This window comes from Vulpes lagopus, chromosome 18, assembly GCF_018345385.1.
Source record: "Vulpes lagopus strain Blue_001 chromosome 18, ASM1834538v1, whole genome shotgun sequence".
NCBI lineage: Eukaryota > Metazoa > Chordata > Mammalia > Carnivora > Canidae > Vulpes > Vulpes lagopus.
The window spans coordinates 33,511,385-33,655,563 of NC_054841.1; the positions used below are offsets into that span (position 1 = coordinate 33,511,385).

Below are 144,179 nucleotides of genomic sequence, written 5' to 3' on the forward strand. Positions count from 1 at the left end.
AAAGAACCAGACTACAATTTGAACTTTCAAAACACAGTAATAAGAAAGCAATCAACTGAACTTAAAACTGGTCCAGACACGTGAGTAGACAAAAAGCTTAACATCAGTATTCAAATGAAAAATTAAAACAACAATCAGATACCACTACACTCCTATAAGAATGTCTAAATTTTAAAAATAAGTGAAAATATGAAAAGGATGAGAAATGATAAGAAAAATTTTATAGTGCTGGTGGGAATAGAATGTTGCACAGCGATTTGGACAACAGTTTGACAATTTCTTTATATAGCTAAATATTCACTTGCCATATGGCACAGCAATTCTACACCTAGGTATTTATCCAAGTGAAATAAGAATATGTTTAAAATAAAAACTGTGTACAAATGCTTATAGTACCTTATTTATAATCAGCAAAACTTGGAACATACATAAATATTATTCAATAGGTAAATGGATAAACAAATTATAACAGAATGCTACTTAGCAATAAAAGTGAGGGAAATCAGAAATGAAACAGGAGACACGTATATAGATCTTATAGACATTAAAAGAATAGTAAAGGAATATTACGAGCAACTTGATGTCCACAAATTTGATAACCTAGATGAAATGGACCAATTCCTTGAAAGACACAATTTTATTAAAACTCACACAAGGAGAAACAGACAATTCAAATAGGCCCATATCTATTAAAGAAATTATCAATAATTAAATATTTCTAAAACAGTAAGCATCAGGGATTACTTAACGAACCCCATATGGGTTCATTAGTGAATTCTACAATTAAGGAAGAAATTATACCAACTATCTACAATCTCTTTCAGAGGATAAAAGCATAGGAAATACTTATTAACTCATTTTATGAGGCCTTAATACCAAAACTAGACAAAAACATTACAAGAAAACTATAGATCCATATATTTCATAAATATAGATGGAGAAATCCTCAAGAAAATATTGCCAAATAAAATATAACAATGTATAAAAAGAATTATACAAGTGGACCAAGAGCAAATGGAACTTATTCCAGGTATGCAAGGTTGGTTCAACATATGAAAACAAATGAATGTAACCTATCCATCATTTCCGTGGACTATATACATAGGAATGTACATACATAAGTAAAATCTCACCATCACATCAATAGACACAGAAAAAAACAGTTGACAGAATCCAACATTCTTTTATAATAAAAACTCTCAATAAACTAAGAATGGAAGAAAACTTCCTAAACATGATGGAGAATATTTACAAAAACCTACAGCTAACATTATACTTAATAGTGAGAAACTAGAAGCATTCTCACAAAGATCAGGAACAAATCAAGGATGTCCCATTTCACTGCTTCTTTTCAACAATATGCTGGAAGTTTTAGCTAATGCAACAAGACAAGAAAAGGAAGTAAAAGGCATATCGATTGGAAAGGAATAAACAAAGCTGTCATTGTTCACAGATGGCACAATTGTCTACGTAGAAAACCTAAAATAATAAAAACAAATTTTCTAATTAGCAATTAACTAATAAGCAATTATAGCAAGATTGTTGGATACAAGGTTAATATACAAAAGTCAATAGCTTTCCTATATACCAGCAACAGAGAAGTGGAATTTGAAAGAAAAAATGCAATATCATTTACCTTAGCACCTCAAAATGCTTAGGTATAAATCTATCAAAATATGTACAAGTCTATATCGGGAAAATTACAAAATTCTGGTGAAGAAAATCATGACAAATACCCACCATTTGCTTCAACGTGGATGGAACTGGAGGGTATTATGCTGAGTGAAATAAGTCAATTGGAGAAGGACAAAATCAAAGAACTTAATAAATAGGGAAACAGCCAGTGCTCATAGGTAGGGAAACTCAATATTGTCAAGATGTCCCTTCTTTCAAACTTAATCTTATAGATTCAGTGAAATTGCAATCAAAATCCAAGCAAGTTGGTGTTCCTGGGTGGCTCATTTGGTTAAGTGTTTGCTTTCAGCTTGGGTCATGATCAAGGGGTCCTGAGATTGAGCTCCAAGTGCGGCTCCCTGCTTCTCCTTCTGCCCCTCTCCACTGCTCATGTTCTCTTTCTCGTTCTCTCAAATAAATCAATAAAATATTTTTTAAAAATACAAGCAAGTTAATTTTGTGGATATTGACAAATAGATTCTAAAGTTTATATGGAGAGGCAAAAGATCCACAACATCCAACACAATATTGAAGAAGAACAAAGTTGGAGGACTAACACTACCAGGCTTCAAGACTTTGTTTTGTTTTTTTTTATTTATTTTTTATTTTTTTAAGATTTTATCTATTTTTTCATGAGAGACAGAGAGAGAGAGAGAGAGAAAGAGAGAGAGGCAGAGGGAGAAGCAGGCTCCATGCAGGGAGCCCGATGCAGGACTCGATCCCAGGACTCCAGGATCAAGCCCTGGGACAAAGGCAGGAACTAAACCACTGAGCCACCCAGCGATCCCTGTTTTTTTTTTTTTTTTTAAGATTTTATTTATTTATTCATGACAGACACACAGAGAGAGGCAGAGACATAGGCAGAGGGAGAAGCAGGCTCCATGCAGGGAGCCTGATGTGGGACTCGATCCCAAAACCGCAGGATCAGGACCCAAGCCAAAGGCAGATGCTCAACCACTGAGCCACCCAGGAATCCTTTAAGGCATTGTTATTATTAAGCAACAATAATCAAGATGGCCCGGTGTTGGTGAAAGAATAGGCAAATAGATCAATGCAACAGAATGGAGAGCCCAGAAACAGACTCACATAAATTTAGGCAGCTGATCTTTGACAAAGGAGCAAAGGAGCAAAAATAGTCTCTTCAACAAATTGTAACTGGAACATCTACACTTTCACATTTTAAGAAAATGAATCTAAATATAGATCTTACACTTTTTCACAAAAAGTAACTCATAATGAATCACAGACCTAGGTATAAAAAGCAAAACTATAAAGTTCCTAAAGGATAATATAGCAGAAAAATCTATATGACTTCGGGAATAGTGATGATTTGTTAGAAAAATACCAAAGACACAATCCATTAAAGAAGTAATTAATAAGCTGTACTTCATTAAAATTAAAAACATCTGCTCTGCAAAAGACAATATCCAGAGAATGAGAAGACAAGTCACAGAATGGGAAAAATATTTCAGAAGATACATCTAATAAAGGACTATTATCCAAAATATCAAAAGAACTCCTAGAATTCAACAATAAAAAAAGAACAATCAGAGGAAGAAGAAAAAGGAGGAGGAGGAGGAGGAGGAGGAGAGGAGGAGGAAGTAAATGAATATGAACAACCAGATTAAAAAGTATGCCAAAGAACTTAACAGACACCTCACTAAAGAAGATATACATAGGGCATATGAAAAGATGGCCCAAGAAAAAGAAAGAAAAGATGGTCCATATCATATCTTATCAGGGAAATGCAAATTAAAACAACAACAAGATACCACTGTGCACCTATTAATTAGGATGCTAAATTCTGGAACATTGATGACACCAAATGCTGGCATGGAAGTGGATCAACAGGAACTCTCATTCATGATGGTAAGAAAGCAAAATGGTACAGCCACTCTAGAGGATAATTTGACAGTTTCTTACAAAACCAAACGTTGTTTTCTTACCACATCATCCAGCCATCATGTTCCCTAGTATTTATCCAAAGGAGTTGAAACTTATGTCCATTTAAAAGCTACCATGTGAGTGTTAATGGAAGATTCATTCCTAATTGCCAAACTTGAAAGCAACCAAAATGTCCTTCAGTAGGTGAATGAATAAATAAACTGGTATTTTCAGACAATGGAATATTACTCAGCACTAAAAAGAAACAAACCATCAAGCCATGAGAAGACAGGGAAGAACTTTTATTGCATGTTGGTAAGTACAAGAAGTCTAGAAAGGCTATATACTGTATGATCCCAACTCTATGACATTCTGGAAAATGAAAACATTTTGGGACAGAAAATGTATCAGTGGTTGCTGGGTTGAAGGAGAGGGTGACTGCAAGGGGGCATAGGGAAATTTGGGGGATGAGTACACTGCTGTATATCTTAATCAAGGTTATGATTACAAGATAGTATGCATTTGTCAAAACTCTTGGACTGTACAATTGATATGACAGACTTTATGTAAATTACACCTCGATAAAAAATATAAAACAGGGATCCCTGGGTGGCGCAGCGGTTTGGCGCCTGCCTTTGGCCCAGGGCGTGATCCTGGAGACCCGGGATCGAATCCCATATCAGGCTCCGGGTGCATGGAGCCTGCTTCTCCCTCCGCCTGTGTCTCTGCCTCTCTCTCTCTCTCTGTGACTATCATAAATAAATAAAAATTAAAAAAAAATATATAAAACATAGTTAACTTGTAGTTCAATATATAACCTATGTTGAAAAAAGATGGAACTGAAAGTATTTTCTACCCTTGCACATTATTTGTTTAAACAAACCAATTTATTTCTTAAAAGAATGCACTTGCTAAATAAACATTAATCCTGGCTCCTAAGATATCCTACATTTCAAAATAATAAAATCTGAACTAGGTTTTGGTCTAATATGAAGTTACATCATCCACATTTTTGTGATCAAAATTTATTATAAACAGTTACAAAATTTATTATAATTACAAATTATATTATATATATATTACAAATTATTTTACTATTTATTGTATATTATATATTATATATTTTTATTATTTATTATATATATTACAAATTATATATAAATTACAAATTATATTATAATTACAAATTATGTATTATATTATAAATTATTATAATTTATTATAATTACAAAATTTATTATAAATTGTGCTGTCATTTAATGAAATCCTGAGTGCATTTTGAGCCTGAATGCTTATCTGTGTCAAATGTCTTCAGAAATTGTTTCTGGTAAAGAGAAAGAAGAAAGAAAGGAAGAAAGAGAGGAAGGAAGAAAGAAAGGAAGAAAGAAGGAAGAATTTCTGGTAGCTTACATTATACAAATAAATGAATGCACAGTTCTGAATGGTCTATCTTTCTTTTCAAGCGCAAGATTACACTGTTCTCTCTCTTCCTGGAGCCATACATTTGTTCATACAACCCAGGTGACTTCTTAGCCACAAACAGAAGAATTCAAAGGTTGCCACCTATGAGAGAACACTTGTTGGATTGGATTGATGATGCCAGGTGTAAGGTAAACCAAAGGGGGAGGAGAAGGGGAAAAACTCTTTAAAAACTCTCATAAATTAATTAATTAATTAAAAAACAAAAACTCACAGCTTCTAAGGCCATTTTGCCACAATAACATTTACTTTATCAGTGGTTTGATCACTGCTTCCCTTTAGATACATTGTCCACTAATATGATTCTTGGGCCATACACAATTTATTTAGCAATTATTCCTTGCATGTCTGTTACGTGTGTTATGGTGCTGAAAACCAACTTCGCTAATAGTGGTGAACAGAAAGACGAAGGACAGCTCACCATTTTTGGGAGGATACGTATCAATAATAAAGTTGGAAATGGAACAATAGGATCTGAGTTATGATGGGTGTCTCCAGGAGTACAGAGGAGGAAAAGCAGATTACTCAATGGAGGCTCCAAACCAGGGGACATGGTTTGTAATGAAAAAAAATTTTGAGGGCATTGGTACTAACCAATTTGATGCCTGCTAACCAGGTTGACTGAGGGTTGTGGGCAGTAAGAAAAGAAAATATGAGCAAACCCTAAAAGTTTAGAAGTCTGTAGCTTTATATAATCATGTAATTAAAGCTTTTCTCTGTGAAAAAAAGAAAAGCTTATAGAATAAAAAGACTCTCTAAAACTTTTAAAACTTCAAATCTTAGGGCGCCTGGGTGGCACAGTTAGTTGGTTAAGCATCCAACTCTTGGTTTTGGCTCAGGTAGCGATCTCAGGGTTGTAAAATTGGGCCCCATGTCAGGCTCTCCGATGAGTGTGGAGTCTGCTTAAGACACTCTCTCCCTCTCCCTCTGCCACTCCCCACACCTGCTTTCTCTTTCTCTCTTTCTCTCTTTCTCTCTTTCTCTCTTTCTCTCTCTCTCAGACAAATAAATCCTTTACAAAAAAATTTCAGGACACCTGGGTGACTCTGTGGCTCAGTGTCTGCCTTCGCCTCAGGTCCTGATCCTAGGATCCTGGGACCAAGTCCCACATTGGACTCCCCACAGGGAGCCTGCTTCTCCCTCTGCCTCTGTCTCTGCCTCTCTCTGTGTGTCTCTCATGAATAAATAAATAAAATCTTTTTAAAAAATAAAAATAAATTAAAAACTCAGATCTCTGTTTAACTTATTTGTAGGTATCTAATTGAAGTAATCCAATTGACACTAAGTGGAAATAAAGGGAGCAGATCTAATCTGGAGAAAACTCTACCCCCAAATAATAGAATTAATTTGTCCATAACTGGGGAAAATATTTTGGCATGAAACTGACTGATGCTAGACAACTAGCCTCCCATGGAAAGTCATCAGTCTAGTAAAAAGCAAAGTGCATCATTTGCTTCAACGTGGATGGAACTGGAGGGTATTATGCTGAGTGAAATAAGTCAATCGGAGAAGGACAAACAGTGTATGTTCTCATTCATTTGGGGAATATGAATAATAGTGAAAGGGAATATAAAGGAAGGGAAAAGAAATGTTGGGAAATATCAGGAAGGGAGACAGAACATAAAGACTCCTAACTCGGGGAAACGAACTAGGGGTGGTGGAAGGGGAGGAGGGCGGGTGTTGGAGGGGAATGGGTGACGGGCACTGAGGTGGACACTTGACGGGATGAGCACTGGGTGTTTTTCTGTATGTTGGTAAATTGAACACCAATAAAAGTTAATTAAAAAAAAAAAAAAAAGCAAAGTGCATAGGACAGTCTCCATATCCTTTCTAGTTCGGAAATGATATGCACTTGGAGGGATAGCCTGATCAGACTGATTTCTGATCAGTGTCATTTTAAAAATTGATAGTAACCTCTTACATTTTATGAATTTCCCATCAACAGAAATGTTTTGCACATTTAATCTTTGCAATTTCTTTGCATAACAATTTCATCATTCAGAGAAAAACCATTCATTCATTCAACAAATCTGTACCTAGATCCCACATTGTGCCAGTACCCAGAATCCTCAGTTGTGTTTTGCAGTTGGGTAACTGGTCTCACCAGTCATATTAAAGCATGAAGATACACATAAAATTACTTAACCAGTGGCTTAAGTGCTTAGGTAAGCTCTCCTTCAAACCTCAAAACCTATAATGAAATGAAGGCTAAAATGTCACAAACCTAGCCATATTTTTGATCTGAACCATTTTTAAGATAGGGTTTCAATAAATATTATTCCTTTAACATGCTATAAATTCACTTCTCTATTGCTTCAAAAGCTTACTCATACTTTTATGGTTCTCAGTTTTAGTGAATTTGTCCATCTTCAACCATCGGTCTTTGCCCTTTCAAAATACTCAAATAATTCAGAAATAGCACGCCCTTATTTTTTCCCAACACTTTTCACAATGACATTTTGTTGTTGTTGTTATGTTCCTTCCTCCTATTTCATTCTCCCCTTATTATGCAAAGAGCATTCTGATGCTTCATTGTGGGGGTGAGTTGGCAGTAGGCGAAGGTAAGATTTTTGAAGGAGTGCCCTGACTGTTTAAACTCATGACCAAACAGCAACCTGGCTGACATTTAGAAAGACTTTGAAAGTTCACAAGAAGCCAGCACTTCAATTGTTTTCTCAATGAACAAAGCAATGGTGGACGCCGGGGGTTTTTTTGCATCAGCCCCTATAATATTCTGCCAGAGAGTTTTATAGCGATTTAGCTGGAAACCATTCCTTGGAGTCCCTGTTTCTCCTAAACAGTGATACAAAATGGGTTGTCTGAGACATCCTTTCATGCGGATAATGGATTGCTTCAGGCAGAAGGAAGCACTCCTATAATAAATCCTATGGGTGGGCCTGCTCTGCGAGGGTTCCAGAAAGTAGAGAAAAATAACACAAGAAGCAAGTGGGAAACGTGAGACAGTTGTCACTGCCAACACACAGAGTTAAAAACACTCACACCATTTACTGACGCTACCTGCTCCGGTTAGTCAATTGACCAGTTTCTCACTCACTCTTATTTTTATGGACCAGGAGGAACACAAGGGGAAAAAAATGTCCCTTTCATGTTTATAACCTAAGAAAAGAATACAAGAAAAGGGTCAAGTTTGCAGATTTTTCACTATTTACTTTGGGCAGTTGGCATTAACTGCTAGAAGTTAAATCGAAAGAGGTCTAGGGTTCCATCAAGCTTGAGCCGTGCTAGGGAATATGCACCTTCTGTCTTCTGATGATGTGATGTCTTCTGATACATGTGATGTGCCTTCAGAGTTAGATACCACAGCATCATGGGAAGCAGCATGTTGCAAGGGAGTCACCACCGGAGGGCAGTTGCTTATTGTGCCCTCCCCTATGAAATCTGTAGGAGTTTGTTCAAGTCCACTCTCTGAATCTCTAAGTTGTGGCTTGGTACCTAATTTCGCACAGACGTTGATGTTGTCTTCATAAATTTGCTTCTAAGTATCCACTAGTGCTGACCCTACAATTCCATAGCCCTCAAGTCTCACACGACAAATAACTTTATGTGGATGATGAACTAAATACCTTACTGGAGGTTCCTGCCTTCTATCCCACATCTAAAATAATCTCTACCAAGATGTAAGTGTGGCTTTGAGAACCGGTTATAGGAAGTGCTGCCATAGGAGACACAGCTGAGCTCCACCCAAAGGCCCTTGAATTCCCCTTGCCCTGTCCTTGGGCTCAGCCACAAGCTGTCACGGGCCATGCTTCACATGGCATGAATCTGTGACTACCTTTAGAAGGTTGACCTTGGATTTCTAGAGCTATTTTGCTGCCCAGAGAGCCAGAAGTGCCTGCGAATTTACATCCTTCAAGGGTGGCTGATGAACCAGCCCAGTTTGCTTGAGACTGAAGTGTTCCCCAGGATGTGGGCTTTTTATTGCCCAAAGCAAGAAGTTCCCAGGCAAATGGAGATAACTGGCTACCCAGAGCAGCGCCAACACCACTAGTGGGCAGTCCTTAGCCAATATCTGACTAGTGCAAGAATATGAAAGCCCAGTTTCCTTGCCTCAAGTTGGGACAAACATTCAGACATAATTAGGCTCTAGAGTTCCTTGCAAGATCCAGGAATGTCTCTTATCTAGTATCTTTCCTTTTACGTCTTATTCGCCCTGCCCCATTTCTCCATGTCTCCTGGAAGCACTTTCTTTATAAATCACTTGCATCCCGTCTTCATCTCAGTGAAGCACATCTGGATATCCCCACTGAAGAAACCTGCCTTTCTGTGAGTGTCAGAAAAATCACGGGATGTGTCTGTCATTGAAATCGATAAGCCCGCCACAAATTTCCCTTTAGCCAAACTTTTCACCTTCCTCTCCTGAAGAGAATTTGATAATAGAGATAACAGCAGGTGAAGAAATTCTTTCTTCTCGCTGAGTTTCCTTTTCTTGTTTCCTTGGGCCAAAGCATAGGAGGTAAACATAGTAGAAATGGCAGCAAGGGATAACAGTGGCTTTGATGGGCAAAGAAATAGTTAAAAGAAAGGATACAGAATTTATTTATATATTTTTGAGATACAGAATTTAAATAAGAAACCCCAAGCAATCAAGATTTTATTACTTCTTAGACAGTGGAACTCAAGCAGTACTATTTCCTGAAATAAAAATAGAATCTAGTCCATTTTAGGAAAATAATATTTTTGACTATGATACTAGTAGAGTTATGTAATTCAACCTTTATATACACCTACAGATACTTTTCTGAAACCGTAACAAATAAAATATTAACCTGGCCTGGAACTGTCCTTTTTTGAATATACATTCCTAAAGGTTCTCCTTCACTGATTTCCTCTCTCTTTGAACCATTGAAATTACCAGATGATGAAGAGCAATTTGCAACAATTTATGAAAAAAAAAAAACACACCTAATAATAAGGTAGCTGTACATCCTGTGTATTTGATTTAAGGAGAAGGCTTTCCCTTTCAGGACCCTATGAATGTACAAGGTTCAAACAAAGTGCGGGGCACTAATGAACAGACTCTGTTTTCCTGTGCAGGGCCCCTGGACAGAATGACTTCATTCAGGGCTACTGCTCGCGCATGGAAAGTGTTGGTAAAAAATCCCACAGAGTTCAGACGACCTTTTCCTAACTTTCGTTTTTTTTTCCCCTGTTTGTCTTTCTGGTCTAAGCCAGGGATAACATAAATATTCATCAGCTGATATTTGCAGGAGCTGTGAAGTTATGAATGAGGCCATGCGGCTTCCCTCCTATCCCATCTACAGAATGGCAGCTTCTCCACTCAGCTCCCAGCCAAATGACACTTTCCAAAATCCCCAAAGTGTACTAGTCGGCTTTTCAAATTCAGTCTTTTTTTTTTTCTTTAATGCTCAAAGCAGAAATGCTGTCTGCTTAATGTTTACCTTGGGATTATAGAAGAAGAAAAAGAAAAACACGACTTTGCCAAGCTTTAAACTTTCAGATGCCTTGACATAACAGGCAAATGTGTTAGTAGCTCAACATATTGGTAACGTATATCAATGGTTATGATGGTAGCAGGTTTCCTTTTTATATAAAATGCCAGACAGATACCTGAGGCATTTATTGTGTGAAGAACAGGGAAAATAACCACAGCTTTGATCTGTTTCTGCTGCTTTATTAGTCACCTGGGCAGGTGTTGGAGAGAAATGTTGGAAAACACTAGCGAATTAAACAATTTTAAATAGATCCTGGACGTTGAGACATAAAAACCTGAAAATTGTGCCTGTCACACAGCCTGGAATGGAGCTGGTCTTCCTATAATCCAGATTTCCCACAAATCAGCACTTTAAAATCTGGATTTTTTTTTCTTTGAATCTTCCATGTTCTCTCACTCAAATAAGACTGAAGTAGAAGGTAAGTTGTAAATGGATCCAAGAGACTATGGTAGCAAATAGTCAATCGATGAGCCAGCCCCAAGTGGCTAATAAATATACATAAAATGTGTTTTTCAGTTAAATTTTATAAATATTGTCAATGTACAACATTCCTTTTTTGACTGCTCATCAGTATGTTCATTCAGCATTCAACATTTGGTCTGTCCTTGTCTCTACAGAAATGTTACCTACATATATCCATTAGCTGGGTAATTCTAGAACATGAGGATCATTTTTTTTTCAGGAGGATCATTTTTAACAAGTGTTCCTCCAAGTGCCACATGTGGAAGAATCTTCTTGGGAATGTTCTGTATTTCTCAATTTTTAAATAACAATTGCAGATCAAAATCTTCTGTAATTACTATGCTGTATTTTTCAGGGTTCAGCCACCTTGCCCACACCTGACAGTGGAAATAATTGTCTAAACCACCACACCACAGAGCTGAAGAGAAAGATCTCAGGTGTTCAAAGAAGGACCAGATTCGAGTGTGGCAAGAATCTGACTGGAACAGATACTCATGGCAGGATTCCTGTTCCTGCCTTTATCCTGGAGGCTAGCCTTGCCAGGGCTAGAATGCGAGCCAGAGGCAAGCGCTCAACTGCATGCTCCCTGGCTCCAGTCTTACCAGAGTAAGACTTGATGAGGAACTGTTGGAGGAAATCAAAGGCAATGAGCCTCTGCAGGAAAAACTAGATGGTAGACAGAAATGATAGATCATCACACATGCCCAGAGACATGTGGGAGGCCAGATGAGTTAGAGTAGGTGGGAAAGCCTCTCCCTCTCATCCATTCCCCATACTGAGCATTCTCACCTTGAAGTCACAGAGAGGAGAATTAGATGGCTATCTTTCTCTATGAAATTTTTTTTTCAAGGCACATCAGATTACAATGTCAAAAAGAATCCCAACTAGATATTCAGTACTCTTGTGTTATCTGAATAACCTGACTCAACAATGACCTATAAAATCGTGTGTACAAGTGATTCTATGTTTTTTTTTAAAGATTTATTTATTCATGAGAGATACAGAGAGAGAGAGAGAGAGAGAGGCAGAGACAAGCAGAGGGAGAAGCAGGCTCTTCGCAGGAGCCCCACTTGGGACTTGATCCCAAATCCCAGGATCGTGACCTGAGCAGACGCTCAACTGCTGAGCCACCCAGGTGTCCCATGATTCTATGTTTTAATCTTGGTCACAAGCAAGCAAAGGTTTTTGTTTGTTTATTTTTCTTTGTTTTTAAAGGAACTTTTACTTATTAAAAGCCACTTCCTGGGCTCTAGACTTTCTTTCATCCCTCTGGCTTCTCCAGAAACACTGCACTTTTCCCACTAATACTTCATCTGTTCAGGCACACAGCTAAAATTTTCAACAGTACAAGAGAACTTCAGATCAGTTGAGGTGTGTCATAGTATTCATGTTATGAATAGTATGTAACATAGTATGTTCATGTTATTCCATCAAAGTAGCCCATGTAGTTTATAATCCAAACTAGGAGGCTCTGGAAGTGAATGTGGTATTTATACTGGAAGAATGAGTATAAAATTGGGACTGTTGTGCACAAACTAAAGCATGTGATCACCCTATGCATGAAGTCTTCTAGCTAATTCTACTTATCTACAATCTCCACTTTTGTTCTCTGGACAGTGGGTTGCTTTTCCATTGGGAGATTTAATGCCACTTTATAATGACTGCTATACCTTACTTACCTGCACCCTTCTGAGTTTGCTTTGGAAAATGTTATCTTCTTTCTGTCTTCCCCTTGATGATTTTAATGATTTCTAAGGCATTGTCACATAAACAATTATGTGCTTTGCCTGCATGTGGGGCCAGTACTATCTTAAGAAAAGCAGAAAATTAGATTATTGCCCTCTCTTCTGAGAGACTAGTTGGTGTATACTAGCTATCCAACCATTGGTTCTATATACTGAAGTATGCTTAGCTCCTGATAGCAGGATCCAGATAATTAAGAGTATACAAAGAGGCCTTGGACTGTTTTCATAGAGCCAGGATCCACAGATGTTAGAAAAGGACTCCTTAATAGAGTGACAACTTGAACACTTTGGTTTTGGCTCCATGATGCCAGCTGACTTCTACATCCTCTGTGGTGAATTCCCTTTACTCTTTGGTGATCTTTTTTTTTTTTAAGATTTTATTTGTTTATTCATGAGAGAGAGAGAGAGAGAGGCAGAGACACAGGCAAAGGGAGAAACAGGCTCTCTGCAGGAGCCTGATATGGGACTTGATCCCTGAGCCCAGGATCAGGCCCTGAGTCAAAGGCAGATGCTCAATCGGTAAGCCACCCAGGCATTCCCTATTTAGTGATCTTGAAGAACCACTGTAACTCTCTTGCTTCATGTAATTCCTTCAGCATTGTGATGTGAAAAATAAAATTGTACCACTTTAAAGTTTATTAATTTTTTGAAGTAACAACTACCTGAAGTCTACAGATGCTGTTTAAACTGATGAGGCATATTCTAACAGAGATTTGTATTAAACAAGTTTTTAAAATTACTTACCATTACACTTAATTTTGTTATTAAAACTTTATTAATTAGCTCTGGGCTATTAGTTGACTAACCTTAGATGAGTCAAAATCCTTCTGGGTCAGTTTTCTATACTAAAGGGCTGGATTTTTAGATTTTCTTATAGTGCATTCCACAGAATTATAGTTCTTTATTATGTTAATCGTAGATATATACAATGTATTTATGGAAAATACCTGGTTGAGCAGATGTAACTAGATTTCTTTAACATAATACTTGAGATAGGCAAGTGTGTCGTATTAAACCAGACATTCAGCTTTAAATGTATATGATTAATTTACGCACTTCAACAATAAAGCAATGAATAAATTAAATTAGCAAGAATGAACTCACTAGCTTTGGAATAACATGTTAAACTTCCATCAAACATTCTGTGGTCTTAAACTGACAGTATGGTTCTGGATCACAGACACATGGTCAAGCAAACAAAGTAACACACTGCTCACAGTGGGATTTGAGGCAATCCCTAACCAGCATTGAATTTCCCAGTTGCCATGTGATGATGTATCCTTCAGATATCATAAGGGTAAGGTCAAAAAAGTCGTATGTTTCTAGTTTCTTTTCTTTTTTTTTTTTACAAACGTATGACCAGAAAACATTGTTAATTTGTAAAGAGGCCCACAAATTTAGCACACAGACATAGACAGAAAAAAGATAAAATGCCAAGGTGAAGTTGAATATGAGGTAAAAAACAATCTTCTGAGATAAATATGTTTCAAATGCTGCATGGGATATACTTATACTAAAAAAGCATTTGTTGTTTCCACAAGGAACACCTATTGTTTCATTCCCAATTAAACTTCCTTACTCAGGAAATAGCAGCATCTCTTTTCTCCCCTCTTCTCTCTCTATACTATAACATTTCGGATCCACTGTGCACTATACACCTACTGTACCTTTTCTATGACAATCTTTAATTGGGAAAGGAATGCACAAGTGGAATTAGCATTCCACTCTCAGACAATCTTGAACTGGAGCTGGAACAAGAGCATGAATTCTCCTTAGCAGCAGAGCCAGGAAATGTGAATCTAGGGAGCTACGGTAGCCTTGTGAGCCGTCAAGAAGAAGTTGACTGTCTGCATTGAGAAAGCAATAAAGCTAACATTCCGAGAGAACCAAAATGAAAACAAAACAAAACAAAAAACCGAGTACTTGTTGCTTTTAAATTCCTAAACCCAAGTATCCCAAGGCTCAATTGCCCTCACGTTTTTCATGTGGCTTCGTGTTTGTTTGTTTGTTTTTTAATATTTATTTATTTATTTAAGAGAGAGAGAGAGAGGCAGGAGGAGGGAGAAGCAGGCTCCATGCCGGGAGCCCGACGTGGTACTTGATCCCAAGACTCCAGGATCGCACCCTAGGCCAAAGGCAAGCGCCAAACCGCTGAGCCTCCCAGGGATCCCCTGGCTTGGGGTTTTAAACACTTCCTATGATTTAGTGAGATTAAAAATAAATAAATAAATAAAAACCTCCTTACACTTGACCTCACTCAAATTGTTTTTGTTTTTTCCAATAAAGTGTCATGAATTACAAAATCTCAATGGGATATTTTCGAGGATGCTTACAGAAAAATTAATTTTCTCAGAGAGACTAAATAAATATCAATTACTCATCGCTTTTTATGGTCTAACTCTTGAATGATTGCGATGTGGCACACTCACATCACCTAAGTTATGTGACTATAAAGCTATTATTCAGAGAGTGGATCATGGGACTTGCCCACTGAATACAAGTAATGGCCACATGAACTGACATTCCAAGCAACTCTAAAATTCCATGACTTTGTGACATTTAAACAATTTATGAAACTCAGTTTGGTAGCTATTTATTTTAAAACACAATAAAAGATTAGGGGCACCTGGATGTCTTAGTGGTTGAGTGTCTGCCTTTGGCTCAGTTTGTGATCCTGGGGTAGTGACATCAAGTCCTGCATTGGGCTCTTCGTGGAGAGCCTGCTTCTTCCTGTGCCTATGTCTCTGCCTTTCCGTGTTTCTCATGAATAAATAAATAAAGTAAATATAAATAAAGTAAATATACATATACATATATAATCAAAAATTTGAAATTATGAAATCTACTCTTGAGAAAATTATACTTAATAGTATAATATCCTCCTTTTTAATTTGTCTTGAAAACCAAACACATTTCCACAATAGCTATTCATGATGATAAAATACATATAAAATCAGAGTTCTTAGAATTTCCCATTACATATTGTAATTTTAAATATCTAAGTGGAATGCACTAAGTATTTGCTATATCTGATGCCAAATCAGATAATCAAAATGTCAATTGGCTCAAAAAAAAAATCTCTATAATATCCCCAACAAATGTTCATCGATTAATTTAACACGCATGTTTTGTTGCGGATCCCTGGGTGGCTCAGCGGTTGAACTCCTGCCTTCAGCCCAGGGCATGATCCTGGAGAGCCAGGATCGAGTCCCACATCAGGCTCCCTGAATGGAGCCTGCTTCTCCCTCTGCCTGTGTCTCTGTTTCTCTCTCCCTCTCTCTGTGTCTCTCATGAATAAATAAATAAAATTTTTAAAAAACACACACACATGTTTTGAATAACCACTGTTTTTCAGATAATGTGCTGGTAATACTACAAAAAAAAAAAAAAGACAAACAAACAAGACAGAGAGATTCTCTGGCTTCATGGACATAAAAACCTAGCTTCTAGAGCTATTTCCTCATAATTTTTCCTTATGGATGTTTGTTTTGTTCTTGGGACAGACAACACAGCATGAGTTTACCCATATTCTTACTTAGCAGCATGTAAGGAAGTAAAGATTGTCACGTGTCAACCCCAAGACTGTGGTACCTTCCGTCAGCAGGACTGGATATCCAGACATCTTTACCATGTTGCTTGCTCCTCTCTGAATGCACTTGGTGTAGAAAGAACTAGAAGCAATGCTACATGAACAGAGAGAACACACTTGAGGGAGACTCTTTCTATTGTTCTTGACACCACATTTCTGTTATACTAAAGGGTTAAGAAGTATTACAGCTGGCAATAATAGAACTCTACCCTATAGGAGATAAGTATTCAGAGCATCGAAGAGCAGTGCAGAAAGCAATGTGCCATGACAGAAGGAGGTCTCTGTCAGAAGCCCAGAGATCTGAATGGCACCCCTTAGCTCCAGCATTCATTGAGGCATGACCTCAATGCTCAGAGAAATATCTGATGGTCTCTAGGGTCCTCTAGGAAATTAAAGGTTATGTCCACAAAATTCCACTCTCCTACTCCTTTGCACCTTCCACATAAACCTGGCTAAAAAAAATTTTTTTTAAATAACGTATTGCTTTAGTAACTGATATGCTATCATGTGATAGCCAGCGACACACATAATTACTCATTTTACTGAACTGCTTCAATAGTGCAAAGAAGGTCTGATTATGAGAATTTTCTAACAAGGTCTCATATTTCTCATTTTCATTTTGATGTTTTAGAAGACTTATTTATTTATTTTAGAGAGGGGAGGGCAGAGGGAGAGGGAGAGAATCTCAGGCAGACTCCCTGCTGGGTGCGTAGCCCATCCCGAGGCTCCATCTCACTGCCCTGAGATCATGACCTGAGCTGTAACCAAGAGTCAGACACTTAACCACCTGAGCCACCCAGATGACCCTCAGTTTCATTCTTAATACTTAGTTTGCCGGAAACAAAAATATAAATGAATCTAGACTGGAAATCACATTGACTATTTTATTGGATTAGACCACCGAGAAAACTTGATGTATGCTTTATTTCTGAAGGAGAGTCAAAAACTCAGAAGGGTCAGCAGTACATAAATTGAAATTGATATGGAGAGTTGGATTCTTGTATGATGTCAGTCTTATCTCATTATTATGGCAGCTTTATCATTTCTCATTTCCTGCTACTGGGCAAGATAAAAAATAGTGGAGGACCATGCTAACCTTCATGATGGGAAAGGTCTGGACAACCAACAAAAATGTGAACATTTACAAATTACAAATTACAAGAGACTAAATAATTTTTAATTAATTCATTATATATAATTTTTAACCAACTTTTAAAAATATGTGTTGCTACTTTTTTACTTACCTGAAGACTCTGAAGCATTTTGAAGTAGGAGTGCTAACAGGGAGCATATTTAAAGGAGGACAGATTCTTATTCCTATAAGCTCCTGGAAGTAGGCATCTCAAATGTGGAGGCAGTTTGGGCATGAACCTCCCATGCCCTTTTAATCATGCCCCTCCTGTGAAAGAGCCAACAACTGGAAGGAGTGTCCTGCTTTCCAAAGACCTTTTTTTCTATGTTTTATTTGCTTATACTTGCATCATTTTCTCCATCATTTGCCTGCCCAATAAAGGATGGACAAGAGGTGGCAAAAGAATTGAAAGCCAATCAAATCATTCTGGATAAATTGTTAACAGACCTGGAATAAGATTAGCCAAGAAACATTTAGCTAAAATAAGGTTTTGGGGGAAATCTGTGGATTTCATTTAGATCGTGTTTACATGACAACAAAGCATCTGGTCAATTTAGTGGAAAGTAGGCAAATTGTTTATGCAGTTGTGCAGACAAAACCACCAGTTGATTCAATGATTGCATTTTCAAATTTATGGGATTCTGGCTTTCACATACACTGCTCTGCCATAATCATGGATATTTAATAGTTGCATAAATTAAACCATTTCTTCCTTTTTTGTTAGATTAATACTTTACAAATGCCTGAATCTTCAAATATTTTTGTTGGTTTGTCAGGTTGTTGTATTTGCGTGTGCATGTGTGTGTTTGAGAGATTGGAAATACTGAATGTTAACCTTATTCAGTCAGATTATTGAAGAATATTTAAAAATAGTTTCTCCCTGACTACTTTTTTAGTGCATTTAAAAAAATAACTACTTGAAACAGGGATTTTCGCATTATGACGCATATTATATTGAATTATTATTCAGAAATTCTCAAAAATTTAAGTAATATTGTTCATTAATATTTAAAATAGACAGCATGGCTGAAATGTTAGCTGATATTGAAACCAAAAATATATTCTTAAATATGGCAAACCTCTCAACTACTATTATTCAGAAATTTTCAAAAAATCTGAGAGGTTTTATTATTAATATTAAAACAAGATAACATGGTATCAACAACAATAAAGGAAAATCAGAACTAAAAGTATGTTCTTGGTTTGGGCAATGCTGCTTGTTCATTGACCCAGAAGACGCCAAACTTGCTTAGAGAAAGACTCGTTATTGGTGCCAGTCAGTTATTTAAGATACAGGATCTTGTCTACTCTACAGGACATATTTCACTATATCTAATAAACTTTGCTCATTCTTTTCAGATTATACTACAGGGCATGTATTATTATTATAGCTTGCACAAATATAATTTCTAACTGTTTAGAAGGACATTGCTATTCATTATTACATCTTATTGACCAATAATATTACTTTCCACCTGAAGGATGAAAATTGACATCCAAGTTTATTTTCTCAAAAAGTGTTCACTCAGTGGCTGGTTTGGGCCATACACTCCAGACTTTAAGCAAGATTCTTGAGATCTTCCCATAAAACACAACTGGAAAGATTAATAAGAAAAACAAAACACAAAGCTGCTTAAATCAAATTTATTTTTAGATCAAAATCATTTCTTCAAAATAATTTTAAATTTCAAAATAATTTTTAAAAATATTACATTTACTATCACAATTGATGCACCTACCATATAAGTTGAGAGCTACTTTAACAGTTTATGTTTTAAGTTGGAAAATTACATGGAAAAGTCATTATGTCACTGGCATAGGGTTTAACTATGTAGTAAGTTTGGTCCTGAGTCTTAGATAAAGTTTCTTTGGTACTTAAGTTTGTTCTAAATATCTAGATTTATTCAACCCTGTATGGTACCAATAGGCCATGTGCAACCACTTAAATTGAATTTAATTAAATTAAATAACGTGAAGCATTTAATATTAGGCATATTTCAAGTGCACAACAGCCAGCTGCATGTACATAATAACTATTGTATTGGACAGCATATATATAAAACTTTTTCATTATCACCAAGCATTCATGGGGTCAAGGTGAACTGGATAATAAGAATCTTTAATTTTGTTTCAAAGGAACAAATGGCCACACATTTATAATAACCATTGATATTACCATTGTTACAACATTATCAGTCAAGCTAACAGAAAAGTAGAAAGCAATGCTGTAAATACTAAGTTAATAATTGACATTGGTAGAGTTGGTTTTTTCATATTTAAATTAAAAATAAAAACACAGCATGCTCGGCATAGTTCAGTTTCTAAATTGTGAGTCATGTGATATCTAGCATTACCTCACCTGAAGTTAATAAATTCATAGATATAGAGTAAGTGTTTCAGACATCGGGTTCTGTTTCATTTTCTTTTGTTTTGGAGAGAGGGGCCAGTTAACAACAAAGGGAGGAAAGCAGGCCAGGGTCCACTTCTTCATATCAAATTCAATGCTAGATGGCAATCCAAAATGTCTGCAAAAAGGAAGCATGACCCTAAAATATTATACTCCTCTGTCGTACAAATAAAAAAGCATGCAACAGAGTTTTGAATATGAACACACTCAAGAGATCCAGCTCTTCTTGAAAATACAATTTACCATCTCTAAAAAAAAGAGAAAAGAAAATACAATTTACCAATAAAATGCAGGAAACCAAGAAGTGAACTAAAGTCAAGAATGAGGGGATAGAGAAGCTATGAAGATTATAGTAAATATTGAACTCATTTCAATGAAAACTAATATTAAAACCATTTTGGAAATTATTATTCCATAGGAGGATGTTTTCTATTTTGATGGTATAAAAGTAATAGTATATTAAGAAAATAGGGAGAGAAAGGGAGAAAGAAGAGGAGAGTGGGTATAAGAGGCTAATTTCTTCATTTTTTTTACAGCAATGAGTCAACTGATACAGTCTACAATTGTAATGTGTATATGCCAAAAACCGAAAATACGGGCAGCCCTGGTGGCTCAGCGGTTTAGCGCCGCCTTCAGCCCAGGGCCTGATTCTGGAGACCCGGACTCATGTCGGGCTCCCTGCATGGAGCCTGCTTCTCCCTCTGCCTGTGTCTCTCTCTCTCTTTCTCTCTTTGGCTCTAATAAATAAATAAAAAATCTTTAAAAAAAAAAAAAGAAAAGAAAAAGGAAATACTCCAACCTGTTAAATTTTGCATAATTTTAAAAATATGAGCAGGCACTTTTATGCTATATTTTTTTTAAAAAAACATTACCTTAATTTTAAGAATCCTTTCAATTTCACTTTCTCTTACTAAAGTCAAGTTCAACTAAATTGAATATTTTCCTTAAATGTAACACTTATTGTGTAGTCCTATTCTAGTAAAGCCATTTCTATCTCTCCAACTGCTATTTATTATATGTGTATAACAGAATCTGAATAATATTCACCAAAGTTAAGCAACAATTACCTCTATGTGGTAAAATATATGATTTTTATCTTTACTCGGTTGAGTTGCTTACAATTCTTAAAGATTTTTACAAACAAGTTAATTTTTCAAAATAAATAATATAAAAACAAAATATATGTCAGAATTTGTTATATTATCTATCTTGATAATAATTATTATTAATATGACTTTGTTGATGTATAATCCATGATCTGTTCTCACATAGTTCACCATGCTGTGTCCTCATTTCAGAGCTGAGAATCTGAGGGTCCTAAGGTTTGTTGCACTCCACTAGTCACTCCAATCTTCAGGATCCTAATCCAGTGCTGTGGGGCAGATTGGCCTTGATCGTCACTTAGTGAAACTCTAACACATAATGTGAAGTCTATTACCCTAAATGACTCTACCAACAAGGAGATCCCACTGTTAAAAACAGACTGAGGAGTTTGTAATGGAAAACAAATCAGCTTTCAAGACAGATGATACAACCAGGGAATACAGCTAAAAAAAACAAGCCACAATGTCTTCTGCAGCAATATGGAATCAAATGAACAAACTGAATCAAATTTACAGTTTGCTTGAATTCCACTGTGAATTTTTGGCATTATTTAAGGTAACAATTATCAGTTTGTGGAAGATCTTGGAAATTTTTCAGTTGCACCCATGTTCATTATCTAAAATGATATTCAGAAAAATGTCAGTGGAGAAACAAACAAGTAACTAGATAAAAATAAGCAGTTCTTGTTTCTTCCAACCAACTATGAGCAACCACATTAGGGAGAAAAGAAGATAGCTATTGCTCAAGGTAGATTTGTATAAAGACAGGAAATTGCATCTTTTAAAATGAAGAAGATTTCCCATCACATAAACATATAATAATAGCCTTCCATCATTTGGGTTAACATTTAAATTACCCAAAATAAACTCTCATCATGATGTCCTTCTATTATTGGCATGTGACAGAGTGTGTGTGGAAGCAAATATAAGTTCAGAAAATATCCTCTATCTTTTTGTGATAAGAAACCTTCAGACTTTTTTAAACAAACTTTGTTTTGTTGCTATGCAACTGACATGCAATACAGCCTATCTGACAATAAATAGATTATGAATTTTACAACGAGAAGTCTTTTCTCTCTGTGTGAGAACAAGCCACAACTTCCTTTCATGCTGTACTAATCCACCACAACCCTCTAAAGCTGTTTCACAAATGCTAATGTTTTGGTGAGATAAATAAATGAATAAATAACACAGCAATGACACAGAGGCAGTTTGCAAACTGCACGCTAAGAAGCAGCAATACCATTTGATTCATTCCTCTAAGACTGTGAACCTGGGCTTCCCAGGCCTATGGAGAGAAGGAAGTTTACTTCACACCCACAGTCTTCCAGGTAGTAGAATATAAGCAAGCTTAAACAAAGAGATTCTGAGGAATTCTTCTGTCAGAATTCCACATCAGTGCTACATGTCTCAGGCATGACTCTGTAGGGGCATAAAATCCTCATGGATTTAAGCCATGAGGAAAACATCTGTGAGGACAAGACGTTACAGGCGTTGAGATCCAGTGACCCACCGGCCAGACACAGGCCACACCATGTTTAACATGACCTGCCCAATGTTCGCAATGTTAAATATTCACCAATATTTAAAATCTTTCTGTAAAAATGTGGATGTCTAGCTCTTTTCTTGAAGAATCAAAAATAATACCAAGCTTATATTTTCACAAAAAAAATCAGTTGAGGTTGGCTTTCAGTAGAAAAACTGCAAACAATGCAAACATGTAACAATAGGAGAATGGACAGAATTGTGGTACTTTCAACACTGGATTTACTACAGAGTAAAACATAGAACTACCTGCTGGTATACTCAACAACATGAATGGACTTCATACATATTGTAAAGAAGAAACCAACAACAAAACACACACTGTATGGTTTTGCTTATACAAAGTTTAAGAACCGCCAAAAGTAATCAGTGGTGACGGAATTTAGCATAAATTTACTTCTGGCAGTGGAGTGTCTGCCTTTGGCTTAGGGCATGATCCCAGGATCCAGGATCGAGTCCCACATCAGGCTCCCTGCGAGAAGCCTGCTTTTTCCTCTGCGTATGTCTCTGCCTCTCTCTCTCTCTGTCTCTCATGAATAAATAAATAAATAAATAAATATTTTTTAAAAATTACTTCTGGTAGAGCAGGTCCTTTTGGGGATGATGGAAATGTTCTATATCTTTATCTGGGTGATGGTGGTGTGGTCAGGTAGGTGCATATGTAGAATGCATCTACCTGTGCACTTAGGTTTCAACACTTTACACACCTCACTGTAAGCACTTTATACCTCAATAAGAAATAAAGTTCAGGGGATCCCTGGGTGGCGCAGCGGTTTGGCGCCTGCCTTTGGCCCAGGGCGCGATCCTGGAGACCCGGGATCGAATCCCACATCGGGCTCCCGGTGCATGGAGCCTGCTTCTCCCTCTGCCTGTGTCTCTGCCTCTCTCTCTCTCTGTGACTATAATACATAAATAATAAATAAAAATTTAAAAAAAAAAAAAAAAAAAAAAAAAGAAATAAAGTTCAACAAAAAGAATCAATTGGCTAAGGACAAGTTGTTCTTTGTAGGCAGGGCATTGTCCATATCCAACAGCTGGCTTATTACATGATTGGCCCAGCAAATCTGATTTGATGTTTCTTGCTCTAGACTAAATGGATGGTTCTCAAAATGCGATGGCCAGATGAACAGTATGAGCCTCACCTGGAAGCAGGTTAGAAATGCAGATTGCCAATCCCCTCCTCAGACCTACTTATCAGAACCTGTGGGCATGAGCCTAGCGCTATGTTTTCACCAGTCCCCCAGGTGATCATGGCACACTCTGTAGTTTGGGAAACACTACTCTAGAGCACTATACCCATTAAATAACATCCAACAAAAGCAGAGTTGGCCTACATTAAACTATACATTCCCTTTTATCCCTTCCCCAACATATTTCAGAAAACTCAGCAGCAGGAAAAGTCAATTGGCTTTCTCAGAAAACTTCTATCAAGTTCAGGTAACAAATCTTCAGAAAAAGATATGCACCCAACATGCCCCATTCCTGTTCTAGCCATCAGGTAGCTGTCATTCTAGGATTGCTACAACTGGACTGGAGGCACTCTTAAAGAAAAGTAGAGACAACTTTGTATCCTTCTGATTATGGAAATAATATATATCATAGAGGCTTTAGTAACATTACAACTCTGAAGAAAAAAAATGAAAATCTACATTCAATTAGGTAGCATGGCTCTGGGAGTCATAAAAGTGTCCAGAAATTCACAAATTAAGAGCACTAATTCCCATTTCACAAAACTTGCATAAAACCTACTTAAAACACCATGTGTGGATGTCCACTTGCTGGGAAAGTTGTCAACATTTGTATTCACCACCCAACCGCACACTATGATGTGGTCAAAGTGGACATTCCTTGCCAACATCTAAGGCATTTCTGAATCAGTTGGGGGAATCAAAGAGGTGCTTAATATATACCTATTAATTGATTAATATTAATTGTAAGTACATTAAACCGTTGATATGACAGTAATATTCCTTCTTTGCATTTGGAGAAAACATTGAAGGGTAATTATTCCTTTTTATCACATTAGATAATTATTTTTTATCAGGCTAAATTAATAATTTTAGAAAGAAAGCGCTATGTTTGTGTCCATCATTTAGGAAAGGCCCAGCATTAAAGAAAATGGAAAAAGGGAGGGAAAGAGAGAGAGAGTTCTGAAAATAATAAAACATCTTAATAAAACACTGAAACATGACTAAACAATCGTATTTTTAGGCAGTGATTCTCTCAATTGTTCCATTTAATATGTCACAGTGGTTGAACAACCAGGGAGATGGTGATAAATTTCAAAATTACTTTGGCTACCAAGTTCACCTCTAATCTGCCAAATGCCTGGTTTGGGGAATAAACTTAAGTCATGCGACCAGGGCTTCATAAGCACACTACCAGTACAGTTGCACCAGATTCCACACTCAGAAGGGGGCTTCACACTTGCATTTAATGCTCTGCAGTTGTTGGATTGAAATTCTTAATAATTTTATCTTTGAGTTTGTGTTTGATAAGTAAAAGCCAAGGGACAATGAAACATGTGCTAGGGGGCTTGGAGTCTAGAATCATACAATGTCCCATCTCCTGTTATCTGCCCACCTACCCTGAATGAGTCCTGGGCTGACTCACCCACCTGCCAGGGACGGTGTCGCTGTCCACCCCTGGCAGGATCCTGGGCACAGGCACAGAAGAGTCAGGGCACATCACAGTGTGGTAGGGTCTATAATTGCTCTGTGAGCATCCTCATGTCCAAGGAAACATTTCATTAAATAGCAAATAAAAGATGCCATGACAGGTTAAGAGAGAAACTGTGGAAGGAAAGAAAAGTCTTTTTCCTGCTTTTTGAACAAAGGGGCCACATTTTCATTTGGCACGATCTTCCCGAATTATGTTACTGGCCCTGCATATGACTGTAAGTGGGAAAAAAGCAAAAGAATAAAGAAGAGCTAGAAGGTATAAGAGAATGAATGAGGAACAGGGCAGTTACTAGGGTTCAGAGACAAAAGTGGTTAAATTTCATATTGTTACAAATGGCCCAGATAGATTCTTTTCAAAAATGCTTTATTTATTTCTGATTAAGAAGCGATATACATAGCATAAAACATTCAGATATATGCAAACACTAAAGATAGGAAGAGAAATCTACATTCAAAGAAGTAGCATAAGTCAGGGGGTTAAAAAGTATCTAGAAAGTCACAAATTACCACCAACTCATCACAATTCTATCAAGAGCTGACTGCTCAGTGTTGGGAAATCTAAATCTCCTGTTTCTCTAGGCATATCCAACCTTTTGAACCTGAGCTTACAATTTAGGAACGCTGCTTTAAGGACATCTAAACACAATGTGGGTTAATAAACAGTGAGATCATTATCTTTTTTACCTCAGTGTAGCTACCTCCAATTTTACCAAAAGCTATCTTTTGTTTTTCAGCCCTTTAGCCTGCCAGGGGATGACGTTGTCTAAACACATTTTCAATGTTTTCTTTTTAACAGTTAATATATTTCCAGGATGCAAGTCCATTTCTTTCTAAAAGGTTCCTAGGACACCCATTGAAAAGTCAAAAGCAATGAGCTCAAAGGGATTGCTATTTTGTTGGAGAAGAACGACACCCTTTGTGTTGAAGTGGGGGATTGCAGACTGTGGTCACTCTCTGCACAGTGTCTCTTTGTCAAGTAATACATGCCGAAAAAAAATAATACAGATGGGAAAATATTGTGCACTGTCAGATCTTGGAAACGGCCAAAGGATTTTTCCTCACCAATGTCTTGTCGATGACTTTCACATTCTGGCACCCTGAAAAAATAATGCATACATTTAATATGAAATGAATGCAATAATAATCAGGCAGGTAATCGTTTTCCCAAGGAATGTAAAACTTGACAAATGTAAGGTTTATGATTCAAGGTAGGCTTGCCAAATCTTATGTGGCATGAGACCATTTTTATTACCTAAACAGTCCTTAACACAAAAATGACTGGCACATATTTTTATTAACACAAAGAGTATATTCTTTCTGCCACATTTAATAGAGAGTCAGCAGCTGAAAGCTCTCTTTTAGGATATGTCTGTAGCAAATTAAAATGCATAGTGAGGATTCACAGAATGGCATTCTTCTCCCTGAGGCTATGTCCACACAGGCTCAGTGCAGTAGCAGTAGACCATTGATCTCGGGAATTCTATCTACGAGGACCATCTGTGATATGGATCACAGAAAAGGAAACCCTCAGTACTTTCAGAAGTGGATTATTGACTCAAAGTCATTCTTTGCATCTAGAAGTCCATTCTGAGTCAAATTCAAAACAGTCACTAGTAATAATGGTGTTTATTTTTTACTCATTTCTTCAGCAAATACTCTTTGGGTGCCAGGAGTTACTCTACACACTGGGAATACTGCATTAAAGACAACAGACAGGGGGGTCTGGGTGGTCCAGTTGATTAAGCGTCTGCCTTCAGGGCTGGTCATGATCCCAGGGTCCTGGGATCGAGTCCCAAGTCAGGCTCCCTGCTCAGTGGAGAGTCTGCTTCTCCCTCTCCCTCTACCCTATCCCTATCTCCCTCTACCCTATTGCTCTCTCTCTCACTCTCTCTCTCGCTCTCTCACCTGATGTCTCTCTCTCAAATAAATAAAGAAAATCTTAAAAAAAAAAAAAAAAAGACAACAGACAAAGATCCCTACCTCTTGCTTCTGATATTCTACAGAGGAGAAGATAATATATGATGTAAGTAATTTAAGAAGTAAATTATATGATAAATGATTTATAAGTTATGGGTGCTATGGGAGAAGAATGAAATAGTAACAGGGGGAGAAATCTGGAATTTGAGTGGGTGGGAGGGTGGAGGATGAATTGACATTTTAAACAGTGTGGTTAGGGGATCCCTGGATGGCTCAGCGGTTTAGTGGCTGCATTCGGCCCAGGGCATGGTTCGGGAGTCCCGGGATCGAGTCCCACATTGGGCTCCCAGTATGGAGTCTGCTTCTCCCTCTGCGATCACATTATGCAGATAGAGCTCCCATCAAAGTGACTGTGTGAGAGAAATGAGAGGTCAAAATGACTCAAGATTTTTGAAACAATGGTACTAACATGAACCGAGATTGGAGGGTCTTCAGGTGGAGCAGGTTCAATCAAGAAAGTTAGCAGTTTCATTTTGAACAGGTAGAGTTTGAAATGCCACGTAGAAACACCAGGGGAGGTGCTAACTAACCAGTTAGATTTTTTTTTTTTTTTTTTTTTTTTGGTTCATGTGTTATGAGATGAGGAGTATAGCATTTACCCTTCAGGTGCTCACATCTGCCAAAACAGCCCTGATGTTTTGACTGTCAAAGGTAGAGGCAAAGTGATGTTACTGGCTGTGCACCCTGTGGACTTCCTCTCTGCAGAGAGTGCTCTGTACTAGAGATGTAAGCATGGAGCCAACTTCAAGTTTCATCACAGTCCAGATGACTCCTCTTCTTCCCCCTTGAGCTTACTTCTCTCCACCTGGCTTAAAGCCTACAAAGAGAAAAGAAAGCTGGGAAGGAGAATGGCAAGTCTTACCACTCAAAGCCATGGCCAATCGGAATTCTTCCTTTAGTATCTCAAGGACATCTTGAACACCTTTCTCTCCCTAAGCAAGTAAAAGATACAGATCTTTGAGGTAAGTCGGTCTGACTTGATTCATGCATTTATCTCACCACTGTTGTCTTATATACTTATTTTGTTGTCCTCCAATTACCTGTGAAGCCAAGCCCCAGATGACTGGTCTCCCCACAAACACAGCCTTGGCTCCCAGGGCCAGAGCTTTCAGAACATCGGTGCCTTTCCGAATACCTCCATCCAGGAAGATCTCCACCTTCCCTTCCACAGCCTCCACGATTTCTGGCAGAGCATCAATCTGCAGGGAGGAGAGGTCAATAATGCGATGGTATGCATATTGAATTGTTAGCCAACTCAATCCCCATCATCACTGACCATCTCTCAAGGGTTTTGTGTGAAAGCAGCTAAGCAGGTATGGAATCAACAGTAAAATTACCTCTTCGTGAAAGAAAAGGGGTGCAAATGTCAGTAACTAAAACACCAACTAAATTTGGAGTTAAGTGACTTAATTGTGTTTCGAAGTTCAAGACTTTTTTTTTTTTTCTGTTCTGGATGTTCAAAAATCACAATTAAAAAAACATAAACAAAATTTTAATACATGTAATGACCTTCTATAGCTATGCTTTATAAAATGCATAGTAGTATGCATACAAGTATCTTGCTCATATAAATTATTCTGTACGTTATTTACTCATTGAAAATCAGCTGTTAAAATTAATACACAATTGGTAGTGGAAGCGGTGGGTGTATAAAAATGCAAGCAGGGCTAGCAATGAAAAATCTATCCTCTGATTTCCCTGACTAATATCTTTTGCATCCAGCCATATATTAGAGGAACTCTCTATGAAAATATTTTTCTTGCTTTAAAAGGACTATGACCACACGCACCTTGAAGGTCCTTGTCTTGACTGACAATTGACGATGAGCTTATATCAGCACCAGAGAATACAAGAGACTCATAGAGGTTGATCTGGTGGACTGCAGTACAGTTCTTGATCCTTCACAGCACTCAGAAACCACTCTTTTTCCAAGGTAACTTTGCAGTGTTTCCTGCTGGCCTGTTCCTTGACGTTGGCCTTGGCCTTGCGACTTACTTTGGCCAATAACATGTGAGCAAAGGTGGCAGAGTGCCATCTCTGGGCTTAGGCCTTAAACGACCTTATGCATGTCAACTTTCTCTGGCATGTGCCATGAGAGGAGCACCCCCTGCTCAATGCTTTCCCTTTAGCTGGATCCCCAGAATAAATATTCAGGAATTCAGGAAGCAGAGCTAGCCCAGTTAAGCCCAGCTGGACACGAAATGTGGAGCACAGCCACCTAAGGAGTACCAAGTCCAGATCAGCAGACTGCTCCCCCCACCCTGCCTCCCACACCAGTTGACACAAAGTTTCATGGGAATAAATGACTGTTGATTTAAATCACTGAGTTCGGAGTTGTTGTTTCATAGCATCATGTGGCAATAGCTAATAGAGTTGGCTGATAGCCAATAGAGTTAATAGCTAATAGCTGATACAATTGTCTCTTTTTTAAGTAAATCTTTACATTTAGAATCCAAACAATTCCCAAGGTGACTGGTAGGTAAAATCTGGAGGAATTATCCACATTTCTTTCCAAAATAGCTAAGTATAAAATTAAGTCCAATCTCCATTTAAAATGCATGCTGAAGAAGCTACCACACATTCTAATGCAGTTTTTCTAGTCATGATTGTGCTAAAATCACCCAAAGGTTTCCCACTTCTCCCCCAAAATTGTAGAGGCTAAACTTAAAGAGAATTTTATGTAACAGGCTGAAGACCAAATCCTGCTACAGATTTGGAGGAAGTGAAGGCAACTTTTGGCCTGCAGCCCCTTAGTGTTTGGCAGTAACATGATTTTCCCCCTTTCCTTTTGGCTTTTCTGCCTTGCCAAACATGCTTTGGATCCATTTACATATGTCCCTTTACCTATACATAGTCCTCCTTTTACAGTCAAGCAAGTTACATCAACATATAAATGCTACAATTTCCAAGAGATGATGCAAGCTATAATTAAGCGTATTTCCCCATTTGAAACCAAAACCAAAGAAAAATATTAGCTAGCTTGAGCGCAATACACATTTTCAAAGTCACGCAAATCAAGTCTGTTTACGTTATTTCCAACGCCCAACCTGGCCCAAAAGGAAACTAATAAGGATACTTAAAATGTGAATTCTGGGCTACAAAAACGGAACCCAGATTGGTGTTTTGTGTGTCTGTGGACAAGGATGTTCTATTCATTGCTGAACATTCCTATCCTCCCTCTTTTTCTTTCTGTAGCTGTCGTTTTACAAGGTATATATTTCAGAAAATAATTCTGATCAGAGGAGATTAAAAAAATAAATACAGTAGACAAATCCACTATTTTATGACTGTTACATTTCCTCTTTCCAGGTTGCTACACATCTGAGAAACCATTCATTTAGACTTTTCCTTCCTTAGTGATTCTTTAGACAACTAATTGTGGGCTCACCTCTGGTGGGATTAATCTATAGGAAAATACACTAAGATCCCAATATACTGGCTAACTCATCCATCCATTTGCTGACTTAGGTCCTTTATTGAGGACCCTATATATTCAAGTCACTATGCTAGATGGCCTAAGGGACCCAAAAAGAATCCCACAGGGTTGTGACTTACAATGAGCCTTTTTCCCATTCCTGCCTAAGTCACACTCTTCCAAGATGTTCTCTGTCCCACAAAATTACTCATAAGGAGTACCCACCTTTCTATCTTCCCATAGCCTCCATCAGGATACTCCCAATAGCTGATGTTTTGGGTATGGAGTCCTTTAAAGGTTTCAAACCAAAGCAGGGTACCTGAGTAGCTCACTCGGCTAAGCGGTTAAGCATCTGACTTTTGATTTAAACTCAGGCCCTGATCTCAGGGTCCTTAGATTTTGCTCCGCATCTGCTTAAGATTCTCTCTCTCCTTCTCCCTCTTCCCCCTCCCAACCAGCTTCCTGTCTCTCTCCCTAAAAGGGGGGGGGGGGGCTCAAACCAAAGCAATTAAACATAGACAAAAGCAGATAAATCCAGAGCTGCTTTAGTTAAAAGCAAAGAATCAGAGTCCAGATTACTGTCCAAAAATCTTCTCTTGACTCTCTACCCCACCCCACCCATTATACTTTACCAGGCAGTCCTGGATGGGGTTTCTACTAAGCACGCTTGGAAAATCACTGGTTCCTATAGGCTTGACTGATTCTTCACAATTGCAAGAATTATTTTCCTCCCTATCTCCATTTCCTTGCAATGTGATATTTCTGTTCCTCCCAGAGAGAAGAGAAATGAGGCTAGAAGAGTCTATTTCCCCATGCTTTGCATCTAAACTACCCTTAGGATCTGATTTCACCAACAGAGCATAGAGAGAACAGAACAGAGAGAAGCTACAGCATGCCTGTCCTAAGCCTCAGTCTCAAGAGGCCTTGCACTTTTGCACTTACCCTCTAGGAAATCTGCCACCTTGTGAGAACCAGCCTATCTACTGTGCTAGATGTGAGACAACACAGAACTGTCCCTGCTGAAATTACCCTACACCAGCCTGTCCTACTCAACCCAGAGGCTGACCACATACATACAAGTGAGCTCAGCCAACACCAGAAAAACTTTCTAGCAGATTTCAGCCCAAATTGCAACTCACAAAACTGTGACATGAATACACCACTATTGAATTTTGGCCAGTAACTTTCAGAGTGGTTTGTTACCCAGCAAAAGCTAATTAATACATCAACTCTTTCTCAAAGGTAGAATTGCATGGTTCCCTTTTAGAAGGAAAAATATGGGCATCTGGGTGGCTCAGCGGGTTGAATGTCCAACTCTTGATGTTGGCTCAGGTCATGATCTTTGGGTTGTGAGATCAAGCCATATATTGGGCTCTGCACTGGGCATGGAGCCTGCTTAATATTCTGTCTCTCTCTCTTCCTCTGTCCTCCACACCCATTTGCTTTTTCTCTCAATCACTCTCTAAAAATAAATAAATAAATAAATAAATAAATAAATAAATAACAATAATAATAAATAATAAATAGAAGGAAAAATAAAATCTCTTAAGATCTCATAGAACAGGCCCAAGGACTTAATTTTGAAATGATTGACTTAACAACCCAAATGTTATTTCATGAAAATTTTTTATAGTTGAACATTTTCACTAGAAAAGAATGTCATATTTTTAAGTTTAAGGTAGTTTGGGTTCAGTTAGTATCAAAACAAAAATGAAAAATCTAAAAAAAAAAAAATCCTAGGGTTCAAAGACTCCAGAGAATCCATCTTTAGACCCTAGTTTAAGATGATCCAGAACTATGGATTTTGAAAATCAATTTGATGTTGCCATTTTGTTCACTATTACTTCAAGAGCAATCTTTCTTTTCTTTTCAAGTAAGCTCTACACTCGACATGCAACTTGAATTCACGACCCAAGATCAAAAATCACATGCTCTACCTGCTGAGCCAGCCAGGCACCCATCTTTAAGGGCAATCTTGGCCACATTATTATCTTGAGTGTAGGAACATTGACATGAACTCAATTTGTAACTCTTTGCTCCTCATCTGAAAACCTACCCACTGAGGGAAAAATGTCTTCACTGTAAACTGAATCTAATCTCACATTTCTCTCACCATCATAGGCCTTAAATGTGCTCTAAAGTATGAGGCAAAACTAAAGCAAGCATCTCCTCTCTTCACACAGCATGCAAAGGGGAGTGTCATTGTTTTTTTAAAACAGTCTCGAAGACCACAGCTCAAAAAGCTCTTTTAGATAAGTTTCCATATCCCCTCAGCCAGAGGGAAATAAACCACACCATTTAGATATTTTCCCCTTAAAATCTAGTTAGATTTGATTTCAGTAGATTTAGATTTTATTTTTAGAAAACAAACTTAATTTGGCCTGCACACTAAGTCTATGTCTTCATACACAAGAAAGGCATAAATCTGCAAAAGAGCCTCAAGCTATGACCAACTTCTCCTCCGTGCCCAGAGGAAGTCTTCATTCTCCACTTCTCTTTACCTGAAGGCAACATTTAATACCACCTAAGAAGATGAGTCTCTATAAGTAAAGCTGAACTGGAAAGGACTGAAAACTTCCAGTTTTGTGATTTGATTCTCGACCCTATGATCCTATAGTGTGCAAAGATGAGATTCATTCCTGCCATTAGTGCTTTAGGAAAAACTGTGAATACATGTATGGATGGCATCCGATATTTCCCCATAGTTGTTTAGGGTCTGTCCTAAGACCCATATAAGTGGTTTATGGATTTATCTAAATCAACGTGCTAGTTCAATGACAGAGTAAACCACTACTACTTGACAACATTATTTGTCCTACTGTAATTCCAGTTGTTCCAATAAATTCACTGGTCATCCCAATTAAAGCCATCCATACAAAAACTATGACTGAACTACTCTGATAACATCTGAAAACCGTCTTGGGGCAAATTGCTCTCCTTCACAGTTTTTTGTTGTTTGGGTTTTTTTTTTTTTAAGATTTTATTTATTTATTCATGAGAGACACAGAGAGAAAGAAGCAGAGACATAGGAAGAGGGAGAAGCAGGTTCCTCACAGGAAGCCTGATGTGGGACTGGATCCCCAGACCCGGGATCACACCCTGAGCCAAAGGCAGACCTTCAACCCCTGAGTTATCCAGGTGTCCCTCCTTCACAGTTTTAACTCAGTCCCATGTCTTTTCAAGCCACTTTGGTTTACTTTTATATCTAGATTCTGGATTCTAACTTGCCTGGTACAGTGTGCACAGTGTCTAAAAAACCATAGATGCACACTGGAATCTCATGGGTAACTTTAAAAAATACTGGTGCCTATGCCCCCCACCCCCAGATATTCTGATGAATTGATCTATTGTGTAGCCTATACATCAGGATTCTTTAAAGTTTCCCAGATGATTCTAATATGCAGCCAAGCTAGTTCACAGCTCAAGCAGAAGAGCCAATTTGCAGCTGACCTCCCCTTACCTGGATGCTAGAATTTCTATGCCTTCCCCCCACCCACCTACCCTCTCTCTCAGCTTCTCAATGCCCATAACCACAGGAATTTCAGGCTTCCTCTCCTCCTGACTTCTTATACCAATGACCTCAAACTCTACCCAAGCCTTTTATAATTACAATTGTCTGTTAGTTCCTCTATCATGACATAATCATTTCTTTCATACTTTAACTTATATTATACCTTTCAGTATACCTATGAACACAAGAATAATCTTTGTGACAAAGGACTCATTATTTTTTAACAGTGACTTTTATAAGTTTACAAATAAATGTATTGGATTAATTAATGATCCAATTTAGGTAGTTATATACCACTAAATTTAAAATCCAAGGCCTCATATATTATATGCACATATTTTACCCCGAGTGTTCACACACAAAAAATACACAGAAAAGAGCCAGGCATAGATATAGTCAAAACTGTGATGGAAATGAGAACTCGAAAGGGAAATCTCAGCATTTACTGAAACTCACAGTGGCTGGCACCCCATCAAGTTGTCGAGCTCCATGATTCGACACCAGTATCCCATTCAAACCATGTTTAACTGCCTCCTTGGCATCATCACCTGGAAAGAGCAAGAGAGACATTGTATAAAAAAAGGCTATTTAAAAGGTGAAAGGTCCCAAAGGGAGTCTGACCTCACACATCTATACGTTTTTCAAAACATTTAGCATAGAAAGACATCAAAGTTTAGGTCTAGAAGAGTAGTGACAGTCTCCTTGACCAAAATATTAGCACTTATAACCATTGAATCATGACATAAAATTTTCAACAGACAGCAAATTGACATGCAGTTAAAATTTATTTACTCTGACAAGAAAACACCCCTGCTAAGTATTTTTATTATTATTAATAATAGCATACCATTTAGCAGAATTAGTCCTCTGTAATTTGGATAGCATAAAAGAATACATGAGTGTCAAGCACCTGAAGAGTAATGTGGAGGGAACAAGTCTATTCCAAAAATATTGTTTAATACAGTTATATCTTCAATAATTATCTTAAGTTCTATTGTTCTATAATTAAATGGGTTTTGCCATTGAAGTCTATAAAAATATACAAAATTAAAATCATACACTACATTTCTACTCATGCTTCAAAATACGCGAACTTCTTAAAATATAGTTTTAAAATAGATTAACATTCAAACCAATTTTTTAAGAGCAAATCTTGATCTTTATTGCTTGCTATAAATGATATTAGCAAAGGTTTACAAAAACAGACACAAAATTACCAAATCCCTGAACTCTTTTCAAACCAATTTCTAACACATTTTTTGTATTTTATGTTTTGAACTATTATTTTCAGCATGCTCCCAATAAACCATTAGGAAATGTAAGCAGATGGATACAGAACACTGAACATTGTATATGTTCATAAATTCAGCAATGGGAATCAAGGGTAGATCTGACTAGGAATAATTTTAAAAGACTCATAAAAGAACCTCTAATTCTGACTATTTTAAAATTTTATCTAGGGGCAGCTGGGTGGCTCAGTGGTTGAGCATCTGCCTTCGGCTTAGGTCGTGATTGCAGGGTCCTGAGATTGAGTCTCACATCTGGCTCCCCACAGGGAGCCTGCTTCTTCCTCTGCCTATCTATCTGCCTCTCTCTCTCTCTCTGCATCTCTCATGAATATATAAATAAAATCTTTAAAACAAAAATTTGTGCTAAAAACATCATCTTACAAGCTGTGCTTTATTGACTGCTGGTTTTTAAATATTCCCATAAAAAATGATGGTAGTATTATTTTTCTTCTAAAATTATAGGTAGATGAAATGTTAAGCTTATGTTTTATGGACAGAATGCCTGTCCCCCACCCAAATTCATATGTTGAAACCCTAACCTCCAGTATGATGATATCTGGAGACAGTGCCTTTGGAAAGTCATCAGGGTTTGATGAGGTCATGAGAGTGGGTTTTCATGAGGGTATTGGTGCCCTTATAAGAAAACACTGGGGAGCTTGTTGGCCAATCCTGTACACCCCCATGCCCCCAGGTCCTGCTCACACAAAGAACAGGTCATGTAAGCACCCAGGGAAAAGGCGACTTCTACAACCTAAGGGAAGAGCTTGTACCAGAAACTGACCAGGCTGGAACCCTAATCTCAAATTTCCAGCCTCCAGAACTATGAGAAAATAAGTGTGTGTTGTGTGAGCCACACGGTCTATGGCGTTTTGTTACAGCAACCAGGGCTGACCTAGACATCATGTACTTGTATTGTTCTTGTTAGGATCCACCTTTAAGAAAGGTGCTATGATGAATGAAAAAAACACAATGAAGTAGTATGAAAGGTGTTCTGCTACATGAATTGGCAGTGTTTACCAAATAATTACTTTATATGTTATCTGTTCACCTCCAAGCCTGTGTTGTATTATGCATTTTGTTATATACTTAATATATGATTGATATTCCCTACTTATTTCATATTAAATATAAAATCTCATGTTTCTGTAACACTGATTTGGCTATCTGTCTTAATCCAAGCATACATTCACTCACTGGTGAAGTGTTCTTGGAAACTTCTGAGTCGCCCACAGGGAAAAGGCCCTAGCACCAAGATTGAGAGATAATTCCCCACTCCCTGCCCCGATCCCATTGATTGATTCCTATTTTGAATTTTAATGTTGCTTCATATTTGGACCATAAATGTTTTATTTTCCTGGGTCTATAATTGCTTCCACCACCCCTGCCCCCCACTGCTTTTTCCTCTAGTTACCATGAGCCTTAAGACTATCTTCCAATTCTAGAGTGCCTGGGTGGTGCAGTCATTTGAGCACCTGACTCTTGGTTTGGGCTTGGGTCTTGATCTCAAAGTGTCAAATTGAGCCCTGCATTGGGCTCCACATTCAGGAAGGAGTCTACCTGACAGTCTTATTTTCCCTCTGGAGACATCCTCTCTTTATCTTCTTTCTCCATCTTACTCTGATTACTCTCAAGGTTGACTGCTGACCTTTGTCCTATAGGATTGCTCCTACTCTCCGTGAGTTGAATTCCTTGAAGTCTAATTTATGACTTCATTTGGCTTAAGTTCTCATTTGCGCGTAGTACATTCATTCCTTTGCAAGCTCTTAAAAAGGGATCCATGGGAGGTAACTTACAGAGCATTTAAATAACTACTTTTACCTTTGGTGATTGGATTAGGTATAATATTCTAGGTTGAAAATCCTTTTCCTTAGAACTTTAAAGACATTACTCCACTGTCTTCTAGTGTTGTTGCTGACAAGAAGATTGATGTTAGTTTGGCCCCCACTCTTTGTTAGTAGCCTGTGTCATGTTTGTTTTCCTTCTTTATGCCCATTTTCCCCCTGAAATTTAATAAAGGGATATAATAAATTATAATTTGCTTTCTCAATCTAATGAATTATGTCTCCAACATTCAGACACTGCTTCTCTAATAATTCCCTCCCTGCCTCTTTCCTATATTTTCTATCTGAAGCCCCTATCAGTTGGATATTGGACATTTTAAAGTGTCTTCAGGACTCTGTTTCATTTAATCATGTTTTCCATTTGTCTTATTGTTTTTTATATTTTGGGAAACGTCATGGACTCTCTTGTTAAATCAGTAACTTCATTTTTAATTCCAGAAATCATGTTTTTCATCTTTGAGAGCTGTTTTTTTTAATATTCGGATTTTCTCTTCATTGCAGACTTTTCTTATTTAGGTATACTTTCAGCTTCTCTGAGTCTATGATTTAGAATTTTTTAAGTTCTTTTTTTGAGTTTTTTTGTGTGGTTTTGTTTTGTTTTATCTTTTTCCTCTGGGATCAGCTTTTCTGTAGATTTATCTTGGCCTTTTATGTTTTGGTGTTTCTGATATGCCTCGTGATGCTACATTTTCCATTTATATTTAAGGAAGAAAGATTTAGGTCACTGCTTTGGCTCCCTGGACTGTTTTGTAAATCATTTTTATTCCTTCCAAGTCTTTGCCTAGAGTAGAAACTCTTGGAGCTCCATGTGAGACAAAACAAGGAATGTTAACTAAGGGGCTACTGGACTGTGAGCTCCTCAAATGTCAGGATTGAGAACAGCATCATGTCATATTTTAAGTGTTATCCACCCCTAGGTGTCCCAGCCATCCATTCATTTCTTTAGAAAGGATTGAGCTACTATGCCAAATTGCCCATTGTTGCACAAGCGATGAGGGAGGACAGGATGGCTGGCTGCTGTAAGAGCTTCACAAATAGAGCTCCCATGAATCCCCTAGCTTTCTTTTGCACTTTTCATCTGCCATCTTTGTCATACTTGCAGATTAGACATCTAGTGCCTCCTCAGCATCAGCTGCAGAATCTCACTTGTCCCTCCAGGGCTCTCTCTGAGCCTATCTTGAGGGGCAATTTTCTTTGCATTTCCCTCATATCAACACGTTCCCTTACATTTTGTTTCTCTCATAAATTTCTCTCAGTTTCTCTGCTGTGTGTGCTCCTCATCTTCCTTTGCTTTGTTGTCATAGACATATGTTAATTTCAGCAGCATTGTGGGTTTGGTGAGAGGGTACATATGTACTCAAGTCCATCATTTGGAACAAGAAGCCCAATATGTTATCAACTTAAAACATGTTTGGGAAAATGATCCTCCAAAAATATGGCCTTAATACAACGTAAAATGTGTTTGGAATTGGGGACATTTGCTTTGGCTGTCTAATTGTGTACATATCAAAACATCAAATCAAAAGAAAAAAATCAGAATTGTTACAACCTATATTTTCAGAAATTGAAAATTATCAATAAGCTGATCCTATACAGTATGAAAAAATGACGAACTGCTTCAGCTTAGTAATCAGACCACGTGGATTTGAATCTTGTATCTGCCACTTGCTTACTATGTAAATGGCAAGTTTCTTAATTTCTTTGTGCATTGGTGTCCAAAATCATAAAATAGGGATAATAATTTACATAAGATTGTCCTGTGGATTAAGTTAGTTTAAGGAGTGTTTAGAAAGAGCCTGACACATGTTGAGCACTCAGATAAATATTAACTGTTACTATTAATTTCATCTGATGGTGCAGGAAGTGTAAACTCAGAAAATGAGTAAGTGAAGGAAAATCCATTTGCTGGATGCTTTTGGCAAGTCTGAGCTTTGTCTATAACAATAAATTTTCATCCTAGTCAGGATTATGATTATAAAGAGTCTTTCATTTGAAGTAAATGCTACTTAAGCAACAGTTTTTTCATCTCCTGTCATTTCAAGTGGTTTTCCAGGTTTTCTAGACAGTGCTGGGAATGTAGGGGGAAATGATAGAATGGTTTGCTCAGAAGATAAGATCATGAGTATCCAGAGAAGCAAAGTAAGAATAATTTATGACCAAATATGAACCCCTTTCATTAGTTGCCTATGAAACCTGGTCCAAGTTTTACATTTTATTTTAACCCAGAGAGGAAAACAGTGTGTTTTAACAGGAGGGTGAAAATGTTCTGACTTAGAAAAACTTCATGAATCTTTCATATTTTCATTAATCCTTAAAGTTTACTGTTATGGCATTCCACATATGTTAATTTGCCAATTAATACATTAATTGATTGACAAATACAATAGTCAGTAGAGGATAGCACTGTTTGCTATCTTATTGATATATTATTTCCATATTTAATCAGAAAAAAATAAGTGAAATATAAGTACTCAAGATTTACCCTGCAGCCTTTGGAGCTTTTGACTCAGGACTCTGATATCTCACAGGAATTTAGTAACTAAATCCTAGGTGCACAGCAGCAGTTTTGAGCACAATCTGGAAACACTGAGTGAATATCTTTGAGAGTGTTGTGAAGAAACATATATAGGAAAGAGCTAATTACAGTTTTTGTGAAACAAAAAGCCACTATGGAAATACCACAGAATAGTTTAATTTTTTTTAAATTTTAAAACAATTCTGAAAAGCATTATGCCTTTTTACATAAAGTCATTTGTGTATTAGCATGAGTTTTGGCGAAGACCAAATCCTATCTCAAATATATCCCTGGAGCTTGTGTTGAAGTTTCCCAAGGGCAGAGTTTAACCACAGCAAGAGATTATATCTTGTACTTCAATTTGCATTCGTTAAGATACAATTCTTAAAATGGTGGTAAGGGGGGGTTTCATTGAGGTCTTTCCAGCTCCCATGATTTCATGTTCCTGCAAACATAATCTATACCTTTCTGGTCAAAGGAAAATGAAAGAGAATGGGTGACATTCAGTCTACCCATGTGACTTCTGGATGAAGATCTGTGAAATAGTGAGAACTGGATTTCCCAGAATTGGCCCTACTCCTTCCTTACCCCCACCCCCAAGATTGAGTTTGTGCACTACTTGATGCAGTTGTTGTCATGGAGATGATTCTTGTTTGTTAAATAAATGAAATAAATAGTTACAGAAAAACTAGACAATGTAAACTGTGCATGTATAAATAAGTTATTTCCTTTCAAATGCCAAATGCTCCATCTCTCTTTCTCTTGAATTTGAGCTCTATCTAATTATATAGACTCATAGTTTTCACTGAGGATTCTACTCAATAAACATTTGGTCTATCTACTATGTGTAAAACATTATGAAATATGTGGAAAGATGTCATATGATTCATATGAGTGAAAAAAAAAAGAGGTGATGGTGGGGGGGGGGGGGTTCTAGGTAAGATGACCACAGAAAGAAGTTCTAGAAGCCAGAGTATTTTTTCAACGTAGCACATGATAGTGAAGTCTAATTGAATAGATTTGCATCATATCCTAGAGGACAGAGTTGTAGAAAATGGTATATATTACAAATCCTAAATTGAAAAGTTGGTTAAAATATTAAATAACCGGGATGCCTGGGTAGCTCAGTGAGTGGGGGCCTGCCTTGGGCTCAGGTCATGATCCTGGGATCCAGGATCAAGTCCCACATTGGGCTCCCTGCATGGAGCCTGCTTCTCCCTCTGCCTGTGTCTCTGCCTATCTCTCTCTCTCTCTCTCTCTCCCCCCCTCTCTGTGTGTGTCTCTCATGAATAAATAAATAAATCTTTTAAAAAAATTAAATAACCTCATTCTTATATATGTTCCCTATTTAATGCAGACAAATAGGAGATTAGACTAAAAACTTCATTCTTCTTTGGTGTTTTAAGCCATTTGCCCTGGGCCACCTATGTGATGAGAGTGAATTAAAGACTTGGAATGGCATTAATTTTCTAATTCAATCACACCTTCTCAGTTTCCTGAGGTAGGCCACCATCATCTCTTGCCTGGACAATAACCATTTCTTAAATGTCCCCCTGACCACAACTTTGCCACCATTAGGTCCATTATACAATGCTTGATTTTTCTAAAATGCTAATCTGATGAGGTTGCTTCCCTGATCAGGAGCCTCAGTGGTTCTCAAATATCTTAAAGCCTACATGTTTCATAAAGTGTTACTCAGACTGCTTTATTTTGCCATTATTCCAGTCTGAGTCTTTTGATATCAAGGCAAAACTCAGGCATTATCTTTCATTCTGAAATAAAACCTTCCCTAAACCACTCTTCTAAGCTTCCATTCCCTATTTTATACCCCACCTTAATGTTGCATGTCTGTATGCAGCACCTGAAACATCTTACTGCCCCCAAATTCTTGTTTATATGTCTGTCTCCTACAAAAATGGGCTCTCCTTTCGGCCAAGGACCTCAAATTATTATTTTACTTTCAACTTTAGCACACATTAAGCATGATAAATGTTTACAAAATGAATGCCTTAGTGAGTGAATAACTAAATGGATGAGTGAATGAATGCATGTATGGGGCAGAACCATTAGGTTAGTAGCTCTAACAATCATGGCTGATAATATGGATACCAGTCAAGTAAGTGAAACTGTTGTTGAAAGGTGTCTCTCACACTAAGATCTACTCTTTGCAGTATATAATCCACAGAAATTTTGAACTAGAACTATGTATAACTAACAGGGAAGAATGTAACAGTATTTTTTAAGAGCACAAATTAAGACAGATCTGGATTTAAACATATCTCCACTACTTAAAAGCTTTACTGGGTCCATTCTTTTACTTTTTTAACTTCATTTCTGCATCCTTAAGATTAAATAAACAAAGCCTGTGGCATGCCTATAGCTTTATAAATAGGGCCACGTGACTCACATATTCAAATAACACGGATGAAATGTTGTGATTAGAAGCTGTTGTTGACCCTGAGATAAGTTAATAGAATCTCTCATTTCAGAGCCACTTGCTTAAATATTCACATTTAAAATAAGTTTTTTGGCAGTTTTCTATATAATCAACTGAAAAAAAAAATGTTTTCTAAGGCAAGAAAACATTTTTGTGGGTGAATGCATTTATACTCCAAATTACTGAAGTCATCGGTACCTCCCTGTGGGATTTGAATACATGTGGATACTGGGGAAGCAGTCAAGTTTCTTAATACCCATGATATGATATTTGAGGATTTTAATGTTGTAGTCAGCCTCTTTAGAGGGAGATGATGTGGGATTCACCACACTCAAAAATCAGTGCTAGTCTTTGGTATTTGCAGGGAACAAGAGAAAAATAGAAAAGGCTCTTGAAACAGATCTGGTTGTCATAATATCAATTTCGATTTCTTTTTGGTCTGAGAGCAGTTTGTTGTAGCTTTCAGACACAGCAATAAACTCAAGACCATTTGCCTAGATCTTGTCAAACTCCCTGATTTAGTGATGGCTTCAAGATCAGGCAACAGTATTCCATGTTACCATGAAGGTAATTTTTTACTTCATGGGAGCCCGGCTTTTCAGTGTATTACCTAAGAATGAAGAACTATTTACTCAAGTCAACAGAGAGAATTGAGATATGGGATGTCTCCTTAGATTTCCACGTTAATTTTTCCTGATTTTCTTCTTTTAAACATATCATGGTCATATTTACAAAGAATCATAAGATCGGTATAAGAAATACACAAACCTCTCAAAATGCCTTTTGCAACAATTGGCAGTGAGGTCAGCCCCCTCAGCCATTTAATATCCTCCCAGCTGATCGATGGGTCTATTGATTTAGCAACATACGTAGCAAGTCCACTGTTGTCTCCAAAATTTTCCTTAGGAGAAAATGCTAAATCATTGGTTTCAAAATTTTTCATCCTGAAATAAAGAGATACATAAAATGAGAAACTTCCCAAAGTTAGAGATAATTTTACAATGACTCATTCAATGAAAAATGAAATGCCACTCTTTTCAGATCAACTGGATGTTCCTCAACCATCTATAGGTTCGTTGCATACATATTTCCATGTTTTGATGTAAGATTCCAGGCTGGGGTGCCTGGGTGGCTCAGGTGGTTAAGCATCTGCCTTTAGCTCAGGTCATGATTTCAGGGTGCTGGGATTGAGTCCCTGCAGAGCAGGGAGCCTGTTTTTCCTTCTGCCACTGCCTCTTTCTATCACTCATGAATAAATAAATAAAATCTTTTTAAAAAGAGAGAGAGATTCCAGGCTAAATGTGTCAATCAAGTGGACTTAATTGGTCACTTAAAGTTTAATGTATGTCTTAGGCTATGTTTTTATAAAATAAATCAGTTATACATGATCTCCAGAATTTCCCATCAGGATTAAGGTTCAGTTGCCTATAGTCAGAGCTATCTTGGCAACATGCCCACTGTTTGCTGCCTTCCCTCCCTTGCACCACTTCCCCACTCCTCTACCAGTATTCCCTTCATTTTCCAAAGGAACTACTTGCATTTATTCTTCTCCTAGGGGAACCCAGACTGAGACACAACCCCACTGAGTTACCGCCTTTCCCTGTGTCTACTTTTACTGACCCAACTTAGACCAGGATTTCTCTAACTTACTGGTAAGACTCTGCTACTGGCTCACTCTACACCTAAAATCTTTCCTCTTGGCTTAAGATCCTGATATCCTGACTAGATTTTGGCAGTTCCCCGAACTAGGGACAAAGTTTTTTTCTGCTTGTACCTCTGATCACTGACTGGATAGATGACCATCTGGATACACAGTGGCATCAACCCTGTGACCTAGCTGCCTACAGACTCAAATCTAATTGCAAACTTCATTTCTCTGAAAGTCTGTCTTTGAATGATGACAGTGACCTGGATTCACCTTGATTTTCTGCACATTATAAATTACGCAGCTAGCCAATCTCCAATTTGGGTAAAAGTACAGCTGTATATTAATCTCTGGCTTAGCCATAGCTCTTTCTTTCCTTCTACTAGCTCTGCTATTGAACATATAAAGGATTTTGGAGCAATGACTATAACAATTTTTATATAAATACATAGCACACTATTTTTAATTTTTTAAAATACTTACTTCAATACAAACTAGGTTTAATGTTTTTAGTATACTTTCAGTTGAAATAGCTGGTTGCACGCCTTACATGGTATATCATACGGGCATGAACATTCACATCCCACCAAACTGTTCAAGCTATTGGCAAAGTTTTCTCAATAAGGATTGAATAGTCTGTTCTATAGTTTCATTGACTCAGATGGCCATCTTTAATCATAGAAAGCTCTAACCTCAGGAAAGTCATACTGGTACCCATCTATTTGTTGAGCTTTGGTCCAGATTTTAGCTGAAATATTTGGGCATTTCTTTTCATCAAACCATTTAGGGTTGGACATTTTAGCATAGTCTTTGCTATTCTGTGTTCATCCTAATTTGAATTAACTGACACTTTTTTGGTCAATAAACATATTTTTATTATGAAAACCTATTCCATTACCTAGAAATGGTATTAAGTGATACTAAATTCCAAACTTATAAATAATATTGTTAATAAGAAAAATGTTTGGTCTGTCTATCCCATAGCAAGACCAGAAGGGGAAAAGAAGAAAAACATCTGTATGTGTATATACTCTGCATGGCACCCCACCCCCATCCCAAACAAGCTACAGTGTTTCAGGAGGGGCGGGGTGGAAGGGCGAAATGGATAGGAAAAAACAGAAACATGGATAAAATTATATAAATAACTGTTGTTATTCTTGGATGGTGAAATGCAGATCAACACTTGAATGAATGTTGCCTTACAGAAATTTCAGTGTGCACAATGAAGCCTTGTTGTTCCTCTAAAACGTCGTTCAAAGCCAGAAGCCAAGAGAAAGTTTTCAGATATCTTGACAGAGACCCACGATGGAGTGTTTTACCAGTGCTTTTGAAGGAAACCTCCCTAAATACTATTTTTATTTGAATTATGACACATACACAAGAAACACTTAAAGTGGCTGCTGATAACCAAAGTATTCCATTTCTTGAGGAAGGAAAAGAGCAACATCAAAATAATAACACAATTACTTGGGACTTAATGCCCCAAACCCCAAGCTTTGTTTAATGATCCAAAGGTAAGGGAGAGCACTGGCCTTGTAAGGGGTTTATTGTGCCCTGAATGGCCCCCAAATATACTTTTTAACCTAATATAGAAATGATTTTAGCTTTTAGTAAGTCAAGTAAGTGAGAATAGTAAAAACTACTAAAGAAAGTTAAACATCTTTTTTTTTAAGATTTTATTTATGAGAGACACACAGAGAGAAAGAGAGAGAGAGAGAGAGAGAGAGGCAGAGGGAGAAGCAGGCTCCATGCAGGGAGCCCGATGTGGGACTTGATCCCGGGTCTCCAGGATCATGCCCTGGGCTGAAGGTGGCGCTAAACCGTTGAACCATTCAGGCTGCCCAGAAAGTTAAACATCATTGAACAACCAATAGTAACACTAATGATAATAGATATTATTGAGAAATATATATTATTTACTACAAGTATGGATTTAAACTTTCATATGAAAGTTTATGAAATTAATGACAAAGCTATGTGTGTCCATAGTGGGAAACAAAATAGGAAACAGTAACCAGTGGAGCCCATAATATCAACACAATAAGAGAGAGAGTGAGAAAAAGATTCATAATTCATAATATGGAAATTGGTTCATAGACCACCGACCTTTATTAATGGTGAATAGAAAACACTTACATTAAGAACATAGCCCTGCTAATTTCTCGCTCAATGTGTTGGGCTGTTAGAAGAAATGAGCAGGGCATAGATTTTAAGTCTCAGCTCAAAATCTTGTTCAACATCTTAGTAGTCATGTTTTACTGGGTAAATCTCACATGATCTGGTACATTTTTATCGACTGATTCAACATTACTTGTGGAGCACCTACTATATGCCAGTGTTTTGGATGTTTAAGATATACCAGTAAGTAAAACAAAACTACCTGGCCACCTAGGGTTGACATTCTAGCAAGGAGAGGCAGAAAACAAACAATAAACAAAATAAGTTTATGAAGCATGTTAGAACATTAGTGTCATATAAAGAAAAGAAGTAGAGCAGAATAAGAAGATGTGAACTGGTAGAAGCTGAACTTGAAAGTTTAAATATAATAATCAGACTTGCCTATTCCCACTATAACAAATGACCACAACCTTTAGAATGACACAGATGAGGGCTATAAGACAACACAGATTTATTATACTACAGTTCTAGAGGTCCAAAGTCCAAAATGTATCTCACTGGACTAAACTCAAGGTGTTGATAGGGCTATTTTCCTTCCAGGGGCTATAGGAAAAAATCCATTTCCTTGCCTTTTCCAGCCTGTAGAGACCTACATGCCCTGACTCCTGATGAAATCCCTCCAACTTCTGCTTCCATCATCTTATCTCCTCTGACTTTGACACTCCAGCTTCCCTCGTATAAGGACCCTTTAAATTACATTAAGTCGGGATCCCTGGGTGGCGCAGCGGTTTAGTGCCTGCCTTTGGCCCAGGGGGCGATCCTGGAGACCCGGGATCGAGTCCCACGTCGGGCTCCCTGCATGGAGCCTGTCTCTCTCTCTCTCTCTCTCTCTCTCTCTCTCTCTCTCGGTCTCTGTGACTATCATAAATAAATAAATAAAAATTTAAAAAAAAAATAAATAAATTACATTAAGTCTACTGAGATAATCCAGGATAATCTTCTCATCTCAAGGTCCTTAACTTAATCACACCTGCTAAGTCCATTTTGCCCTGTAAAATAACATATTCATTGGTTCCAAGGATTAGGACATGAATATCTTTGGGAGGCTGCTATTTTTTTTTTTTAATACAGTTATATTGTGAATGTTTTCCTAAACCAAACAATTTAGAGTTTGGTGGCCCATGTACCCAAATCTCCTTCACAAATCTTCCTCTACCCAAAACCCCTGCTCAACGTCCCCATACATATTTATCTCTATTCTGATCTCTACTGATTATTTTTATTTTGGTTTCCCATCAGAAAGACATGTAGACCATCCTTGATGTCAAAGTGTAAAGGAAGTGAGGAAGTTAGTGTGGATGGATTTGCAGAAAAAGGTAAAAGGCAAAGGAGTCAGTTCTGAGGCTCTCAGGCACCCGCAATCCTGGCATGCTGAAAGAACCAGAGGGCAGCCAGTGTAGCTGGAAAGTGAGAATGGAGGTGAGGGTGCCAGGTGGTAAGGACAAAGAGGTGATGGGGTCCTGCTCATGGAAAGCCCCACGGGTCACTTTTATCACTAGAGTCCTGGGGAGACAACGGCAGTCTGATCTTTTTTCAGTTTGATCTGTTCTGGCTGTCATGATTAATGAATCATTTCAGGGTTATAGGGCTATACACAAGTCACCGAAAGGGTAGGTGTCACGATTTACCTTGATCTTAGTCAAGGATTGGACATTTCTTTTCTTCTCTTTCAACTGCCCTGGTGCTTCACTACAGACGCAAGTCTTTCCTCGGGGTAAATGAACCATCTCCATGAGGTAGAGTGACAGGAAAAGGCCCGTGCTTCAAAGCCTGAGGAAATCAGTCTAGCAAACTGGCCTCATTCCTTGCTTCTTCCAAAAGCAGATGAGAATTCCCCTTACCCGTCCCCGCTCAGTTTCAGGAACCTCTGTGCCATTCATAATACACACATACATGTGTTTTGCATATAGACCAAGCAGACTACCAAACTCCTGAACTCTGGCTGGTCCCAGATGCCAAGAGTCGGGACCCTCCCCCATCCGCGTCCCTCCCCCGCCCCCCTCCTCCCAGGCAGAGGAAGTAGCTAGGGCTGGAAGGAGCCACGGCTTTACAGACTCATTCTTCTCTGGATTTCCTGCCTCTCTCGCCTGCCAAACTTCACTTCTGAAAAGCCCGGCTTCACCTTCTATGAGTCAGGTCAGTTGCGGAAAGAAACCTGATTTCATATCAGGCTGTACCAGATGAGCTTTCTGGTTGTACGTGGCCTCAAGCGGAAGCCTGGGCCTCCCTTTGGTGCACTCTGCCTTCGGGGACCAGAGGGCACCGGCCTGCCCCAAGCTCACAGAGACAAACAAGGCCAGTGTGCGCTCCAGGGGCCCCGGCCTCAGGCTGTGGGGGGTTTCCTGTGTTCCCCATAACCTGGATGTGTTGCTCAGTATTTGATCATCTTCAGATGAGAGATGGGACGAGCTGGGGAGTCGTGGCCACTCCTGAGCACATCACAGCTGAAAAGGGCCTTTGTCTCATGGTCCTCCTCGTCATCTGGGCAGGAGCCCAGCAGCAAAGGGAAAAGAGAGGGAAAAAGCAAATCAACCTTCCAGCTCCTGACTGAGTGGCCCTGGCACCGGAGAAGCAAGCGATATCAGCCAGGATTAATTAAGCACCGTGAAACACGTTTTGTTATCCGGAACAAGAAAGTGCTTCCCAAGCCGCAGAAACACCCTACCCCACTATTTGTTATTGTTGTTGTTAGTAGTAGTGGTAGTGAGAGGAGGATGAATAGGATAGCAAATTCTCGTTCAAATGGCCAAAGGGAAGTAATGAGGACTGTTTCCTGTCAGAAGCCTGAATAGTGGGAAACTAATTATTTTAGAAAGTCTAATAAATAAGGTAACCAAAATAGAGAAATAAGGTGAATACAGATTTCACATTAAGGAAATTTAAAGCCATCTACTTCTGATGAATTTGGCAAGAAGTAGGAATATGTCAGGGCTTTTGTTTTTGTTCCTGTTCCCTTAGAAGGACAGGGTGTTTGGGTAACCCAGCATCTGGGATACATGGAACGGGTTTATTGACAGCGCTGTCAAAGAGAGCACTTTCTCTTTTGTTAATGGGTTATTGAAGGTACTACAGACACAAACAATATCCTACACCTGCCTGGAAGTCACAAAGATAGCATCACACAGCTAATTTACATATGGTTCAATGGCGAGTTTTTATGCACAGCAGTTTATACCCAAATAGGTATATACACACCAGAGCTATATAATATTTCTGTGACACTCATACAAGACTGTATTTGGACTTATGTAGTGGTTGAGACACATGTCATTCTATAATATAAATGGAATTCCTACCTTCTAACAACTTTTTCATCCTGATAATGGAATGCTGATTTGATTTTGAAATCTTTTAGATTTGGATCTTTTCATATATAGAGAGAGTAAACAATGGCCCATTGTAAAATGAGGTCTAGGATCCTAGGAAGGCACCCTATATCATTTCAGATACTATGAGGTTTGCTTTGAAATCCCATCATCAGAATGTCCTCCATTAAAACTAAGATTCTTACTCCTGTTCAAATAGTTTTACCCCTGAAAGCTATTAGTCATATATTGGTATGAAAACTTAAGAGCAGATTTTGGTGGGAACTGGGGGAAGACAAAAACAAAGGAAAAAAAAATAGGGAGGTGAGGGTCTTTCTCAGTAAACTCCATGAGTTCTTAGCTTTGACACAAGATGATTCTAGTCCTAAAATATTACAGGGAAAAGGGACAATTCCCTGCTAGTGGACAGGCTGAATGACCTGTCCAGTTCCATTTTGGATTACTAGATATGCTAAGATAAGTGAGTGAATGAGTGAATGAATGAATCTTGACCCATGGATGAACCACAGTGAAAGAGGAATATTGCTGAAAGAAGGAAACGGGATCAAACATGTGACTTCTTTTGTCTCCATTCTTTTAGCTTCCTTTAATCTTCCTAGACACAGTTATTCCAAATACAATTAAAAATAAAACTAACAGGTGGCTCTTTGTTTCAACAGACAAAGAAATGCACTTACCTCTAGAACTCAAAGCCTATCATTCCTAAACGAGATCTCTGTTAGCCATACTTTGGGACCAATGTTTTGTGAAAATCTAATTGGGAATTAAATGTATGTGGAAACTGGGGGAAAAAAAAAAAACAACTTTGGAGCTGGTACATGACAAGAGTGAGAGTGAAGAGAATTAGAAGATCAGCTCAGGGGCTCGGGTGATCAGATACCCATGGTTACCTGAGTTGAGGTGGCAGCTTGAACCTATTACGCACATCGTCAAAGCGGTTCCCCAGGTAAGGAGTGTCCACTGTCAAAAATATGGCCTTGTAGCCCTTTCGCTCAGCCCGCTGCACTAGCTGCTTGGTGACCTCACGGTCCTTGTAGATGTACAGTTGCAGCCAGCGCAGGGCATCAGGACTGGCCTCTGCCACTTCTTCAATTGAAGAGGTGGACCAGGAACTCAGCATCATTCCAGTTCCCAGTGACCTGCAGGCTGAGGAAAAAAGGAAGCGGTAAAGAAGAATCTGGCACTTTCCCCACTCCAAAGCCTTCAGGTTGTGGTTCAAGGGTAGAGACATCTACAAAGGAAATTAGGCAATAAGAAGTCAATTCTTTAAATAGAAATAAGCATTCCTTTCTACACTCTGAATTGATCTTGGAGACAAAAGTGGGTCAAGTAGCCAAAGATGTGCTATGGGAAAGGATGAAAAAATTGGGAACAATCTGAATTTCCAAACTTAGGGGATTGGATACACTGTAGTTCCTATATAAAATGAAAGATACACACCCATTACAGCTAATATTTTTGTGATGGTTAATTTTGTGTGTCAATTGGGCCAAGTGATGCTTCCCAGAATTTGCCCAAATCACTGGATGTTACTGTGAAGGTATTCTTTAAAGGAGAGTAACATTTAAATAAGTAGATTTTGAGTAAGGCTGATTGCTCTCTGCAATGTGAATAGGACTCATCCAATCCTTCCCTAAGGATTCTGTTAGCAGACTGCCTTCAGACTCAAACCACAACATCAGCTCTTCCCTACATCTCCAACCTGCCATCTTACCCTTTAGATTTTGGACTCGCCAGTCTTCACAACTATGTGAGCCAGTTCCCCAAATCAATCCCCCCATTTCACCTCTCTCTCTATCTCTCCCTTTCTCTATCTCCCTCCATATATGTATATATTCTGTTTCTATTATGGTTATAAAATAAAATATTTGTGAACACAGAAAGATTTTCAAGATACGTTAAAAAACAAAAAAAGTCTACAAAATGACAGATACAACATAATTCCACATATGTACAAATGTGATTACTGGTATATAAACTTAAACAAACTAATGGCTAATGATAGGTCAGAGAATTATGGGTGAGTTTAATTTTTTTTCTTCTTTTTTAACTTTTAAAATTTTATCTTTAAAAATTTTGTTAAAGGTGCATTCTATCATTTATGTTATATTTCTAAATTTTATAAAGTACATATGCTGGACATCCTAAGTAGATAGCACTTCTCTCTCACAATCTTTTGAGCAAAGATACCAAAAACTGAGCACAGTGAAAGTGAAAAATTAGTAATAAATTAGGTAGATTCACCTAACCAATTGTCTCACAGAACATGAAAGAGCATGGGTGATAGGCTTTTAACCAAAAATAGGTAAAAACCAGTAAAATTGGGGTCAGTTTTAATGGAGGAGAAACTGATACAATGTTTATATGCCAAATACCAAACGTGGCAAGAGACAATAATAAAGATATAAAACTGACTATATGATCCTGAGTCATTAAACTTATCTGTGTGCCTGACATGTGTCAAATGGCAGTAAAAGCAGTTAGTTGTCCAAGTGACATCCATAGAGTGATGTTGAGAATCAAGTGATGTGCTATTCGAGATACTACTTTGAGAGGTTAAAATGCTGCCCTGCTTCTCAAACTTTAGGAGACAGCCAAATCCCCCAGGAGTGTTTGTGAAAACATAGTATGCAAACATCCTCCCAGAATTTCTGATTCAGTAGGTCTGAGATATAGCCTGAGAATTTGCCAGTTCCTAGGGTTACCGATGCTGCCAATCCCCTGGACGACACTTTGAGATTTAAATGGTAGCAATATCCTTTGGTAGTAAAACTCTAAGTTCACATGGTAATAAAATGGATTTTGTTTTGATACATGTTACCTGCCCTATGCCTTGGAAGGTGTTTTTCATCCCTGTTGTTCAGATAACAATTCAGATAAAGAAGACCTAAACAGGGGATGATCTTGTCCATGGGTCACTATTTTGTTCCCTCCTAGTGTGCCCTTGAGAATTTCTCTCAAGAGACTCATGACTTGCAAAATATTGTCTTAAAAAAACCACATCTTGTTAAGAAATAACACATAAGAACAACTAGACCATTGTCTGATTTTCATTAAGATTTATAAATATGGAAAATAACTCCCGGTCATCTATTGCTGTTTGGAAGGAACACCAGGGGACATTGACTGGGTCAGAATCCTCTAATCATCAATTTATCATAAAGAAAAATAGGTCCTGAAGAAGATGTGACCTAACTAAGGTCCCACAAAGATGGAGAGGAAGCCACCGTGCCGATAGCTCTGGAAAGGCAAGGAAACTGGAAACCAATGGATAGGACCTGCCACATCAGGGCATGGTGACACAAAGGGGTTCAGCTAAGAGAGCCATCAAACGATAGGACACTTCGTTGTAGTTTACACAAAGGCATCATATAGATGAGCAGCCATTCTGTCAATAAGGATCAAAACTCCTCAAAAAGATCTCCTTGTATTCATAAGAAACATCTACAGACACTCCACAAAGACCATTAAAATAGTCATTTCCTGCCTACCTTGCAGGAAGTGTCAGTCTTCACACTCACTTTGCCCCTTTGGCTGGGTAGGCATGTCCAGAGAAAAGCAAGGCCACTTCATGCCATTTTTCCTGAGTCTACTGCCTCTGGTACCAGAGGCATTTCCTGATGTTACTGGTGCTCAAAGTTGTAGGCATTTAATAAATATTTGGTGATTTAATGAATTTACTCCAAGAGAGTCTCCTGGACGCAGAGAGAATATCAGAGTCTATGCTGACATATTATGAGTTGAGACTAAGATATTGCTCTCGGGAGAGAACAGCAGCAAAACTGAGAAGGCTTTACGCTCCTTGGAACATATATTACTGACCACTGTGATCCCCACTCACTTGTGATTATATGCCATGATCAAGGCAAGTTGTTGATGAATTACATCCATGGTTTTCAACACAGTTTTATGTTAGAATGAGATGAGGGATCCTGGGATTTTGCAAGGACCATTTGGGAGAGACAATCACAAATGTGCCAGTTAAAATACTGAAACACTTCCATTTCAATCCGTAAATAGCCATGGCTCTGAAGTAAATGACCATCCTTTCTGAGTCTCTTTAATGTGGCATCACTCCTTTCTCTCCTCAAGGATTCTCAGAACCCCCTGACCCCTACAATCCAGAAATCTAAAAGTTAACACCTGGCTGGGTTGGGGGCATTCAGGATGCTGTTAAAGCATTAGAAATGAGCATCTGACCATCTCTTCTAATTGGTTAAAGTCCTTTGTTGCACTGGTTGCTAAATATTTCAAATGTCATTTTTGCCCTGAGAAATAACGATAATACCTTTCTAGCTCATATTACTCTTTAGGGGACAAAAATTGCAAGCTTTTTAGTTTTATAAATGACTTGGCATCATCAGACTTTGTTAAGAAATTCTAATTAGAGGGACGCCTGGGTAGCTCAGTGGTTGAGCGTCTGCCTTTGGCTCAGGTCATGATCACAGGGTCCTGGGATCGAGTCCCACATCAGGCTCCCCACAAGGAGCCTCCTTCTTCCTCTGCCTATGTCTCTGTGTCTCATGAATAATAAATAAAATCTTTTAAAAAATTCTAATAGACTTATCCTAGGCCAGTGCTTCAAAGCACAAATGTTTTTGAAGCTCGTTTTCTCCCCTTATTCATTTTCCATAATGCAACTGACCTCCAGCTCTCAAAAGGAGCAACTGTCAGATTTCTTTTAAAGGGACAGTGATCCACTTGCATGATGTAACCCAGGATACCAGCTGCACTTCACAACTTTTGGCAAAATGGAGATCACATCTGGGGTGGTAAAGCCCAGGCCCGGATCTTGCCTATGATGAAGATCCCTAATGTTGATTCAACTCTAAAAATCTTGGCTTTCATTATAGTCAGCTGATCCTAGAGATAAAGTATCCAGGAGGACACACCATCAAGTAAACACTGATCCTATCTGACATCCCACAACTCTATTTCCCTATTTCCACTCACTCCCTCTTTTATCATCCTTAAGATCTACTTTCAAGAATAAATACCTAAGAGGTGCCTGAGTGGCTCAGTCATTAAGCATCTGCCTTTGAATTTTGCCAAGAATCTTGATTTCTTATCATTACTCATAATCTTCTCCACACCCACCTTTTCCCTGCATTGGTTTTGATGGTCAAGATACCCATTCCTCTTTGCAGAAATAGTGTCAAATGCTCACTACCTTAAGCAGGAAAGCTCTCAAAGGAGGCTGGGGTGTGTGTGTGTGGAGGGGGGGGGCGGAATCTTCTCTAGGCCAAGGAACTTCGTGAGATGGCTGATATAGGAAGAGACTATCAAAGCAGATAATTCCTACATTTTCAGGGTATACATTCCTTTGGAAATCCAAGGAAAAGACAGCATCAAATAATCTGAGAGATGCAACAAAAACATGCCTTTCCCCACCCCCCCCACCCCCTTCTCTGCAGATTTCCAAGAAGGGTCTGCAGAGTAGATCTGAGCGGTTGTCAGCAATGCTTAGTCAGTCATCAACAATAATACCTGTAAGAAAAATTTCAAAATTCTCACTATAGTTTTTTGTTTCTCTACTTTATTTGCAATAAAATTGTAAGTATAATAATATAGACATAAATGAGTTTAATATTATTGTTTACAGGGCAGCTGGGTGGCTGAGTGGTTGAGCATCTATCTGCCTTAGGCTCAGGGCATGATCCGGGTCCTGGGATGGAGAACTGTATCAGGCTCCCTGCGTGGAGCCTGCCTCTCCCCCTGCCTATGTCTCTGCCCTTCTCTGTGTGTCTCTCATGAATAAATAAATAAAATCTTTTTTTTTTTAAGTCATTGTTTACTATCACTCACCCAAAATAGATTACAGGCTCCTGGAAAATACTGGTGCATTCTGTCTACAGAATAAAAGTTATCCTGGGACACACCCACAACAAAGTTTTTTTATGAGTTAAATCACATGCCCCGGGGTGGGGAAATGCTACAAGAGCCTGCAATAATCTGGCATAAGATCAAATGTAGTTCTGCCTCCCCAGACTGCCATTCGGTAGAGTTAACTCAATCTACACTCCGGAACCTGTAATGAACCACCGAGGTTTACATCAACTCATCTTAGATATAAATGCAACCACCTCTGGAGTCGATACAAACCATAAACTCCAATGTACAATGATTCAGTTGGGCTAGAACAGTTAAACAGCTCTGCAACAAAGCACAAACTGTCAGAATCCTCGCTATGGCTGAGAAATGCAACTGCTTCTAGATTTTGGCAGGGTTTTGCTTTCCATCAAGCCTTAATGAAAACATTCATTTCTGATCTTGGTAATCTGGATGCAGAGGAGACAAAACAGGAAAGCTACTGTGGACTTAACTTTAGGGGACACTAAGCCTGACAGTCCAGGTTCTTCCATCGAAAGCCAGGACCGGGATCCCTGGGTGGCGCAGTGATTTGGCGCCTGCCTTTGGCCCAGGGCGCAATCCTGGAGACCCAGGATCGAATCCCACGTCGGGCTCCCGGTGCATGGGGCCTGCTTCTCTCCCTCTGCCTGTGTCTCTGCCTCTCTCTCTCTCTCTCTCTCTCTCTGTGTGTGTGTGTGTGTGTGTGTGACTATCATAAAAAAAAAAGAAGAAGAAGAAAAGAAAAGAAAAAAGAAAGCCAGGACCTTATAGCAAACTGCCCACTGATGGTAGGGTGGGTAGTGACTGGCCCCAGCTTGCCAGTTGCCAGCCACATCTGGCACAGTGCATCTGTCTGTCTTCTGCTTTGAGGAGAGCACAGGTAAATGTGCCAGTTTCTTATGCATTCGTCCCTTACTAGTTTTAAAGTCAAGGAATAAAATTGCATTATAGTAATAGCCCCTCAGCACATTTAACCATTATCCAGCATATTTTATAACCTTGCTTATCTAGGATTTGCCCAGCTTCCTAAAGTTTAAGTTAGAAGCAAAAATAAGCAACAAAATAAAAATAAAATGGCAGACAATAAGGGAGACAGAAGTTTCTCAAAGCTGAGGCAACACAATTTACCAAGGATAAAATAGCTTCCAAATGTCTAACAGTCTCACATGTATAAATAAGATGTCAAATCACCAAATAAAACTGAAGTTTATCATGCCAGGCTTGACAAGGACAGGAATTATTATACACCTGAGGACGATGTTCACCCATAGCTACCTCCACCACTACCACAACAGAGAAAAATATAAACGGTAGTTATCAATGGGAGTAAATGTCTATTATTTGAAGCATTAACTCATGTGGATCAAATCATATTCCCAGATTTAGAGCAGAATGATTAAGCAATGTGTTACATTGGGTCCAAATTATTTCTTTTAAAATAGTTCTCCTTTATGGGAAAGGTGAGTTAAGTTTCCAAAACTGTGTGTTTAAAGGAAAAGGGGGTAACATGATGAAAGTGTCTCGAGTTATTTTTAGGTGCATTTGATTAAAAAGCTCCTGCAAAACTTAGTCACCAAGACAGCTGTGCTGAAAATTTTGTTGAGAAAATGCATTCTGTCCTCTGCACAGGAAGTCATTGTGCAATGGGGAAAATATGCAGTGACAAAGTACCAAGCAGTCGTCTGGTTCAGAACTCAGGGTCTGACCCACCAGAGTGTTTGCATAAATGTGCACCCTAACATCCCCTGGGTGTGTCATCCTTTCTTCACACAGGAACTGCCATTCACAGGCTTATTAAAGATGCAATGAGTATTATTGTCTGCGTGTCTGAAATTACTGTTGAGATTACTTACAAAAATAATGTTGTGAAACTTCCACTACAGTTATGCATGAACACTTAGAAGTGGTCAAACGAACCTTAACTTATGATTTAGAGAACTGAAGCAATGTAAACACTGCCAAGAAAGGCCAGGAAACCAGACTTGATCTTTCCAGTGCTTTCAAGACAGTCTATTGTCTGACTCAGGAGCAGTTTAACCTTGAGTGATCACATCGTCACTAAGTTTGAGAGCTGTTTTTGATTGCATAGAAAGATTTTCAAGAAACAACTAGTCCCAATGACACTTGTTGCCTCCCTTTCTTGCTTCCACTTTGTTTCTGGGGCAGAACTCTGATTTAGACTAAAGCATTAGCTTTACGGTAATGATCCCCAGGTTATTATTCTGTTATTTTATTAAGTTGTCAGGTCCTGGAATGACTGTCAGATTACATGGAGACCACACCATAGTGAGATGCCTTTTATGAGGATTTCAAGGAAGATCAAATTTGCCCTTGACCTCAATCAACCTCCCTCAGTATAACAACCTCAGTGCCAGGACATAGCAATGAGCCTCCGACTTCTCGCTGTCATGCTCTAACGTCATCAGGCACAGTAACCATTTGAGAAGAAGCAATCTTGGGATGCCTGGGTGGCTCAGTGTTTGAGCGTCTGCCTTTGGCTCAGGGTGTGATCCCAGCCTCCTGGGATGGAGTCCTCCTGCAGGGAGCCTGCTTTTCCCTCTGCCAATGTCTCTGCCTCTCTGTATGTCTCTCATGAATAAATAAAATCTTAAAAGAAAGAAGAAGAAGCAATCTCATGCTCTCAAAAAACTGCCCAATAGCTTAAATTCTGGTGTGAGATACTAGGAATCATACCATTCGATGTTGGTCTTCAATGTAGTAAGAGTCTAATTTTTTACCAGCTGTTTTTGATTGATGAAGTTTGTCTTTAAGTATTTCAACACTGAATCTATCACTTTTTGGAAAATTTTTAGATATAAGTTACCTGTTTGTATATATATGTATGCATATATACAAAGAAGGTCCATAATCCTTTTATATCTGTGTATGTCGGTACGTGTGTATGTGCGTGTCTCTGCAAACATAACGTGTCAGTTGTGTTTGCAGAAAGAGTGTGTCCACTGAATTTTCATGACAGTAAAAGAATGTCCAAAACATAAAGTTGAACTGAAATAGATTGAAAATAAAAGTGAGAATTGATTCTTTTTTATTCCAATGAAGCAAAGAGGTATTCTCTTCCAAATGTTTAATGATGTAATTTGGACAAAGTTTTAGTGAACTGTCCTTTCTTCTTGTATCTCCTTAGTTCTGTTTCTTCTCAGTAAAAATGAATGAAATAATGGATGAAAACAAATAACTGGATCAGACTCTAAAGTGAAACAGATCTTGGTTCGCACCCCATCCTGATCATGGAGCAGCCCTAGACTTTGGTTAAGGGAATCCTTGTCCTCCAATGTCAAATGAGGAGAATGATAAATGATAATTGCCTCATAGGTCTATTGTGAGGATAAATGATCAGGATATAAAGTCCAGCATCTGGTGCATAAAAGGCACTCATTTCAGAAAAAAAATAAAAGTTCCATTTAAAGCAAGTCTCATGCTTTTCCTGGATTTAGGTAAAATTGAGAATAAGGGGGATATTTTCCTCATAGGTATGCTGAAATGTATATCTACTCGGTCACCTAGTACAACACATAAATATATAAATCAATAAAGCTTTCAAAAATACATCATTTGGGTCTGGAGCAAAGGAAATGACAATTTTTCTTGCTGAATGGTCTTTCACTCAATGTTAAGGTCGATCACTTAATCTCGGAAAATCCAGAAAATTCAACAGCGAAAGCTCTCACCTACACCCTAATTCAGTTCTTTGGGGTCTGTATGGCTCTTTGTGTTACTCTGCAATCTGTTCCACCTGCATCTTAATAGGTGGTCAAGTCATAGCTGAGTCCCCAAACTTCACTTTGGAATGTTCTGGCCTTTTAGGCTTAAAAAGAAAGTGTTTAGATTTAATGGTTTTATGGCCCATCAAATCCTGTGTGGTAGCCTCTAATTGCATCCACGGGCAGGAATTTCTTTTAAAATCTTTTTTTTTCCTGACAGTTTACTAAGAATTTGCTAATATGCTGAGCATTCCTGGAACGCGTTAGGTGGGTTTTAATTTTTCTCTATTTGAGGTCCCGGCACTCCCTCATGTGGCGCTTGAGCACATAACAGTCAAGAGGCAAAGGGATGAATTAACATTTAATTTCTTCTCTTTCCCCTTGATTTCTCATGTTTATTTTTTTTTTTATTTCTCATGTTTAAATGAAACAGAAAGCTAATGTTGTTCCATGGAGGCTGCAATAAAATTTCATTTCAGCCACAGTGCCTAAAACCAAAGAGATTTCCATGATAATGTCCTAAAAGCCTCTGTGGTATAATAAGCATTTCATGTGTTCTTTGAGAAGTCAGAGATGCTTTACTTCTCTTGAAAGATGAATATTTCACCTAATGAGATTGCCTTCTTTATACAACCCTAGCATTTATGTTTATCATTGATATTTCCTTCACTACATTAAGTATTTGTAGAAATGATTCTGTAGTCATCCCTGAAGCTCGTAAGAAAAATAAAATTTAAATTAAAAACAATCTAATAGGGTTTCATTTTTTTTTTCTAATAGGGTTTCAAATGGATGTGCCATTATAAGTAGAGGCATTTATATGGCTCTGAATATATTATAAAAATTGTCAATTATTAAAATTTTAACTAAATCATCCAGTGTAATAAATGTCTTATTCATAACACAATGCATGACAAACTGCTCTGCACTCAGCATTTCTCGGTTAGTCTCTCTCCATCTTAAAAGACTTTTAGGGTGGGGTGCAGAGGGAGAGAGAATTTCAAGCAGACTCCCTGATGAGCATGGAGCCCAATACAGGCTCTAGTAGAGTCTCCGTCCCATGACCCCAACGTTATGACCTGAGCTGAAACCAAGTCAGATTCTTCACCCACTGAGCTACCCAGGTACCCTGACTTTTAGGAGTTTTAATTTTTGTTTAAAATTCAAGCCCTTTTATTTATGCTCCTAAATTTTGCTCAAAGCTCATATTTTTTAATGAGTTTCGCATTCTGTAGCTTATTCCAACCTCTCAAAACTAAAGGGATAAAACCATAAAAACATAGAATGTTTGCAGTTAATATTCTAAGACTATTATAACATAGAACTCGCCTTAGGGTTCTTGTGGCAGTTAATGATACTTGGAAATATCAGTCAGTGACCATGATCTTATAAGCAGCATTGCACATGGGATTACTAACCTGGAACAAGATATTTGTCCTCTGCAAGCCTCAGTTTCCGAAGCGCAGGAGTTGGTAAAAGATCCTTAGGGCTTTGGACTCATGTTTTATGGAGGATAAGAGATAGATGAGTTAATAAATGCAAATTGCCTGGCACACATTGCCAGATAAATGTTGGCTATCATCATGTTTCACCACAGTTTATTTGTGTGGCATTTATTAAACATCTATTTGCATTTTCAGCAAGAACCAGAAATAAATATGTGTGCTTGGTTCTGTCTATCCCAAGCATGCAGAATATGAGAAATGAATATCAAAGACATACAAATGCTCATCCCACCATCTGTACTCTCCAGGGCTGGTCTGGCAGGCAAAGAGGTAGAAGAAAAGGGTGGGATTTCAGGAGGGCAGTTCTCTACCTTTAATGGGTTCTCTGGTTTTGTTTTCTGGAGTTTTCTCATCGAGGAGATTTTGTCTTCGTTAGCCTTGCTTCCATTAGCAGAACTTTCTGTAAAGAACTGTCCCGTCGAACCCCAACACTCAAGACAAGTAACTCATTGCTCAGTGACGCCCCTAACTTCCCTGAGAGTGGAACAATCCTGACCTTGGGAGGTGGCAAGCAAACCACTGATCTTGCTTAAGCAGCTGACTTTATCAGTGAGGAAACGTAATCCTGCTAGAAAGTGAAAATGACCTGCCATAGAAGTGAAACTAGTTAGTGGTGAATTTCCACATAAATCAGATGTCCCAGCCCGACAGCCCAGGGGACACTTGGAGCCCACAAAATTATTTGCTTTGGCCCACACATTATTGCCCCAAACAGTGTTTTAGGGAATTTTTGATTTATTTGCCAACATTTAAAAACCAGGAGATTACACATAAAAATCAAGGCTTCTGGCTTCTCTTAAAATTTTTGAAGATTTGGCAACCCCACATCCTCATTCCCGTGGGGCACTAGTTAGCTCGCACTAAAATGTGGCTGCCTCCTTCCGTGGGGTTTGCTAATCTCCACCACTGAGCTGGCATTGTTGTTTTCTTAACTTCATCCCTCTTTGGATATTTATGTTACCAGTCTGACCCTCAAAGCCATTTCTCAGGTTCCTGCATAAAGCTTAAAACAAAAATATCTTTAGCAAAGTAGAAAGGGCAACTTTCACTCCCATTGAAGTGTAAACTGCTTGTACTTTTCTGAAGGTCGGTTTTTTAATATGTGGAGGGGATTTTGGGGACCCCGAGGGGCAAATAAAAAGTGTGCCTCATTTTGGGAAGCTTTTCCTAGCATTATTCTCAGGTGATTCTCAAAGGACCCCCTAGAAGTAAGAGCTCATTCAACTAAAGTTGCCAGAGATAGCAAATAAACATAGAGGACAACCCAGCTACAAACGATTCGTTATTTATCTGAAATTCAAATGTAACTGGCTCCCTGTGTTTTATTTGGCAATCTAATATTCATTGCCATTTTGAATATGAAGGAAGAATGGTCACTCTTCAACCACAAATCTATCTAAGAAGACAAGCTCTGTTCTGGGGCCCAGTTCACACTGGAGATGTACTCCAGAGTGATGAAAAGAAAGTCCAAAAGAACCTTGAAGCAGGGTTCTGTAAAGTCTGGAGAGCCAACTGAGAAGGCAAGACTGTGGTACTGTGGCAGCTTCCAGAACTTTCTGGATGTCCATTCTAATTATTCAAGCCTGACCATTCCCTGGGAATTTGAGCGGCCCTCACCTTGGTTTACATTCTTCCAGAAGCCAAAAATGAGAAAAAGATATGAGTACAAGTCTTATTTGGGAATAATCACAAGGAGAGTTGATGAAGTAGGAAACTGAGAGGATAGGAAGGCAGTCAATGAAGGGTGTGTTAATGGGCAGGAAGCACTCAATCCTCTTAAACATCAGCTCCTGTTGTCAGAGAAAATGTCAGGCAAAAAAGTTGCAGGTTCTGATAGAAATTATAAGTAACAGGGGGATATATCCTGAGTACCAACAGCATCTGATCCAGACACACATGCTCTTTTTCCTTCCAAATAACCTATCCATCCCACAACCAAAGCATACCAACAAGGGAGTACTCCCGGTTGTGAGCTGATCACCACCAGCTTTTAGGGTTAATTTAAATGTTTAGTAGACCATCCATCCATACATGGTAACTAGATCATAGAAGAAAACCTCAGAAATGTTGAAATCCTTAAAAGAGGTTTCTACTATAAATCTCGATATAAACTATTATATCCCTGCCCTCATAGGAACCTGATCCAGGGTCTTGGATTCTGAAGGGCATTGTGTGTGACCTTTCATTGCCAGTTCCTCTATGCCCCCAGTGTCACCACACAGTTTGTGTTCTCATTGTTCAACCCTGTCCCAATACATGTATCCTACTGTCCTGGGGAGGCCTGCTGTGCATGCACCTAAAGTGCTAAATCAATCACTCTTAGGGAATTGTAATTGACAGATAAATGGGCTTCCCCTCATGACATTTCATGGGATTTTCTGGAAATTAAAAGCAGCACCAGGTGGTTAGGAGCCAAGATTCTGGAGCCAGACTGCCTAGCTCTGAATCCCATGTCTGTCAAGGATGAGTTGTGTGATCTTGGGCAAGTTATTCATCTGCTTGATATTTCAGTCTCCCATGTGTAAAATGGGCTTAAGATAGTACTATATCTTTGGGCTGCTCCAAGGATTTGATGCTTTAATGCTCGCAATGTACTTAGAATAGCACTTGGAACATGGTAATTGCTTTGTAAGTATTTGATAAATTAATCTAAAGGAATAGTCTAATGCCTCCTGGTTAAGTGTTGGGAGGAAATAATGTTGCACAAAATGGTCCTATCGAGACCATCAAATTATAGTTTCTAAGCAAGCTTCCTTCTCAATTTTCTTTTCATCCCATCCCTACCAAAAATAAGGAGCACTGATCTTGGAACCACCTGAAGGGAGGGGGAGAGTAAGTCCTGTCATTTATTCATCAAGAAAACTGTGGGGCACCTGGGTGGCTCAGTGATAGAGCACCTGCCTTCAGCTCAGGGCATGATCCTGGAGTCCCGGGATGGAGTCCCGTCTCAGGCTCCCCACAGGGAGCCTGCTTCTCCCTCTGCCTATATCCCTGCCTCTCTCTCTCTCTGTCTCTCTCTCTGTCTCTGTCTCTCATGAATAAGTAAATAAAATCTTAAAAAAAAAAAAAAGGGAAGAAAGAAAAAACCGCTTCCTCTGGAGCTCTCGCTGTTTGCCCACAGAATGAGCATAGCAACACCTGTCAAATATTGCATAAAGGAATGCATACACAGACAGGCAATCCCTGCGGTTTGTTGCTGTTGTTTTAACAAAGTGAGCTCTGCATATTGCCTTCTTTTACTTACACTCTTCCTTACTGCCAGTCTTTTCATGGTCCCTTCTCCATCTTTTGCTTATTTTTGTTTTGTTTTGTTTTGTTTTTTGTTGTTGCTGTTGTTCCTGTCTTACAAAATAGTTCAAAGGGACTTTTGTAAGGATGGGCCCAAAATAAGAAGAATATAAAGCCAAAGGTAACCCCATCACTCATAAATAAACACATGTAATATGTAGTCTGCATTCTTTGTCTTAAAAAGTAAGTGTATTTTAGGGCCTTGCTATTGTTGTAACAGTTTTTTTTAAAAACAAACTGCAACAGCTTTCCATACCACTACACTCTTTCTCTGATATCATGATAAAAATGTATCCATTTCTTTTTCTTTTATTAAGATTTTATTTATTTATTCATGAGAGACACAGAGAGAGAGAGAGAGAGGCAGAGACACAGGCAGAGGGAGAAGCAGGCTCTGCAGGGAGCCTGATACGGGACTTTATCCCAGGACACCAGGATCAGGACTTGAGCCAAAATCAGATGCTCAACCACTGTGCCACTGAGGGGTCCCAAATTTATCCCATGTCTAATGCACCTTGTTTTTTACAACCAATCTCTGATTATGGGACATTTGGGGTTGTTTTGTTTTTTCTAATTTTTTTCCTACTAAAAATAACAAAGGCATGAGAATCCTTGTAGAGACGTCATTCTTCAAAGTCATAATTATTTCCTTGGAATTCCTAGAAGAGGACTTAGAGCATAACATGGAATTCATACTTTCAAAGCTTTGATGAACAATTGTCAAATAATTTTCTAGAAATATGGTTCCACTTAATGCTCCTCCTACCAGTACTTGAAAATGCACATTGTCCTTCCACCCTTATCACATTTTATAGTATGAAAATAATAACTTGATATTCAAAAAATAAAATATATAGTTATAATTTACATTTATTTGATAACATGGTAAATTGAATACTTTTCATGTGTTTATAGACCGGTTTCATGTGTCCATTTATGAATTTTCTATTTGTCTTTTTCCACTTAGGTCTTTTCAACTATTTTGGGTTAGATATTATTTCCTTATTCAAGTATAAGGGCTCTTCACATGGAAAGATCATTAATGCTTTGCAGCCTCATAATTTTTCAATTTGTTTTGTTTACCACTTGCTTTTTTCAATTTTTGTAGAACATGCATGTTTTGTAGAAACAGCATGGACGTTTCTGCATTTTGTGTTGATTTGTTGGCTTTTGCCTTAATGGTTTTTGTCTATGGCATGTTTGGGAAGGCTTCTCTTACCCCAACTGTGAATAGGAAGATACTGGTTTCCTTCTTTTTTTTCCCCCCATTCTCTCTGGCCATATTTCAGGATTACCACAGACCAATGCCCAGGCCTCAAGGCCACTTCTCTGTGTGTGGTCCTAGAATTCAAAAAAGTTCTGGACTCTAACCTAAGCCTGTCTCAACCTCACCGTGTCATGCCGTTATCCCTGGCAGAGTTATGTGGCAAACGTTTCAAGAAGGGAAGTAAATCCATAAGATCTGTAACGCTTAGAACTGAAATGCTTTAAAATAGTATTTAGTTCCTGCTCTTTGAGCCTGAATTTCCTGCCCTGCTTAGCATCAAAAGAAGCCAGATAGAATTCATCACCAACTTTTATATGAGTTTCTGAAGCGGGGCGGGGAGATTTATCACTGTGCATACCTTTTCAAATGTTCATAGTTGCCAGGGGACTGGGAAGTTAATAAATTAGCCCTAATAAGGAATTTCTTTGCATCATATTTGAATTTCTCATCTCTCTCTCTCCTAAGGCAGCTAGAAATGCTTTATTGGGAGTATAACCCATTTGTAAAACAGAATCGTGGTCCCAAACCATGACAGAAAACTGAACCATCCGGGTCTCTGCATTTGCTGTTTCCCTGTGAGGATCACGTGGTTTGGGGAAGCAGGGAGGCCTTTGAAATGAGGTAGCTATTAGATTGAATCCCATCTCTGCCACTACCTAGCTGATAAAACTGAGGAACCAAAGAATATCTTGCCTAGAGTCATAGAGGAGCAGAATGTACAACAACTGGTATTTTGATGGCGGAGTCAATGAGCTTAATTTTCGTGAGTGTGAAAATATCCAGGGAAGTGTTTGCTTGATGCATACAGAGAAAGGAATCACTAAATGTTAGTCCTCTTCTGTTCCTTTGGTGAGGACTTTCTACCTACCTCGCACAGTTGCGAGCTCCCCATCCACGTGAGCCATGCACTGCATGGCAGTAGCCCCAACACATATTGGCATGCTGACTCTCTGACCCAAAACAGAAGTCGACAGGTCTATCTCAGCAACATTCCGGAGCATCCGCGGATACAGCTTCCATCTAGAATTTTAAAAAGAAAAAAAAAATTTAGAATTTTAAAATCATAACTAAAGCTTTGACATTACAGTTTAGTTAAAAAGAGAAAATATACTTCGAATTTTCCCATCTGGCAAATTACTTTACAAAGTTAAAGGGAAGGGGCAGTTTTAATGTTTGTTAAGATGGCAAGTTAACAATAAGATAATAATGAATTTCACAAGTTATTGTTCTCAGTGATGTGTAATTAACATATGGTAGGATTTACCCTTGGGAGCTTTGACAAAAGCACACAGTTGTGTAACTGCCAAGACAATCAAGAACAGTTCACCATCTTGAAAAATTTCTCCATTTCCTTTTGTACTGAAACCAGTCCCCTAACAACCACTGATATGTTTTCTGTCAGTATAGTTTTACTTTGCAAGAATATACAAAAGGAATCATATGTAACGTAGCCTTTGAGTCTGGCTTTTTTTCACTAAAGCATAGGGCTTTTGAGATTCATCCACGTTGTCAAGTGCATCCATAATCTGTTCATCTTGGTTGATGAATAGTATTCTCCTGTCCCAGTCGGTTTGCCCATTCCCCAGCTAAGAGACACTGGGAATGCTTCCAGTTTGAAGCAATTATTAATAAAGCCACCATAAACATTCACGTAAATGTTTTTGTGTGAACATAGCTTTCATTTCACTTCCTCCAAATCATTTTGATAGACAAAAAAACATAGAAGGCAGATTATAATTTATGAAGAGAGGTTATACTATGTCCAGTTTGTCTTTTATAACATACAATAACTTTGGATACTTACTTTTAAAATTACAATGTGGTTTCTTCGAAATCCTTAAACTGATGTCCGTATTCATTGAAGTATGGTGAGAGGGAATATAATTTTTCTTAGTTTAATTGAGCATTTTCCTCCAAAAGGTTATTCACCAGGAACTGGAGTTTAGTTTAAAGATTTTTTGACTCCTGAACATGATCTAAAATGACTCTTCCTGCAATTCTTTCGTGTTGCAATGAAAATCATCAATAAACCAAGAAGCGAAACTTTAAGAGTAAAATTTACAGGAGAACAAGTTCTCTTTCCCTCTTAGCAGAATTTATATGTCCTATTTGTTCGGGATTATTTTTCTCATTAGTAACTGATGAGAATGGAAGAAAGTACAGACCTGTTTATAATGAGCTTTAAGAAAATAAACATGTGGATAAGACACTCATACACACCTAACCAGCACTCACCTTTCATTACCTAGATTGAACTCTGCTTCCAGAGAGTTCAAGATTTTTAGTTATTATAGTGAAGCATGATTTAGAAATGGAGTAACCAAAACAAATTGGACCTCCAAAGTCTTAACTGAAGCCTACCTCATGTAGCGGAAGAAGAAATTCTGCCTTCGTGTTGCTTTGGGTCTGTAGTCTAACCCTTCCTCACATACTAAAGTAAAAACATGCAGCCCTTGAAAAGCATAATAAAGAAGTTTTACTGTGCGATTTCTCTGCAATTCCTTTGAACATCATAATCGTCATTACTTTCAGTCACACCACATGCTTTGCTGCTGGAAGTCTTTCCTTTTGGACTGACCCTCGCAGCATGCTTCTTTGATCTCCATTTTGAGAGGGGAAGGCAGAAGCCTTGAAGAGAGTTTTTATTACCAATCATCTCTAAGTGTATTATTACAATGAGAGAAAAAGATTTTAATAGCACCCGTTGGCATGGTGGCCTTGGAAGGCATTAATATTTACTTAGAGCTGAGGAAACAATGAAAGCTTTTATGAAGAGCACACCCAAAGCTGCAGGGCATGAGCTGTGTGTGTGTGTGTGTGTGTGTGTGTGTGTGTGTGTGTGTGTGAGAGAGAGAGAGAGAGAGAGAGAGAGAGAGAAGACATTGCTAAATGTTCAGTCCCTACATAGAAGGCAAAGCTCAATCCTTCCATCTCCAGGCAGTAGCTTTACTCTTGTCCACGTGGTGGCGCAGGTCCCTTTGATAACCGTGTGTTCCCCCTCCCTGGCCTTCCCCCATGCACACTACTTTCTCTTCTGAGGGTGACATTACAGACACTCACCAACCAGTGCACAAAATGCAATTCTCACACATAATTAGGTAAGATCACTGGAGCGGAAAGCGTATGTTCTCTAAAAAGTTCTCCACATTTTGGTATTTTCCAGAAGGGCAATTACAGCTAACCTTGTCACGTAGTTCTGAGAGCTTTCCAAGTCTCACCTGACCCCACCCCCAGTTTAAGTGATTTTTCCACAATCTTACATAAAATCACAGCTGACTGTAACCTTGGACTGTGCTCTTATAGGACCTCCACTTTGGAAAAAGGATATGAAGATCGACAAAACAATTGAACCAATGGAATAATAAACCTCTTTTCAAAGGACGGAAAATAAGATGCCTGAACAAAGGAAGTGGGGTAGAGGGGGGATCCTTTCACAGGGTTTTTGACTCATACCTCACATCCAACAAACGCCTCACATTTAATTTACAACATAATCCAGGGATGTACACACGCCCCATGATGGGATACTCTATTTGAAGGACACTTAACACCCAGCTTTAAAGCCATGTGCTGCTACTGAATCCCATCAATTGAACACAGTGAATTAATGTTTTATAAGTCCTGTAAGATGATCTCACTGCACTCCAATTTCTCCACATAATATTTTACACTCAGCATTTAAATCAAGTAAAATATATGTAAATATGCATATAAAATATACAAAATAGCACAGATTTTGTAATCTTATTTTTTACCCTTCATTCTTAATATTTGTGATATCTTGAAAACAGTTAACTGGATCACTCTAAACCTCTGAGGCATTGCAATAAAGGAATAAGGAGGGCAGGAATCTAAGTCTGAAGAAAACACTGCATAGTAAGCATGTTTAGATAGTCAAGCCAGTTTTTAAATGCCTTGGTGTGTAATGGGTTTCAGAAAGCCTATGAACCTCCTGAAAGGGTGTGTAGTTGTGCTTGTGTGTGTGCCCGCATGGGTGTGCATGTGTAGGTTTGCTAACACCTATCTAGATAAAGAAAGAGAGATAGAGATAGGGAGTGGAGCAGAAAGGGAGGATGGCGGGGCAGCCCCGCTGGCTCAGTGGTTTAGAGCTGCCTTCAGCCCAGGGCATGATCCCGGGGATCCCGGATCGAGTCCCCCTGCTTCTCCCTCTGCCTGTATCTGTGCTTCTCTCTCTGCGTGTCTCTCATGAATAAATAAATAAAATCTTAAAAAAAAAAAAAAAGGAAAAAAGGAGGACGAAGAAGAGAATAGGAGGAGAAAACAAATGGGATGGATGTGAGACCTCTTTCTACATGAATCTTCGAAAATAAGAGGCAATTAGCTAATTTGCATAACGCAAAAGCAGAAAGCAGCTTCCTCACATGTCGTAGAAACCAGCTGCGTGATCCTGTGGCATTTACACCTATGAGAAGAATACTTAAAATGCTGCAGGTGAGTTTATACTGCTCAAATATTTAAGTGAGAGAATGCTATCACTTTTTCATCTGTTCTTTAAAAAGAAAATCATGCAGGGATCCCTGGGTGGCTCAACAGTTCAGCACTGCCTTCCACCCAGGGCGTGATCCTGGAGTCACGGGATCGAGTCCCACATCGGACTCTTTGGATAGAGCCTGTTTCTCCCTCTGCCTGTGTCTCTCTACCTCTCTCTCTTTCTGTGTCTCTCATGAATAAATAAATATTTTAAAAAAGAAAAAGAAAATCATGCAATTTTCAGTGTCAATAAGTGACACACAGGGAAAAAAAGGAGGAGCTTCATTTTCCTTTAAAAAAAAAAGATTTTCTTTCTTTATTTGACAGAAGGAGTGAGAGAGCACAAGCAGGGGAAAGGGCAGAGGGAGAGGAAGAAGCAGGCTCTCTGCTGAGTAGGGAGCTCTACGTGGGGCTCAATCCCAGGACCCTGGAATGATAACCCAAGCCAAAGTCAAATACTTAACTGAGCCACCCAGGCACCCCAGACACTTCATTTTCTAATATCATCAGGACTTCTAAATGCCCAAATTGTAGAATTAGTTTATACCAATGAGAATTTCACAAGAAGCCACAAAATGCAGACCATGGTTGAGAAAGATACGCTGAGTTCATGTGCAAGAGAAACAATGTACATTGGGTTTTTTGTTGTCTTTTTTAAAAAATATTTTATTATTTATTTATTCATGAGAGAGACACACACACAGAGAGGCAGAGATATAGGCAGAGGGAGAAGCAGGCTGCTCGCCGGAAGCCCAATGTAGGACTTGATCCGGGAACTCCATCTCAGGACTCCAGGATCAAGCCCTGAGCAAAAGGTAGATGCTCAACCACTAGGCCACCCAAGTATCCCTGTTTTTGTTTTTGGTTTTTTTTTTTAGTTAACACCAATCAAGTCAGGCCATGCAAAATGTAGTACCCTGATATCTGCTGTTCACATCGTGTTTATAATAGGAAATCATGCTCTTCAGTGTGGTTCCATCCATTTGACTTTATTTGTCCTTTGGTATTTTATTTTATTTTGGCCACAGTAACATCAGAGTCCCAAGCCATACCCCAGAAATGTTTATAAGCAACTGCGAGGTCATCTAAGTGAGCCATGTCCCCAGAACTTCAAACTGTGGTTGTCAGAGCTGAGTATAGAGAGATAATAGATAGCTGTCACTGTGAATGACCTTTTGTTGTGCTTGTGGGAGGAGGAGGTGTATCAATTTCGTAAATGTCTTTAAAATGCCCTGACACTGTGTCACAACAGGTTATCTGAGGTTTGGTTGTTTTGCAGTCTTCATTTGAATCAGAATGAGAGAGTTCAGATTGATTGGCTTCATCCCATCAACCCAAAGCCACTGGGACCCTGGCAGAAAATCTCTTAGTTCCACGTGATCGGCTCAATGACAGAAGATGAGGAATGAAGGGTCACCCAGCAAGTTACCCAACAAAAGAGAAATTGAAGTGTTAGATAGACGATGGGCCCTGACATTTGTTGCAATATAAAAACTCCTCCCATAGTTGATAATAGCATCAGCCAAACTCCAGAGAAAGTTGATTAAATGCACATTTTTTTTTCCCTTTTGAACTGAACAAAAGAGAAAGATCAAGTATCATGGAAAGGATGGCATTGCAAGCTCATTCTCATTATCTATGCTCTGTCTTGAAGGTACTTAGTGCATGCAGATGCTGAGAATAGTCACTAGAGTACCATGTGATCCACACAAGCATGAGGCACTCCTCCCATCTATAAGTTGGAAGTCAACACTGCCTTCTATGTCTCACAAAGTTTCTAGAATTTCCAGGGTTGCAGAGGTGTCTGCACTTGCTGTACCCCTTTGCTCCCTCTTTAAGGTCTCAACTGGACCAGTTATTTGGGGTACATTTTGCATCAGTTCAAACCACCAGCATTATGGAGGTCAAAGATTGATGTCCATCCATTGGAATGTAAGCTCCCATGAATAGGAACTTTGTCTGTCTGGTTCATTGCTCTATCTTCAGCATGTAGGACAGAGCTGAGCCCACAGAGATTCGTAATAAGTGTGAGATAATGGATTAAGTAGCATGAGGTGAAGGGGGCCAAAGGGTGGGTCAGGAAATAGGAGATGATTTGAGCTTTATGACCTGAGAAATTCTGAGACACCAGCCTGTCAAGGGCCTGATAGTTCCCTATTTGGGTTAAAGTGCTCTTTTCAGGAGACTACTGAGAGGTAAGCTGCATTACCTGGTGAAGAGAATTGCTATGGGCCTACGGAAGGACATCTTCCAGGAGCAGAAGCCTTTGAAGAGGCCCAAAATGCTAAATAAGTGAAAAAGATCATACAGAATTTTAAGACTCTCCATTCTTAACCAACATTTCCTTTACAACTTTTCTACATTTGTGAAGCTCGTGTAGGTTCCAGGAAAGATCTGAGACAAAGTCAAGGCTTACAGAAGTTTGGGGTAGGTCCCATCCTTCACCCCATTCTCAGATTCCTGGGGATACATCAGTGCTGCTTACCAGGAACCACCTTGGTCAGAATAATCTCATCTCTCCTAATTCATACAGAGAAATGTGATTTTTGAGAGATTTCTCTCTATGCTGAGGAAGCCTAGAAGGAAGGTAGAGTCTTTCCTCTGGGATATTTTCTCCTCCTCCTCCTTTTCTTCTTCTCCCTTTCCTCCTCCTCCTCCTCCTCCCCCTCCTCCTCCTCCTCCTCCTCCTCCCTCCTCCTCCTCCTCCTCCTCCTCCTCCTCCTCCTCCTCCTCCTCCTCCTCCTCCTCCTCCTCCTCCTCCTCCTCCTCCTTCTTCTTCTTCTTCTTCTTCTTCTTCTTCTTCTTCTTCTTCTTCTTCTTCTTCTTCTTCTTCATTTACCACCATCAATGAACACCCACAATATTCACTGACTCTACAGAAGGCTAGAATGTAAGATGGATGAGCCTGAAAAGTATAGTGGGATCGAGGGCTCTCCACCCCTACTCCAGCAAATAAACCATTCTGTAACTGCTGAGAGAAAAACACTCCTTGAAAGTTATTTTGTTCCTTGCATTTACAAGGAACAAAACAGAAAACATAAACCATGACACCCACCATGTTGTGCTTTGAAATATGAAAGGCAGGGAAAACTAATTTGGGAATAGAGGTAGGCGAAGCACTCTGGATGAGGGATGAAATAGCCAAGTTGAAAGATTAATGCCATAGAGACAAATTGAAATCTAAAGTGAAAGTTCAGACAACAGTAATCAAACTGAGTGATAACGGAAAGCCAGCAGGATGGGAATATTTGAGGCAACAATCCGATCTGGTTCAACCAGATAAGATGGCTATCTTGCACTTAATGCTGTTTCCTGCACCATGAGCAATGACCCTCCCTGTCATACCCAGAGAAAAAGAAAAGAGAGTCATCAGAATGCATCACCATTTTTATACACAGTTAAATTAAATATCCACGGAATTTCGTGTGAGGAAAATTAGTGTTGGTTTTTTCAGTCAGTTGTCCGAGATTCCCAGCCTTGGGATATTTTTAAACAATTTAATAGGCTAAGACTTCTCATGGCCCCAAGAGTTTTTGCCTCTCTACAAGGCATCTATCTAGACAAATAATTTCACATCATTAACATTAAAACTTGGAGATCTTATTTTGGTAGGATATTTTCATGTAATTTTAAAACAGGATTTAACAAGAAGTAAATTTTCTTACCTGGAAAATGCTGCAATATTATCAGCCAATGTTTCCTGATCATTTGCCCCGGACCTGTAATAGTCATATATCGACTTCTGAAGTACTGATTTTGCATTTTGTTCATAATCACTGATACAAACTAACCGCGTAAACATTTTCACACGTTATTGCGACCCCAGGTTTGGTTTTTTTTTTTTTTTTCCTGTTCATAGCCTTCTACATTTTGATAATTCCACTAGCTGTCAATTATTAATAGAGTTTTTCCAAAGTTCAGATTTACTTCTCTGTTGCTTACATTAAGTGAGTAAATATATGCTTAGATTTTGCAATTTCACTTGCAGTCATCTGCCAAAGAACAGCAACACCTAAGCTATGAGAAGTTGGGGTTGGGGAGGCAGTTGAAGCAGATTAGTTGCCACATCAAAAATTAAGGTCCTAGAGAAGTACTTGCATGAATCCACACTTGGCTTGGTTCTGGCTAAGGCTGCTTGTTCCACACGGTATGTGCGTTTGCTCTTTGCTTGGAACCCAGAACAGGCTGGGCTGCCCATTCATTTTTCTTCCACATTCACCATGAGCATATCATTTGACAAAAGGCTTATGGAATGAACAGGGCATCCAGTAAAAACAGGCCCTCTATATAATATGAAATCCAGCTGATGATAAACATTTGGCTTTAACAAGGAACATTAAGCCTAAATTTACAGCCTATTCATAAGGAGCCCTGTCTCACTCTGGGAAGGATATAGGGAGGTGCCATTCTAAAGATCTTGTGGTCTCAATCGAAAATTTCACTCAATAATGGAACATTTGGGGAAGACTTGTACTATTAAGATACAATTCACAAAGCAGTGGCTTTGACATTGGGTTTCAATCTAGAAGCCTCCTCCACTTTAAGATGCTCTCCAGCCATTCAATACCTGAATTCCAACTGCCTACCTCTGTTCAAGAATGTTCTCTTCAACTTGGACTCTGCTTTTCCAACCACTTGGCATACCACAGTGCTAAGGAGTCAATGCTCTAGGAGACAGCCCTCCACCAAGTCCTCAACCAAAGACTCAAGGGAGTCAGTGCATAAGTACCCTAAATCCCACCCCACCCCACCCCCCTCGGTGATTAGTTCCTCAGTGTCTTGTTCTTTGTTGCTGCCTTGGGTTGCCCACAGTATTAGCTGGTTGATAACTCACCCTGTGGGTTGGCTGCCTTCCCTTCCAATCTCACTTTCCTACCCCTTAACTTAATCAAAAGGCTTTAAGCTGTCAAGAATGGCATTGAATTAAACATAGGTTTATTTCAAAAGTTCACAAATGCTTACTTTTTTGCATCAGTGCGATCATAGGTAAAATGACATTAAAGTTGCTATTGGAATGTAAATGTCTGTTAATGTGATGAAGGAGTCCTAAAAGAAATAATTCAGTTTTACTGTTACCGAAATCACTGAGAAAGTTTATCTAAGGAATCTTTTTTTTTAAATAATAAATTTATTTTTTATTGGTGTTCAATTGGCCAACATACAGAATAACACCCAGTGCTCATCCCGTCAAGTGCCCCCCTCAGTGCCCGCCACCCAGTCACCCCCACCCCCTGCCCTCCTCCCCTTCCACCACCCCTAGTTCATTTCCCAGAGTTAGGAGTCTTCCATGTTCTGTTTCCCTTTCTGATATTTCCTACCCATTTCTTCTCCCTTCCCCTCTATTCCCTTTCACTAAAGGATACAGTCAACAAAACTAAAAGACAACCTACAAAATGGGAGAAGATATTTGCAAATGACGTTATCAGATAAAGGGCTAGTTTCCAAGATCTATAAAGAACTTATTAAACTCAACAGCAAAGAAACAAACAATCCAATCATGAAATGGGCAAAAGACATGAACAGAAATCTCACAAAGGAAGGTATAGACATGGCCAACAAGCACATGAGAATATCTAAGGAATCTTAATTCTGCTGAGAACGAATTCAAAATCTGCAGATTAAATGACATTTTCATTTGCAACTTTAATAATTGTTACAACTGTAAGCACCTTACAACTAATGTAATTCTAGTGCAGAGGCAACTTAATATTCTTGAATGAACCTTAATCAAGCCAAGTTCTGATAAAACTAAGGAAGGTAAGGCCCAGTGTTTCTCAGAGTGTGGCCCTGGACCAGCAGGACCAGCAGCAGCAGCCTCACCTGGGAACTTGTTAGAAATGCAAATTCTCAGGCCCCATCCCATGCAGAATCAGAAATTTTATAACTTTTGTACCATAACAAGCCTTCCAAGCGACTCTGTTGCACAATATTGTGTGAGAACCACTGCTTTGGCAAGATGGAGAAGAAAGGAAGATTTTGTTTTTAAAGGCTTAAATAAAAACAACAACAAAAAAAATCCACCCTGGTTGTGTACAATGGCAACCCAACATCATCTTCATGAATCAACGCTAGTCCCCACATTGCTTAATTAATCTCCTGGTGGAAAGAACTAAAAGAAGTGGCTAGAGCTTAGCAAGCTTTCGTTAATTTGTGATAATTACATTGTTTCAATACCTCACATTTTTTTCAGAGATGTACACTCCTCTCTAGGCCTCTGTGAAGTGAGATGCTGAAGGTGGAAGGTGACAACACAAGTTCAGGCCTTGCTCAAGCTGTGACAAGCTGTACTTGCCCACCTGACCCCAACAAACTGCTCCCCCCACCAGTCTGGGATCAGGACTGTAAATGCCAATGCAATGGCACCAGCTGGATTTGAGCACTCTCTTTCACAGTGGCCAGAGGATCAGGATTTTTTTTTTCTTGTACTAGACTCAATAAAATCTTAATTCACTTCCAGCCCTTCCTAATATTCCACTAAAATGTGCAGCAGAATCATCCCTCACCATCTCCACGCTTGGATATTTTCCAAACCATGGGGAACTCTTCTGTCTTCACTTCAAGGACTACTCAATCATCATCTGTAAGAGAACTCTACATCCTCAACTGGGTCTTCATTCTCCTTTATCTTAAAGTGTGATTTCGAGGATTGCTTGGAGAATGTCTTATTTCCTGTTCTTTTTAGAGGCTTTTCATCTTCCCTGAGGTATAGGGTTGGTGAAACCTTGGTCACTCCACTGTTTCCAGGCACCAGGAGGAGCCATGTCTATAGTGTCACAGGCATCAGTGCCAGCAAGACACCAACCTATGAGGGCAGCTGGAGAGAGGACCTTTTACCAGGGTGAAAACTATTTCATGGTCATTGTGCTTTGCATTCTCCTGCTTACTAATGAGTTTAATAATCATCAACAAGCATATTTATTGGCCTTTTATTTTTCCTCTTTCACTTTGTGAAATGTTTGCTTGTGTCTTTGGCAATTTTTATATTAGATTTGCTATTGTAATCTAGTGGTAGAATTTCTTTATATACCTTGGATACAGATCCTTTGTGGGTCTACACATATAAGGTACATTTTTACTAAGTTCTTGACTTTTTTTCCACACAGGAAAACTGCCAATATCAGCCTCAAAGCTGTGTGATCGAGAGCATGTGGTTAGATATTCTCCAATTCTTTCCTTTTTCTTCCTTCTTCACTCTCCCCACACCCATTCCTTCTCTCTTTCTTTCTCTGTGCCATCTTCCACTTAGTTTCCTCTTCCTCTTCTTCCTTCTCCTCTTCCCCTTCCCCTTATACTTCTCCTTCCTTCCCTCCTCTTTCTCCTTCCCCTACTCTTCCCCCTCCTCCTCCTCCTCATTCTCTTATTATCCCTCTCTTACTTTTCTCTCTGTTTTAATTAGAGACAAGTCTTAGGCAAGTTGCCTCAAGCTAGGTGGATTTTTTTTTCTGGTTCATCCATGAAATATGTTGCCCTTGGGGGTCCTGGCTTTGAGTTGGAATGAAAGGGTATGCAATCATTGCAAACTTCTGGAAAGGTGTCCTCTTTCATGCTGTGCAGCAGGGCTGACTTTGCAAGCAGTTGTCTGGGGGTGGTCTGAAGATAGAGATGAAGGGTGTGAAGAGTTCACTGGCACCTCTCCATAACCCTGAGTGAACAACTCTTTGAGTGTCCACATTTAAAGTGGTATGGTTTGTCTTCTATTCTGCAGGGTCCACGAGGCTCTAAAATAGAATTCCAAACCTGGGATCAACACACACCCTCAGGGAATAAGCTCCTCTGCTTATTCTCTGGGCTCTCGCTCCCACCTGATATTTGGCCTGTTTATTCCTTACTGTTTTATGACCATTCTGATGCCTTTAGAGATAGGTGTGGTGTGTTTAAAATGACTATAAATTATTTTCAGCAGTATTATTGAATTGAATGTTTTAGATCACTCAGTAGGAATGGGGGTGACAACTTATTTGACTACTGATAATCATGAATTATTAGTTCAGCTTTTTCTTCCAACTTTACCAGGTCCAGGATGTAGAAACATATAATTTTTTTTTTTTGAATCTCCCCCTGTAGGAAAAGATCCTCCCAACCCTGCCCCCAGCTCACCACCACTATCCTTTCACTGAGGATGCAGCCTTTCAGGTTCCCATCTCTGTACAGGAGTCACCATGGCTTTGTCCCCTCACTCTGCACACCCAGACTCTCAGTAGATGGGGTTTCACAGATGTCCTTTGGACAACGTTCAGCTTCAGTATTATTTATCAGCCTGTTGGGCTTTCGGTTGGCTTTGAGTTTTTGTCTTTGGGCTTGTTTTTTGGCATGTTTGTTTACTTGTCTGGCTATCCCTTACTTTTTTGCCATTTCAACAAACACATCATAAACTATGCTTTTAATATTTTCTCACATCCGTAGGTGTTTTGTGAAAGACCTTTTTTAGCAAACCAAATCTGCAGTATTTTCAAAAGCCAGAGTCTATGGGGTTTTTTTTAAATTATGAGTCTTTTATTGTACAGAAATTTAAATTTTAAATTTTATAATGTAATCAATTTTCCGTTAGTTTTATTGATGGTTTGGACTCTTAAGTCTTATTTAGAGAATTCCCCGAGAGGTCATAAAAGCATTCTCCTGTATTTTCTTCCATCTGGAACTAATCTTTGTGCACCGAGCTTGTCATTACTGATTTTTGGCAAATAGGTCTTTTTGTCTTCTAAGTTCATCTTGGGATTGCATGTGCTGAATTGTCCTACTACAGTTGGGCCATAAGACCTCTTCTGGCCAGGGAATCATGGGTGGAAGTATAGTTTATCAACTGAGAATTTAATTGCCAGCTGAAATCCTCTGGGGCTGCCTTTTCCTCTGCCACAGTAACTACCAATATTCCAAATTGTGGTTGTTCGATCAGCTTGAGTTCCCAAGTAGGTATCATAGAGCATAACCTCCAGCCAAACCAAAATGAGTATGTGGTATGAACAAGAATAAGCTTTTGTTGTTTTAAGACACTGAAATTTTGAAGTTTTTATTGCTGCAGTATAATCCAACACTATTCTGACAAACTTAAAACATAGTATTAGAGAAAGAGTAACAAAAAATGAAAAAATCTTAAGTATTTGGTTAGGGGGTGAGTGGTAGGAAAAATGATGAAGGGAAAAAGGATAAAGATTCATGCCATGCAGTGGCGAAAACCATTATTATTCATGTCATTTGCAATAATTCAGAGGCAGATTATGTATTTATTTATTTATTTATTTTTTATTTATTTATGATAGTCACAGAGAGAGAGAGAGAGAGGCAGAGACACAGGCGGAGGGAGAAGCAGGCTCCATGCACCGGAAGCCTGATATGGGATTCGATCCCGGGTCTCCAGGATCGCGCCCTGGGCCAAAGGCAGGCGCCAAACCGCTGCGCCACCCAGGGATCCCAGATTATGTATTTAATGAACATGTACTATTAAGAGAAGATATTGGAAAGACAAATATGCAGCATGAGTTGGCTACTATTGGCTGCATTGGGTGAATTATTACAAGAAAAAATAAATAAGCTCACAAAGGCTTGACTGGATTATACACAGGGGAGAAAAAAGATTCTCCAACGAAGAAATACAAAAAATTCTCCAAAGAGAGAGTTCAGAAATTTGGGGATTTGAAAAGCTTGGAGAGACTATTGTTTCCCAAACCCTGTCAATAAAATATAAAATTTAAAAGTTGTTTGCGTGTAAAGGCCAGTTCAAATTCAGTTCTGTGCAAGAATCAAATCTAGAACACAGTCCTCACTCTCCTTGTTAACACAACTGAATAAGTTAATCCACTTCAGAGGAAGACCCAAATAAGAATATGACACTCAATAAATTCTTTCATATGAACAAGATAGCTTGTGGAAACGAGTAGAAACATGTGGCTGATATAGCCAAGGTACGCTGTCCAGATACCCAATTATGCATGGCAAACCATTCCAAATTTAGTGACACAATTCAAAATCCATTTTGTTATGTTCATAGATTCTATACGTAAGAAATTTGGAGAAGGCAAGCAAGGATGGCTCTACTCTGTTCTGTGATGTGGGGCCTCAGATGGTATGACATGAACGGATAGGGGTAGAATCATCTAGAAGCTAATCATTCACATATCTAGCACCTTTGCTGGGACGTCTCAAAAGCTAGGGTCAGTCTGGATGACTGAATCCAGAGCATCCACTACATGAAGCTTCTTCATTTGCTAAGACTTCCTCCCAGCATGGTAGACTCAGGTGACTGGACTTCTTACACAATGACTTACCACTCCAAGAGTGAATGTTCTAGCAAACAATGCTTAAGCTACATGGTTTTTTAGGACCAGCATCAGAAGTCATGTAACATCACTTCCTCTGCTTTTGGACAAAGCAGTCTCAAATCCACCCAGACTCAAAGGGAAGAGCCAGAAACTTCAACTTTTATTGAAATGACTATCTAAGAACTTGCAGCCACATTTTAAAATCAACATAGACACACAATGAGGTCAAAAGAGACAGAGAATAGCATAGGGGGAAGAATGTAAATAAATGCTTCCCCTTAACTATCAGGAATCCATTCTTGAAAATCAGGATGAAAATAGGAATCAGAAGCTTACTTCCTAAAATAAATAAATAAATAAATAAATAAATAAATAAATAAATAAATAAAAAGAAGCTTACTTCCTTTATTTAAATAGAGAAAATTTATAATACGTTAAATGCCAACATTTGATCCTCAACCAATTTCCTATAAACACAGTAGAGCATCTACATGCAAGTTCTAAATTATCATCTCAGGATGTAAAATGCTTAACACACCATTACTTGATGATCAAACAGTTTAAAATGTTGTCAGTTACTTTGTACTCATAAAGGAGGCCACACATCCCTGCAGACCCTCAACTTACTTTTCAAAACATCTGCATGTGTTTCTGTTCTTTTACAAATGGTAATCAGAATGTAATGCAAGATTTTTACACACATAATTTTGCTTAAAATGCTCAGTTGCATTGGGGGGATATAAGTATACATTTTGACTTCTCAAAATTGTTCAAATAAACAATTAAAATTATATGTGTGTTTTAAGAACCAAAATGTGTTTTATCAAAAAGCAAGAGAGGACTTCAGAATTGCTATGGACAAATGCCTGCTGAAGGCTCTCATTCTTCCACCTTGATAGTGATTATTCTGTTCCTATTTTGTCACTGAACGCTGTGTAGGACAGTGCTTTGTGACATTTTTTTAGAATCACCTGGGGATTAAGCATATGTTCCTAGGCTCAAGTCTACCATTTCTGATTTAGCAGGTCTGGACTGGGAATTTACATTTCAAATATTTGACGATGCTGGTCCACAATTTGAAGAATTCTTCTATAGACGCTAGGAAACATTTTTTTTCCTTTTTTTTTTTTTTTTTTTTTTTAGGTTGTAGTCTCCAGGTAAAGAGGAGCCACATTCTGACCCAATGCAGAGATCCTACGTATCACCTCTGATGTAAGAACTCCCACTCATCTCAGAGTGGAGAGCCCAGGCCCTGAGCTGAATGCCATTATCAAATGAGATTTTCTGTTCTTCTCTTGGGGGGGGGGGGGAGGAATGAGTTCATTTTGCTTTAGGAGGCAAAGAGGGCCAAATATTTAACAAATATATCCAGTGTCAACACAGATTATATCTTTGTTGTTCTACATCACATACGGCATCCCAATCTTACTGATAAAGATAGGTAGGAATTAATTTATTTTTTCAAATAACTAATCAATTGTCTCATTGTCACTTATTAATTGCTCATCTTCCCTCACTCTTAATAATATTCTGTAAGAGGAAGTCATACTATGCATATAATCACTAGAACCTAAAGCTTGTTCTTTTTTTTTTTTTTTAAGATTTTTAAAATTTGTTAGAAAGAGAGAGAGCGAAGGAGGAACAGAGAGGGGAGAGGAGGAGGGAAAATAATCTGTAGCAGACTCCTGAGCACTGAGCCAAGGTGGGGCTGATCTCATGACCCTGCAATTATGACCTGAACCGAAACCAAGAGTCAGACACTTAACCAACTAAGGCACCCAGGAGCCCCTAAAGCTTGTTCTTCTGATTAACAAAAAACTAACTTTATGCCACAAGTTCACTTCTGTAGCTATAAAGATATTCCCAAAGTTAATGATGAAACAATATGGATAGTAAGTGCTAGAAATTATGCTCTCAGTAATCAGTGTACAGAGAGGTAAGCCGGCAATCTCTGGAGGGCACGGTTCTTAAAACAGCCACATGTGGAAGCAGTGAACAAGAGCAACTGGCTAATAATGAGATGTCACACTCTCTGATTTTAAAGATTAAGAATCAGAATTGAAATGACCTTAACCAGTGCAGTTCTGCTTAAACTATAGTCTTGTTCTAGGACAAAAAGCTCTGGAAATTGAAAATGAGATGTTGGGCAGCCCGGGTGGCTCAGCGGTTTAGCGCCGCCTTCGGCCCAGGGTGTGATCCTGGAGACCTGGGATCGAGTCCCACGTCAGGCTCCCTGCCTGGAGCCTGCTTCTCCCTCTGCCTGTATCTCTGCCTCTCTCTCTCTCTGGGTGTCTCTCATGAATGAATAAATAAAATCTTAAAAAAAAAAAAGAAAGAAAGAGAAAAAGAAGGAAGAAAGAAAGAAAGAAAAAGAAAGAAAGAAAGAAAGAAAGAAAGAAAGAAAGAAGAAAGAAAAGGAAAAAGAAAACGAGATGTAATTTCTGCAAGGAAATAATTTGAAGCCAGACAGGAATGAAAGCTCTACCTACAAGCCAATGCTGAAAGGAAATTGCTGCACTTGGATGTGCATCCTGGAATAGATTCTCATTCTGAGGGACCTCGTCATAGAGGGTGAGACAGAGTTGTGTGCAGTCCTGCTGCATGTGCTCAACTCTGACTCTTATGAGTGTTACAGAAGCATATTAATTAAGCATGCTTCTCATAAATCATTCCCAGTCACTAAAGGCTGAAAGTCACATATGCATGTACATGTCAAATGAAAAACTCCTGTTAGCATATTTGAAAATTAGAAATGTCCCGATGTCGTCGGGGCCAACATCTTTGAAATTGCTAAAATGAGAGAATATTTTTACGAGAAATGTGTGTGGGAACTATGCAACTTTATTAAAAGCAAATGAGCTTGGGGAAAGGAGCAGATTGAATGAATTTCCATCCTTCCTTCCTCGTTTTGTTGATAGTGGTAAGGATAATAGATTTTAAAAAAATAATGACCCAATTTTTAAAAAGGATTATAAAATACTTTTTTATATTCTGATACTTCAACTCTGTATGATCGTCAACTCAATATTGATGGCAATAACCCTTGGGACAGGGTATTCACCCATCCACCGAGGATAGCATAGGAAGAAAAAACATGTAACTTCTAACTTATTACCAGTGAGGGAATATTTTGGCAGGAAAGGTGCCACAAGGACCTTTCAAGTATTTTTCTCTTTCATATCAAAATTTACGTGGTCAGGTCCTAGGGAACAGAAACGATGGTTAAATTTCATATCAGTACACTGTCCTGCCCCACTGGTATGTGCTTTATGTGTTAGAAGAAAACCCTAACCACCACCTTTCACCTTCCCCATGGCCCTCCCTTACTTCTCCCGAGGGTATCTCAGGGGATTATTCCACTCTGCTCTTCCTATCTTTTCCTCTCTTTTTCTTCTTCTTTAGAAGTCAGCAGTCATCTGGGGACAGTGAGGTGACCCAAGGATGAAGACCAGAGCTAAAGGTGGCAGGGTGGAAAGAGACAAGGAGCCTGGGTCCTGAGGCCCACAGAGCCACCATACCAACGCCAAGCCACCTGCTTCCCAATGTCCTTCATATTATAGAACACAACTTTTTATCTTATTTTTTAAGCTTTTTTTAAAGATTTTATTTTATTTATTCATGAGAGACACACAGAGAGAGGCAGAGACACAGGCAGAGGGAGAAGCAGGCTCCATGCAGGGAGCCCAATGTGGGACTTGATCCCAGCACTCCAGGACCACGCCCTGGGCCGAAGGCAGTGCTAAACCTCTGAGCCACCCAGGGATCCCCGATCTTTATCTTATTATGTAAGTTTTTTATATTCAGGGTATCTTTTGCTAGAATCAAAACCCAACTCCTTACTGATCAGACCTCAGTCATCAGCATTAGCATTCCCAGGGAAGGATGCAATAAGGTAATAATAAGATATATAACATATTACATATATAAATAGATACACATATGCTATGTATATACACAATATTTTGTATGTATACAAATATATTAATTTGCAGTTTACCTTATATATAAAATTAACTATAAATTATAGTTAACTGAGAATTAAATATAACTTAATTTACAGATAAGTTAAATTATCTGTATCAGAACTCGAGGTATCAGAAGTCATTGCAATTAGTTTTACTGAGGATAATTGCCAAAACACTCATTAAAATGTTAGTTCTTGTTGTTTTCTACAGATTTATTGTGATAAACAAAAGTGTGCATGTTGTGATTTTGACCCTCAACATTAACAGTGAAACTTCAGTTTGAAGATTCTATTTCAGAATCAACTAAAATTTTTCAATATAACCAAACATTATCAGTGAGAATATTCATAGTTCCCAACTGTAGCTTTAATGCCACAGATAGAATAATTGATTCCTCTCCAGTGCCCCCCCTTTTTAAAAGATTTTATTTATTTATTCATGAGAGACACAGAGAGAGAAACAGAGACATAAGCAGAGGGAAAACCAGGCTCCCGATGGGGAGGGGAGCCCAGTGCGGGGCTCAGTCCCAAGATTCCAGAATCATGAACTGAGTCAAAGGCAGACATTCGACCACTGAGCCACCCAGGTGCCCCCTCTCCAGTACCCTTTTAAGCTATTTTTTAAAAAGCTATGTGCCCAAAATATGGAGGACCCCTTCTTAGGTTGGAAACAGATAAAATATCTAAACAATCACTAAGCCAGGGCTCTCAGCTTTTAGGAATCCCAACAGAAGCAAAGTGTTGATCAAAGACATATATTCTAACCCTGGACCCTATCACTCCTCATAGCCAAGGCAGGATAGCACTAGCACTAATGGGATTTTGTCCTAAGTAATGGCCATCATTTCTTAATGAACCCTTCCAGCAGCCATCAAGCTCAGAGACTCTTCCAATCTGTTGAATGAGACCTTTACTATCTCAGGCTCTCTCTTCAATAATAAACAACAGAATGTTCCCAAGGTTCTTTGAGTTATTGTAAATTTACCTCATGCTCAAAGCCTCATAACACAGGCTGTCTTCAACCTCTGTGGAGTACCTGAGTGAAGCCTACCAATCAGCCTATTATAGAAAGTAAAAGTGGACAATTTTTCAGGTGTCCAAGGTGATCAGCCCCTTGAGTAAAAAGACAAATCACTGGGTTTTGTTGTTGTTGTTGTTGTTGTTGTTGTTGTTGTTGTTGTTGTTTATGGCTGGCTTTCTTCCCAAGCTAGAATGGGATAATATTATAATGAAACTCTGCAGTTCTTTCCTTTTTTTTTCTTTCTCCCTGAGCTATCTTTATCCATTGAGGAATATCTCCTGAAAGGTAAATATGTGTGTGTTTAAAAATCCTATTGTTACATTTTGTTTGAGAGAAAAATCACAAAAAAAGTAGGAATTATTTAAAAGAATATGGGGAATTTGTAGCAGAATGACAATTGGAAAAATCTATCAAACATTTTCTCTATCAAATAACTTTCACAGTTGTCCCCTGTGAGCACTTACGTCACTTCTGAAGACAATAAGGATAAATTAGCCTGTGTTTTCTCACAAGTGCTCAGCACACCCATGTCTACCTTTTTCTCCTCTGAGTATCCACAGTCATCCCTGCAGTTCAGTTAGACAATGGTGGGAACTAGGCCAGCTCCATAATTCTCAGCCCTTTATCTTAATAGGATTTCTGAGAAGTCATGTGGATATGGATCATACAAATTATTCTGTCTTTTCAGCTCTCAGTAGCAGGAAAGTGTCTGTTAATGAGATTTCAGTATTGATAGACAATCAACATTTTCCAGAAAGGAGATGGCATCATTTTCAATGTGCAGGAAACAATTTCTCAAGTTCAAAAAGCACAGGAAATATAAAATTATGGCTTTAAAATTATGGTCCTATGGGCAGGTTATTTATTTTTGGCTAATATTTCTCAATAGAAATAAAGTTTATTTTTATTCTTTTTTCCAATCTGGAGTCACTTCCCACTGCTCCAAAACTCAGCATCTGATATTAAATAATTCCTGCCCACAGAGTAGACTTAAGTTCTCAAACTGTTTAGATATATATAAAATAAACAATACTTGAAATTCAAGTTCATCTAATGAGACACAATCTATCTTATACTGCCTTTTTTTCATTTCCTGTGGTCAACATACAGAAAGGCAGCAGCTTCTAAACCCATTTCCCAAAGTGGGTTCCATTTATCCCTAGAGGATATTCCTTGACAGAAATCCACATAGGAATAAATATATACTTCAGTGAAAACTCTAATTGTTTAGATGGTAAGCTTCTAGGTTATCTGATTTTAGTCTCTCATTGTCTTTGAGCTATTTTGCAATTCTGTAAGTCACTGACATCTATGATGGAAATGCTATATAATTCTTGTCTACCAACAAGCAGACTCAGTCCTGTGCTATAGAAGAGCAAGAGGCTTCCCTTCCTGTCTTGTAGAAACAGCAGTATTGCTTCTATATGCACATTTGTCTTAATGCTCCTTCCTGATCTAGAAGTGTGTCAAACTTTTTTTGTCTGATTATTTTGTTGATTATGAGTTCAACAAAATCTTTAACGTATATTCACTTTTATATCTACATGTGAATCATTTTACCCCTTAGTGAAAATTATCTTTTGACTTGTGCATATATTTTTTAGAAAAGATACTACAAGTTTGAGAAAGTGGTAATGAGGACAGGACACTGAGTAGAGACTCTGAGACCTGCGTTCCTTCTCTGACTGCCCTTAACAGCAGGATGGCTATCTTTTAACTTTCTATTGTGGAAAATGTCAAACAGATTCAGAAATAGAGAGAATGATATTCCCTCCATTTAACTAGTCCCCAGCTTTCGTAATTGCCAATACATGGCCAATCTTATATTTTCCCTCTCCCCACAGCTTCCTGTGGGATTATTTTGAAACAAATTCTAGACACATACCATTTCGTGTAGAAGATAAAGTCTTTTTTTTTTTAAAAGTCATAGCCACAATACCATTATCATACATAAGATCTAACAAAAATTGCTCTAAATCATCAAATATTCAGTTATCATTCAAATTGCAACTTTCTGACAAGTCATCTTCTGGATCCAAACAGCACTGCTTTTGTTGAACTCCACAATACTATTTGAAGGTGCAGGTTTCCTCCATTATCCAAATAAGAGTGTTCCTATGAAATCTTTGAAAGTCAAAAGGTCATAAATCTAAGAAGAAATTATCATTTTATATGGAAAATGAGTGTTTTCAGAACCAAAAACTAACCTCTTTTAGGCTTTTCTGATACCTTAGGACCTTGCTAAGGGATACAAAAAATCAATCAAGCACAGATGCTCATATGTACAGTTAAAACTATGGGGGCTTGATGCTGAGAGGCTGAGTATAGGTCCTGGGGGGAGGGTGCTTGGCAGGGCCACTCTCAGTGCTTGGAGCACTTGGAGCATCAGCTGCCTTTACCAGGGCTTACTGCAAAACAAACACTAGAAGCCATTTGCACATTCATTTCACATTAAAAAAAAAATAGGGCAGCCCAGTGGCTCAGCGGTTTAGTGCCGCCTTCAGCGCAGGGCCTGACCCTGGAGACCTGGGATCGAGTCCCATGTCGGGCTCCCTGCATGGAGCCTGCTTCTCCCTCTGCCTGTGTCTCTGCCTCTCTCTCTCTCTTGAGCTCTCTCTCTTTCATAAATAAATTTATATATATATTATATATATATTATATATATATATATCTCCTCTTTGGATCTATATCCTTTTATTTATATATATCCTCTTATATATCTATATCTATCTATATCTATATCTATATCTCCTCTTTGAATTTCTTTTCATATTTTCTATTAATGTAAGTCTTTCATAAAAGCCAAATGGCTTAATGTGGACTTTCAAAAGAGGTGGGGGATATCTGTATATTGCTGAAATATTCCACTTCTGAAATACTGAGCTTGGTCTGAAATTTTAGAAATCCGGACCCTTGTTCAAATGCATTGACTTTGAGAAAATGAGCAGTAGGAGTTTCAAATGAGCATCTCCCATTAAGACATTTGTGTGTATAGATTTTTAGGTAACAGCCTCCCTAAAATGAGCCACTCCTTCACTATCTACTGCAAGGAGTCTTATAAAATGGTGATATAGTTGACCACTGAGCAATGTGGTGGTTAGGGGAACTGACTGCCTGAACAGTTGAAAATATGAGGATAACTCTTGACTCTCTAAACACATAACTAGTAGCCTACTGTTGACCAGAAGCCTTACTGATAACATAAACATTTGGTCAACACATAAAAGCATAAACAATTACTAAAATAACGTCTCTGAATTTCTCTATAAGTTCCTGAATGTAAGAAGCATTCATTTCATACCTTTAAATTTGCCTCTAACATATAAGCCAGTAGGAAGTACTCTGGAGTTAAGAGTTCATTGTCTCTGCTATTCATGATTGGGAAGTGTCTTAGCTTGGAATGGTATAACAGCACAGATTGGTGGCTTGAACAACAGAATTTTCTCAGGGTACTGGAGGCTGGGGACTTCAAGATTAAGGTGCTATCTGCTTTGGTCCTTGGGAGAGCTCTTTTCCTGATCCGCACATGGGCACCTCTACACTGTGTCCTCACGTGGCAGAGAGAGGAGAGTACTCTGGCATCTTTTCCTCTTCTTCCAAGGGCACTAACTCATTAGCTTAGGGCCCCACCTTTATTAAGTCATATAACTATATCACCTCCACAAAGGTCCTGTCTCCAAATTCATTCACATCAGGGGTTAGGGCTTCAACATATGAGTTTGGGGGAAGAGGACACTAATTAGTATTCAGTCCAGAACTGCAGCTTAACCCAATAATTTCAATTTTCATGGATCATTCACTCAAGTGCTCAGGCCAAAAACCTAGGACATATTCCTAATTCTCTTCTTTCCCTTTCACCTTCCACATCCAATCTAGTAGCAACTCCTACAGGCTTCATATTAAATTATATTCCAATTTCCATCACTAGTCAGCACTGTGTTTCAGTCACTCTGCTCTAAGCTGTCATCTTCTCTGACTGGAGATGATGACCTAAAGATAAAATTAATAATCCTGTCCTCTGCTTTCAACCCTGCAATGACTTTCCACCACACCTGGAATAAGATCCATCCTTCTTGCGAGGTGGACTTTAAAATGTTACAGGATTTGCACGCTCCTGCCACACACATGCTGACTGCTTCATCTCCAACTATTCACCCTGTATTTGTTTTTACCTGAACATATCATATTTATTCTAGCTCCAGAGCCTTGGTAACTTACCTTATTTTCCAAGAAACAGTTATCTTCTAGATTTTTCTAAAGCTGGCTCCTTCTTATGGAAAAAAATCATTCAAATGGGTGCGTTTTTGGAATGGATTTCCCTGACCGTACCTAACCCTGCCCCTAATCCTGCTTTATTTTCTTCCTAGCATTTATGAGAATCTGACATTAAGTCTTTTACCATTTGTTTATTTACTATTGTTGCCCCCACTAAAATGTAAACTCTTTGAAATCACAGGTTCAGGGCAGCCCGGGTGGCTCAGCGGTTTAGCGCTGCCTTCAGCCCAGTGCCTGATTCTGGAGACCCAGGATCGAGTCCCACGTTGGGCTCTCTGCATGGAGCCTGCTTCTCCTCTGCCTGTGTCTCTGCCTCTCTCTCTCTGTCTCTCTGTGTCTCTCATGAATAAATAAATAAAATATTTTAAAAAAGAAATCACAGGTTCATCTCTCTTTTCCATAGTGGGGTCTCCAGGATCCAGAATGAAGTGTGCCATATAGGATGCTATTGAGGCTGAATGACTCTGCCCTCCCCCCCCCCCCCCCCCCGTTCATCATGTTCACATCCTTATTCCTGGAACCTGTGAATATGTTACCTTGAATGGCAAAGGAACTTTACAGATGTGGTTAAATTAAGGATCTTAAAATGGGAAGGCTATTCTGGATTATCTGTAGGCCCTATATGTAATTGTGAGTTTTTATAAGAGATTAGGATTATGTGGCCAGGGACCAAAGAATGCTGGCAGCTTCCAAAAGCTGGAAGAGTCAGGAAAACAGATCCTTTCCTGGAGCCTAAAGAAGGAAACATCCCTGTTGACACCTTGATTTTAGCCCCTTAAGATCTATTTTGAACTTTTAACTTCCACAACTATAAGAAAATGAACCTGTGTTGTTTTCAGCCACTAAATTTGTAGTAATTTGTTACAGCAACTGTAGGAAATGGATATAGATGCATTTAATAGGTATTTGCTTAATGAATCAATTCCTTACACACTTACTCATGATTGAGACCACAGGCTGTAAACTAATATATTGTTTTGTTCAAATCTAATCTCTTAATGAGTGCATGTAAAGCACTTTATACAATCAGTCAATAAATGCCAGCTATAGTACTATTATTGTTTCTGGTCCAAAGAGGAACCCTAGTCTTGTGTTCCTTGACCCACTTCATGTTAAAATCATGTTAAGAAGTTTAAAATGCTTGTGCTTTATCTCCCAAAGGCAGTACAGCTACATCATTTGCAGGGCCACTTATTCATACATTATTAAGAATTTCAAAACAGCAACAGCATGACATTTAAAGATTTTTATTTCTTTATTTGAAGGAGAGAGAGTGTGCATGCCTGCACAAGAAAACATGCGATGTGGGGGAAGAACATAGTGGGAGGGAGAGAGAAGCAGACTCCCCCTGAGCATGGAGTCCCAAGAGGGACTCAGTCTCAGGACCCCAAGATCATGACCTGAGCCAAAACCAAGAGTCAGGTGCTCCACCCAGGCACCCCAAAATGTGACATTTAAACTGAGCTTTGGGCCCTTCTAAGCATGGGGCCCTGTACGACTGACTGTACAAGATGGATCCCTGTGGAGCTCGCTTGTACAAAGACATTGAATTTATCCAGGGTAGTGTTCTGGTATCTGAAGCATTGAAAAGCCAAGTTATTCCAGTATAAAGCCACAATTGAGAGCCTCTAATATAGTCCACCAATATCACTTAGTAGATCAGGAATGCTGATTGGGCCCATGTCCAATGTTGGCTCCCCAGAACATCACTAAAACAACCTCCTGATAAGACAACGTTGAGTTTATTGCTTACTCTGGTAAGACAGAGCACTACCTCAGCAGATTTTCTTAGTGACATCTCAGAGGGGAAGGATAAACTTGGGATATTAACTGACATTTAGAAGTCCTGTTTAAGATTTTTTTTTTTTCTTTTTCTCATGAGTGAGGGCAGGCTTGGTTGGAATTGGGTAAGAATCAGAATACAATCGTTTCAGGTCAGTGAACACAGTAAGCCAAAAAGACTTGTAACATGCTATCTGATGCCTTATACTGAAAAGTCTGATGGGCCTCTTAGAAAGTTTCTGGACCAGCATAAAGTTATTTATAACATTTAACTTCCCCTGCAAATGTTTCCAGGAGGAGTAAAGTTATATTGATGAAGACAATAGAATAATAAAGTCATATTAACATAAACAATAAGCTGTGTAGATAGGCTCCAGAAGGGTTAAACGATTTGCATAATATCACATAAGCATTGAGTCGAAGCTGGAACTTAAAGGTTCTGATTCCAAAGATAGTGCTCATCCCCTTTTTTACAGGCTGCTTCTACAGAACGCGTGGAAGGTACAACCATTTAATTAAAACCTCTCAGGTCACACTCAGGATTCTCACAAAACATATTTCAAAGACAGTATCTGCTATAATAGGTATCAAACATCCAGGTAAATTGTAAAATAATAACTTCCAATTAGGTTTTACTTTTTAAAAGATTTACTTATTTTGAGAGAGAGAGACAGACAGACAAGTGGGAATTTCAAAGAGACTCCATGCTGAGTGCAGAACCTGACACTGGGCTTCTCTCATGACCCTGAGATCATGACCTGAGCTGAAACCAAGAGTCAGACACTAACCAACTGTGCCACCCAGGAGCCCCCTCCAATTAGGTTTTATGACAGGAAAGCTGTCATTAAAAAGACAGTATTTTCAAATCTAAAAGTAAATTATGAGAATGATTTTCGAGGATTTTGAAACTTATCTGTAAATCTTCTAGTTAGGTGTATATCAGGGAATTCTGAGTTGGCTCAGGAATCAGTTTTGAGAAAGCTTCGTTACTATTTCATGGCTGTTACTGTAAGTGGAACTATATATCAGGCTTCAGTCTAATTGTTTTCTGTTTCTTCCTATGATGAAGTGATATATGTCTTAGAAACTTTTATGAGAAACCCCCATCTTTCCATGCTCATTGAGTTAGGTCAATAATAGAAGTCTGTTGAATTTTACCTAAACTAGAGAAGTTTTTGCAAGCTTTCACAATAAATTCTAATTTCCTGTTGGCGTTAGTTTTCTAAAAGAAAACTAATTAATGATGCTTCCTTTGATGGAGAGCCTGTTTCCTTGAGTTGACAATGGTGTCCCGCTGAGAAGAATGTAGCCCTCTGAAGAGACTTTTATATATAAAATTAAATTGCATACAGAAAAACAAACAAATATTAGCCATTGCACACTCTGTTGGGAACTTATGATGGTGACAGGGAGGGAAGGAGGGAGTCAGAGGCAAAATTTTTCCCATGCTAGAGCAGAAAATATGAGATTTTCTTTTTCTACAGCCTAATCTACTTCTGAGCAAATGAAAAGGATTGAATTGAATTAATACCACTAACTTGGAATTCGTTAGAACCTCTTTCATTCAAATGTGAAAACAGCTATAAGTAAATGTTGGGGAAGAAAGAACAATTGTTTTATTTCTATTTTTAGATTTAAGACTCAAAGTGTCAAACTCAGAAAAAAGGAGAAGTGGGGGGGGGAGGTGGTGGGTGAAAATATGCTCCACAAAGGAAATAAATTATATCAGTTGTAATTTATTATTTCATTGTAATATGACAGGGGCAACATATTAATTTATGAGTATTTGATGATTTCCCTCCAGCAAGGAACAGCTTAGCTATATCCCATTTCTTCCTTTGTCTTCCTCCTTCCCCTTAGACCTTACTATACAAATCCAAAGCAGTCAGAAGAGATGAGACAAAGGAAAATAAAAGAGAAAAAGAGAAAAGCAATGAGATTTGTGAAAAGAGAAAAAAAAGAGAGACATGGAAGGAAAGGAAAAGAGGAGGAAAAAAAAACCAAGAGCTTATATACAAAGAATCCAGGGAAAAGTCCGTGGGAAAGAGAAGAACAAGCAAAGGGGTAGAAGTTGAAGAATAGTCAAAACAAAGAGATGGGGTGGGGCTTTAACAATTATGGGTAATGAATTGGGATATTCCTTAGTATTTTTCCAGAGATAGAATTATTAATTTATATTTCTGGTTCCTGGGCTGAGTTGCATTGCCTGGAAAGACTGAACCATGTAGAGTCACTACATTTAGCTGGGTTACATTTTGGGATTGAATCTCCAAGTCTTTGGATTTTGTGATGTGATATCCAACTGTACCTTGATTTAAATTATCACCTGAGTCACTGGTGCATTTTGGTATGAAGGTCAGAGTCTTGGAACAATGAAATAAAGAAGTGGGAACTGCAGAGTAAGTTTTTGAAGTAACTCCAGAGAGGAGAACAATGTGGTTCAAGCTTTACTAAAATGAAAACTGCAATTGGGAGGGGAAGAAGGAAAAACAGCTCCAACTTGGAAATCAGATTTGTGAAGCAAATATAATGAAATTGAGAATGTCTTTTGAAAAAAAAAAAAAACCTCCCTTGTGAAACTGCAAACTGGATGTTAGTTTTAAGACAGCTTCAATGGCCATCTAACTTCTTAAGTTATATTCCTTCCTCAATAGAGGAAGAAGGCCTACTTCAATCCGGTTTGGACCAGTCAGGAGCTGCCCTGCTCCACTGGTGGTGAACAGATTCATTCCAGGGGGATTTGGCTGCTGCCATGGAAGTCAACTTCAAGCAGAGTTTGGAACCAATGGAACAGAATAATAGCTCCCAGAAACTTGAGAAATTTATGGGAAATGCCTTGCCAAGAAAGAACCAAATAAAAACCATGAGTTGATTTCACCATCCACCAAAATGATACAAAGATGCACAGACACAAAAAATAGAGATACTAACATCTAAGATCCTCCACTAAGAATGATTTATGAAGTCAAAGCTAAAAAAAAAAAAACTGCCATTAATGTTATGGATGATTTTGAAAGGATGTACCCATAAGCAGTAAGCGGCTGGAAGAATTCCTGAGGTGGACTGTGCCAGAAGTGATGGAATGAGGCTTGGCAAATCTATTGGTTGGAGCAAGTAGGTGAGTGAGCCATGGTTTGTTGGGTTTTAATCCCAAAGCAAGAGCCTCATGAATTCTCACTACTGGTGAAGCAGACCTAGGGAAATAAGAATGAATTGTAATGGCCTTCAGGATCACCTTATGGGGCTGGCACCATAAGTGTTGAGCAGATCTAGGAAACTAGAAGTTACAGCAAAGATACTCCATCGTACTGAATTTTTCCCAGGTGAGCATAAATAGGAGCCAAATCCTAATCAGGGACCCCAAGAGACAGCTCTTCTTGCAGATTGGGGGGCACCAAACTGCTTCCAATTCAAATAGGTCTCCTATGATGAAAGGAGATCTGAAAGAACTCAGCATGGGTGAGTTCATGTAGGGATCACTCTCAATCTGCCTGGTTAAATTTAGAGGACTAGACATAGCCAATATTTGCTTCTATTGTGAAGGGGAACATCTCATGGTAGTCTCTACCTCAACGTGTCTACTACATGAATAATCTTCCATTATATGACAAAGAGGAACTGGAGAAGCGGAAGGGAGATTCTCAGGGGCAGAGGGGAGGGACTAAATAGTAAATCTGACATGTTGGCCATCAAGAGGTTTTCCCATTCTCTGCCTCCAATGTTTGTGGAAAGGATAATTAATTTTGGCAAGGGAAGCTGAGCCTGACAGCTCCTCCTGTCAGAGATACCTGACAGGGATTTTGCTCTGCCGAGAATAAACTAGAGAAGTTGGGGGCAACAGATGGAAAGTATAATAGACATACATGCACAATTTCTTTTGACACATTGACATTGTGTCTCCCACCTCTCCTCCTAATCAGGGAGAATTCTGGCAATGGTATTAGATTATTTACTACTTTCCTAGAGCTTTGTGGCCTAATTGTGCAGTGAAAGAAATTTGTAAGCCAAGACAGGTTACCTGTATTAGAAAGGATCTGTGGAGGAAGGGTCCTTCTCCAGAAAGGGTAAAAAAGGAGAGGAGTAGGTGAGAGGAAGATGGAGAGGGAAGGCAGCAATGAATGCACACATTTTGGGAATACCATGGAGGATTTTTCAGGGATTTATAAGGAACAAAAAAGGCAGGTACTGCTGGCTTGGGGATAGGATTGCTTTGGGGATTAAAAGAGGCAGATCATGAGAGGAATATAAAGAAATCTATGTTTATTTTTGATTGCTAGATTATGCTTTTGGATGCAATGATCCACCAAGACAAGACTATATAAGCCCTAGGAGCTATTTAGACCATGAAATCCCACCTTACTGCAAAGTAAAAGAGGCAAGAGAACCCATCAGTTAACTTGTGAAGAGCTCAGTCATTACCAAATTACTTCTTCCCAGCATTAGCACTTGCTTCCAGGGTTACCCTATCCTGTTTTCAGGAGCTGGGCAGATCATAGCTGAGCTGTGGGGGTCTGCCTATTCCTGGTTCATCCTTATTTCTAGTGTGAGTTTTTTCAGAGACCCAACTCAAACAAGGAGTTTCATAGGCCTTCCCACCCTCAGCCAATCCCTGTTCCCTCAGCCAAGCCAAAGTTAAAAGCAACACTCAGGCTCTCTGCACACTCTCTACCCCTGCTCCTAGAAACACCAAAAGTCCCCAGAAAAGCAGTCCTGAATACCAGCATGGCATTTCTGACCTTTCCATCTCCCTCAGATTCTGTCCTGGTAACCCTTCACTGTCTTATAAACTCTGATGCCTTCAAGCACTGTGTGTATGTGCGTCTAAAATTTATAATATATTAATATCTTAACATACACATATACATATATATTTCAGAGTAGCATTTCTAGCTGTCCTAATTAGAAGGGTTGGTTACAATTTTCTAGAACTTTGTTAATGGATGTGGAAGTCCCTTACTACCCCACTGTAAAGATGAGGCACAGAGACAGTAGGTAACTTGCTTAAGTTCACATCCCTGGCAAATGGTGGACCTTGGATTCAACCCAGGAAGACCCACATATGATGGGCCTGGGATTCAACTCAGAAAGGCCTATAAATAGTAGACCTGGGATTCAATCCAGGAAGATTTGGTTTCTCAAGCATCTACTTCCTACAAAGGTGATATATATTGCTTCTGGTGATATGAGAAGAAACCCTAGAAAATCCAGAAAAATATATTTCTAACGTTCATGCCAATACTTCTACCAAAGATTATTAGAAAGTAGTTCTGGGAATGCCTCATAACCAGAAGAGCCAAAAATTGGAAACACTCTACATGAATAAACAATGTGTTGTATATTTATACGAGATACTATACACCAGTGAAAAGGATTGAACTACTGATACATGCAGCATAGATGAACCCAAAATATCTTATTCTTGGGGGGGGGGAGTGCCTTATTTTTTTTTTTGCTCCCTCTTTTATTTTTTTAAATCATTTTTAAAAGCTTAAAGTTATTATCTGATATTATTTCAAAGATTAGGGCAAATCTAATTTTGCTGATTAATAGTTTCCTTGTGTAATTTGTAACTTTGGATTGCAAATTCATCTTAAGTGGAGCTTTATCTATGGGAAACTTAATGCCAGGTTGAGGGTTTTTTTTTTTTTTAAGATTTTATTTATTCATGAGAGACAAAGAGAGTGGGGCAGAGACATAGGCAGCAGGAGAAGCAGGCTCCCTGTGGGGAGCCTGATGTAGGACTCGATCTCAGGACCCCAGGATCATGACCTGAGATGCAGACACTCAACCACTGAGCCACCCAAGTGCCCTGAGGGTGTTTTCAAGAGCACTTAGTTTAGTGCTTGCTTCTGCTGGTATGTCCTCTTCCCCCATTAGCCTTTTTATTAGAATCTATTGGTTTGGAGACTTTTGAAACTATGAAAGTAGTGTAAATTCAAAGTTTAATATATAAAGGTTAGGCCCATGGTTTTGCTTTCTCAGGGAAGTCTAGTTTTGAACACATAGACCAGACTGAGACAGGTAAGCTTTATTGTAGTTTCCATGTGCTAGTGAGCAGATTTTTTGGTTTCTCTGAGGATGTAGTTGGGAAGTTTATGCAGTTTCAGTTCCAATTTCTGACCTTGCTATAGTGAGGACCTATATCTATGTGGCCAGCAAAATACATGCTGTGTGGTTACCTAGGGCAGCAGCTCTCCCCCACCGCCACTATCACTGCCACCACCATCACCCCTGCTGAGGCAGTCCCAGTTCCATGTCACTTTCTATGCCCCATAGAAAGTGGTCCCTGTGAGTTCTTTCTTTTGCAGTCAGCTCTGCTTTAAAAAGAAGTCAGTTATATTTTAGCCAACTTTTTGCATTTTTATAGCCGTAGGGTTTTCAATTTTTCAGTTCTACAACATTGCTTGTCAAATAAGTCTTGGAAATTATAAACTCCATGGGGAGTCACATCATCAGCTGGTTAAAGGATAACAATTTAACCCTTTTTGGAACAATGTACACTAGGATCTCTCTTGATGTGGGTTTGCCCCTATCACCATTTTGTTTGCATATTATATGCGGGAGTTCTCCCCACTCAAGAATAATGATGGGCTTAACGGTTTCTTGAGGCTACTACTTTCACTTGTCACTAGGATGGTGTTGTACTCATAGGATGGGGGGGGATGTCTTTCTGCTATAGCATGAGAGCAGAACCATCATTTTAAAACAAATGCCAATACTGTCTATATGTTATTAAAGAGATAGAAGAAAAAGAAATCACATTTCGGGGCTCCTGAGTGGCTCAGTCAGTTGAGTGTCCAACTCTTGGTTTCAGCTCAGCTCATCATCTCAGGGACCTGGGATCAAGCCTGAGTCAGGCTCTCTGCTTAGTGAGGAGTCTTTTTGAGGATTCTCTCCTTCTGCCCCTCCTTCCGTCCCTCTCTAAAATAAATACAGAAATCTAGAAAAGAAAAAGAAGTCACCCTATTCTATGCCATTTAATAGGACAATTTTCTCTGTTAGGAGGTAATTCTTATTTTTCCATTGTTAATAAAGACTCTGAAGGAGGACCAAGTGACTTGATGCCACTCTATAATCACAAGACTTTGCCCACAGCCAGTTCCCATTTATGGAGTGTCAAGGATATGAAAAGTTTTAGAATACTTTGTACAAAATTACTATTAGTGAAACAGTTAAAATAGACAACCAATAAGCTGCTGGCTTCTAATGCTATTTATTGGATTGAGACACGTTTAAAATTTATTGCACAGAGTGCTAGAATTTGAAGACAGTCCCATAGAGTGACAACTGTGTAATTCAGTGAATCTTAAGATTGTCCCTTTGGAATACAAACATCCTCTGGGTCTATCCTATGTGCTCTACCAGACTAACCAATTATAATAAGTAATTTTAGGAATTATATGCTCCACCAGTAGCAAGGGAGTATCAATCTTTCTAAAGTATAATTTTTAGGTTAACATGATTAACCAGATGTCTATTAACTAGAATCCCATTCAGGGAGATTTATGGAGTTTATAAATTACTGAGTAGATATCAAAGATGTCAAAATGGGAGAAACAGCTCATGCGAAGATAAATGAGAAATTGTTCCTCTATCACTCCCCCATACAAAAGGAAAACCGAGACCCAGAATCTATCCTGATGGCTCAGCAAAGAATATCCCATTGAGATAATGCTAGCCCTTTGTTTCCATATGTGCATGCTTCAAGGTCATGCGCATGTACTGGAGGGGGTATCAAATCCATCTCTGCCTCAGTAACCCCTAATCATACCCTCCCTGGTCACACATAGCACTTAAATTCTCACCTAAACCAGGTTCCTTTTTCATAAACTCATATGGCATCTCTGAACTTTTCCCTTTGTAATTCTTATCCCACTTATTAATGTCCACCTTCCCAAATAAAATATAAACCCTCCAAGAACACACCACTCATAGTTTGAAGTCGGGTATCTTGAAGACCAAATATAGCAAAGTCCAGAAGGAAGATAAGCAGTGCTGGGCCATATGCATTCTTTCCTCTCCTGCCACCTGCATGTTCACATGACTAACTCTTTGTGAAACACTCAGGTGGCACAGGTGGCACAGGTAGGTAGAATAAAGTCCCCGGGGCAGAGAGGCCAGCCCTCTAATTTCCCTTTGCTCTTAAGCACATGGCAAGATGACATATCCTAGCTTTCTTTTTTGGTTAGGTGTGACCCTGTGACTAAGTGCTCTCATAGGAACAAGTAAAGAAGTAGTGTGTGCCTCTTGGCAGCCTGGCTTTAAAAATCTCCCAGACACACTCTTTCATATCCTTTTCCCTGGTGGGATGAAAATAACCATAGTCACCTTAAAAGCCACATGTCAGACCACAAGCCTGTCCTGACTTGGGTCCCAGAAAAACCTGCAGAGAGCTACTATTATCTGAGATGGTTGACCTGACCTAAGTGAAACAGACATAAAATTCTTCTTCTTAAAGCCTCTGAAAGAAAAAAAAAAAAAAGCCTCTGAGATTTAGGATTCCGCTAACACAGCCTCACAACCTAGACTATCTAATACAGTTATCAATCTTGAGAAATTCACGTTCTAAGAAAGAATTCCTATTATTTTGGAATATGTTCCAAAGTCTTCAAGATTGGGGCAAAGCAGGGGATAACATTTTGCAATTCAGTGTTTTTTACTTCAAAAGTTGCAGGGTTTGCTCCCACCAAGGATGTACGACCAAGTTCACATAGGCTGAGACATAGCGTAATGGATGTTCTCCATATAGACAAATGAGCCTTCTGAGACAGTTTATCTGAGGGAATGACTTTGTGATATGGAAGTTTAAACATTTTCTCCTTACTACACATCCTCCTACTATCTTTCAAAAGTGAAAAATCCAATATCCATGGTTCAGACCCTTCGGGGGTTTGAGAGGATCCCATCATCTCCTTTCTTTTTCAATGCTACAGTGATGGGAAGTCTTCTGAATGCCCTAGGAGACCAGGTCAGTCCACAGTGTCTTGAAGGATTAGCAGCATCCTTTGCCATCTGCACCAGCCCTGGCCACCTCCAGACCTCAGGGCCGAGAGGGACCTGAGCAGTGAGTGAAATGAGTTTCTAAAGGCAACACAATGCCTAAAACAAAGAGGAAGTCTTGGATCTTTGCACTTGTTGTTGGTTTGATGCACTTTTCAGGGCAGCTAAAAGACACATGGTTTCCATTTCACCAAGTCAAGAAGAAAAGGAAGGAAGGAAGGAAGGAAGGAAGGAAGGAAGGAAGGAAGGAAGGAAGGAAGGAAGGAAGGAAGGAAGGAGAAAAGGGAAAGGGAAAGGGAAAGGGAAAGGGAAAAGAAAGAAAGAAAGAAGAAAGAAAGAAAGAAAGAAAGAAAGAAAGAAAGAAAGAAAGAAAGAAAGAAAGAAAGAGAAAGAAAGAGAAAGAGGCGAGCAAACAGATCGGATGGAGGATGGGCACATGAAAATTATTTTTAACAAAGCAGTATTTTTCACTGCTTAGGCAAATGACTTTTGTGAAAATACTTTTATGAAAGCCATACAGTTTTGATTTTACTTAGCACTCTCATTACGTTTGGATGCAAAATGAAGTTCACAATAAAATAAAACATATGATCAAAGGTTATATACAATTTTGTGATAAGGTGATTTGTAATTCAAGCAATGTACTGCTTGAGACTCATATCTTGATTCCCCATTCCAGATGCTGCAGATGCTATCTGGGGAAGCAAAGAACACATGGAGGAAGAAAAAAATCATTAAATATCACTGAACTAAATAATTAAGACTATTACAAAGAATATAAATAATGAATTTATAATGTATTACAATACAAATAAACAGTATTTTTAGTGTAAAAACTGCATTTGCACAAAGAAGCTATTTAGTAACAAATACAATTAAACTGCATTGGAAACATGGGAAAATTATCTGAATCACATATATACAGTGGCACAGTTCACATGAAACTTGACCGAGAAGAAGCTATCTGAAGACCATGTCCTGGTCTGAAACATGAAAGGCCTTCCAACCGCATCTCTTCAAAGAGCTGCCCCGTTCAAGGTTCATTATTTGGTTTTTGAAGACAAACTGATCTTCTGAAGATCAAAATGTAGGACTAAAGATACTGAACAAGAGGGAACTTTACTGTTGGCACAAAAGATTTACATAAATACTTTCCAAAAATGTTGTATTTGACGGGATGAATCTGTTACACGTTTATAATACTGGCAGAAATAATACTTCAACAACAAGATGGACAGAGATAGTTGATACACATTAGCAAAAGCACCAGTCTTTCCCTTCTTTCTTTCACTTCATGCCAATTTAATACTTTATACTGAAATCTCAGGTATACACTCTTGTTTCTATGTGGGTTTTTTTGGGAAGGGGGCTCTTTAATGTTTGCCATCCTATAAAGCAGCATACAGGCTCCATTCTTAAAGACTTGGTCATAAAAAGTCATGAAGGCTAAGGGCTCGCCTTAGAAGACATTTTTATTATCTCCCCCCCAAAAGTATCACAGGATGCAGGCTCTGCAGGCTTATATATATACTCAAATCCTATAACAATGCCATAGTTAGTTATCAACAAAGGGTTTGGCCACAAAAAAAGTCAAAATTTGGCTTTCTCCACTGTCAAAAGGCAACCTGGCTAAAGCTTGTTTACTTTTTATTACAGTCATTATTTTGGATTTCTTTTTTGTAGTGAAAGGGGCCTGTAGCTAACAGGGCTCATATGCACCATATCAGGCTGTACATACACGCTCCTGAGGTGCAGGATCTGTGTAGTCAATGAGCCCTGCCCATCACCCCATTCAGTGTTTACACTTCAAAGGGAAAGAAAGAAGTGGGACTAGCTGTCCACAGCTTCAATAATGAGATCTCTAAGCAAGCTGGGGTAGTTTAACAGATCTAGCAAGAAATGAATGATAAAAGAAACTAACAAGAAGTTAGGCAGAAGTTTCAAACTTTCCCTATCATCAGACAAAAGAACCCCCACTCCAACTACTCACACATAACGCACTGCACCGCCACTCCAAAATCTAGTCACTTTTATTTAATTTTCCTAATTCTGATTTACATAAAATACTGTTCTGTAATTAAACAGCCAATATTGCAACATAGGAAAGCATGATTATCTTTTATTTTTTAAATCAAAATCATCTTTCCACATATTTGATTTCTGGATGAAACATATTATCTACAGGAAAAATGCATAAAAGCCTATTGAAATATTCATCAAATTTTAAATTATTTTAGTTTGACTTTTTTTCCTTTAGTTTTATATTCAGTAAATATTGAAAACAAACCTTAAGGCCTTAAGTGGAAAGAAATTAAATTAGATGTGTACTTATCAGGCCATTTAGTAAAAACCCCATCTTTTGCCAGGATGTTTAGAAAAAAAAAAAGTTCCTATAGCAACAGAGGCTTCAACTTTTAATGGATCTTCTTCTCCAAACTATTTTCTCCTCTTCCTCCAATTTTTTTTTAAGTGTTGCTGAGAAAGAACCTACATTTCTCTTGTTGTATAATTAGGTATTATTCGGGGTCCAATTGGAAATTGGCCTGACATTTATAAAAAGCCAAAGTGGATTTTATTTCTTTATTCCTTCCCTTCTGGTCAAATACTCCACTTACAAAGAAAAAAAATAAGTTTTAATATAAGGAGTAGGAAAGGGGGATGTATGATACAAAAAGCCAAACTACAAAACCTTTCTTATGCCATACCTCTGAACTTGAACTTAATGATCTCTGAAAAATTTGTTTCAGCTGATTGTAAGAGAACAGAAATCCAGTGACAGGTGGGCAGGCCCTGTTCAGCAATGATCCAGAAAAGCTTCCCAGTATCAGGAAGACGGAGCTGCCATCATCAGAACTAGGGTGCTTGGGCTGAGGATGTGTTAGAGACATAGCAGGCGGGGCAGGAAATGAGCCAAAGTCAAGGTTTCCCCAGTCTGTCAGCTCTGTGATGGTCTCCAACACAAGGTGCTGCTGCTGTCTGAAGAGAAAAACTAGTGGCGACTCTTCATGAACCTCACAGTACTAGGGGATGAGACTGTCAGGTAACTGAGTTAGAAAGATGAAAAATAACCATCTCTAAACATTGGATTCTATCAGAATAATAACTCCCTTTGTGTGGGGCTTGCAACAGGCCCGTTCAACCACTTGAGGGTGGAGAATTTCAGCACCTCCCCCTCCTCCAGGGAGCCTGTGTTCAAAGTTAATACGAGGTAAGGGTTACCTAAACAGTCAGACAGGAGTATACTGCATATTTCTTTATAAAGACGACAGAAACTTTTCGAATTTCATAAACCTGGATTACTTGTTTTTCTGTCTGGACCCAAGGGGTGTGGGATCAACTTTAGACATCTTTCATAAGCTTGGAATCTAATTTTATGAATTTATTCTAAGACATAAATCAGGTAAGGCAGAAGTAGATGGATGGATTGTTTAAAAGAAATTGAGCCCCCAGGGTGCTTTTAGTAGATTGAGTATTGAGAGATTTACAGGGATAAAATTCTTCACAAGATTAAGGAAGGAGGAAACGAAACCAAATCTTTCATTTCTAGATATTCACTTTCATTAATTCTTTCACCAAAAGCACATCACTGAAACAAAACTAGAAATGGTTTTGCAGTTAATATTAAAGTGGCTCAAGAGCCAGGGAACCCCTTGAGATGGAAGCAAAACAACAAAGTATTCAAGTTCTCTTCACAAGACAACCTTATACTGGCAACACTTAGGGCACTTCTGGCTTCAAAAAGAATACTGCTACAGGAACCTTTCGGGAAAAAAAAATTACTACATTTTGGCAAACAACAACAAAAATCTCTCCTGTAAAATCCCTACTTCCTTTTGAATCTCCAAAGGTTACAACATTTCATTCAAGATGCTTGGCAGTCACGGCTTCATGGGCTTTGGTTCTGGATTATGTAAACCCTTAAGTCAGAATGAACGCCACTGATGTCAAGCGGCCGCTGTCTGAGGCCTCTCACTGAGGAAGTATTGTGAAGAGTGTGGGGCGCCTGCAGGCCCGTGGTGGGAAAGTTGGAAATACTAAAAGTAAGAAATAAATCATAACAAAGGAGATTTAGAGAGTTGGAATGACATCCAAGCTCTTTTCTACCATAATACCCAGGGCCCTCTCAATTTCTAGCTCTAAAAGAGTGTCTCTGTACCGTGGTGGCTGTGTTTCTAACAGTTTGACAAAAACAAATGCTTAACACAAGACTTCTGCAAGACCTCCCATGCATCGTGAGCATGGTCGTGTTGCTTTGCTTTCTTTTTATGGCGCCTGCAGGGTGCTTTCTCTGGTCAAAACTCTCTAGCCCCAAGCCAATGAATTTGTGCCCATGCCAAATCCCCCAACAGATCCTAACATCATGTTTGTCTGTTTTTCTGTTTCCTGATTGTCATGCCTGAAAGACTCTCATTAATATACATGAGGCTTAATGCCAGAGACTACATGACTAGAGATTGTTTTTTTAAGAGAAGCTTGCTCATTCAGGAAAAAATAAGGATTTGATTTACACTGCAGACCAGAGGGAGGCTGACCTATTCCTTTGGTCTGAATTCTCTGAAATACTGTCATTAGACCTATGGTTCCTTATCGGCATGCTGATTTTTACGCTGCCTCAATGTGTCTTGGGCTACTTCCGCGTGGATTGAGGTGGGCCACACAGGCACCTGTTCTTCAGGCTCAAGTTCGCCCAGCTGCTGGACTTCTCTCAGGGGCCCTTGGCCCTGGGTGTCATTTCTCCCCTCACCCACAGGAGGAGCAGAGCTGTCCTCTTCTTCATCCTCCTCTGCTTCCTCCTCATCACCAAGATCTTCTTTCTCTTCATCATCATCTACAAGGCTGTCCTTGTTTTCTTCTTCATTTGAATCCTCTTTTTCCTCCTCTGCATCCTGCAGCTGTTCAGCTTTGTGAGCATCCTCTGGCCTCTGAGTCTGCTCTATGGAGGGAAAAGAAGGGAACATCCTCTGAATAAACTGATCATTCAGCAGTTGATTGTGTTTAGCCATGAAATGAAATGTGGGAACATGACAGTGTTCTCCAATCTGAAGCTATGTTATCACACAGCACAGATCTCTGATTGATGGTGTCCTAGCTCCATCTGGAGATTTCACTGACCCTGTTGGCTTTAGTAGAGCACCAGGGCAGGAAAGATGAAGGTTCTCTCATGCTTTATATTTTGTACCTTCCAGAACCCTCCAACCCAATCATTGGTCATGGTGATTGGTGAGAAATGTGACTTAAGCAAGCCAATCACAGGATTTCCCAGGAGCTTTTGCCCAGAGTAGAGAGGAAAAGCCTTCTCTCGGGATCCCTGGGTGGCGCAGCGGTTTGGCGCCTGCCTTTGGCCCAGGGCGCGATCCTGGAGACCCGGGATCGAATCCCACATCAAGCTCCCGGTGCATGGAGCCTGCTTCTCCCTCTGCCTGTGTCTCTGCCTCTCTCTCTCTGTCTCTGTGACTATCATAAATAAATAAAACATTTAAAAAAAAAAAAAAAAGAAAAGCCTTCTCTCTTTCTACAGGAATTGCTAAACTGATAATATGTGAGTCCGAGCTGTTAACAGCCACTGAATCAGCCACATAGAAGGAGAAACCTAACATTCCTTGGGCTATGCTTGAAATCAGAACATCCTTGGATCTTTCAGTTATGTGAGTTAAAATTTTTTCCTCTTTTTTTCCCCCTAAATTACTTTAAACTGAGTTTCTGTGACTTCTAAGAATTCTATGGAATATAATGTATTTTCTAATTATCTATGGAAGTCTCCTAGCTGGAAAACTTCAAGAACTCAAAAGAAATAGCAGCTTAGTTAAACTCCTACATAAAATTCAACCATTTTAAAGCCTCAAAGAAGTCTTTCTTCATGCAAAGTTTCAAAGCTAGGAATAAAAACATGCAAATCCGGGGCACCTGGGTGGCTCAGTAGGTTAAGCGTCAGCCTTCGGCTCGGGTCATGATCCCAAGGTCCTGGGATCAAGTCCCACATTGGGCTCCCTACTTAGCAGGGGTTCTGCTTCTACCTCTCCCTTTTTCCTGCTCAACTTCCTCTCTCTCTCTCTCAAATAAATAAAATCTTAAAAAAAAAAAAAAACATGCAAATCCAGGGCTAATTGAGTCCCACAAACTGTGTGGTGCAGTGCAAGGATTTGGGGAGACTGTTTTTACAGGACTTAGGATAGTTACTGGTACTTAGCTGAAACTCTATAATAAATAGGCATTCCCCTCCTTCATTCCAGTTTGGATGAAGGAAGAGGTGTCAACTAATTAATGAAGGACATACACTTAAAGGGAAAAAATAATTGCCAAAATGAAGTATTCCCTAATTTCAGGGAAGAAAAAAAGGAATTTTTCTTCATATCTGATCTAGAGAACATATTTCAAAGAATTTGGTAACGGTGATGCAAATCAGGGAGAAGAATCTAGTATCTCTTTGAGCACAAAAGGGCACACCAGAGAATTCCAAAAATACTCTATCACAGAGGTTTATCACACTTACCAGCGTGTTCAGATAAACGCCTTGGAAGTGGTATATAGAAACATTCTGATATTACCACCAGGACCTGGAAGGAAAAAAGCAATTTTACAGTGACTAGCTATGACATTTATTACCAAAATATCTCAAATTTAGGCCTTGGTTCTATAACCAGATATTCATAAACAAATAATTAGCAGTTGGTCAAAAGTCCTCAAAAAAGACATGGGTACAATTAAGAATCTCCTATTTTTCAAATGTAACAATACAGGAAAATATTATTACTATATAACAGGACTAACAGGACACAAAGTCAAATATCTATAAAGAGTCCACTAAAAATACATAAATCAATCAAGTATAAGAAAATAGATACTATGAGCCAAGCCTAAAATGGCTTTTTAAAAAACACTCCTTTGGCCAAACAAAGTTAGTCTGCATACAGCTGCCTCTCACCAATGGCTAACCACTGATTGAGTAAAAGACTATGTCAGGCTCTAGAATTCTTAAGAGTACCATAAGAAATTTCTACAGAAATAAGTTGTGAGAAAAGTCATTGATGATATGAACCAAACACTATTTTAGAGTGTGATTGTCTTGGCTTCATTCTGACCTTAGTACAGCATGAATCACTGTCTACTTACTATAAACATCCCTCTCTTGAGAAACTATACAAGCTCCTTAGGAGCAGGTTCATCCCAGTCCCTGTTCCATGCCCCGCCTGGGCCATGGTGATGGAGTTACAGGTCATGTCAATTGGCACAATTAGCTGGGCCCAGGATAAGCTGTAGCCAATTCTTCACACCTTCCCCTATGGCACCCCACAACACAAAGATCCAACAAGGAAGAAACTCTCTGTCTGTAAGGGCAATCTACTTTTCCTTGTACCTAGCTAACTCCCCAGCTTTACCCCTACTTTGAATAATTGCCCAGTCTTTAAAATAGTAATACTACTTCATACATTAGTGTTTTAATGGTGCTATAAAATTTTAAAGACTCTAAAGAAGTTATAGTACTTCTGATTCAATTTCATAAACATCAAATGAGTATGCTCCTTTATGTTCAGAATTATTATCATCTATATATTCATTTATTACTTATTTAAAATTTGGTTCATTAGGTTCAAGATGTCAGGCTAACCTCTGCGGGGAGAGGTTCAGAAAAAGGGGGAAAATGGCGGTTTAATTATGAAGCAATATGGAACATGAATTCCATAAGAAAAATGAATAAAGCATTTTGACAGATATTTCAGAGTTACAGCCAGAACAACCTGTTATAGGTCTGGGAAGAAGAATGACCACGTGAAGGAGGCAGCATTTAAGACCCGAGGCATAGTCTAGGGTAGATGGACAGCAACAGCTGCCTGGCTCCTCTGAGCTACAACAAATTGGACCATGGGGGCTCCTGGATGGAGAGAAAGCCCTGAATGCCGGGATTATGGACATCCATGTGGTAGGGCCATGGAATGCATGAAGCTCTGTGGGCTGGGGAGGAAGAAGATCCCAACCATTAAATTGATTTGAACAGTAAAGAGGAAAACATTTCCATCTGAAAAGCCTGAAGTTGAAAAATTACATTTTAATGTGACAGTTCCATGCTTATTAGCTATTTGTGGGATATAATTTTTTGTTACCTGTTTTCTTTTGCCTTTCTTAATTCTAATTGTAGGGTTAAATTTTGGTCTTGACATAATTAGGGAAGGGAAAGAAGAAACATTTACCAGTGACAAGAAATCCTGGCATTTACAACGAAGCCTGGAAGGGAGTAAGTACCACCTGTGATATACCTGGGCCAGCTAGAGGGCTGGGTATAGAGGGCCTAGAAAACACTTAAAGGACAGCCTCAGCCTTGCCTCTTATTAGCTGTGTGACCCTGGACAAGTTACTTAGTTGCTTTCTCACTTGCAGTCTCTCAAAAGGATGGATTTGGGCTAACCTATCTTCAAGGTCTGTTTTATGTCTAATAGTACACAATTCCATCATGTAGCCTTAGTGCTCAGAAGCTCTTATTCTCCCAGATTCTCTTACTTCAAGAATTATTTTCCGGTCTAGAGAACCATTCCCTTGGAATGAGCCACTTTCTGAGCCACTAAGAATGGCACTTTTTAAAAACAGGTCTGGGGCGCCTGGGTGGCTGCATCAGTTAATAGTCTGTCTGCCTTTGGCTCAGGTCACAATCCTGGGGTCCTGGGATTGAGTCCTGCATTGGACACCATGCCCTCAGTGGGGAGCCTGCTTCTCCTTTTCCCTCTGCCCCTCCCCCTGCTGTGCTCACTCTCACTCTCACTCTCTCAAATAAATAAAATCTTCAAAAAATAATAAAAATTAAAAATAATAAAAACAGAGTCTACACTGGGTGTTCTATTATTTGTTGGTACACTGAATTTAAATAAAATTACAAAAAAACCCCACTGAGTCTATAGGAGAATGGTGCTATCCTCCTCCTCTTTCCTTCCAGGGTTATATTTTCTGGTTTCATCTGTACCAGGTAGGTACAGACAGTATGCAACTGAATGAGGAAAGCAAGCAGATTTACCATCTTTCACAGAATGAAATCTATACCTCCTATATTAGAGACCCTCCTTTGGGGGAAGCTCTATGCTAGACAGTAGTGAACAACACACAGAAAAATAATCTACCCAAGTACCAAAATTTAGACAGTGACTATATATACCAACTGAAATGGAGACAGATAACAGAGACATAATATCACTGCCAATGTTTTCCACTGCTTTTCTGCTTGCCTAGAGCTTTGCAGTCTCCCATCTTTCACAGCACAGTCACTGATGGCGGACAACAACACTGCCAAAATGATTGCATATATAGACTACTCACTTACTGGTCTTTCCCATACTGGTCTAAAATGCAAAATATATACTTGAAAACTGAGCCCTTTGTTTACATGTGAAAAATAACATTTAGTAAAGTATTTCAGTCATCATGAGGCTCAGTCAAGAAAACAAATAAAAATCTAAACTAACAGCCTCGTTTTGACTTCCCATCTTTTAAAATTAGGAAAAAGTAGGAAACATCATAATCAGGTTTATGGGAAACAGTAACTTCATCAGAAAATCACTTCTCTATGGAAAACATGGTGTTCCTTCTGGCCACTGTATAAATTAAACTCCATAAAGATTCATAGAGGGAAGAACTTCCAAAGACACCAGGACCAAGCTTCACGTAACTGCATGCCTGGGCTCTCCTCTCAGCCAGCCCTCAGTTAATGGCCAGGGTGACACAGAACACTGAAATGCACATCTGCAGACCTCCCCGAAGGCAAAAATTCTAGCTGTTGTGTGCTTCTTTTAATACATATTACAGTTGGAAAAGGAATCCTTTTCTACAGTGTAGAAAAGGAACCAGAGATATGTGTCTGGTACTTTATGGAAATGTATTACCAAAAAATTATGATTACTGCTTTGAAATTATTATCATTTTGTTAAATAAAGTTATCCTCCCAACTTCTTATAAAGGAATAATATTGTATATCACTTTATCACTTTAACAGTCTAGAATCAAATTTTTTCTTGTGATTGAGTTCTCATTTCAAAGCATTGTGGTCTGAATATATGCAAGGGACAATCCCAATCTTTTGGTATTGGTTGAGACCTAATTTGGGACCCAGTATGTGGTCTATTCTGGAGAAAGTTCCATGTGCACTTGAGAAGAATGTGTATTCAGTTGCATTCAGATGGAATGTTCTGTGAAATCTATTTGGTCCAGTGTATCATTCAAAGCCCTTGTTTCTTTGGTGATGTTCTGCTTTAAAAATCTGTCCTTTGCTAAGAGTGCCATGTTGAAGTCTCCTACTATTAGCGTATTATCATCTAAGTATCTCTTTACTTTGGTTATAAATAGACGGATATACTTGGTGGCTCCCACATGAGGGGCATAAATATTCATGACTGTTAGGTCTTCTTGTTGGATAGACCTTTAAGTGTGCTATAGTGTCCCTCTTCATCTCTTATTACAGCCTTTAATATGAACTCTAATTTATTTCATATGAGGATTGCTACCCCAGTTTTCTCTTGAGGACCATTTGAATGGTAAAGAGAAACAGGTCTGAGGCACCTGGGTGGCTCCATCAATTAATAGTCTGTCTGTCTACAATTTCATTTTTAGGCTGGAGGTGTCTTTAGGTCTAAAATGACTCTTTTGTAGACAACATATAGATGGATCTTGCTTTTTTATCTAGTCCGATACCCTGCCTTTGATGGGATCATTTAGCCCACTGAAAGATATGAATTTAGTGTCATTGTATTACCTGTACAGTCCCTGTTTTCGTGGATTGTTTCTTTGGGCTCCCTTTTTCTTTTACAGGGTGACCCTTAATATTTCTTGCAGAGCTGGTTTGGTGGTCACATGTTCTTTCAGTTTCTCCCTATGTTGGAAGCTCTTTATCTTTCCTATTCACAGTGACAGCCTTACTGTATAAAGTATTCTTGAGTGCATGTTCTTCTCATTTAGTAACCTGAATATAGCCAGCCTTTTCTTGCCTGCCAGGTCTCTATGGAGGGGTCTGCTGTTAATCTGATATTTCTCCCCATATAAGTTAAGAATATTTTGTCTCTTGCTGCTTTAAGAATTTTCTCTTTAGCTTTGAAATTTGCAAGTTTCACTATTAAATGTCAAGGTACTGAATGGGTTTTATGGATTTTGGAGGGGTCCTCTCTATCTCTTGGATCTCAATGCCTGTTTCCTTCCCCAGATTTGGGAAGTTCTCAGCTGTGATTTGTTCAAATATACTTTGTGGTCCTCCCTCTCTTTCAGCCTCTTCTGGAATCCCAATTAGACATATATTATTCCTTCTCAAGTTATCATTTATTTCCCTAAGCCTTTCCTCATGGGCTCTTAATTGTTTTTTTCTCTTCTTTCCTCAGCTTCCTTCCTTTCTATCAACTTGTCTTCTATATCACTCACTCTCTCTTCCACCTCATTAATCCTAGCAGTTAGAGCATCTAGTTTGGATTGCATCTCAGTTAAACTATTTTTAATTTTGGCCTGATTAGATCTCAATTCTGCAGTAGAGTCCTTTATGTTTTTTTTCCCCAGAATCATTAACTTTATAATTGTACTTCTGAATTGAATTTCTGACATCATATTGAAATCCAAATCCTGTAACTCTGTGGCAGAAATTATGGTTTCCAGTTCTTTCATTTGTGGTGAATTCTTCCTTCTAGTCATTTTGTCCAGTGCAGAGTGGCTGTATGAGCAGGCTGAGTCAAAAAAAAAATCAAGCACAGCCTAAGTAAAATACACCCTAGATGATTACAAAGAGGTAAGAGACCAGAAAGTGAAAGAAAATGAAGAACAGAACAAAATAAAACAAAAGGACCACTAAAGTGAAAAACAAATTTTAAAACAAAGTAGTAAAAATTTAAAAACTAAAACAAAAAACAAAGAAAAAAAAAAGGAAAGGAAAAAAGGTGGTAGGGGGAATGGTGGTGGTAAGGAAGTGGTAGTGGAGAGGGAATGTGGTCCCCCTGAGGGGACATATAGGGTTATCCTCTTGGTTCTGAGTGTATTTTGTTCTATATGTTAAAAGATGCTTAATCCCAAATTTATATAAACCAGCAATACTTATATAAAGACCCAACATCGACCACAAAAATATAAACAAGATAAAAAAGGAGGGCTAATGGGAAGGAAGAGAGAATATAATCTCACAGAATGAACCAACTTGGTGTTCCCTTGGTTCTGGGTATATTTTGGTTGTGTGTTAGAAAGTACTAATTTCCACCATTGCAAAAACAAAACGAGACAGACAAAAACAAAAAACAAAAACCCGTATCTTGTATATCTACAAAAATTAAATTGAAAACGTTGAAGGGAATCCAGAAGTGAAAAATATATCTAAGACATATAATTGTAAAATATTAAAGTCAAAAAGGAAAAATCTTAAAAAAGAAGAGCTGGTAAAATATTGTAGTCAATGTGGGAAAATAAAAAATATTGAAAAATTTTAGTGTGATATAGAGTTATAATGGAAAAAGAAAAAAAAAAAAAAGGACCCTCTAGTTCTATATACTCTTTTCCCTCAGTCCTGGAGCTTTCTAGTGCTGCTTATTCAGTAAACTTGCTTTTCCCTTGTTCTTCCAGCAGTTCTGGGGGAGGGGTCTGCTGCACTTATTCTCAGGTGTCTGTGCTTGAGTGGAGATGTCCCGCCTCTTGCCAGGTGCTGGGCTCAGTATGAGCTGTTTATCCTGTGAGGTCTTTGTTCCCTAGAGGCCCTGCCTTTCAAAGGTATGTGCAAGGTGAAACAAAGAGGGAAAAAAAAAATGGTGGCAGCCAGATGTCCAGCTCTGCAGTCGAGCTCCCCATAGTAACTAACCGCAGTCCACACTGGCCTAGGTGCTCCTGGGGACGGGTGCAGCAGGGGAGTTCTTGCTTTCCTGTGCTTTCCCTGCTTCCGCCTGTTCCAGGGGGAATGGAGGATAGCCAACTTCATCCACTTCAGTGTCCTTGGATCCAGGGCCCTGCTGCTGGATCCGCGCTCCCAGGGACCGCCTCTCCTGAAGGGAATGGAGGACAGCCACTTCCATCTGTTGCCAGGCTCTAGGGTAAGCAGCAGGCTTCTCCCAAATGCCCCAAAGGGCTGCGGTGCTCCAGCCCTTTAGTGAAACGGGACTGCAGTTTGCAGTGAGCTTTGTCCCAGGCACCGCAGTCTTATAGTGACTCCAGGAATCTTGATGCTTCACTGCCCCTTCTGCGATTCTGCCTGATTTCCCTGCTAAGCACTTTCCTGTCAGGGAAAACTCAGGCAGGGATTTTTAAAGTTCCTACTTGTCCAGGGCTGGGCTTTTGTGCCCTGGAGGCTTTTGCAGCTCCACTTTAGCCCTGCAGTCATAGCTCCCCCCAACCCATTTTATTTCTTTTTAATTTTTTTCACCTTCCTACCTTGTTAAAAGCAAAAACCTTTGTCTCTAGCATTCCAGCTGTTCTCTCTTTACATTTCAAGTTGAATTTATAGGTGTTCAGGATGTTTCGAAAGTTATCTAGGTAAGTTTGTGAAACCAGATGAGCTGAGGACCTCTATCTTGCCAGGCTCCTGAACAGTCAGTCTAGACTCAACTCTCTTCTTCAGGCCAAACCTTGATAACCTTCCTGGAATGATGATTTGAATATAAGTTTCCAAATGAATTTGGGGTATAGGCATACCTGATCTGATTTCTTGAACTTATTAAAGTTAACTTCAAAGATAAAATTCAAAAACTCTTTATGCTGAGATGAGTTTCCAGTGCTCTTCCAATAGGCTCACACTCAACCTACATTCTCCATAACTCCACTTGAGAATCACCTAGGATTTCATGGTGTTTCCCTTACAAAAGCCTCACTCATGTGGCTCTAAAATATACTGCTGGAAAAATCTAGCACTAGACAGTAGATGGGAGAAGCAAATTTATATACAGTCAAATTTATATCCAAAGTCCAATCCTTTTACGCCAGACCGTCAGGGACATGTTGATTAGCAGTAAGATTAATGTAACCTAATGACTGACAAATCTGAATGTCCCCCCCACCCACCATCTGTGAAGTTAACACCAGCAGTCAGATCTCAAATGCCATAGTATAAGGTAAGTATATTTGCAGCAAAATAAAATCAAGCCTCCTTGGCTTCTTGGAGTATAGCTTTGTCATTACAAGTTATATATCAATATACATAAAAGCAATTGCTAACATTTTACGTTTATTTTTAAAAAGAACTTGCTAAAGAGCTGAAATGCATTATACAATGTAAGGATAGACTTTAAAATAATCTTATCTAAAATGTCCTTTTTATATGAAATTTCTTTCACACAGTATTTAAGAGCTATGTGATTAATAAATAGCACAATGGCTTTTAAGAACTTCTTAGAGTTTAAAGCTCAATCAAACTGATTAAGTGTGGATAAAAAGAGAGATTAAAAACTATGTAAAAGAGTAAAACATTGTCAAAATACTATATAGTTAGGTAAATAAATTTATTATTTCAATTCTTACCTAAAACATCTAGGGAAAAAAAATGCACAGATACTTACTACATACTAATTTTCAAACCTAAAGAAGACATAGTAATGTGCTTTGCATCTTTTTTTTTTTTTTTTCCCATGACTGTGTTTCTTTATCTACATTATCTTAGAAAATCCACCTTAGGATATCCAGAGTGTTTGTATAAGCAGCTGGTCAGGATTAGAGGTTCAATTGGAGGATATGAACAAGAAAAATCATCTTGTTCACTCAAGGAACAAATTCACAGGACTGGCCTTATCACCAGTGTTCCAGTCAAGTAGGCAATGTGTGAAATTACAGCTGACTCGGTTGTATTAAAAATTAGGAATTCATGTAAGGTCTCCAATTCTTCTTTCATTACTGCCTATATTCTAGATATATAGACTATATACCTGCACACACCTTCAGGATATTTAAGGTTAGGATTAGGAGATAAAAGTTTAAGGAATATTCTGTTATATCTCAAATTACCACTAAGAGTAGTATCAAAAAAGTAACTGCTTAGATTATACACAAAATGATATTTGTTTATGCATCTTTTCTTTCTTGGCTGCTTTCTAGTTTTACCAAAAAAACCTATGTAACGTCAAAGGGAAAAATGGCATTCTCTCTTACCAGACCCATAAAAAGGCCAAAAATCAAGGTGGCCATGACGAAAAAGATGTAAGAACACCAAGCAGGAATTCCAAGGGTCACTGTGAAATAGTTGTGAAGATGCTGTAAACAGAAGAAAAAAAATTACTTATTACAAAACATGTTTGAATCTCCCTCTTAGCTAGAAGTCAAGTTTGCACAATGTTTCTATACGTATGAGCTCCCACAAAGTTCACCAGTCTAATTTATTCGATTCTTCAAGAACAAGTCTTACAACGCTGAGTACTGGAGAGTAATAATCAAGGTCATATCTAGTAAGACCTACATACCTTTGTTCATGATCTGGGAGAACTCTGGCAGAATTGTTTTCCAAGCCCCTTCTTTCATCATAATAGATTCTTTTTGGTCATTCTCCCTAATAATTCCATATGCCTCAATTTTTACTCCTCATGTGGCACCCATAAAAAATTAAACTTCTTGGGCCTTTGTCAATTTTTAAGTGGAACTAAATTACTACTTACAGAATATCAAACGTTTAAAATATCTCCATACAAGGGCACCTGGGTGACTCAGCTGGTTAAGCGTCTGACTCTTGATTTCAGCTTAGGTCATGAACTCAGGGTTGTGAAATGGAGCCTCATGTCAGGCTCCATGCTGGGCATGGAGCCTGCTTATGATTCTCTCCCCCTGCCCCTCTCCACCCCCACCCCTTTTCCCTTAAAATAAATTAATCGATCAATTAATCAAATGAAATGAAATATAAAAAAATTTCTTCATCCTTCCTTTTCCTAATCAGACCATTACTCTATCCCACTCATATTCAATAACTTTCCTACAAAACTGAAAATATTAGAAGAAAGTTTTTCTAGTTATTTCATTATAAATAAATGAAATTCCATCAGTCTTTGAGTAGAGCGTACATCCCTTCATGCTTCCTGTTCCCTGAGACTCTATTTGATGTCAAACACTTTAAAAAATGGGTGAAGAGATAACCATTTTTGCTAATAATTATTTACATGTTAAATCATGCAAGTTTGGAGTCAAGGCCCACTTAAATGTAGACTTGCTGAAACCATGCTTCACCATGATGGCTTAGTGATCTTACAGTTAGTTCCAAAACCAAAATCATTAACTATAATCCAAGCATTTACTGGGCATATGATGAAATGACTCCAAGCTAAGTGCCACCAGCAAGCAGAGATAACAACTGAATGACTTGCCTATAACTGATTAGGTGGATGAAAATGACTCCTAGCTTCTATTTTAATTTAATATTTCTCAAAATCCAGATTACTCAAATATCTCCCATTGGTTTCTAGTTTATAAATGTCAATACAATAGTATATTTTATTCTGGCTTAATTCTCAATGATAAACCAACAAACAAAACAGCTTGTTAATGGTCTAGAATAATCTGAGATCTCCTCTCTCCAATTTCTTATTCAGTAGAAAGGACAGATCTAGACTCAACAAGTACTTGCACAATACATACTTATATTGCAAGGTGTTCAATAAATATTTATCGAATTAAAAAAAAAGATACTAGCAGATCCTTCAATTATTCATAGGAAATACAAACAACTCATGACTTGTAAAACTATTATCGTCCTCTGGTGATGGCATTGTTCAACATTCTGCCTTTAGCCAGGGCAATAGTTTATTAAGAATAATCTAAAATTCTGCAGCCCAGCAGGCAAAGAGGCATTTGGGATATCCAAAGGTTGCTTCATTCAAACTCTGTTCAATTTAAGTTCTAAAATGTGTCATACAGTTCTCTACTTTAGAAAACTCTATGTAGTCATAGTTTATGCTTCTCTTGATTACTCGGTGCCACCCTCAGGATTAAACTCTGAAATGTGCCAAGGAATTAAAAGATATGGAAAGCCAGTCTAACTTTGTGCTGACCCATAGAGGCCTGTATTCTGGAACTTGCTTTATAAGTAATATCCATTAATTGCAGGAATGAATCATGTCCAGTTATAAGTCCTTCTGGATAGTATCTTATGCCCTTTCAGCAAAATAAATGATTAAAGTAACCCCCAAGAAATTTTCTAAGTTATTTTCTGGAATTCACTAAGTTATTTGCTCTTGAGTCATTGCATTCTGAGTCACACACTTAGCACATTCAAAATATCCTCTTACTGTAGCAAGTTCTACTTCAATTTTCTCATATCAACTTATTCTTTAAAGGATGTATTTGAGCCTCTTAGAGAAACCTCACCATCTTGTGGTCTTTTAGTTGATTAATACTAAAGCCTCCTTAACCAAGTTGTGTTTTCACAACTGTAGACATAAATCTTTATCTGTTTATTTTGTCTGAGTCCACAATGGTTTTAGAACACCTTAAGAGTGTTGGGATTTGTGGCATTAAGTACTTGAAGTTTTGCCGTATATATGTTTTTAAGTAATAACTGATTCAAACTAATCAAATTCAATTTTACATCCCTGAGTTTTTGTTTCTTTAACTGCGAGGTAAAGTGACAGTTTTCACTTGTGGAAAATACTGATCCTTGTTCAATATTATATGTGCTCATTATAAGCAAGCATCTTACTTTGTTTCCTTAAAATGCACAAAAATATCACCTAATGGGCCTGACAACTTATACTATACCATTGTAATAGATAATGGAATTAGAGCTAGTGTTTGGCTACATACAGATTTGAATGAGAGACTAAATGAAGACACCCTTACAGTAGAATTACCCAGTGGTCAGATGAATTTAAGGAATGGAGCAAGGCCAAGGCCTCCAAGGATCACCGGTAGAATCTTCTCTCCAGACAGCTCAGTACTCTGAAAGCTGAACTACTACGGGGCAGATTCAGTGCTGTCCAAGGGCACCCACTCAGTCAGCCCAGTACCGCACAGCCTTGTTGAGAGAGGCTGTGATTAGATTCTGCCAATGTCACAGGATATACTCTGAGGCGTTTTGGGACAAATCCAATATCTCTTTCAAACACAGATCAGAATCCTCAAAACATCTTCCCTGTGTGGAAGTAGCTCAGAAAGGCTATCTCTAGTAATGGCCAAGGGTTTAGTTCACATTCGATGTTTTACCTTTTCAACACATGTATCAAGACACAACCTTGCAGCCCCTTGTAGGCATTAAGAGAGGTATTCTATGGGTGTGTACTATCTCACTGTAATATGGTTATAGATAATTTTACAAAGAAAACCCCTCAAAACAGTGAGGAGAGATGCTACCATCTAAAACACAGGGGGACATTTCAGAAGTTTTAAAACATACTCTTAAGTGTTGGCGGGGACGTGGAAAGAAAGGAAACCTTATGCACTGTTGGTGGGAATGTAAATTGGTACAGCTACCATGGAAAACAGTATGGAGGTTCCTCAAAAAGTTAAAAATGTAAATACCATGTGATCCAGTAATTTCACTACTGAGTATTTACCCAAAGAATATGAAAACACTAATTGGAAAAGATGTATGTACCTTATGTTTATTGTAGCATTATTTACAATAGCCAAATTATGGAAGGAAATGAAGTGTTTATCGACAGATGAATGGATAAAGAAGATGTGGTATATGTGTGCAATATTAGCCATAAAAAATGAAATCTTGCCATTTGCAACAATATGTATGGAGTATTTAATGCTAAGTGAAATAAATTAATCAAAGACAAATATATGATTTCACTCATGTAAAATCTAAGAAACAAACAGAAAAAAAGGAAATAAACCAAAAAACAGACTCTTAACTGTTAAAAACAAACTAATGGTCATCAGAGCAGAGTGGGGTGAGGGGATAGGTGAAATAGGTGATGGAGATGAAGATTATGCTTATTACGATGAGCACTGAGTAATGTAGAGAATTGCTGAGTCACTATCTTATACTCTTGAAACTAATATAGCACTGTTTGTTAATTATACTCACATTAAAGTTTTTAAAAAGTATTTCCATTTTGAAAAAAACACACTCTTGTTATCCTCCTGTCTAAACACCTATGGGCTTTAATTCTCATTGTGAGGTATTTATAAAGCCTTTAATCTTCTCCATCATCCAGACTGTCTTCCCACAGATGCCGCCTACCTTACTGTCCACCTTGTTGCATGACAACAGTGGCACCAAGGTGAGGGCAGTTCCTCCATACTATATTAGCTCAGCAAGCAGCACAAATTCACAAAATCAAGTAATATTGAAATATTGATGATAAACCTAGTTAGCAAAAATACACATTGTACAACTGCCATAAAACCCTATTTTAATCCTGCTATCAGACTGGATTAAAAAAATGAATAAAAAGATAAAGCATTCCGTATTGACTAGTGAGAGGTAATAAGTAAAACAATGACGACAACAATGATTAATGAATACAACTAACAACAAACAGTTATCAAATACTGATTATGCTAAGCACTCAAAGTGTTCTAGTGACAACAGTTTATAGCAGGGAAAACTCATAGGTTCAGATATACACACACAGGGTGGAGAACAATGAGCTTTCTCTCTGGAAGAATGAAAGATAATACCTCCCTACACCACTGTAACCAATTTGAAAAGAGATGAGAAGACAGAAAGACTGGAAAGTCTCTCCACTCATGTGCCACAGACAACATGTGAGCCCCAGGATTCCTAACCCTGACTGCGGCACCACACTCAGTGACAGTACTTCCCAAGTTCAATCTCCTGTGCATTGCTTTCATGGCACCTGTACTATCCTTTAGATTATTGACATTTTTCATTGAGTAATTTTTTAAGCTGAATTTCAAAGCCACTATAAATATAAAATTAGTACCAATTCCGTATCTAGAAGATGTCTATGCACTCTTTAAGAAATTCCTTGAGTTGTACATCTTCCGGCACCAGTGATTCGTATGAGGTAGGCAAATGTCAAGACTATTTATGAGGATAGGTGTTATAGCAGATGTGGCAGTACTTCTATGAGTCTATATAAAAATTAAAATACATAGGTGGATACCATCACAACTACATTGGGAAGACAATCTGAATTTTAGTGGTGGAGAGAATATTTGAGATTATCCACCCTTCCCCCACACTGTTATAAATTACCTACTAAGGATCCCTCAGATTCCAGGTGATAGCCGAAAGCTCACAGATCTGGCTTATAACACTATTCAAGGAACTTCTCCACCTCAAGGGTTTAATCAAGCAAGAACATATGGGAGGTTGGCATAGAATTAAGGAAGCCAAATGCAGAACACAACAAAACCCCTGAGTTCATGGGAACTCAGCTATGTGGGTGTCTCCTCAACAAGCAATTCTGACATCCTGAGGACAAGCTCTTGTTTCCAGAATGCCAGATTGAGTAAGTTGGCTTCATTCCTAGAGCAGAAACTCAAGGACTTTAAAATGAGCTCAGTAGGCTCTGATCTTATAGATACTGCTCTTGTTTTTATTTTATCTCTTTCATTATAGAAAAAAAATTAATACAGAGAAAGATAATAATTTTTTTTAAATCAGCCATAATTTCAGGATCAGAGATAGCTATTGATGACATCTGATTAATCTCCCTCCAGGCATATTCCTGTATACACATACAAACTCCACATGAACATAACATTACACATACTGTTTTGTCATCTTTTCGCCCACTTAATAACATGCAATTTTCCCTACAGAAATATTATATTTAACCAGCTACCCAACCAGGGGAGACTGTTGCTGAAGAAACACTGACTTCTATCTGTCTATGTATCCACAAAGTCTCAGTAGGATAAAAGAGATTGTGGATGGGCATCAATATCCTTGCCTCACTGGCATTAGCCACTCTGTGTCTTTCCTTCTTGGAAACCTTATACTCATTTAGTTCTAGCTATGTTCTTTCTCTTTTTCTTTCTTTCTTTGTCTCTTTCTTTCTTCTTTCTTTCTTTCTTTTTCTTTCTTTCTCTCTCTCTCTCTCTCTCACCACATTCTATATATTTTTTTTTGTTCACTGTTAATACAGCTGCACTATAATTTTATATTGTCTAAATGTGACTTATAAACAGATTATGTTCCCCACAATTACACATTCCACATTGATGAAAGGATCTTGGGCAAGAGAGAAGGGCTGGCTAAATAAGGTGAGTGAGCTGGGTGGGCAGCTAGGAGGACTCACTCATTAAGCGGTTCTTTAGGTACAACCAGGTTCTTTAGGTTCTTTAGGTACAACCAGGCAAGACTACACCTCAAGTGAGAACCTGCCAGCCAGCCAAGGATTGAGTCTCATCAGGCTGGAAATCACGTGCTCTGTGAATAAGAGGACAGGGGCTAGATTGTAGAAACAGGTTGGGAGAGCCCTTCCCAGAGATTTCATGGAAAGCTGGAAACTTGTCTCTAAGAAAAGAAGCAACTACACAAGTTGTCAAGAGGCTTGGGGAAGCTAGATGCTGATACAGAGGGTGATGCCAAATTTCTAGCACAGATTTTTAAGGTAATGAATACACACACATGGAGAGATCAAAATAATCAAAATAATCTAAAACCTACCACTTATGTTCTTTTAGTCATGTTACTCTCCACTACACACACACACACACACACACACACACACACACACACTACAGTCAGAGCAAATACATTAGTGACGCCAATAAATATAAATGGACCAACTTTATCATTCAAAAGAATTACTTCTGGCTATATGCTTTTCATAAGACTCATTTAAAACATAACAACTGGGGCACCCGGGTGGCTCAGTGGTTGAGCATCTGCCTTTAGCTCAGGTAGTGATCCCGGAGTCCTGGGATCCTCCTGCATCAGGCTCCCCACAGGGAGTCTGCTTCCCCCTATGTCTATGTCTCTGCCTTTCTGTGTCTCTTATGGATGGATAAAATCTTTAAAAACAACAACAACAACAAACCCACATACAAAACAACAACGACAACAACAACAACTATAAAAAGGTTGAAAGTGGAAAAACATTCCAGGCAAAAACTGACCAAAAAGAAAAAATATGGTATTAATACCAGATAAAAGTGACTTTATAGAGGATCCCTGGGTGGCTCAGTGGTTTAGCGCCTGCCTTTGGCCCAGGGCATGATCCTAGAGTCCTGGGATCGAGTCCCACATCAGACTCCCTGCATGGAGACTGCTTCTCCCTCTGCCTGTGTCTCTGCTTCTCTCTCTCTCTCATAAATAAATAAAATCTTTAAAAAACAAAAGTGACTTTATAGAATGTAAAATGTAACTGATTGTCAAATTTAACAATTTATCCTATAAAACTATCTTCTTTTGTTTCCTTTTTAAATATCTGGAAAGACATTCTAAGTATATATGTGTATATAAATATCATATCTACTCTACTTTCTAATCACTAAGAACATCTTCATAGGGGCACCTAGGTGGCTCAGTCAGTTAAGAGTCTGCCTTCAGCTTAGGTCATGATCCTGGGGTCCTGGGAGCCTGCTTCTCCCTCTCCCTCTGCCCCTACCCCCCACTCATACTTGTGCTCTCGCGCACTCTCTCTCTCTCTCTCTCTCGCTCACTCTCTCTCTCTCCTGCTCAAATAAATAAATAAAATCTTAAAAAAAAAAAAAAAGGAAGAACATCTTCATTGGTTGTTCAGAGATGGGTCATATTTTATTCTCCAAGTTGCCCTTTCTTTGCAGTCTGATGCATACGCACAGAATCTGTGTGCTGCCCAAGGCTGGAGCACTGTGCGTATAGAGATAAAACATCCACTCCTGGCCTTGACAGGACAAGTGGCACACATTGTAATTATTTGCATGATAAAATGAAAAACTGTAACTCTTTATCTAAACTCCCGTTTATCTAAACAAAAAATGTCGTTATGAGGACAAAGCAATTATTTTCTCCCCAGATACTATATTTGAAAATATACCTCTTTAACAATGCATGAAAGTCATGACCAACTTCTATCTAAGCTCTTCTTAAGCCACTAAACAAATTCATCTCTTGATCTGCACTTCTTATAGGTTCTAATGCCAAGATCTTGCTCTTATGATCCCTGACATCAGTCTGTTATGATTATCCTGTTGAAGTAAACATTATAAGGCTACAAGGTTCTGATATGGCTATTAGAACATATAACTCTGTCAACCTTTAGTGTCAACATACTGCAAAGGGTAAAATTCTTATTCTCAATTCCCAAATGGAAATTCCTAATTCTCAAACCATAAATAAACTTCTCATCAGTGTTATGAAAATAGTCAAAGAAAACCATATAAAACTCATGTTATCTGGAGAGAGGGAAAATCCCTCTCTAATTATTGTTAATAATTGTTTAATACCATACACAAGTGCCCAAGAAATACTGAACGCAAGTGACAAATTTAGTTTCTATTGTTAAAAAATCCTGGTTAGTAGTATATCTCACAAGGCAGAAAATATTTTTTTTTAATTTATTTATGATAGTCACAGAGAGAGAGAGAGAGAGAAGCAGAGACACAGGCAGAGGGAGAAGCAGGCTCCATGCACCGGGAGCCCGACGTGGGATTTGATCCCGGGTCTCCAGGATCGCGCCCTGGGCCAAAGGCAGGCGCTAAACCGCTGCGCCACCCAGGGATCCCCAGGCAGAAAATATTAAAAACTGGGACACAAAAGATTGTTCTTAAATTTCCCCAAACACATATCAATGTGCATGAGAAACAGAAGAAGCATGAGAAACAGCTCGTGTGTTAATTCATTCTGATGTTACTATATTAAACATTTTGAGTAAATGGAAAGGTGGACATGTGCTCGGCTTTGTTCTTTGGCAACAGAAAGATCAGACTTCTGTATGGCATTGTTGGATTTCAGAGCCCTCTGATGTTTTGGTAAATCTAGATGAATGTTGCCTTTAATTTTTCCAATATATATGACCATATAATTTGTACTGCAAGTGAAACATGAACTCCTTGAATATTAAGTTCTAAATACGACATCATGACTTAGAATCATAGCTTTGAAAGGACAATTATAAGGACTCAACTTCTAAAGATTTTTTTTTAAATACTTTAAGGATATATATTTAATTCCACAGCAAGTTGGTTAAATTTGGCAGAATTTAGCCCACCCTACACATAAAGGAAGTAAAAGATTATGTAACACATTCAAGATTACATAATTGTTCAACATTTTAACCTAAATAACAGTTCTAACTCACTGAAATGACTCAGTGCTTATGGTAGGGATTCTCAAACTTCCTTAAGGGACCAGAGAGCGAATATTTTAGGCTGGTGGGTCATAGGATCTCAGTCACAACTACTCAACTCTACTACTATAGCATGAAAGCAGTCCTAGATAATAGGTAATGAATGAACATGTCTGTGTTCCAATGAAACTTTACTTATGAAAACAGGTGGCCAGCCCCGAAGCTATAGTTTGCTGATCCCTGACACAGAGAATCACTTTCAGGCTTAATCTTTGACCTGTAGGGAGATTATGACAATGGGAAAATAAGATGAAGTAAAACCACAAAAGCCCTTTCAGCTTTGATAAAGGGATTCATCGCTGATCTAAGAAAATATGAATGACACAGTGGTTACAGTCTTTCTTCAATTTATGACCTTCTACACAAGGACACATTTCTATTGGGGACCCTGCAAGAGAGCAGTTGTGTTGCTTGACGAGAAAAGATAGGGGCACCTTGGTGGCCCAGTCAGTTAAGGTCTGCCTTTGACTCAGGTCATGATCCCAGGGTCCTGGGATTCAGTCCCTTGTCAGGTTCCCTGCTCAGTGGGCAGTCTGCTTCTCCCTCTCCCTCTGCTCCTCCCCCCACTCATGCACTTTCTTTCTCTCTCTCTCTCTCTCTCCCCCCCCCCAAAATAAAATATTTTTTTTAAAAAGTGAAATTATAAAAGTATTAAAGTGTTTACTTTCCTTCTACTTCCTGTAGAAGCTGCATTTTAACTCTTTAAAAACCTCTCTGCAAAGATAATCACAAAAAGTATATTTAAGATTACTCACCCATATCTTGCCAGAGATGCTAAAAAGACCAGCCATTCCAGACATCCTAAAAGAAAAGTGAATAAATGAAGAGAAGAACCAACACTGGTGATGTATATTATGAAAAAACAAGGCAGGTGTGGGTGGCTCAGTTGGTTAAGTGTCCAACTCTTGATCTCAGCTCAGGTCTCAGTGTCACAGCCATGAGCTCAAACCCTGTGTTGGGCTTCACACTGGGTGTGGAGCCTACTTAGAAAAGAAAAAAAAGAAAAAGAAGAAAAAGAAAGGAAAAGGAAAAGGAAAAGGAAAGGAAAGAGGGAAAAGGGAAGAGAAAAGGGAAGGGGAGGGAAGGGAAGGGAAGGGAAGGGAGGGAAGGGAAGGGAAGGGAAGGGAAGGGAAGGGAAGGGAAGGGAAGGGAAGGGAAGGGAAGGGAAGGGAAGGGAAAAACAAAACTCAGGTCATAGGGATCTCCCCCTCCACTTTTTGCAATATGTTGTCCTCTCCTGGATTCACTTCCATTCACATAAAGCTTAGATTCCACACTCTTCATTTCAATTCCTCTGTTAGAAACACATTCAAGCCTCCCTGGGTAGCTGGGTATGTGTCCGGGGAAGACCACATGGCCAGCTGTTCTCCTTTCCCAGGCACAAACCTCAGGGAGCAGTCAAGACTGCATTGTTTCACGCTCTACTTGAGATGACAGCTCATATCTTTTCCCTCCCTTCAGACCTTCTGCACCCTCCCTTTCCTGTGCATGCTCAGCTAACAGTACTCCTTGTATGTCACTGTAAAATCAGAAGGCATTATGTGATCTCTCTTATCTCCCCACCACCAAATCTGAGCCTGGTGGACACCTGATCCATCTCCTCCTGTTACAACAGAGAAAGTACTACTGCCCTACCACAGTCTAATTCCTCCACTTTTCCACGGATCCCTCTCTTTGGTCTTGCCAATGACTTGGTTCTTTCTGCCATCCCTTTCCCTGCATTAGCAATTTCCCCCTTTCTGCAAGATCATTTTCTTCTGCATGAAAACATGTTATACCTCTCTTATCTTCTAAAAAGTACATCTGTGGACTTCATATGGCTCTCCAGCTTCACAAACTTTTCCAAGGAGTATCTATGTTTACTGTTTCTTCTTCACTGGACCTTTAACCATACAAACCTGGCTTCTGTCCTCACTACTGTACTATCACTACTTGTGATTAGGCCATGATGACCTTGCATTGCTTCCATCAACATCCATGTCTCAGACTCGATTTTCCTTCACCTCTTGGTCACATGGGGCACAAGAGACTACTCCCTTTCTTGAGTATCCTTTGCTTAGCTTCTAGGAAACTATCATACCCCTGATGGTCCTCCTGTCTCATTGGCACTCATTCAGTTTCCTTTTCCTGATTCCTTCCTGACCCATCTTCTTAACTTTGGGGTGTCTCCTGGTGGTCCCAAGCACTTTTATCTTTTTCCCCCTCTCTAGGTGATTCCATCCCTTCTAAGGTTTGAATACCATCTACATGCTTTGTATCTGTGTTCCTGAATTCTCCATGGAGACCAATCACCAGACATCCAACCTGACAGCTCTAGAAGGAAGTCTGAATCTCAAACTTACCATGTCCACCACTGAGCCCTTGCTTTCCCCTTGTTCAAATCAGTAACTGATACCAAAACCCACCAAGTACTTAAGGCAGAAACCCAAGAGATTTTTTGTGACTCTTCCCTCTCGTGCATCTTAACCAAGTCTACCTTCAAAGCATATTTCAAATTCTCTCAATTCCCACTGCCACAACCCTGCTAGGCACTAATATAATCCTTAGGCTAGACACTACAACACCCTTCTAACTGTCTCATCTCATCCATTTGTACCCTTTCCAACCTCTCTTCCTAAGAGCCATCTTCTAATTGTACACATTGATATGTACAAGTTCCAAACTGAGGCCATAGACCTATATGATCTGGCTCCTGCCTGCCTCTCTTTCTTAGCATATACCACTTCTCTTCCCTTTCTCTCTGCTCAGCCTTGGCCATCTTTCTGCTCCTCAGTACCACAAACTCTTTCCAAATTGGGGCCTATGGCCATGCTATACCCACTGTTGGGAATATTCCTCTCCATGCCCTTTACCCAGCTAGGTCATCCTATCCTTCAGCTCTCTCTGCTACTCCACCTCTCATCCGATGGAGGCCTATGCCCCACAGTCAGTCCCTGTCTTAGTAAAGATTTGTTTGTTTTTAATAGCGTTATCTAGACTAGGATTCTTTATATCTCTAGTTTTTTTTTCTTAATCTGTCTTACCTTAAGTTACCTATGGAGAGCAGAGGGATCAACTCTGTCTTCCTCACTGTTGAATATCTAGAACCTAGAACAGCGTCTGGCATAAAAATCAGTGCTCAAATATTTGTAGAATGAAATGCCAGAGGTGAACTGCTTTTAGAGTAAGCTCTGTATTTCCTGGGTATTATATAAATGATACTAGATGATTTACTCCTGATATATTGAATGATTTGATTCAATTTATATACTAATGTAAAATTAACTACAATTATGACAATTGATCCAAAATTAAAGCCAACTATGGAAAAAGTATGGTTTGATCTTATCTTCACCAAGAATTATACAGTTTGCCATCATGGACAAAAGTTACCCCCAGCAGTGTTCCCCCAGTCAGCGAAAGACACCATGTTTTATTTTCCATATAGATACAACAGCAATTCCTTCAATAAATTATAATTCAGGGAAGAGTTAACTCTTCTCTCTTACCAATAATTTAAACAGAACAAAGAATGGTAAGTGATATTTAATATTATATTTTGTAAAGAGGAAACAGTTGATGTGGCTTAGTGGAAAAGTTACAGAGAAGGTTTTTGTAACCCACCTGAAGCTGGATAATTAATTCCCAGTATACTAGCAACTGGTTGAAACATGTGGGTCATAAAACCAGAAACACAACATTGGCCAAGCATGTTCTGATGTAGTCTGGGTAATCAGAACTGAATTTGAAGAAAAATGTAGATTTTCAAGGCTGTCAACTTAATACTTCCTATTTTATAAATAACATCTTGTCATAAGAAAAATAACAAGTTACGTCAGAGAAGCAGGGGATTTCCAGCCAGTCAGAGGCTCCACTGATTGCCATTTCTTCTCTAAAATATAATTCTGCAGGTCTTCATAGACTCCTGGGCCACGGTAACGGCGAAATATCCCATCCTTTGCACTATAAATTTAAAAAAAAAAAAAGTAAATAAATCCATTAAAATAACAAGGGCTACAGATAATAAAAATCAAAACAACTACTAGTTTTACATGTGAACTTCACTTTGAATTTTAACTTGGCTCAAAGAAGAAAAAAATTATAGGTAGGCATAAATATTAATGTATTAAAGATGAGAAATTCCCAAACAGCAAGCATTACGCATTCTATTTTATCACCGTACAATTTGGGACCATAAGCAAAGTTCTCAGCAGTGTCTAATCTACCAAGTTACTTTTTATTATTTTTGCTATCAGTTGTTTCAATTTTTCTCTTACAATGGCAAAATAATAATTTTTATCAAGCTTTAAAAAATTGTATCCACTTTTCCGAACTTTGGTCATTCAAGGGCCTCTCTTCAAAATTAACAGAACACCTTGTATTTTCACAGGTCCCTCAGTCTTTCTCTGGCTTTCTTGCCATTGTCCAGCTTCCTGAGGGAAGATTCTGCACTGGCCATTTTCTCCCTAAGTATTACTCATTCAGCACTCCTGTGATTGGTGGTTCTGTTGCCCCGGCTCCATAGAAACGGCTCACATTGGGGGTCTCCAATGACTCTGCAACGCCAGATCCATAGAGCACTTTTCTATCATTTCTCCTAGTCTGTCACCAGCACTGTCCACTACTGAACGTCTCTTCCTTCCTCCTTTCCACTGGCTTTTATGACTTGAGCTCTTGGCTTCTTCTTATTACTCTGACCACGCCTGCTCAGTTCCTCACTCCCTGTCCTCGTTCGTAGATGTCCTAATGCTGGTCAACCTATCTCCTATCCTTGACCTATTTCTTGTCCCACTGTATATGTTCTCTCTAGATATACTGCAATTTTTATCTGCCACGATGCTGAGGACTCCACAATATGTGTCTCTAGTCTAGATCTTTCTTCTGAGCTTTAGATCCTGAATTCAAACTATTACCTAAACTTCTCCATTGGGAATTAATAGAGGCACTTCACACTATCTTCTCCATTCTGGTCTATCTTCCAAACTGCATCTTATTCTAATGCCTCTTCAGTAGCTTTTATGAGTTCTACATGGCCCACTGATGGTCATCACAGGCCCTTCCTTCCTTATGGCTAACTAGTCACCATGTCCCAATGGTCCCACCTCCTAAGTATCGACCCCTTCCTTTTCCCCTGTCACTATCTGAGCCTCTCTAGCCTTATCACTCAGGATGATCCAATTGCACCCAATGGGCCAGAAGCAGTTATAGTCCTCAGAAGGTATCTCATTTTCTCTCAGGCTTTTCCATGATAGCTGCTGTATCTGGAAAGGCCTTCTCTGTTCTGTCTGCCTAATCCAATTTCTACCTTTCATATCATTGGAGAAATCTTCCTCTGACTCCCCCTGCCCCCTCCTACTGTCTGATATTAGGTGCCTTTCCCCTGGGGTACTCTGGGCACCCCTCTCTTCTATCAGCTATAATTCAATGCACATCAGCCTTTTTCTCTTCAAACATTAAGCTGAATGAGCAGTGGTTATGGAAAACAACTTAGAATTCCTCATACACGTTTACTGCTTTCAAATATTTTCTAATGTTTTTAAGTTTCTAATCAGAAGATTATTTACACTTACTGAAAAAATGCTGGGAGAGTAGTGACAAAGAAGCGGCCACTCAAACCTACAAGAGGCATAAACAAAAAAGTTAAAAGTGAAACTCCGACTACACCAAGCAGCTAACTTATGTTGTAAGAATAAGCAGCCTTGAGGTTGTTTTCATAGTCACACTATTAAAATCATTCCAATTATTTAATCATTTACTTTTTTTTTTTTACTTAAAGAAATCATATTTTTATCCGTTTTTATTTACCTAGCCACTTCCTGGTCACTGACATACAATTTACTTATCTTTGATACATTACACTAAAGTTTTTTGGCTTATGCATCGCTTGGAATAGTATGGTAGCTGAAGCGATAGGTTGTAGAGTCATGCAATCTGGGTTAAATACTATATTCTCTAGTTACCAGCTTTGTGACCTTAAATAAATCAATCTTTCTGTAAAATGGGTATACTAAAGCCTGATTGAATTGTTCTGAAGTTAGGTTAAATCTGTATGTTAGGTGCTTAGCACAAATTAAAGGACTCAGTAAATTATAGGTATCATTATGTCAGTTAGGTTAAGAAAGAATAAAGAATATGACATAAGATGGATCATGTATAATCTTTGCACAATTATAAAACTTGTAATTTCTGTCCAGGAATTCAATGTACATTATACAGATTTTTTTTCAATTTGTCTTAACAAACCTTTAGTGAACAATAACCACATATCAAATGCTATGCTAGGTACATGTGAAGATAAAGATAAATAAAGCCCTTAGTCACTTATCAAATATTTATTTACTAAGCAACTTCTTTGTTCCAGGGACTGTGATAATGGCTCAAGACACATAAATAAGCAAAAACATGCAGTCTTTATTTTCAAAGAAGTTATAGCCTAGTGGCAGAGGGAGATAATGTAATCAAATAATAATGACCAGAAAGGGATGGGTGGTATCAAGGTAAGGGGCATGCAACAAAAACCTGCATGACACTAAGGGTAAAGAACAGATCCCTGCTCTTTATTTTTAAATCGATAATATTTCTGTGAGTACCAGTTCTGATAAAGAGAAGGAAAGTTGAAGGATCTTCCTGGCCCACATGATAAAATGGCAGATATATCATTTTCACATTCCACATCACTTCTGCCTTTCCCACTGCAGGACTATCTGGATGATATCAAATCCTTATTTAAATAAAGTGGCTCAATTTTTACAGCTCTGGGATGACTTGCAGTTTGAGATATTGAAGGTTTATTTTTAATAACAAGGGATATTTGCTTATACTCATTTTATAAACTAAATCTATATTCAGCAAAATAATTTATTGGTTGATGATGAGTCTTCCCAAAGAAGGGTTCTCTATTTTTTTTTTCATATCCAACTAAGTAACTCTAAGACATCCCTATGGCACCTAAAAGCAAACACAGTATTCTGCAGGCAGTAAAAGTCAATGTTACAAAAAGAAACCTAAACTTCATACATTTATGATTTATATTTTTTTAAAGATTGTACTGGCAGGAACAAAAACAAAAGTGACCTGAGAAGTCAGTTGAGGATTGGAATAAGCATCTCTGTCTACAGGGTATTCTCACCTCTCACAAGCTTGGAACTCCACTCTACCAAGGAACAAAGGCATATTTTAGTGTATTTCCAAATCTAAACTGCCAAGGGAAAAAGAAAAAGTACTGGTGATCCTAAAGACTTGAAAAATTATTACATGTCTTGCTTACTATAAAAAGTTTCAGGGAGGCCTGGGTGGTTCAGCGGTTGAGCATCTGCCTTTGGCTCAGGGCGTGATCCCATGATTCGGGATCGAGTTCCATATCGGGCTCCCTTCTGGAGCCTGCTTCTCCCTCTGCCTGTGTCTCTGCCTCTCTTTATGTGTCTCTCATGAATAAATAAATAGAATCTTTTTTATAAAAAGTTTCATATCTCACTTCTTTCTTAGCTACAGATTTTTATGACCACGCCAAATTTTTTTTTTTACGCCAAATTTTATATAAGGAGAGTTACAATGTTAGGGAATTATGCTTTACTTACATGCTCTTTTAAAATAGAATGCACAAGGATACCTGAGTGGCACAGTCAGCTAAGCGTCTTGATTTTGGCTCAGGTTATAATCTTGGGGTTGTGAGATAGAGCCCCACATCAGGCTTTGCACTTAGTGTGGATTCTGCTGGAGGTTTTCATTCTCTCCCTCTCCTTCTACCCCTCCCACTTGTGTGCATGCACTCTCTCTTTCTCAAATAAATAAATAAATATATCTTAGAAAAAAAATGGAGTGTACAAATAGCATCCCATCATTTCTTCAAATTTCTATCTGGGTTTTATTTTTATCAGATTAAATAGGATTTCTAATAAATTTAAACATCACTTAAGGCAGTATTTTTAACGTGGTCTTTAAAATCCTTCATTTGTTCAAGGTGCTTGGGTGGCTCAGTCAGTTATGTAACCGATTCTTGATTTTGGCTCAGGTCGTGATCTCCAGGTGGTGAGATTAAGCCCCGAGTGAAGCTCAGAGTCTGCTTGAGATTCTTCCTCCCCCTCCCTCTGCTTCACCCCTTGCTCAAGCTCTCTCTAAATAAATACATAAATCAATCTTAAAAAGTTTTTAAATCCTTCGTATGTTCTTGGTCATCATCGGCCATGGCAATAGATTAAAAGTAAATAAATAGAAAATGTATTTCATAAAACATATTAACTTATACAGTATGTATAACAATATTTCCAGATTCATAGGCCAGCTTGCCTAAAGTCAAACCCCACTTCTGCATCTTAGTTTTTATCTGGGACAGTAAATATGAACCATGAGTTTTCTCATAAATGGGCATCATAATTTCTATCTCAGTATTTTTTAGTATTAAATGATTTTATATTTATAAAGCACATAGAATACAGTGTTTGACCACAGTGATAGATAGTCTCTGGGTGTCTTCTTTACCTTTCTGGTTCAGACTAAAAGGATGTTCATCCCCAAAACTTTTAAAATAAAGGGTATGAGAACTTTATGGCTCATTGTATGAATTGCTGTGCTTTTTCCCTAACTATTGTACCAGAGTACAAGACCATCAGTTAAGGTTAAAGATTATTAATAAACTATAACACCTCAAAACTGCTTTCACTTACATCTGTCAGTATTTCTTCAAATGACAACCCATGCAGAATACTAATAATATGATCATGGCATCTAACTCAGCTCCGAGTTCAGTTTGCTGTCTGGAATAATCCACTGTCACTGAGGATGTATTTAGGACAGTCAACAACAGAATCGAGAACAACCAAAGTAGTTCTAACTATGAAACACTACTAAGTCCTCAAAGATCTGACACCACAGGAAATTCACCTTGACTAAATGTCATTTCTGAGAGGCTAACAAATGTCAGAAAGCTTTGAGTTTCATGTCATTGCTCCAAAAATGTCTTCTAACCTTTAATACTGATGTTATCAAGTATCAAGGGAGTCTTTCAATTACCTGAAAAGTTCAAACATGACCAACTTGGAACAGAGAAGCACCATCTGAGGGTGTGGACTTCAACGTTGAAAAACAAGGCTAGCATGGACCTTACCAATGGATTACAACAGCAGGGCAGCAGCTCACTGCAAGGCTGGCATAATGATTCACTGTGAGAAACCTCAGAAAATGTAGAAGAAACAAGCATACTCTTCAGCCTTTAACTAAGAAAGTTTGACCATGAGGTCTCCCAACATTTCTGCATGTCTTTTTTACTTTAAGAGAAACTTCTACTTTAAAATGAAGACTGGGGGATCCCTGGGTAGCTCAGCAGTTTAGTGACTGCCTTCAGGCCAGGGTGTGATCCTGGAGTCCCGGGATCGAGTCCCACATCAGGCTTCCTGCGTGGAGCCTGCTTCTCCCTCTGCCTGTGTCTCTGTCTCTGTCTCTCTGTCTCTGTCTCTCTCTCTGTGTCTCTCATGAATAAATAAATAAAATATTTAAAAAAATGAAGACTGACTGCAATGTAAAAAGGGCATTAATCCAAAATGCAGGACAAAATTTAATTTCTTATTAGCAGGCTTATCTTAAACACGTATAGCAAAAGAAAGAAAAGAATTAAAAGATTAGAGAAAGAAAAATTATATCAGGGAAATATATTTGGATACACAAAAGCACAAGAGAAATTTTTTAACTTCAATATTTAAAAAATTGTTAATAGTTGCTAGCTTTTGTTCTATTATAGCTGCGTTACTTTGGGCATGTTACTTAACCTCTCTGAGTCTTAGTTTTCTGAATAATATAGAGATAAATAGTTCTTTCTAGGGTTGTTATGAAGCTAAAATGTATTAAAGTGTCTGACATAATTATAGGTTGAAGTATATGTTTAACTAAATGTTATTTGTTATTACCAAAAGAGTAGCAGAAGGAAAGCAATGAAAAAAAAGTAGAACAAATCTTACCTGTGAGATCGAAATAAAGTTGTCACCATAATACAAAATACTAATTTTTAAAATTATAAAGTTAAAATATGAACACTAACTGAAGACAGTAAAGTAAGTTTGCTTTTGCAATTAATTAGTGGTTTAAACACAATGCTTATTCTTGGCTGTGGTAGAAGTCTGGTATACCTCCAGTCTAGTGAAATAGCCATCACCCATGGGTGCTCTATGCTGTTTTCCTGTCCTTCACAACTAAGCTCATCTGCATGGAACAGAACATTCAAGTACATGTTCATTACATTTAATTTCCCAAAGAACATGCAACTAAAACAACACGTGGTCTATGTAGTATTAAGTAGGCAAGGTTATGTAATCTAATCTAAGGCTTTGCTTTTCCTTGACTGCTACATCTCAACTGTAAAATGGAATGTATAATCCCCAATCTTTATCATTCTGAAAACTTATTTTCTGTTCAAACTTCTTTTAAAAAAATCTCTTGTGATATACCAATGGAAGAGTTACAGGCATAACTAAAGGCTATGCAGAAACACTTCAAAAATTCTTGCTTTCATTTCTTTTTAAGTTTTACTTGCAGGAAAAAGAAATGAAACTATGCCTTACTGCATTCCTGCCAAAGCAGCCATAATGAAAGAATATGCTAATGAAGATCTATAATCAAATATAAATCTATACACAGAAATATCCAGTAAAGTGCCCAACTTGAGGAAAAGTGGTATCATCTCAATGATACCCCAACTGCTCATTCAGGATGTTAGATTCTGTAAAAGCAAAGTAAATACCCAAAGAGCTTTCAAGTAGAGGGACAAGTTGCCCCAGAAGCTTGCCAATGAGTTAGTACCACATAAGACATCCCCTCTTCATTTGGCTACCAGAACCCCTATTCCTCCACCTCCTTCCTACCTCTAATGCTGCTCTTTTTCCTCTGCTGGAACTAACCTCTTTCCTTCTAAATGATAGAGTGCCCTGGTTTTCAATCCTCAAAACACTTCCCTAGTACACCCTTCCTAGGTAATCTCAATTATTCCCCCCACCTTTTTTTTTCCAAAAGATGTTGTTTATTCATGAGAGACAGAGAGAGAGAGAGAGAGAGGCAGAGACACAGGCAGTGGGAGAAGCAGGCTCCCTGCAGGGAGCCCGATGTGGGATTCGATCCCAGGACCCCAGGATCACGACTTGAGCCAAAGACAGATGCTCAACCACTGAGCCACCCAGGTGTCCCTCTTCCTCTCCTTTCAAATACATCCACAGCGATGATCCTCAAATGTGTATCTCCAGCTCAGCTCTATTTGGTTTTCTATTGAACATGTCGAACTTCAACCCTATTCCCAACCTGCTCCTCCTTTCATCTTTACTATCTTCTCCTTTCCATCAAATGCTACAGGCCAATCCATCGGGAAATCCGTTTGGATATTCCAGCCAAATGTAGCATCTCAACTCCAGTCACTCATCCCTGCTGCTATTAGTTCAAGCTACCATAGTATCCATGCTGAACTATTGCATTAGCTTCTTAACTTTTCTTCTTGCTTCTACTTACAACCTCCTACAGGAAACTTTTCATGTAGCAGCCAAAGCAATTCTTTTAAAATGTAAGCCATACATATCATGTCACTCTCTTGCTCAAAACCTTCCAGTAACTTCTTTCCTATCATACTAAAATCTAAATTCCTTCTCATGGCCAACTAGACCCCCATGGTCTGGTTCCTAGCTACCTCTCCAGCTCTGCTTATCTTGAGTACCCCACTGGCTGTCATATGGTTCCTCAAATAAGCCAAGTACACTCCTCCCTGCATGTGCTCTTTGGTCTGTCTGTAATGCTCCTCTCCTACAGCTTATTGAAATTCACTTCCTCAATATGTCAAGATATCTAGTCCAACAGTCCTTCCCTAGACATCCTCTTTAAAATAGTGGCTCCTATCATTTTCTAAATTTTTAGCTTGCTTTCTTTTTCCTCTTAGTCCTTACTACCACCAGACACTCTTTTCCAATTTACTCTTATTACTATTTCCCTCCTTCACTAAAATGTAGGCTCAATGGAGAGCCAGGTCTTTATCTTCCTTACTCACTTGTATCATGTATCTCTATCACTGCTATCTAGAACAAAACCTGATGCATAGTAGAAATGCAAGTATTTGTTGAATACATACATTATTCTTAAATCCTTTAAAAATATTGACAGCATTAGATTTGTTTGGGTTTTTTTTTTAAAGACTTTATTTATTTATTCATGAGACACAGAGAGACAGGTAGAGACACAGTCAGAGGGAGAAGCAGGCTCCCTGCAGGGAGCCTGATGCAGGACTTGATTCCAGGACCCTGGGATCATGACCTGAGCCAAAGGCAGATGCTCAAACACAAAGCCACCCAGGGACTCCAGCATTAGATTTGTAATTCAAAATAAAATAAAATAGTATAATATAAAGTGAAATATTCTTTAGGCCACTCAGTCATGTGTTGGAATTTTGTCTCATAATTTTAATTTATGAATTGCAGTTTTTAAATTTTTATTATTTAAAAGAATTCTAAAATTATACTTTAAAAACTTGCTTATTTCCTTATTTGGACTTTGTTTCTTCATTATTCCTAAAAAAATACTAGACCAAAGGTTTTTTTCCTTCTGCTTTGATAAATGTTTCAAATATATATAGCTTACATTTACATAAATTCTAGGAGTCAATGATACATTTGTTTTTAAAATATTTCATTATAATAAATTTGTCTCTATATCATCAAAAAAGCACTCCATCCATTCACAATGGAAAAAGTAGCTGTAAATCTACATTTTAGTTGGAAAGATGTATTCAGTTAGCCTTCAGATCTATGAATCCATCACAAAGGTAATTGTTTAATTCTTTTAATTCAAATCATGCTGTGAATTCACGGCAGGTATACCAAATGACTGGATGTGAATAGGTCAGCTACATTTCTAAGAAACTCATCATAAAATATATCTGGTACTCACTGTATCAGTTCACACCTGATTTTGTTGGACTTGAACTACAAAAACAATTTCAGAGCAAAAATATAATTGCAATTTGATGTGCAAACAGAGTAACTCATTCTAACAGCTCAAACCACAAACTAATAAGTATAATTGTCCATTTCTAAATAGCAGATGGGCAGAAGTGGCTTTGATTCAAATGATTAGAAAGGCAAAAGCTTGAGGACTGATGGCTTTAACAGAAATCTCTCTCCAAGGGTTTGTCAACACATCTTAACAGACACCATACATTTTGTAGTCCAAGTAATTGGAAATACATTTACATTGTGTTTTTGCACTCACAGTTGTTACAGGAGTTACAGCAATATCCTTTATAAAGGGATACAGGAGATAAAAATTGAATGTAGACAGGAAAAAAAATAACCAATAAAGTTATTGAATCAAAACACTGAAATCTGGGATCCCTGGGTGGCACAGCGGTTTGGCGCCTGCCTTTGGCCCAGGGCACGATCCTGGAGACCAGGGATCGAATCCCACGTCAGGCTCCCGGTGCATGGAGCCTGCTTCTCCCTCTGCCTGTGTTTCTGCCTCTCTCTCTCTCTCTCTCTCTGTGACTATCATAAATAAATAAAAATTTAAAAAAAAAACATTGAAATCTGAATCACAAAAACCCATCTTTTCTTCTCATTTTATATACAAAACACAGGTTGGGTTTTTTCTGTTTTTTTCTTTTAAGACTTTTTTATTTATTCATGAGAAACACACAGAGAGAGACAGAGACAGAGACATAGGCAGAGGGAGAAGCAGGCTTCTCACAGGGAGCCCGATGTGGGGCCCGATCCTGGATGCCAGGATCACCACCTGGGCCGAAGGCAGGCATCCAACGGCTGAGCCACCTAAGTGTCCCAAAACACAGTTATTTTTAAACTACAAAAACAAATTGCATCTTTTCTGAATTTAAAAGTTTCATTTATTTCCCTCTTTCCTTTGAAAAATCACATCATTAACAGCTAATAAACGTAGATGGAACAACAGAATTAGAAATTCACCATTCTGAAAAAAAAAAAAAAAAGTTCACCATTCTAGAACCCACTATGAAATATCTGATTCAAAAAAAAAAAAATGTGATTCAGGTAAGATCATCATGGATCTTACATCTCTTATAATCTCCACAGATTATTTCCTAATCACAAAGTAGGGTCTTTTCTTTATAATGGAGATGTTTATTGTAATCACCTTAACCAAGTACTCAAACTCAACATTAATGGTGATAATATGTGTCTTCCGATGGAATACAAGTTAAGTCAAAGGATTACCTATAAAGTACTCTTGCCATAAACATCTAGCCTGAATCATGCTTCTAGACCAAAATTCAAGTTTGCAGAAAATATAAGAATAAATTAAATGTTACCATAAAGACATACCTAGGCAAATCCCTGGCCTGTTCTCTTAAGAGTGTCAATGTCATGAAAAAAAGAGGGGACTATTTTCCAGATCAAAAGAAACTGAAAAGATGTAACTACTAAATTCAGTTAGTGAACCCTGACTAGATCCTGGTTCAAAAAACTATAAAACTATATATGAGAAATAATTATAAAGATTTCAATATGCTGAGGTATTGAAGGGTAAAGTATCATGTGGTCTACAAGTGATTTTCAAATGACTCAGCAAAATAATAACAATATAAATATAAATATATATATACACACATATGTAAATACAAACATACATACATAGACCCAGATATGCCAAAATGTTATCTGTTGATTGTGGGTGGTTAGTTCATGGTCAATAAACTCAAAATCCTAGTCTTTCAACTTTTCTATAAGCTTCAAAAAATTCAAAATAAAAAGTAACAAACTTTTGCATTTAATGTTCAACTTGTACAGTACCTGGTTCTTGAATGACATCTACTTTTCCCACACTGATCTGAAGTACTTCACCATTCTTTGCAAACGTCTCCCATTCTGAATCGGTCTGCTGGCAGGATGGACACCAAGGAGCATAACTGTAAAAGAAAAATAGCCAATCAATATAAACATCTGAAAAAAATCTATAAAACAAAGTAGGGAAATAGTGCATTTAAATTTAAAAAAATAGATTCTTAACTAAAGGGAAGAAGTAAGCTTTTCCAAAGTTCCTTGATATAGAAAAACAGAACCATATTTCCCCCTAGAATTTAATGTATGAATATCAATTCTCTGGGGAAAAATAGCCAAAATTTAAGAAGATTTTCACAAATTACTGTAATATATAAAATACTTTATTTCAGTGTTATTCTTACAATGGACCCAAATTTTACTACTTTCCAGATAGCTTTTGATTTATGAGGATGAAACTGCTTGAGTATCCCACTAAGGGTGACAGTCTTCATAAGGGGGTCTTAAACTAGCCATGCCAGTTTCAGATTCATCAAAGTGAGATCTGAGGGGTAGATACCAGAAGATGTATTGCTAGTGGGTCCCCCAAAATATGAATCATTTCCATGTGGCAGTTCTGAACCATGTGGAGAAAGTAGAAGCTATAAGCCAAGCCTACTCCACACTTTCTTAAATAGGGGAGTTAGAAAAAGTACTTGGGCCTTCAACTAGAACTCCACTGTTTTATTCTTTCATTCAATAAACATGATCTTAAGCACCATGCTGAAAACTGAGGCTACACCTATGAGTAAGACAGACATGGTGCCTTCCCACTCCTTGTGGATTCTATCATCCACAGATGAAAAGAGGTAAACATGGGAGTAAGGACAATCCAAGTGGTAAATGCCATGATTGAAAATATGGAACAGATGCTATGGGACATTCAGAAACTCAGTGATCTCAGAAGGGCCCAAAGAGAAAGGAGCATCTGCACTAACATCTAAAGAATAATAGCCAGAGAGGGGTCAAGGAATGTTCTAACCCAAGCAGAGAGAACAATAAGTGTGAAGACAAAGTATTGACAGGACAGGATGAAAACATCATCCACAGCTTTAAAAATATTGTATAAGGAGTCAGGACTTATTCAAAGCTCCATGACTGATACCCTAAAAAAAGTAAGAATCATGATCAGATTTACATTTTTGGAAAAGTCATCTGGCAGCTCTGTGGATAATGGATCAGGGAAGGATAAAATAAAAGCAAACTGGAAGGCTGTGCTGTCCTCCTGTTTTGCTAATGGCCTCACTTTGCCTCCCTTGATGCTAGAAAACATCATAAATGGGCCATAAAACTCTAATGTGCTCCAGGATTTCACATGCAGATGTTAAAATAGGAATCCAGAGAAAACTGCTGTTTAGAAAGTATAGTGAACAACATCTCTTGCAGTCTTAAGCCCCTATACTCATGCATATGATCTTATTTGGAATAAAGATCATTACACACATAATCGAATTAAGGACCTTGGGGTGAGATATCCTGGATTTAGGGTAGGTTCTCATAAAAGAAAGAAGAAAGTGTGACACAGAGACACAGGAGGAAGGCCATGTGAAGATGCAGTCAGAGATGGTTGGTATATAGCTACAGGCCAAGGAATGCCAAGGCCTGCTGGCAGCCACAAGAAGCTAGGAGAAGCATGGAACAGGCTCTCTCCCAGAGCCTCTAGAGGGAGCCAACCTTGCCAACATTTTGACTTTGCAATTTTGATCTCCAGAGTTGTGAGAGAATAAATTTCCACTGTTTTAAGCTACTAAGTTAGTGACAATTTGCAGTAGTCCAAGGAATCTATTACAGAGATCATTTGAAATTAGAAGGAATTGAGATCGAATATGCTTTATGGAAACTTTTAAAAGTGTTGGTAGAGCTATGCTTAATATAAAGTATTGTGAACAAACAATAGCATGCACTAGAAATCCATTTTAAAATAGAACACAAAAGGAAAATTAACATTTACAGGACATCATCACAAAAATACATTAGTACAAATGGAGAGACATTCTGTTTTGCTTAATAATACCCAGAAGAAAAAAAGCAGTAAATAAAATTAATTAATCTCATAAAATAGAACAGGATATTCCAGGAAAAAAAAAATCACCAGACACTTTGAATAATATTTTGGGATACCATCAACTAGACATATTTTTAAAATCTGCTTAAATCTGTTTAAATTATACTTTAAAAAAAATCCCCAACTCAATTCAAAATGCTGAGGGAAAAAATGCAAATATATTTTTTAAGACTTGATATCACTGAATTATTTATGTACAATGGGTGAATTTTATAGTATGTAAATCATGCCACCAAGGGGTAGAGGGCAAGAGACAAAGATGAATCAAGATTGGAAATATGCTGATACAACTACAGAATCTGGATGATGGATTGATGTGGGTTCATCATACTGCTCCTATATTTGTTTATGTTTGAAATTTTCTCAATAGATAGCTTTTGTTTATTGTTTTATTGAGGTATTACTGATATATTACATTAGTTTCAGCTACAACATAATGATCAAATACATCTTTCTTAAAGATTTGATTAAATGGAAAGATACAGCAAGTTCTGGATGGGCAGGCTCAGCTTTGTGAAAATGTTGAATCCCTCCAATTTATTTTTCATTTCTTTCCATTCCTGAGTCATTTTTACAAAATGTGGCATCTATTATTTCTATATTAAGAGAAGAAAGGCATGGGGGAGGGAAGTAGGAAAGAATGTCTGCCAAAAGAATAAAACAAACACACACAGGAAAAAATGCCTTAGGAAATAAAGAGGAAAAATGTTAAATGATCAAATTCTATAACAAGATTTAGGCTCAAAGGTGCTGTCAGGTCATCATTTATGAACCCTTTTATCTCGACCTGAGCAGGAGCATGTGTATAGGTACCATGTAACACTCAACGCAATGATGCATACAAACCAACTTTTCTGAAAAACAACAATAACACACAGAAAAGGGACAATATTTTGATCTTTCACATTATGAAAGCGTACGCGGGGTTAAAAAGTCAACATAATGGGGAGGTTGCATTTACTTCAACACAAATATTTAGATTGGGTACAGCCCAGGAGAGAGAGGGCTGCCCAAAGCAAGGCATGCATTTCACCAGCCAGATGCCAGAAGCAGTCAGACTTCAGCACAATTGTTCATCCTCTCTAAGGATTCGTTCATACATCTCTAGAAGGGGCTAGGAGAGTCAATTCCAAGAATATTCTAAAAAGTCATTAATCTTCTCATTACAGCTCACACTCTAATCCCTGAAATCCCAGATATATGGAATAAAGAACATAGGCCAAGAACAATCTGCTGACATCTTTGAACATGGTTGATTTTAAAAACATATATCTTGTGCCAGGTGACTTTGACACTGAGGCTGGATCTGAGCCCTCCTCAGAACCCACCATAGCCAGAGATGAGTCGGAGAGCCTAGCCCTGGCCTGGAAGTCACCCGTCCCCAAGGCCAGGAAGCCAGGGAGGAAGCCACCAACCCCTGGCCTGGAGAAAGCAGAGGCAGCCCCTGAGGAAGGGGTCTGCGGTGCCTCACCCGCCCCTGCCGCCAGCAACTGCCCCCAGGGCCCCATACTAAGGGCCTGCTTCCGCAGCCTGCGAGAAACTGCCTGGCTCAATGGCCTGGCACTGCCCACTTGGGGCCACAAGGCCACAGGGCCGGATCGGCCCATGCCCCAGCCACAGGCGCTGGGTGACCAGAGCCATCCCCTGTAGCGCTGGTTGCTGTCTGGACAGCTGCCATGTGGGGTCACCCTCTGTACCCCTACCTGCTATAGGCCCAGCTGCCCAGGGCCAGAAGCGGACATGCCCTGGGAGCTTCTCCTCTCACTGCCACCCTCAGACCCCATGGGGCTGAGAGCCCCCAAACTTTTGAGGGCCTTTATTATTAGGACAACTTCCTGTTTCTTCCTGAGAGAAAGCATGTGGGCTTTGGAGCTCAACAGACTTGGGCTGAATCCTGGCTCCATTGTTCCTTGCTGTATGACCAGGCAAGTCACTTCCTCCTGTGAGCCCTCAGTTCTCCATTTGTAAGATAGGACAATGCAGCCTACCTCACAGGGTTGTTGTGGGGGTGATGCCTGGCACACACCCATTCAGGTTTGCTCTCTGCTCTTTCCCCAGGACAGGGGCCTAGATCTCAGCCAGGGCCTGGGATAGGAAGCTAAGGCGCAAGCAGAACCTTCTAGAAAGTCTTTGTGTGTCATAGGTTATTTAGGGTGGTACAGTGTACAGTGTGGATGACTTATACTTCCTAGAGTCCTTTCCCAGGAAAGCCTGGGACTGTCCCCCAGCATCTGGGATTGGGCCCTGACCCCCAGCCTGGAGCTCCTTGGGGAAGCCTGCCCCTTCTCTCCATCGCTACAGGGGGTGCCAGGATACAGCATAGGGCTGGCATCCTCATTCTGGGTCTGCTGCTCTTACCTCTGGGGGGCCCCAGGCCGCTCCTGAATCGACATCCATGACTTCCCTGAGCTGCCTCCTCCACCCAGTGCATTTTCCCAAGAAAGTCGTAAGTTTGCTGAAAGCCAAGAGGCTGCAGGGACTCAGGGATGAGATAAGACAGGCTGAATGACAGCCCAATCCTGGGAGGTCTCCGAAGATCCAGACTGGTGGCCTCGGTCCTCCCCAAGCCAGAGCCCCATCAGTCATGCCTGCTGTGAGTTACCTCCTTGCAGAGTGCTAAATTGAGCCAAAGGCTGGCAACCTTGGCCTTTGGCCTGGCTAAGGTTTGGAAGAAGGCTGTGGGTCCTGGAGGCAGGCCATTAAACATTAAAGCATTTGGGTTGTTTTGGGGAGAAAAAAAAGAAAAAAAAAAAACATGTATCTCTTCATTAACAGGGCAAAGCATATACCTAGTACAGTAAGTGCTCAATAAATAAATGAACAAATTTTAAAGAAAATTATAGTCTTTGAGAAAAGACACTTTCTACCTATTTTAAAAATATCTGTATGGCAGATGATACTGGGACAAGCAGTTGGTAAGCTTTAGGAAAAAAAAGAGAGCATTTTATTATTTAGTACTTCAACAGGCATCAGTGTATTAGGTGAAAGTTCTGCCAGAGGATTCAATAAGATCAACTTACAAATTAACCGTGTGACTGTGGCAGGTTAGTAATCACTCCATGCCCCAGCTTCCTCAATTGCAAAATGGAATAGTAACAGCAGCTACTTTAGAAGGTTATTGCCCCCAATAACTTATAGATGATAAGATTGCTCCTTATAACTTTAGATGACTTATAAAAGCAGGCACACACTAAGAACAATCATTAATATCAATTACATTTGTAAAATACTGCTTGGTTTCCAAGACATTTTTATGATGCATTAGCTCGTCTGAACCCTACAACCTCACTGTCAGACAAGGCAGGTTTAAAGGACCTTGCTTAAGGTCATCTAAGACAACACAGAGCAAGAACCCAGATGGAGGTATTTATGTGATAAAGTCTCCAAGGAAAATAGAGCCAGAGAGAGAGAGAGAGAGAGAACCAGACAGAAGGAAAAAATTA

At 38.7% G+C, this 144,179-nt stretch overlaps 2 protein-coding genes across 3 annotated transcripts in view; both read right to left on the minus strand.

Moving 5' to 3' along the window:
* Positions 1–25,522: 25,522 nt before the first annotated feature.
* On the minus strand, positions 25,523–73,289 carry HAO1 (hydroxyacid oxidase 1). Of its 2 annotated transcripts, XM_041733292.1 has the most exons (9): positions 73,098–73,289; positions 65,810–65,961; positions 60,300–60,377; positions 50,200–50,455; positions 42,929–43,104; positions 34,535–34,626; positions 28,193–28,351; positions 28,015–28,084; positions 25,523–26,272 (listed from the first exon to the last, which is right to left on the minus strand). In XM_041733292.1, the coding sequence occupies exons 1-9, from the start codon at positions 73,232–73,234 to the stop codon at positions 26,202–26,204; spliced, it is 1,191 nt and encodes a 396-aa protein (XP_041589226.1). In that variant the 5' UTR covers positions 73,235–73,289; the 3' UTR covers positions 25,523–26,201. The 2 variants fall into 2 exon arrangements, with proteins under 2 accessions (XP_041589226.1, XP_041589227.1); XM_041733293.1 differs by lacking the exon at positions 60,300–60,377 and having other exon boundaries at positions 73,098–73,288.
* A 24,635-nt stretch (positions 73,290–97,924) lies between these two features.
* Positions 97,925–144,179, minus strand: part of TMX4 (thioredoxin related transmembrane protein 4) — a 54,205-nt gene continuing 7,950 nt past the window's right edge. Inside the window, exons 2-8 of the mRNA XM_041732764.1 lie at positions 138,645–138,760; positions 129,435–129,480; positions 127,699–127,827; positions 124,641–124,686; positions 114,800–114,901; positions 106,221–106,284; positions 97,925–104,663 (exon numbers count right to left, since the gene is read on the minus strand). Of these exons, the coding sequence (XP_041588698.1) occupies positions 104,305–104,663; positions 106,221–106,284; positions 114,800–114,901; positions 124,641–124,686; positions 127,699–127,827; positions 129,435–129,480; positions 138,645–138,760 (862 nt within the window). The 3' untranslated portion in view covers positions 97,925–104,304. The remainder of the gene's footprint in view (positions 104,664–106,220; positions 106,285–114,799; positions 114,902–124,640; positions 124,687–127,698; positions 127,828–129,434; positions 129,481–138,644; positions 138,761–144,179) is intronic.

Bases quoted from the DNA above. Each gene is read 5' to 3' on its own strand.
- HAO1 (XM_041733292.1), bottom strand. From the start codon at position 73,234: ATGTTTACGCGGTTAGTTTGTATCAGTGATTATGAACAAAATGCAAAA. The intron at 65,962-73,097 runs GTAAGAAAATTT...TTAAAATTCTAG, and splicing joins AATATTGCAGCATTTTCCAG to ATGGAAGCTGTATCCGCGGA. The intron at 26,273-28,014 runs GTAAGACTTGCC...TTATTTTTTCAG, and splicing joins ATTGGCCATGGCTTTGAGTG to GGTGCCAGAATGTGAAAGTC.